The sequence below is a fragment of the Sus scrofa genome, chromosome X (genome assembly GCF_000003025.6).
Source record: "Sus scrofa isolate TJ Tabasco breed Duroc chromosome X, Sscrofa11.1, whole genome shotgun sequence".
NCBI lineage: Eukaryota > Metazoa > Chordata > Mammalia > Artiodactyla > Suidae > Sus > Sus scrofa.
This window is the reverse complement of record NC_010461.5, coordinates 83084159-83228337: the sequence shown is the minus strand read 5'-3', so window position 1 is coordinate 83228337 and position 144179 is coordinate 83084159. Positions and strand designations below refer to the sequence as shown.

The 144179-nt window shown below is 41.9% G+C and overlaps 6 protein-coding genes and 1 long non-coding RNA gene across 71 annotated transcripts; 2 read left to right on the top strand and 5 right to left on the bottom strand.

Moving 5' to 3' along the window:
• Positions 3618–4906, bottom strand: LOC100522115. 2 transcript variants are annotated; one of them, XR_002340869.1, is made up of 2 exons: positions 4412–4906; positions 3618–3921 (listed from the first exon to the last, which is right to left on the bottom strand). It is a non-coding gene; the product is annotated as an uncharacterized LOC100522115 (long non-coding RNA). The 2 variants fall into 2 exon arrangements; XR_299664.3 differs by having other exon boundaries at positions 4418–4870.
• On the top strand, positions 9737–14399 carry ARMCX2 (armadillo repeat containing, X-linked 2). 10 transcript variants are annotated; one of them, XM_021080773.1, is made up of 6 exons: positions 9738–9898; positions 10161–10232; positions 10559–10577; positions 11129–11192; positions 11507–11580; positions 11924–14399. In XM_021080773.1, exon 6 carries the CDS (start codon positions 12053–12055, stop codon positions 13985–13987), a length of 1935 nt encoding a protein of 644 aa, XP_020936432.1. In that variant the 5' UTR covers positions 9738–9898; positions 10161–10232; positions 10559–10577; positions 11129–11192; positions 11507–11580; positions 11924–12052; the 3' UTR covers positions 13988–14399. The 10 variants fall into 10 exon arrangements, with proteins under 10 accessions (XP_013846407.1, XP_013846405.1, XP_013846408.1 ...); XM_005657863.3 differs by having other exon boundaries at positions 10161–10268; XM_005657861.3 differs by having other exon boundaries at positions 10161–10268; positions 10518–10577.
• On the bottom strand, positions 35645–40399 carry ARMCX3 (armadillo repeat containing, X-linked 3). Of its 4 annotated transcripts, none has more exons than XM_003135251.4 (5): positions 40234–40391; positions 39626–39705; positions 39280–39340; positions 38944–39014; positions 35645–38675 (listed from the first exon to the last, which is right to left on the bottom strand). In XM_003135251.4, the coding sequence occupies exon 5, from the start codon at positions 38516–38518 to the stop codon at positions 37379–37381; it is 1140 nt and encodes a 379-aa protein (XP_003135299.1). In that variant the 5' UTR covers positions 38519–38675; positions 38944–39014; positions 39280–39340; positions 39626–39705; positions 40234–40391; the 3' UTR covers positions 35645–37378. The 4 variants fall into 4 exon arrangements, with proteins under 4 accessions (XP_003135299.1, XP_005657914.1, XP_003135300.1 ...); XM_005657857.3 differs by having other exon boundaries at positions 40080–40386; XM_003135252.4 differs by lacking the exon at positions 38944–39014 and having other exon boundaries at positions 40234–40399.
• LOC100520992 (protein ARMCX6) lies at positions 45627–48597 on the top strand. Of its 8 annotated transcripts, none has more exons than XR_001304945.2 (4): positions 45627–45768; positions 46085–46162; positions 46536–46613; positions 46743–46912. XR_001304945.2 is itself a non-coding variant. In XM_005657855.3 (4 exons), the coding sequence occupies exon 4, from the start codon at positions 47064–47066 to the stop codon at positions 47970–47972; it is 909 nt and encodes a 302-aa protein (XP_005657912.1). In that variant the 5' UTR covers positions 45635–45768; positions 46085–46162; positions 46536–46613; positions 46919–47063; the 3' UTR covers positions 47973–48597. The 8 variants fall into 8 exon arrangements, 7 of the variants coding, with proteins under 7 accessions (XP_005657912.1, XP_013846416.1, XP_003135298.1 ...); XM_005657855.3 differs by lacking the exon at positions 46743–46912 and adding an exon at positions 46919–48597 and having other exon boundaries at positions 45635–45768; XM_013990962.2 differs by lacking the exon at positions 46743–46912 and adding an exon at positions 46919–48597 and having other exon boundaries at positions 45635–45768; positions 46493–46613.
• LOC100621834 (protein ARMCX6-like) lies at positions 68007–69230 on the bottom strand. The gene has a single exon (XM_021079830.1). The coding sequence runs from the start codon at positions 69133–69135 to the stop codon at positions 68632–68634; it is 504 nt and encodes a 167-aa protein (XP_020935489.1). The 5' UTR covers positions 69136–69230; the 3' UTR covers positions 68007–68631.
• On the bottom strand, positions 91414–95563 carry ARMCX1 (armadillo repeat containing, X-linked 1). Of its 21 annotated transcripts, none has more exons than XM_021079823.1 (6): positions 95403–95563; positions 95028–95086; positions 94865–94922; positions 94420–94583; positions 93597–93663; positions 91414–93296 (listed from the first exon to the last, which is right to left on the bottom strand). In XM_021079823.1, exons 5-6 carry the CDS (start codon positions 93600–93602, stop codon positions 91818–91820), a joined length of 1485 nt encoding a protein of 494 aa, XP_020935482.1. In that variant the 5' UTR covers positions 93603–93663; positions 94420–94583; positions 94865–94922; positions 95028–95086; positions 95403–95563; the 3' UTR covers positions 91414–91817. The 21 variants fall into 21 exon arrangements, with proteins under 21 accessions (XP_020935482.1, XP_020935483.1, XP_020935481.1 ...); XM_021079824.1 differs by having other exon boundaries at positions 95028–95083; XM_021079822.1 differs by having other exon boundaries at positions 94865–95140.
• ARMCX4 (armadillo repeat containing, X-linked 4) lies at positions 97613–135746 on the bottom strand. 25 transcript variants are annotated; one of them, XR_002340602.1, is made up of 8 exons: positions 135539–135719; positions 134973–135056; positions 134097–134217; positions 133724–133804; positions 133348–133403; positions 119916–120011; positions 117920–118105; positions 105017–105581 (listed from the first exon to the last, which is right to left on the bottom strand). XR_002340602.1 is itself a non-coding variant. In XM_021079820.1 (6 exons), the coding sequence occupies exon 6, from the start codon at positions 132860–132862 to the stop codon at positions 124841–124843; it is 8022 nt and encodes a 2673-aa protein (XP_020935479.1). In that variant the 5' UTR covers positions 132863–133010; positions 133348–133438; positions 133724–133804; positions 134127–134217; positions 134973–135056; positions 135539–135732; the 3' UTR covers positions 124502–124840. The 25 variants fall into 25 exon arrangements, 9 of the variants coding, with proteins under 9 accessions (XP_020935479.1, XP_020935477.1, XP_020935478.1 ...); XR_002340597.1 differs by lacking the exon at positions 119916–120011 and adding an exon at positions 116950–117056 and having other exon boundaries at positions 135539–135718; XR_002340601.1 differs by lacking the exon at positions 105017–105581 and adding an exon at positions 115494–117612 and having other exon boundaries at positions 135539–135721.

Here is a 144179-nt window from a genome sequence, read left to right as displayed (position 1 = left end):
GAAAGGCACTTCTCCACTTAGTCAGTGTTGTCATGGTTACCTAATGGTTCACAGGACTCACAAGTACACCTCGCTTATGAAGTATTATTTGCATTTCAAAGGAATCCAGTTTCAAAATTCCCTTCTAAAAATATTTGTTTCAGTGGGGAAAATGGCATTAAGTCTAGAAAAGTTGAAACTTACAATATCACATTTATATTTGCTGCAGGAATTTCAATAATAAAGGTTTTATAAGAGCTATAAGTGTATAGCTATAAAACATAGACTTCAGATCACAAATTCAGGCTTTGATTACAAGGAGCTCAGGAGTAATGGCTTTTCTTTCCCTTATCACCAAAAGTTCTATCCTTAGCACAAAGCTTCTTACACATTATTATCCACCCACAGGTAGGATAAACAAAGTTTAAAAGCATCCCAACCAAGTTGATGTGTTCTTATAAAAACAAGCAAACAAGGGATAATGGCTCCCAATTTTGATGGCGTTATCAACCACTCTTTACATAGTAAGTTAGGTTTCCTAATTGATCAAAGACCTTATATCTGATTTGAATTATGAAAACATGGCTGTGAGAGAAAATGCTCACTCTGAATGAAAATAGGCCATTAGCTGGGACTTGGGAGTTCTTGTCATTGTGGACATTTTTTAACAGACTCTTACCTACTATCCTATAATGTGCCATAATATTTAATTATCTCATGACATTCAAAGGTATAACTTTTAATTATAAATGAGACTGGTTAGGGAGAGGAGAGGGGAGTAATTGAATTACAGGGCAATTTATCAATTTTTAATGATTTTAATGAGATACTCAGGTTTTGGGGGGGTTGTGGGTTTTTTTAGGGATGCACCTGCAGCATATGCAAGTTCCCAGGCTAGGGGTTGAATTGAAGCTGTTGCTGCCAGCCACAGCTATAGCCACAGCAATGCCAGATCCAAGCCACATCTGCAACCTACAGCACAGCTCGCAGGAACGCTGGATCCTTAACCCACTGAGTGAAGCCAGAGATTGAACCCTCATCCTCATGGATACTAGCTGGGTTCGTTACTGCTGAGCCATGATGGGAACTCTGAGATACATGTTTTTAAAATGAGAAATTACTTATTCAATGACCCATAGGTATCCATCGAGTTTTGTTTAATTTTCTTACCCTCTCTTGACCTCATCTGTCAAGTTGAGCAAGATAACTTATGGTTTAAAGAGATAGGAACTTCTCCCCAGTCCAGAAAAATTCCCCTATTCTGGGAAAGGGCTAGTGAAGATAAAGAAATGAGGGACTCCTGAATAAGAGGATTCCTGTGCCCTGCCCCAAGAGTGCTTTAATGATGTGGTGAATCTCAGATAGGACAGCCATGACAAAAGGCTTAACTCCAGCTTTGACAAACATTTCTGTTCCTCTGTGGTAGAGCAGAAGCACCAGAGCTTTCAAACCTGAAATGAGTTTGCAATCTGAAACAGTGTGTGTCTCAGAAGACTATGTGAATGGGCCTGCCTTTCTGATACTCAGGCTCCCACATTTTGACAACACTCAAAGAGTAAGAGAACCACAAAAAATAAATAAAGCTGATATGTCTTTCATATTACTAAGATGAGGGCTCAAAGTTTAAATTCCTCCAAAGTACCTTCTATCCCCAAGAGCCCAGGGCTACCACATGGAAGTTAAATTAATGGGCAGCCTATTTGTCAGGCTAGCAAGGTCCCTTTGCCTTGACACTTGACCTCTGAGTGCATCATCTTGGACTGCCTAGGTGAACAACACCTGGCTTCCTCTAGCAACTTATCCACTAGTCTCAAGAATTTGGGAGAGTTGTATGGCAGTCAATTTAACACCTGTCAAAGCCAGAACCACAATCCTATATCTAAACATCCCTCAACCTTTGTACTTGCCTCCAATCTCATAGGCAGAACACATTTTTATGTGCTACAAGGTGTCCCTTCAAAATCTGTATGTTGAAGGAGGGGCTTTGATTCTTATTCAGGTTGCAGAGAGAAAATTATCCTCTGAGGGAGAGTGTTTCTGAGACAACCACTAGGAGATTAGAGAAGTATGCACACTCTCCTCTTTTTGTTTTGTTTATGGGAAAGTGGGCATTTCCTGATAGACTGCACTCATGAAATAACTCCACAGCATTGTTAGCTGAAGTTAAGCCTTCCTAAAGGGAGGATCACATGGAGAGGAAGCACATTTCATTGCAAGAATGCAGATTGGCTAGTTATACTACAGGTAGTAGGCACTATTGATGCTCTGTCCAGATTTCACTTACTGGGCTAGTACATCCATCCCTCTAGCTGCTATGAACATTAGTTGCTAAAGATTCATAGTCTCACTCTTCTCAGAGGATACCTCGGAGCTAAAACCCCTTCTCTCTCACACCAACTCAGCCATATGCCAAGGCTTTCAGTCAGTGGATCCAAAGCCTGTCTCCTTTGTCTCAAGATGGATCTCTTCTCTAATGTCCTTCACATCCCAGAGCTGCCCTGGAACTCAGGCTGAGGCTACACTTCAGCTGAACTACATCTATGCCTAGTTTCTCCCCTGTCCTATCCTGCTCCCCTCACCTCCGTACATATTTCATCTGAGGACACGCCCCCAATAAACCACTTTCAGAAGAATCCCCATGGTTCTGCTTCTAGGGAATACTACTTTAGACACAGGACTATCGATTTTTTTCATCTCTTTGGCCATCTGGGGTCTCTGCTTTCCCTTTCTCAGTCCAATCAATTCTCTACTTTTTTGCCTCAGAGAAAGTGTGTGGCAGGACTTCCCAGATTTTATTTCCCCCAAATCCAAGGTGAAGAATGTTCAGGGAGTGAGGAATTTCTCTCACACTAAAAAGAAATCCCCTCTCCCATGGGAGGGAAAAAGGGAGAGTTCTCTGAGCCCTTTGAGCAGATGAGACTATTTGCCTGATCTCTGACAACCCAAAAGAAAGAGTAGGAACCCGAGGCTACTGGCCACATGATGTACCTGGAAGGCTGGATACTATCCAGGAGGCTCCCAGCCTCACCAAATTCCTATGCCCTCTTTGCCAAGCATGGCACAAAAACTACCTAACTGGTCCTTCTGGAGACTGGAATGATGTGTATCACAGCTATAACTGGTGTGGAAAGACATCCTCTCATAAGTCTATGTATGGAGTTCCCATTGCAGCACAGTGGAAATGAATCCTACTAGTATCCATGAGAATGTGGGTTCGATCCCTGGCCTTCATCAGTGGGTTGGGGATCCAGCATTGCTGTGAGCTGTGGTGTATGTGATCTGTGGTGTAGGCCAGCAGCTGCAGCTCTGATTCGACCCCCAGCCTGGAAACTTCCATATGCCACGGTGCAGCCCTCCCCCCAAAAAAAGTCTATGTAGACTTCCCCTACAGTTATTTTTTAGAAAATAAAGCATGTAATATTTCTTTCCCATCTGAAAGACCAGCAAAAGAAGATTATGATTATTATGTTAATGAAATAACATGTTAAAAGACTGATTTATGAAGCACTTTTGTTTACTAACAAAAGGCATACCCCTGCAATGTAACCTGAAAAAAATAATTCCGGATCATACCCAGCATAATTGCAATAATGTTAAATACACACATCCACATTCTTGCACAGATAGAAAGACAAGGCTTAGTTAATTATCTGTGGTTTATTTCTTATTTTCTTCCTTACAGTTTCCTGTATTTTCTAAACTTTTTGTAGGCAGGATTAATGTCTTTCGAATCAGCTGGTCTCTTCTTGTTCTGCTCTCCACCAAACGTCAGTCGGTATATGTAGTACCAGGAGCCAGCCCCGACCACCAGGCCCGTAGCCATCAAGCCCAAATTCTGAGCACGGCCCATGTCGCAGCAGAAGCGAGTATCTCAGGGGTCTCCTTTCTCTCAAAGGCTAGTGAGAACCGGTCAGATGCGGAGTCTGAAACTGCAAGCTGTATCTAAGGGGCGGGGGTGTAGGGGGTGGGAGAAGAAAGAAGGAAATGAGGCTTTGAGCTTCTTTTTCTTTTGCATCATCAACCCACCTCTGATCGATGGCCCGGCAGACAGGGACAAACCAAAGCCAGAACCAGACCGGAACAAACAGGACACAGTGGGGACTCAGGGTTCTGGTGAATGCCGCGAACGCATCAACACCCAAAAAAGGGTTCAAACCTGGACCCTCCCCTGTAGGTTCAGGTGAGCAGGCCTGTCTCTCACCTCACAGTCCCCCATCGCTCCGCTCCCTGATAACCGATTCCTCCCCTACCCCCACCTCCTCCCGCTCTAGGCACCAACGCCAACCATTTCGTCTTCCTTTTACAAAGCAGGACAAGAAAAAGAGGCTGGGTTCGGGTGTCTCACCCGTGGGGGAACAGAGAAGCGCCTCCAAACTCGAAAATCAAATCGTACCCCCCACCCTCACTCCAGTAGTCTCCAACCAACACCCACCCTCACCGTGACCGACAGGAATCGGTAAGGGTTTCCTCTTCGTCCTCCTTCTTCTTTGCCCACAGTCACGCCACTCCAAGGCAATCCGGAGCTGGTTACCTGAGCAAGAACCGCTATCTGGACCGAGGCTTCAACACACCAGCTCCTGGTCACGTGAGGCGACGTCACTGGTGAGTTCGGGTCCCAAATTTCCCCTCCTATTATTAGCAAAGCAGAGGATGACCCGCCCCCCTCCCATCCCCCAGCACCACCTCCACCCCACAAGACACTGTGGCTCTTTTTAGTCATTGCACACCCAACAGATGTGTCCTCTTTGTTTACAAAGAGACATGTATCATAAACAATCGTTGAAAGGGACCGCATTTTCTCCTGGGCTACTGGCCAATTTTACTACTTCCCTGGGGAATGGTCCCCTCTTTTTCTCTGCTCCCTCCACCTTTTTTCTTTGGAATCACTAATTTTCACCTCTTCAGTTCTGAAAATACCAGGAAATAGGGATGGAGCAAGGGGTGTCAGGAAGGGAAGCAGAGAGTGGGGGTGGATTTTTAAAAATTTTCTCATTAGCACAATTCTCTTTCTTTTTTTCATTTACCCAAATGTGTGTTATTTTTATTATCAGAAAATATGGTAGAACTATTTTTATTTAAGAAAAAAAGATTATTTTTTAAAGGCAGGTTTCATATGATCATTCTCTCTACATAATGAATTTTATACATGCCACTCAAAGCAGTCTTTATGTCTTTTACATCTTGTCACATGACAAGACCCTGATTTAGCTAATCATTTATCTGAGAGTTTAAAAATCTGTTAATATAGCATAACCAACTAGGCTTTATTTCTGGACTACAAGAAAGTTGTTGCAAAGGCAATGTCTGAAAGCCATTCCTTTATTTATTCATTTATTCAACATATCTACTGAGCACCTGCTGTATTGTGTGGCCCTTACACTGCAGTGAGAGAGAAAAACGATAAACAAGGTAAATAAACAATATGAATAGTATATTGTAGTGACACATAATAAAAAAATTAAAAGCAGGAAAAGGAGATATGAAAAGTCAAGATGGGTTAAACTTTCAGATAGAGTGGCCAGAGAAGGAATCACTAGAAAGGTGACATTTGAGTAAAGACCTGAAATCAGTGAGGGATCTAAGTGTGGTGATATATGGGGAAAGAATATTCCAGGCAAGAGGACAAGTAAATATAAAGGCTCTGTGAAGGTAACAAGCCCAGAATGTTCCAGAAACATCAAGGAGGCCAGGATCGCTGACCTGGAGAGAAAGCAGTAGAAGACAAAGCAGAAAGGTAATAAGGTTCTGCTTGTTTTTTCCATTTTTTAGGGGTTTTTAAATTTTTTTTAAAAAAGTATAGTTGATTTACAATGTTGCCCCAATTTCTGCTGTACAGCATATATATATATATATATATATATATGAGTGTATATATATGCATACATATGTGTGAAGTGACCCAGTCATATGCATACACACACACACACACACACACTCTTTTTCTCATATTATCTTACATCGTGTAATAAGGTGTGAAGAGAGTAGGGCCTTGTCAGTTGTAGTAAGGACATTTTGCACTTACTCTAAACAAGGGGAAGTGGATGGAGAGTTTGAACTTGAGGGATGCATTAAGAATAAATTATAGAGAGACTAGAATGACAGGGAGACAGGTTTATCTACATCATTAACTGCAACAGCAAACTGAAGGAGACAATAAATCTTACAAAGCATTTGATAAACTGAATCAGTCAGCCCTAAATTTAAAAAAAACACAACTATGAGTAAAATAGGAATAGGTGGAAATTTTGTTTATGCAGTAAAGCAAAATTTTATATATATGTATTATACATACATAATTTAAAGAATTGTATATATAATTTAATGAATTATTCTTTGTTAAATTAAATTAAGTATAAAAGAAAATATCCTTAGTCTGATGAAGACTATACCAGAGGTTCTGACCTAGGAGATTCCTCACTCCTATGGGCTACCAAGACCACAGAATATGTGACTTACATCTACTCACTGATATTAATTCTTTCTACTACTTTTTGTGTGGCACTGGTAAACATAAGTAAAACTAACCTTGAAAAAGGATACAATATTAGAAACAGCAAAAGTTACATTAAATGTCTGGAGTTCCCGTCCTGGCTTAGTGGTTAATGAATCCAACTAGGAACCATGAGGTTTCGGGTTCGATCCCTGGCCTTGCTCAGTGGGTTAAGGATCTGGCATTGCCATGAACTGTGGCGTAGGTCGCAGACGCGGCTCAGATCCCGCGTTGCTGTGGCTCTGGTGTAGGCCAGCGGCTACAGCTGCGATTCGACCCCTAGCCTGGGAACCTCCGTATGCCGTGGGAGCGGCCCAAGAAAATGGCAAAAAGACCAAAAAAAAAAAAAAAGTTACATTAAATGTTGAGACATAACAGGTATTCCCATTTTCTTCCAGAACAAGATCAGGAGGCTCTCAAGCAGCACCATTAGTCAACATAGTTGTGGAAGGTCTAGTCAGTACAGCACATGCAGAAAAAGAAAGGACAAAAATGTTATAAATATTGGAAAGGAAGAAATGTAAAATATCTTCATTTAAAGATGGTTAAGTATACATAGCTCAAAAAACCAAAGGTGTCACTTGAAAACTATTAGACTAATAAAATTGTCATATAATAATATGTGAATATATAATAAATACATAAATAAATATATAGTAGTAGAACATTTTCCTTAAGCAGAAGCTTACCTATCAGAAATTGTAGTTGCAGGAGTTCCCATCGTGGTGCAGTGGTTAACGAATCCGACTAGGAACCATGAGGTTGCGGGTTCTGTCTCTGGCCTTGCTCAGTGGGTTAGGGATCCGGCGTTGCCGTGAGCTGTGGCGTAGGTCGCAGACGCGGCTCAGATCCCACGTTGCTGTAGCTCTGGTGTAGGCCAGTGGCTACATCTGCGATTCGACCCCTAGCCTGGGAACCTCCATATGCCGTGGGAGCAGCCCTAGAAAAGGCAAAAAGCCAAAAAAAAAAAAAAAGAAAAAGAAATTGTAGTTGCAGAAAGGAATAGCATTTCAGCCACAGGAACGATAAAATAACTAGGAAAAAAATCTAACAAGTAATAGGAATTACTTAGGTGAAGAAACTTATAACATTTGATTATCAAACATAAAAATAGATCTGAGAAAAATGGAGACACATCACATTCCTAGAGGGGAAGTCTCAATTTTAAGATGCTAATGTGCCTCAAATTAATCTGCAGATTTACTGCAATTACAATACTAATCCCAAATGCTTATTATTTGTTGATTGTTGTTCAATTTGGAACTTGATTAATAAGCACAAATGCACTTACTAATATGTGCATAAAAAGAAAGTTGGAAATTGCTAGTAGCCACTTTCCCTGTATACTTTATATATTTCCTTATTGGTTAGACTATTTTTAACCATCATGTTTATATTTTACCTTTATTACCAGAAAAAAAACCCAAAATATTTCTAGTCTGGACTACTTTATATAACAGACTCTGTAAGCTACCATATTGATTCTTAATATCTAGAGCAGGGATCCCAGATCCCTTGAGAAACTGATGAGGTCAATGACTTCTACTGTACCCTGCCCCCAAATGCACTTAATCACACATACACTAACAAAACCTTCCATACAGTTTCACGTAGAACACAGAGGTGGCCAGCTGAGAATGCCTACTGTAGGTTAATCAATATGGTCAGTGGGGAGAGTCCCTTGATCCCAGGCATACTTTTGGCTGAGGGGGCGCCAAGGTGGGCGTGGGATTCGGGCTGTGACCCTGCAACAAGGTTGGGTTCTCCCTGGGTGCTCTGAGGTAAGGAGGTCAGAGGAGAGAGGCCAGCAAGCTGCACCTCTCAGGCTAGGTGGTAGCAGCAGACAATGTCAGGAGCAAGGTTAATAACCTTGAACAAGGGCAGAGCAGAGCAAGCAGGCCTGGGTGCTTCCCCCAGCAATCTTCCTGGAAACCAGCAGCTTCAGGGGTAGGTTGGTAACAGCAATCTCTTCTGTGTATCCCTGAGTTATCTCTGTGGGAATTTGAGGGAGGGAGGGAGAAGCCAAAGGCATTTACTCAGGTTAGTCACCTCAGTAAAGGTAACACTTACCACCTTGGTCCTCTGTCCATGTGTACTTTTGGGATGAGCAACAGAAGCAGGTGCTAGAACACAGGGAATGAGAGGCTTTGGAATATAGGAGAGGTGGGAGGGCAAAACCTTCCTCCCTCCCCTCTTGGCAGGACTGGAAGGGTTTGACCATCTCTGCATCCCTCACATCATTTCCTTGGTGGGACAGCTCTTTCTTTTGCCCAGAGCTGAATCACAAAACTGGAACTCAGTTCAGGGACAGGTGTTAAAAACTGTCATGGTTACAGCCATCGAATTAAAAGAGGTTCACACAGCAGTCAGCAGTGGTTTAAGAACAGTAAATAAATGTGTTTCTCTAACGGAACAAGACGGGACCATTTATTTATCCAACTTAAAAGCTGTCCCGGAAGGAGGAAAAGTAGCATATTTTCTGTCCAAAATAAATAAGATCAGACAACTGAACATGTCTCCACGGATCAATTTACAGATCATATGGAAACACGCTTATCTTGTTGAGAAAAAATTCCATTTTAAAATATTCAAATACCTTAGCATGTTTTGAAAACTATTTCCTATATGACCAATAGATTCATTTTCTACGTGGTAAAAATTAATCAAAATTAATGATGCCTTCCAGTATTAGTGGGAAATCTTTTTTTAAAAACACTCCTACTCTTTTATTTATTTTTTTATTTTATTTTTTTTTTTTGGTTACTGCTTCCCACACTGAACACTTGTTTTGTTGTATTTTCTTATTATAATAGTAAAGGGTGGTGAATTGCTTTAAAAACAAAACGGAAAAGTATTACACAAGACCCCACTACCACTCCTTGTCTCCTTTCTGTCATTCCATCTCTTACTTATACTGGAGCAGGGGCCCAAGTGCAAGGTAAATGGTGGGTACTAGCAGGTGGGGGGTGGTTGGAGGTGGAACTAGGGGAGAGTGTCCAGTTGCTCAGGAAAGGATGAGACAATTCCCTAACCAAAAAAAGGTAAAAATTGTCAATAGCCCTCCAAGAAGATGCATCCCTTCCCCCGTAATCAGAGAAAGGCAAATTCTGACACAGGGAGAAAGGGCTGCTTTTGGCCCCTAGGACTACAAAGACAAAAAAATGAGTGACAGGACCTGATGGGTGGGGTGACGTGGGAGTGGGGCTAAAGGAGGGGGCGCTTGCTCTTGGTGGGAGTGGAAATTGGGGGCCCAAGCTTACTGGCGATGCAGCCCTCACGTGACCGGGGGCTGACGTGGGCAAAGATACTTAAAGCCCTGACCGCCGTCCTCCGTCCTCCTCTGGGTACCAACTTCTCTTGCGCTGCGCACTGCCGTGCGTTTAACCCAGGCGAGGAGGAGGAGGAGAAAATTCCCCCAGATCCGGGCAGGTGGGTGTGAGGGTGGGCATGGCCTGGCATCCCTGAATGGGGGTAGCCCAGAGATGAGGGAGTCTGAGGCCGCGGGTGTCTGCGCCTCACCCGCCCCCGGCCGGCCCTCTGGACCCCCGCGCTCAGTCGCAGCTCATTTTGGTGGGCGGCGGGGAGATGGGAGGGGGGAACGTAAAGATGCTGATATACTTGTGGAGAATCCGTTTACTTCCTTTCCCAGCCAGTGTTTTATTTATTTGTTTGTTTTGTTTTTGACACTCAGGCCCCGCACCCCACATCCCGTCCTGTTTTGAGAGGAAAAGGGAAGAGAAATAAACGTGGCAGCGCGTATAAGGCCAGTGGGGAAGCTGGGAAAAGGGTGATTGGAAGGGTACGCAGTTAGGAAACGTTCAGGCCTGTTCACCCCCATTCTCACTTTGCAGATACCTCCCCCGACCACCGCCCCCTCCCGCTCCCCTCCCCCACGTCGGCCCCTCATTATTTGGGGGCGCTGGGAAATGGTTGTGCCAGCCTTTGTAGGGGAGATGGGAGGTCTAGCTCTGTCTGGGCTTCAGAGGAGGGGATACCCTGAGAGAATCTGGTATTAAACCGCGGTGCTAAGTCCCAGGCTGCTTTCCAGACACCTCCGGCCCACACAGCCCTTCACCCCCGTTTTTTCAGTCCTGAAAAAGGAGTTCAGGTACGCTGGTGGGACAAATGGCGGTTAACTGGGGATCGCGATGGGGGGTGGGAGGCGGAGCCCAGAGCGGAGAAACAGTGAAAAATCATGACCCTCAAACCCAAAGGGCAAACATTGGGTCCAAGTTCTGCAGGTTGATGCTATGCCTGGGGGCTGGGGACTGAAAAATGAGGCGCTAGATTGTTTGGCCATAATCCCCAGTCTCGCCTCGCATCCAGGCTTCGCAGCACCCCCGCCCCGCCCCGCCCCGCCCCTCCCCGCCCCTCCCTCTCCGGTGCAGGAGAAGGGGTGTGACCGTCTGTCGAGAAATGGCGGACGGACGGAGGCGGGGCAAAGGGAAGGAGGGTTTGAGAGTCTGGGGAGTCTGCGCAGGGGCAGGGGTTGGAGTGGGAGGGGAGGGGTGAGAAGAGTTGAGGGAATGGAGAGATGGAACCATTTGTCATTCTGTCATGTGAATTCTAAAAAGCAACTGGGGACTCCAGTCTTGGGTCGGTTCCATCCACCAGACTCTTAAGTCTCCAACGTCTGCTGTCTGTATTTCTGCCCTTCAGTCTGTCTTTAGGATGAAGCCCTAACTGAAGTGAAGGAAGGAGAGACAGCCCTGAACCTGTGGAGGTCAGTGTTGGGGGGTGGGAACTGTCTGGGAAGCCCCTGGGTGAGTGTGGCTGAAACCAGACCCAAAATTGGGACAGAAACGGGGGCCCCTATCTTCTCCCTCTTTAAAGACACTCTTGCTTTGGGCCTGTCCTTTTTAGTACAGCACAAGAGGTGTGGCATTTGCTTTCTTAAACAAGGGTTTGAGGAGAAAGAGATATAGAGGAAAAGAGTAGCCCCAGGGGGAGGGGGGAACTTGACCTTAGGGGTTCAAATCAGGAAAGGAATCCATCTATCAAAAGCCCCCAAACACCCTTTCTGGGATATCTCCGCAGGTCAGTCTGTCTTTTGGGCCCTGCACAACTACAGGCCTGGTGGAAAATAGCACACTTGCTCCCGTTCCCATCAGGTTGGTACATGTATGAGCATCATATGGGGACCTTTGGGAGGGGGGTGATGGAATCAGAGCAGAATCTTGAGTTCTTTCTGGCTTTCCACAAGCTTTCTTGAAATCTATATGGTCTTCTTCCATGTTTAGGTGCTGGGTATGTTGACATTGGGCAGGGCAGTGTAGGGATGAAGATGTAGAAAACATTGGACAACCAGAGTCCTGAATCACACAGGCCTTGACACCTTTATCTGGGTACTAGCCTGCCTACAAAGCATTATGTCCCCAAACTCTCCTCTAGCGAATTATGGTTAAGCAAGAAGTGAGCCAGACCCCTAAGCCTCCTTTTTCTCCTTTACCCCAGGTCCTGTTTGGCTTGCAGCCTCTGCAGAACTTGTGAGCCTGAGCTGAAGAGCCTCGCCTTGACGTGAACACACCACACTTGAGCACGCCAGCTCCACGCCCTGGATCATAGAATTACTCCAGCTGCGCCATGAGCAGAGTTCGGGATGCTGGCTGTGTGGCCGCCGGGATAGTGATCGGGGCCAGCGCCTGGTACTGTGTCTACAAATATGCCAGGGGAAGAAACCAGATGAAAAAGAGACTAGCCAAGCCCAAGACCAGGGCTTTGGCTGGGACTGGAGCCAGGGCTAGACCTGGACTAAGGGCTGGATTCACAATTGACCTTGGGCCAGGATTCAGTCCTCCAACCCCAGTATGCACTGGGGTAGAGGACAGGGCTCAGGATGAAGCCTCTGCTCTGGATAAGGCTGGAGCTGAAGCAGTGGCTCCAGCTGCATCTAGTGCTGAGGCTCAGACTGGGGCAGGAAGTCAGGCCCAGGAGGCAGAAGGGGCTGGGATTGGGCCTAAAGCTGAATCAGAAGCCACAGCGGCTTCTGCAATGGCACCACCCTCTTGCGAGGCAGAGGCTCCCATGGCTTCAGAGGCCCCCACAATGGCAGGGGCTCCTAAATTGGCAGAAGCTCCTAGCATAGCAGAGGCTCCCAGGGCTCCAGCAGTGCCTCCCAGGGTGCAAGCTCCTACCGAAGCAGCAGCACCTACTGAGGAGGTGGAGGCTCCCATACCAGCAATGCCTACTAGGGTAGCAGCACCATCTGGGGCTGCAGCACCTCCTAGGGCTGCAGCAACTTCTGGGGCAGCAGCACCTTCTAGGGTAGCAGCACCTTCTGGGGCAGCAGCGCCTTCTGGGGCTGCAGTGCCTTCTGGGGCAGTAGCGCCTTCTGGGGCTGTAGAGGCTCCTGGGACTTCAGGGTCCCCTAGAACAGTAGTAGCCTCCAAGAAAGCAACCCCTGGAGCTCATACTGGGGCTATACCTAAGGCTGGATCAGCTACTGGAGCTGTACCCAAGGGTGGAGCTAAGGGTGGAACCAGGTCCCGGACTGGAGGCAAGGGCAAGGGCAAGAAAAATAAAGTTGAAGTAGATGAATTGGGGCTGGGCTTCCGTCCTGGAGATGGGGCTGCGGCAGCTGCTGCAGCCTCTGCTAATGGGGGGCAGGCTTTCCTGGCAGAGGTTCCTGATTCTGAAGAAGGAGAGTCTGGGTGGACTGACACAGAGTCAGAGTCAGACTCTGAGCCTGAGACCCAGCAGAGAGGGAGAGGGAGAAGACCCATTCCCATGCAGAAGCGTCCCTTTCCTTATGAAATTGATGAGATTCTGGGTGTCCGAGATCTCAGGAAAGTCCTTGCTTTGCTTCAGAAATCAGATGATCCTTTCATCCAGCAGGTAGCTTTGCTCACTCTGAGCAACAATGCCAACTATTCATGCAACCAAGACACAATTCGTAAGTTGGGAGGTCTTCCGATTATTGCAAACATGATCCACAAAACTGATCCCCACATTAAGGAAAAGGCCTTAATGGCCATGAATAACCTGAGTGAGAATTATGAAAATCAGGGCCGGCTTCAGGTATACATGAATAAAGTGATGGATGACATCATGGCCTCTAACCTGAACTCAGCAGTACAGGTAGTCGGACTAAAATTTTTAACAAACATGACTATTACTAACGACTACCAGCACCTGCTTGTCAATTCCATTGCAAACTTTTTCCGTTTGTTATCTCAAGGAGGTGGAAAAATCAAGGTTGAGATTTTGAAAATACTTTCGAATTTTGCTGAAAATCCAGATATGTTAAAAAAACTTCTCAGTACCCAAGTGCCGTCATCATTTAGTTCCCTCTACAATTCTTATGTGGAATCAGAAATTCTTATTAATGCCCTGACTCTGTTTGAAATCATCTATGACAATCTCAGAGCAGAAGTATTCAACTACAGAGAATTCAATAAAGGCTCCCTTTTCTACTTATGCACTGCCTCTGGAGTGTGCGTTAAGAAAATTCGAGCCTTAGCAGATCACCATGACCTCTTGGTGAAGGTGAAAGTGATAAAACTAGTGGACAAATTCTGATTGGCTGTGTGCTCTCAAAGACTGGAAGAAATGTCTGGTTTAGCAGTTGGGAAGCAATGAAAATTGAAAGTTACTGCTTTTCCACTCACTCATATAGTAAAGGAATCATTTCAGTGCCAGTTTTGACTAATACTATATCATCCAGAGTGATGTTATCTGTGACAGTCCAGCTTTAAGCGGAACCATTTTATGAATACCAAATAAATAGTCCTCTTGTACTGAAAACACATTTGTGACTTTAATCGTGCTGCTTGAATGGAAATATTTTTACAGGTTCTTCTATGTGAATTGACAGTGAATCTGTCTGTCTTGAATAGCCTACACTCTTAGCATTTGTTTTGACTTGAATTTATCCACCAAAGACTTCATTTGTATATCATTAATAAAGTTGTATGTTTTGACTGACAAAAAATTGTTCTCTTTCTTGAATTTAAAATCTAGCTGGAGAGGCAAGGTACATAAATACAAAATACTAACAGTACCTGGATATTTGCTCATGTCAAATATATGCTTTCTGTTTAAATGAAACAGGAGTTGCTAGAAAGTTTCAAGGAGGACGAGCACACTTAAGCTGGGCCCTGAAGGACAGCATAAGAAAACACAGAAGGGCATTCCAGGAGGGGACATGGTTTGAAGAAAGACAAGGAGGAAGGAAACCTGTTCCAGTGACAGGAAGGTAACCAGTTTGCCTTACAGAATGGAAGCTGTAAGAAGAGAAGTGATGAGAAATAAAGGTGGAAATGTAAGGTAAGAAAAGTTTGGGGAGGATCCTGCACCCCAGGCTGAGATATTGAAATATTATCCTGTCATTTTCTAGGAGTTACTGGACATTTTTAGCAAAGGAAAAATAATCTGGTGGCAATATGCAAAATGGATTGGCACTGGGATGGGGCTAGGTGTGAAGGCATTTGTTAGGCAGTTACTACGATAAATGAAGTATGAGATGATGAAGAGTGAAATGGGGTAGTGACTATAGGGAATGTTAGGGAATGATGATAATATGAGATGCTTTTGGAAAAAGAAGCACCAAGACTTGCTGACTTGGCTGTAGGTCGACAGAGAGGATGGATTGTATGATGTTGGGCAAGTTCTGACAGAGAAGGCCTTCTTTCTTGGGCAGTTCTGGCAACCAAGTAATGCCAAAATGAGTTACCATTTCTTTTCTTCTCTTCCTTCCTCCCTTCCTTCTTTTCTCTCCTTCTTTCTTCTTTCTTTCTTTCTTTTCATTCTTTCTTTCTCTCTTTATCCTTTCTGCCTCAACCACAGCATGCAGAATTTCCCAGGTCAGGGAATGAACACGTGCTGTGGCAGCAGTTACAACATCAGATCCTTAACCCTCTAGGCCACCATTTCTTATGATGAGAAAAAGCAATGTGACAGAAAGAATGTCTCTTGGAGCAAAGAGTATGGGAACCCCACCCCTACCCCTGAGTTCACTTAAGAGCAGGAAGATCTTTCCCCTCCTCCTTGGCCTACTGAAGCAATGAAAGAAGAAAATGGAAGTAGTTCCAGAAATTTTCCAAACCCTGTCCACTTACCTACCACCTTTCATGAAATCTTCATTTTGGTGCAAGTGTATGGTAGGCTGCGGCAGAAATAGAGATAGGACTCCTGGGAGGGGGACACATAGAGAAGGAACAGGTTGGCATAATATATTGGTACGATTTATCTGGAAGGCTATTTAGTAATCTGCATAAGAAGCTTTAAAGATGTACCTGCCTTTCAGCCAACCCTTCTACTTGTAGGATCTCTTTCCCTGAGGAAATAACTCAAATAATTGTATACAGAAAAACATCAATTGAGCAGTGTTTCTAAGAGAGAAAATAATAGACGCAACTTAAATGTCTAACACTACAGAACTGGCTAAACAATAGGTGACAAGTCCACATAGTAAAATATTATGCAACTATTGAAAACTGCAGCGTAAATTTTTTTAAAGGGCTGCACCTGTGGCATATGGAAGTTCTCAGGCTAGGGGTTGAATTGGAGCTGCAGCTGCCGGCCTACACGACAGCCACAGCAACTCAGGATCCCATTTGTGTCCACAACCTACACCAGAGCTCACGGCAACTCTGGCCCCTTAACCCACTGAGGAAGGCCAAGGATTGAACCTGCATCCTCATGGATACTGTTCGGGTTTGTAACCCGCTAAGCCACAATGGGAGCTCTCCAAAAAATTGCAATGAACTTCTATATTATTGGCATGAAAAGATATTTGCCATATATAGGAAGAGTCTGTGGCATTAGTCAAAAAAGTCTCCCGCAGGAGTTCCCATCGTGGCTTAGTGGTTAACGAATTCGACTAGAAACCATGAGGTTGCTGGTTCGATCCCTGGCCTTGTTCAGTGGGTTAAGGATCCAGCATTGCCGTGAGCTGTGGTGTAGGTTGCAGACGCAGCTCGGATCCCGCATTGCTGTGGCTCTGGCGTAGGCCGGTGGCTACAGCTGCGATTCGACCCCTAGCCTGGGAACCTCCATATGCCACAGGAGTGGCCCAAGAAATGACAAAAAGAAAAAAAAAAGTCTCCTGCAATTGAAAGTCAATGAAAATTCTTTCAGATATTTATTATGTCACATCACTGTATCTTTACACAGACTTGGAATCAGTTTGTATACATCAGTGCTTCTAATGTGTAGTTCACAGATCACTACAGGTCCCTGAAACTGTAGGATCAGAATTATTTTCAAAATAATGTTAACATTCTACTTGGTATTTTTACTAGGTTGATATTTGCAGTAGTGGTGCAAAAGCAATGGTGGGTAAAACTGCTATTGTCTCAGCATAGATCAAGATAGTGTTCCCAAAATGATTGATTTCTGAATTATTTTCAAAATAATATTAACATTTTACTTGGTATTTTTACTAGGTTGACATTTGCAGTAGTGGTGCAAAAGCAATGGTGGATAAAACTGCTATTGTCTCAGCATAGATCAAGACAGTGTCCCCAAAGTGACTGGTTTCTTTATGGCTACACATTCAACAAAATTTGTAATCCAGTTTCATTTTAAAAGGTCCTTAGAGAGTTCCCACTGTGGCTCAGTGGGTCAAGGACCCAATGTTGTCTCTGTGAGGATGCAGGCTTGATCCCTGGCCTAGCTCAGTGGGTTCAGGATCCAGCATTGTTGCAAGCTGCAGCATAGGTTGTAGATGTGGCTCAGATCTGGTGTTGCTGTGGCTGTGGTGTAGGCCTTAGCTGCAGCTCCAATTTGACCCCTAGTCTGAGAACTACATGCTGCAATTGCAGCTATTAAAAAAATAAATAAAAATTTAAAAAGTAATAAATAGGCCACCTTTGAGTTCCCTGATGGCCTAGTGGTTAAAGGATCCAGTGTTGTCACTGCTGTGGCTCATGTCTCTGCTGTGGCCTGGGTTCTATTCCCTGGCCTAGAAACTTCTGCATGCCACAGGTGTGGGAAAAAATAAATTTAAAAAAATTTAAAAATAAAAATAAAAGATCCTTAATGGAGTCCTTATTTATAATAAAATTATAATTTTATTAAATCTTGATGCTTGGGTACATATCTTGTTAAAATTCCATGTAATATGAACAGTGCACAAAGCACTTCTGCTGCATAGCTTAATACAATGGCTGTCTTGAAAGAAAATACTTGCACAGTCATTTGAGTTGTGCACTGAATTAGCTGCTTTTTTCATGGAACATCATTTTTACTTGAAAGAATGTCAGAAAAACTATGGTTTTTCAGACTTGGGTATTAGGCAGTTGCTTGAAAATGAATGAGGTGAACTTTCAAGGGAAACAATTGACAGTATTTGTCAACAGCAATAAGATTTGAACATTCAAGCAAAATTTGAATTTTGCAAAGCTTATAGCCACAGCCATAGGCTTGACAGCTTGTAATACTTAAGGATTTTCTGAAGGGATCAGTGGTGATAATAATAAGGTGAAGCCTTTTTTCCCCTTTTAGAAGAGAAATGATGGAGGACTCTGGGGCTTAATATTGGTCTTAGTTTTACTGTGACAAATGTAACCCATATGACATCAAACCCATGGTCATTTAATAAAGAATATCATTGCTGTGATGATAAGGTGACCCTGGGTGAGGCTAGACCCAAGATTGTTCCAACCCATAATAAGAAGAATCTGAAAGATGTCAATCCTGGAACACTAATGCCTTCTTCTGGATGAAGTAGAGGTGGTATCTCAAGTCATATACTGAAGATGGAGGCATTAACGTTTCTTGGTTTGATCTGAGATATGAGGGTAATCCAATCTGCTTACTTTGCTCTAATTAGCAGTGGAAATTTCCATCCCCTTCAGATGAAACCTATACCTATATAGAGACATGTAGTCTGGCCTTATTAATGAGGTAAGAATCACACAATAGGCAAATACTTCATTTCTTAAAGTCTAAGTTTTTATTTATTAAATCATATCACGTGAGAATAACCAACATCATAGTCCAGGTGGTGTGGAGACTTAAAAAGGGAGTTCTTTGGAAATATTTAATTTAATAAAGTTATAACAATAGGCACCAGGAATTGAACAGAAGCTATACAATGTTCTATCATCCCTAAGTGTGATTGTTGAAATATTCCTTAGACATTCCATACTATAGTTTTTAACTTCTACATTGCATGTCCAGGGCATAGGTGAATTGGGGGCAATTCTCACAACCATGTTTTCATTGAATAATCCTGCCTTCCTTGTTTTAATTTACTGGTTTGGGTAAACAGTTGGATCAATATGTGATCATGGTCTTTTTTATTATCTTTAAATAATATGAACTGATAAATGAAAGGATTGAGAATATGGGACCGTCATTTTAGTGACAGAGTATAAGGATGAAGCGATACAAACTCCTGCTCTTGGGATCCCTGAGCTGCGTTTGTTTTCGTCTTCCATCATGCCAGATATTCAAATTTTCCATTACTTGTAAGATATATCACAACATTTTCCCTTAAATTCACTTTTTGTACTTAAGAAAAGTCTAGAGACTAAGACTAAGACAAGAAATGGGTTAGTAAACAATAAGAAAGTGTGAGTTTCAAGAAAATGTGAGATATTTGGGTTGAGGCGGGCAAAATGCAAATAAGGATTCCTTTCACAATCTGGAGTCAAAAATTAATATTCTACAATTAACTGAGAGTCATTTTCCCTCTGACAATAAGTTCTAGATGACCTAAGGTTGTTGCTCCCATAGAATGATTTCATAGAGAAGAGGATTTGGATGGGATCAGATGTTTGTTTCTAAGGTCATTGAGCAAATTTCAGTGAAAACTGGAGAATGGTAGACTAAACTAGGGAATATCTGATTCAATGTAAAAGATAGAATAGAGCAATTACAAAATCTTACTGCAAGAGTCTCTTTCCACTGAAAGCCAGCCATCATGTAGAGACAATTTGAAGAATAAGTTTAGAGACTGGCTTTTTCCATTACTTAATTGTAATATCTGTTGAATGCACCACTTCATCACATTTCTTTAGTGAAAGGGGGAACACTGGTAACCTAAGTAGGTGATTTGGGAAATCCCGAGCCTTTCTGGACCTTTAAAAAATAGTTACCATGTGCCTGTCTTATAAGGAAAATAAATAGCTATTTACCTCGTGCATTTTTTAAAATGATGATAAAATTTGCAACTCACCAAAATAAATAACAACTTTAAATGTATGGGCATTTAATAAAGTAACCTCGAAATATATAATGAAAAAAAGAAATGAACGAGTCAGTAACCATGTGGGAAAACTCAACATATTTTTCTAAAATATTTAAAGAACAAGGAAAACAAAAAATAGTGAAGTTATAGAATTATGAAGAACTCAATCAACAAGCCGATTTAATGAAAATATATAGAATACTGCACCCAATAAAAGGAGAATACACTTTTTTCTCAAACATACATGGGACGTTTACAATAATGATCACATTCTTGGCTACAAAGCAAGTATCAACAAATTTCTAAGAATCAGTATAAAGTTCACCTTATCTGACCAAAGAGCAATTTGAATAAAAATCAATAATAAAAAATCCGGAGTTCCCGTCGTGGCACAGTGGTTAACGAATCTGACTAGGAACCATGAGGTTGCAGGTTCCGTCCCTGCCCTTGCTCAGTGGGTTAACGATCCAGCATTGCCGTGAGCTGTGGTGTAGGTTGCAGATGCGGCTCGGATCCCGTGTTGCTGTGGCTCTGGCGTAGGCCAGTGGCTACATCTCTGATTCGACCCCTAGCCTGGGAACCTCCATATGCTGCGGGAGCAGCCCAAAGAAATAGGAAAAAGACAAAAAAAAAAAATCCATGTGTTTGGAAATTTTGAAATGTTTAAAAATAATCAATGGGTTAAAAAAAGGAAGCATAATAGAAATTTTTAATACAGAGAACTGAATAATAAAAAAGCTAAAGATTAAAATTTGTGGGATTCTGTAAAAACAGTATTTCTAGGGATATTTATGGCCTTAAATTTGTATGTTATATAATACAACCAGAACAGGCAAATCTGTAAAGATGAAAAGTAGAATCATGGTTGACAAAGGCTGGAGGGGCAATGGAGGAGAGATGGGGAGTGACAGCTAAAGGGTATAGGATTTCTTTTGGGGGTGATAAAAATGCTTTAAAATTGATTGTGGTGATGGGCTGCACAACCTGGTGCATATACTAAAAAAACATTGAATAATACATTTTAAGTACGTGAATTTAGTATGTGAATTATGTCTCAATAAAGTTTTTATTTTTTTAATCTTATGTTAGACTAGAAAAAATGCTAAACATTGATAAGCTAACCATCCAAATTAAGAAGTTAAAACAAAGACCAACAGAATAAACATAAAGACAGAAGAATGAAAAGGACAAGAGCAGAAATAGGTGAAATGGAAAGCAAAAATATATTAGACAGCATCAACAAAGCCAAAAGCTAGTCCTGTGAATGACATACTAAAAAAAAGGAAACCTTTGGTGAGATTAATCAAGGAAACAAAGTGTTAATAAACAATATAAGCAATGAGCAAGAAGACATAATAAGCAAGCAGAGATTGTTAAAAATAAGAGAATATTATGATTAACTTTATGACAATGAATTTTATAACGGTGGATGAAATGGTTGAATTTCTTGAAAGACAGAACTTAACAACACTGACTCAAAAAGAAACCCCAAAGATTTCTATAACTACCAAGGAAATTAAATCAGTAGTTTAAAAGTCCCTCTGCCTCCCCGCCTAAATAGGCTCAGATGGAATTGATAATTTCAATCTTGTAAAAACTCTTCCAGAGAACAGAAATAAGTAATACTATCTAATGCATTTTATGAGAGTAGTGCTAACCTGTATATCAAAACTGAAGTCAGTATGAAAAAGGAAAACTAGATGTATCACATATAAACATAGATATAAAAATTTTAAACAAAATACCAGCAAGTGAATAGACTTGTGGTTGCCAAGGGGGTGGGGGAGGGAGTGGGATGGATTGGGAGCTTGGGGTTAATAGATGCAGACTATTACTTTTGGAATGGATTAGCAATGAGATCCTGCTGTGTAGCACCGGGAACTACTAGTCACTTATGATAGAGCATGATAATGTGAGAAAAAAGAATGTATACATGTACGTGCAACTGGGTCACCATGCTGTACAGTAGAAAAAAAATGATGTATTGGGGAAATAAAAAAAAACAAAAATTGAAAAATAATACCAGCAAGTGGAATATAGCAATGTATAAAAATTGTTTTTTCATAATCAATGTTGGAATGCAAAATTGGCTTAACATGAAAAAAATGTATCAAAGTATGAGTGACATATTCTCACATATATGAAGTATTAAGACAAAAAGAGTTATGTCAATTTTGAAAAAATAAGGAGAAGGGAGAATAATTTTATTTTGTATACTACAAAATCACATATATTAGTGAGGATAACAATATGCTATGCTGCAGTAACAAATAAACCCCATAAATCTCAGTGAATAAACAAAGGGGTTTTTTCGTTCATTTGTTTGCTTTTGTTTTTGCTTTTTAGGGCCACACCCATGGCATATGGAGGTTTCCAGTCTAGGGGTCGAATTGGAGCTACAGCTGCTGGCCTACACCACAGCCACAGCAACACAGGATCCTTAACCCACTGAGCGAGACCAGGGATCAAACACACAACCTCATAGTTACTAGTGGGATTGTTTCTGCTGCAACACAATGGGAACTCCCCAAAGTTTATTTCTTGTTTCCATAAAATTTAAGTGTGGGTTGGGCAGCTTTCAGTCTCCCATGCAGTTACTCTTCCATCTTGTGGCTTCTTCCATCTCAAACATGGCCTTCTATACAAGATCTTAACTACTCTGGGCCAGAAGTTATTCACATTACTTTTGCTTGTCCATATGGCCCCAATATAAATGCTAAGGCAGACAGGAAAGTAGGAAAGGACAAATTTTGTAGTAAATTAAGTTTCCATATTTACTTAAGTCTGTCTCTAAGATTTTACATTTATCTATTTCTCTCTTACATATTTCTTTCATCACAATGAAATAGTAGGGGCAGCTAGTACTCACTAAATGATCTTTGTCCATTTTTAGACTTATTAGCCACTCCAACTGTTGTGAGGCTGTTGTGAGGTGGTACCTTATGGTAGTTTTGATTTGCATTTCTCTAATAATTAGTGATGTTGCCTGTTGGTGGAAGATGGAATTGATATTGATAGAATTGAGGAATTGATATTAGGAAACAAAGTAATAAATGAATAAAGAAAAGAGGAAGAGGTTTTGATTAGACCAAAGCAGATAGCATGATATGAAGGATGGTATATGATTAGTATAATCTTTATCATCTTAGGTCCAAAGAAAAAAAGGAAGGAAAGGGAAGAAGTCGATCAATCAATGTTGTAGTAGCATAAAAGGCTAAAAGTGTTGTAATAAAAAACCCAAAAATAGAATGACTTTAAAAACAAAAAAGTATATTATTTCTCACTCAAAAGAGTCTCAAGTTAATGTTCCAAGTCAGCGGGGAGGTTCTGCTGCATATCTATTCAACTGGTGAATGGGAAAAGAGAAAGCACAGATCAACCATGGAGATGCTTTATGAGGGAAAATCTGGAGGTGACTTACATCACCTCTGCCACAATTCATTGGCCAAGAATATGTCTTATGACTGCACTCAATCAAAAGGGACACTTACCATTGTTGTCTAGCTAGATACCTAGGAGGAAGAAGATAGCATGAATATTGGGGAGCACTAACAGCTTCTGCCACAATAGGCAAGAGCTTTGTGGAAGTAATTATAAAACATTATTAAAAGATATTAATCATCCAGGATGCTAGTCTCAGTGACTGCTTTTCCTGGCTCTGGGTATTAGTTTCCAAATGATTTCAGTCCCACTGATATCTCTCACAAGGCTAGCCTGATCTTTAGGACCCCTCCCTCCACCTTCAATCCCCCAGGGCTGTAATGTCTTCCATTTCCCCTGCAACCATATCCATCTACCAAAATGGCAGGGGTGGGGGGAATTGGGGTTAGAGAATGGACAGGAGGTCTGTAATAGGGGCAGAGAATAAACATGAGGTTTGTACTTACTTCCTCATATTTTCCAGTACAATTGCTGCCTTTAAAAATAAGCATCAGCATGCAATCATTTTTACCATCAGAAAAAAAGGCAAAGAAGTTATTTTCAGTGAAAAATTAATAAGGAATCAATTCAAGGAAAAAATTTATCATAAGAAATATTTCCAGCTTAAGAAAGAGGCCTCACTTCAGGCAAGTGCATTAATACAATTAAGTTTTACAATTGTACAATTGTTATTCTACATAAGAAGTGTTGTAAATGTGCTTAAGGTATTTGATGAGTTTTTAGACTGAATCCTTCTAAACAATGAGATTCAACTCTGGGCAAAGGGAAGAGCTGTGAGGCTGAGGCAGCTGAGAGTGTGAGGGTTGCAAAGATGGTCTGTCCCTGTCTTGTCAAGATGGGCGTAAGGTATTGTCTCCCAACCCTTTTTCATATTCCACAGCCTCTCATTCTTTGCACCTGACTCTTATTGTACACTTCAAAAATATACTTGAACAAGTGATGAAGGTGGTAATCTGAGTAAATGCCTTTGGCCCCTTCTATCTCTCTCCCAAATTTCCATAGAGATGACCCAGCCCCAACATATATGGCAGCACTGTTCCCACCAATGGGAACCAGAATGGGATCCCTCCCTCCTAAACCCCTGCAGCTTAGGATTTCTATGTAGCCTGGAGAAGTGATTGCCGAGGGAAGAGCCCCCCAGATCCGCTTGTTCTCCACCTAAGTAGAAGCCTCCTTGGACCATGTCTACGACCTCCCACCTAGACTTAGGAGTGTAGTCTAACACGTCTCTCATCCTCAAACTCCTGAGGCAGGATTGCTGACTGCCAGTCCACCTCCTTCCAGGTGGCCCCTCAGCCAGGCTTAGGCTTGTGTCCAAGGAACTCTCACCTGCTGACCATACTGATAAACTTGGGCCAGGTGTTCTTTGTCCAAGCCTATAAATACCTAAAGCATATATAACGTTGTGTATTAGGAGTAAAGGGAGGGTGTATGTAGATTTTTCAGGAGAAAGAAGCTGTAATTACCAACACATTCTTAATAGAAAGCATGACCCTCAAGTAATCACTGGCCCAGAAGATCTATGTTTATATTTATTCTAAATAACAAAATCTTTATTTTAATAATGAAATTAATATAATCAGTTAATGCAATGAATAGTCAAACAGTACAAACAATGCAGAAATGTATTCATTTATCCATTTAATGTCTTTATTGAGTACCTATACAAGGTGCTAAGAATACAATGGTGAGAAAAACAGATGAAGTCTTTGCATTTATGAAACTCACAGACTAGTAGGGGATATACATTAATCAAATAATCACACAAGTGCATGTAAAATTAAAATTTCATGTAAGTGCTAAGAAATAACAGGACACAGATATATAGGAGTATATAGCAGAAGATCAAGACATTCTGAGGGGGCAAAAAGGGGACATAAAAAAATTCCTCAAGGAAGTGAAATTTGGGCTAAAATAAGGAAAAGTGTAGTTAACTAGGCAAAGACTATATAAATGTCTGTACCCTTACTGTTACAGAATACCTTTCTAATTCACTGTGGTGTATCCTTCTAGCTGGTTTACTATCCGCATAGAAATAGGTATGTGTGTATATATGTATGTATTTAAGTGTAATTGGAATAAATCTCAATCCACAAACGCAAGTGTGTAAGGCATCCAACTTTTATTTTCCACAGCAATTCTCATAATTTCCATTTTTGTCTTCTCATTCCATGGAGTGACTGAAACATTACCAGTTCAAAATCTACTGTTTTTTCCATGGTGTGTCTAAGTTCAAGGATGCTTATACAGTGCCTTAGAGTTGTTGCAAGGAAGGAGTCCACGTGGTTCTAGAACTGTTCTACACAAATCCCCATTTTCATTCCCTCCCTGAGGCCCCTTCAGACATGATGGCTCTCTATTTGCTTCTGTGTCTTCCTTGAATAATCAAGACTTTCTCTGCTATTCCTCTCCATTGCCATGGTGAGATATAGAAAGCTTGGTAAGACCCTATTTTATCTAACTGGAAGAAATATAAATCAGCCGTCCCCCGCCCAGATGTCTTTTAAAAAATATAAGTCACCTACACAACCCAACAAACATATCTGAGGAATCTCCAAGTCAATGGCAGACTGAACTGACTTGGAACTGACCCCTTCTACTTAAAAATCACTTAAAACTCACAGAAATGATAAAATATGCAACCCCTCTAAAAGTAGTGGTATAGTCAAGCTCATAATCATGAAATGGAAATCCCCGAGAAACAAAGAAAGAACGAACAATAGTAAGCAGGAGATAAAGACAGATAGATGGATATTGGCTTTAAGGACTGAGTAATAGGGTTTTAATCCCACATGGCAACAGGAGGCAATGCCTCTAGGCAGTGGAAGACGGAAAGCTGGTACTGAGCTCCTGTCTAAATCCAGATCCCATAGAAGCACTACCACTACATAAAATGAGGACTAAACTTTTTCTTACAGCAAAGATATATAACAAGAAAGCTTGTCATTTACATGAGGTTATGAGTGGGTAAAAAGACCCCGGGAGCAATCAGAAGCCAGGTCTGCTCCACCCGTAAGTGTGGGGTTGAATTCAGAGTTCCTACATGTTAGAGAACCACAGGGACATAAACTAACATAAAAATTAATCTGCAACTGGTTCAACTTGTATGGCCCTAGCAGAGGTAATCTCAAAAGCAAAGAGATAATTAAGATACTCAAAAATAGATCTCAAGGAAAATCCTCCAGAATGCAGCACACACACAAAAAGGTACAAAATATGAATGGAAGAAGTCCTAATAAATAAAGACTAAAGAGAAAAAGTAAAAGGGAATATTTGAATAGATTATGGCACAGAATTTTCAACTGAAGCAAGACATTAATCCTCACATTAAACATATTGACTTTTGAGTAGATAGAATACAAATAAAACCATAACTAGACACATCTTAGTATAGAGCATCAAATATACCTAGCATGATACTCTCATGTGTTTGGGCTTTGGGAAATCACAAAGTCCTTTCATAAACCTTTCCTGAAGAAAAGAATAGGGGAAAAAGAAAAGTGAGAAATATTGTGGGAGAAAAAAAAAAGAATATAAGTTTATATCTAAAACATAGTATTCTATCATATATGCATTATATAAATATGTATATATTTGTCATCTCCAGTGCAATATTAAACCTCTATTTTAAGAATAAATAGGAAACCATCTTCAAGGAAAGTAGGAAATTGCACTCTTTCCAGGATTCCAATTAGAGAGTAAATGGAAATATTCAATAGTTTTTGGTGTCCATCATCCCAATCCTTAGTAAATTATTGTATATATATTTTTTTCATTCTGACAATTCAGAGGTTTCCTTCAGAGACATAAGTAGGATAAGCCCACTGAGAAATGGTATCAGCTGTTAGTTAAGCCACAGTCTCTACACAGCTTATTTGTTTGCACTCTGTTTTCTCTTGGGCACTAAATTCTGAGCACAGCTCTTTTAAGCTGCAACTAAAGTAATCAACATACAACACAATACAATACAATAATGGTAGCTGCAATACTGTGTTATGAAATACTTATCTGGAAGAAGTAGGGGAGACAAAGTGAGAAAACAAATGAATTATGGGTAGCAGTCTAAAGAATCTTTCTGAGAAATCTTTAATCTACCACTTAGGTAAGCATCACTAGGTATGTCTAAGAAACAACGTTTGAAGAAAACGCACATGTAGTGAAGAATAAATGCAGAATCATAAAATTTATTTCAATCAAATCCAAGTCCTACCTCCAAGGGATATCTCCCAGAAGACCTTCCTTGGAGTTTTCTATTCTCGAAATTTCTCCAGTCCCTTGTATTGTTTACATAGATGACTATTCATATTCACTGTATGTGCACTTCAAAACTTATCGCCCATTGAAATAGATCTGTTTAAGGAGTCAGATATAATCTTCAGCAAAATAAGTAATAACAGCACTGAAAGGAATACAATTAAAGCAGAAAAATAATTTCTGGGATTGGAAAACATGATTTCCAAGCTTAAAAACTCAGATTAAATAGGAAAGGAAATACAATCTAAAAAGGAGAGAATTTATAGTCACATCTTAACAAAATAAAATTATAAATAAATAATAAAAGATCATCATTAAATGTAACTGCCTGATAATATAGCACTGTTCTCCAAAATAACCCCTGGATCAAAGAGGAAATTAAAAATAAAACTGCAAGCTATAAGGAAAGCAAAGAAAAGAAGAATATATCACATCAAAGTTTATGGCGCATGACTAAAGGTATACTTAGAGAAAATAAATAGTCTTAATTACCATTATTATCCAAGAAGACCGTAAATAAAAGAAATAATCCCTCTTCTTCAAAAACTAGAAAAGTACAACAGAACAAATCCAAAGATAGAAGAAATTAGCAAAGTTAAAAATAATGACCAGAAAAAGGCATTGTAGAATTCATAAATAAAAGGCTAGTTCTTTGAAAAGACCAGTAAAATAAACATACTCTTCATGAGTACAACTATGTAATAACAGAAGAAAAACAAAAGTGTATATATATTTATGAAGGGAACCAGGATCAAATGGCTTTGCAGGAGTTCCCGTCGTGGCGCAGTGGTTAACGAATCCGACTAGGAACCATGAGGTTGCGGGTTCGGTCCCGGCGCTTGCTCAGTGGGTTAACGATCCAGCGTTGCCGTGAGCTGTGGCGTAGGTTGCAGACTCGGCTCGGATCTCGCGTTGCTGTGGCTCTGGCGTAGGCCGGTGGCTACAGCTCCGATTAGACCCCTAGCCTGGGAACCTCCATATGCTGCGGGAGCAGCCCAAAGAAATAGCAAAAAGGCAAAAAAAAAAAAAAAAAAAAAAAAAAAAATGGCTTTGCAATTCAGTTCTACCTAACTTTTAAAAAAATGATATCAATATTATTTAAATTTTACCAGAAAAGAGAAAAAAATTGAAAGTTCACTAATGAATTTTACAAAGCTAGCAAACCTGACTAAAGTTAGTACATAAAAGATGACTATAAACAAATACTAATAATAAATGTAAAAATCAAAATATTGACAAACCATAAAACTTATAAACAAATAGAACCCAGAAGTTTTGTACAGTATACACTGTATATTATGACCTAGTAGAGATTGATCCACAAAAGCAAAAATGGCCAAAATCAAGAATTCTTTTCTTTTTTTAATGGCTGCACCTGCAGTATATGGAGTTCCCAGGCCAGGGATTGAATCTGAGCCACAGCTGTGGCAATGCCAGGTCCTTTAACACACTGTACCCCTGGGAGATCAAACCCGCAACTTAGCAGTGACCTGAGCCACTGCAGTCAGATTCTTTTTTTATTGTTATTTCCCGAATACAATTTTTTTTTTCTACTGTACAGCATGGTGATCCAGTTACACATACATGTATACATTCCTTTTTTCTCCCACTATCATGAAGACTCTTAACCTACTTTGCCATAGCGGGTACTCCAAGAATTCTGTCATATAATTCATTTCATAAAAAATTAGAGGGGGAGTTCCCATCGTGGCGCAGTGGTTAACGAATCCGACTAGGAACCATGAGGTTGCGGGTCCGGTCCCTGCCCTTGCTCAGTGGGTTAACGATCCGGCGTTGCCGTGAGCTGTGGTGTAGGTTGCAGACGCGGCTCGGATCCCGCGTTGCTGTGGCTCTGGCGTAGGCCGGTGGCTACAGCTCCGATTCGACCCCTAGCCTGGGAACCTCCATATGCCGCTGGAGCGGCCCTATTTGCAAAAAGACAAAAAAAAAATTAGAGGGAAAAATAAATTTCTATCAATATATACTGAAAAGCCATTAGAAAAAAATTAGCAGTTACTCCTAATGGGTATCAACAAGAATAGAAGGTAATAACAAATATTGAAAATGCTTTTTACCAGAGTTCCTGTCATGGTGCAGTGGAAATGAATCTAACTAGGAACCATAAGGTTGTAAGTTCAATCCCTGGCCTTGCTCAGTAGGTTAAGGATCTTGTGTTGCCGTGAGCTGTGATGTGGGTCGCAGACGCAGCTCGGATCTGGCATTGCTGTGGCTGTGGTGTAGGCCAGCGGCTGTAGCTCTGATTGGACCCCTAGGCTGGGAACCTCCATATGCCTCGGGTGCAGCCCTAAAAAGAAAAAAAAAAAAAGTGCTTTTTATCAACAACCACAATCTCCACTTTTTTTTTTTTTTTTTTTTGTCTTTTCTAGGGCTGCTCCTGCGGCACATGGAGGTTCCCAGGCTAGGGGTCTAATCAGAGCCACAGCCACCGGCCTACACCACAGCCACAGCAACGTGGGATCCAAGCCACGTCTACAACCTACACCACAACTCACGGCAACACCAGATCCTTAACCCACTGAACGAGGCCAGGGATCAAATCTGCAACCTCCTAGTCGGTTCCTAGTCGGATTCGTTAACCACTGAGCCATGACGGGAACTCCTCCATTTTTTATTCAATAGTATTTTTGGTGATTAAAGTTACTGCAATAAAATAACATAATTAGTGTAAAATTGGGAAGAGTTAAAATTATTTTCTATTTACAATTTATATGATTGTATTTGTCTAAAACACAAAGGACTATTTAAAAATCACAGTCAATAAGCAAAATAGGAAAGGAGGTGAGGCAAAGATAAACACAAAAAATCAATAGCCTTCCTCTATTTTAACAAGTTTTTAGGAAGTATTGAACTGTAGAGACCATCTGCTAACATTATTTTCTTGTTTCTTTTGCTTAAAAAAACACACATTAGTGAAAGTAATCTCTATCAAACTCAGCCACAGAATGTTTTCAATTGCTACTTCAACCAAATGTATCACTGATTTTATTTCAGACTTCTCATTATATTATTTTCTCTATTTGTACCCATGTCTTTTATAAATTTTAATCTGCATCTTTCCCAGTTTTTTGATAACAATATTACTTTATCTTATGTGTCCACCAAAATGTCTTAATTCATAGTGCTCAAGCCCTATAGATCTTAAAGTTCATTCCATGTTTCAAAAAGATCAGTTTCTTATTCTTTGGTTCTAAGGCACAATATGTAATAACTCTTCTGCTTAGAAGACTGAATTAACTAGCAGATTTTCAAATTCTGATATATGCCAATTAGCTCATTCATTGTCATGTGTCCCAGGACAACATGAAGCAACACTGAGACTGCTTGGTGTGAAGTGTTGTCACGGTCGTGTAAGTCACTTGCTAGACTACATTTTACAAACTGTGGCATTTTCACAGCCCATAGTGTACTGTTTTTATCCCTTTGATGTTTTAAATTTCTTCATAATAGACCCATAAATAATGAATTACTAGCATCACAATCTAATACTATTCATTCCATCTTTAATAAAACAGGGTTTGTGATACAGGATTTCACCAACAGTCCTCAGTGCATCATACCTCAAAGATAGCAAAAAGAGCAATAATGTTTCCACTTATAGAAAAGAATAGCATTTAGTAAGTAACCTATGACTAATAATGTATAAAAACTTCTGCCAAAAAGTGGAGAAAAGGATGGCGTATTCAATGTCTGGGACTGGGAAAAAGAAGTAAAATTACATCTCAATTTCATACCACACACCAAATTATATACAAGAAGGATTAAACACACACACACACACACACACACACACACACACACAGCTATTTTTAAAAGTTTGAGGAAAATATTTAAAATTACTTCAAAATTTTGGTGTGGGGAAAGCTTGCCTTAGCATGACCCAAAACCTAGAAGCCATAAAGGGAAATGTTGAATGATATGACTACTTAAATACATAAACCATCTTCAGAAAAAGACACCAATGAACAATGTTAAATGTGGTAGGAAATGTATGGAAATATACACATGATGTATTTAAGTGAAATAAAAGTTGAAGAACAGAATATATGAACTGTGAGCTTATTTTCTCATAAAAATATGAATATGTGTATCATTTATGTTTAAATATGCATAGTATGTGTTAATAGTAAATAACTATAAAAATGGTGAGAAGACGGCAGTTTTATGTTTTAATTTATATTTCTTCTGTTTTAGTTGTTAAGAGGTATGAAGAATTTCTATAGTTTAAGAAAATACAATAAAGAAGATTAAAATAGAATTCATTATGAAAAATAACCTCTCTGAATGCTGTTAACTCCCAAATCTGTCTGAGTGGTACTCAAATGCCCAGCTAGATGCATAATCCTGTCCACCAATGTAGGGGCTATAATATGGCCTTCTTCCCCAGATTTTTCTTCTTTCTATGTTAAAAGAAATACATCTAGGACCTTTATCGATAGTTTAAAAATAGCTGAAAAACAGCAGTTCCCGTCGCAGCACAGTGGAAACGAATCTGACTAGGAACCATGAGGTTGTGGCTTCTATCCCTGGCCTCGCTCAGTGGGTTAAGGATCTGGTGTTGCCATGAGCTGTGGTGTAGGTCGAAGTCACAGCTTGATTCTGGCATTGCTGTGGCTGTGGTGTAGGCCAGCAGCTGTAGCTCTGATTAGACCCCTAGCCTGGGAACCTCCATATGCTGTGGGCACAGCCCTAAAAAGACAAAAAGACAAAAAAAAATATAGCTGAAAAACAATCCCAGGGTGTTACTAATAACTTAATATTTCCCCAGTAATAGCTATTTCCACCTAAACAAGTGTGATTATATATATGTGGCATATATTTAGAGACATTCACAAGTTATGACAATCATAACATAAATGTGTAAACTTTCTATCAGAAGAAAATCAACCAGATCAACCAGAATTTATTGAATTTTCATAAATGGTGCAATTTAATACTTCCAACTTTTGGCTATAGACTGCATAGGCCAGTGTTAACAAGAGGTGATGATTGATGATGATAAATAATAAGTGATTATAACGAATCATTCCCCAAGTCAATTTGCATGAGTTTAAGATTTATAAAATACTTTAAATATTGTTTGTTTTATTTCATCTTGCCTAGATTCCACCTTTTCTAATGTCAAAAAGAAAATCCATTTAACTCATTTTCTATGATGGAAGAAGGTAAAAATTAAGTTTTCTTTTATTGATCCATTCTATTGTGTCAATGTGTTCATTATAACATTGAAAGAAAGCCACAAAAATTAGCAAGATTATTTTTAAACCACATTTAAGTGAACAGAAGATTGAAATAGAAATGGGGGGGAGAACTAAAGAGGTGACAATTTCTTTTGCTGGGTTTTCAAAAAATCAATAACAAGTTATGATTACCCATCCAAAAAAATCCAAAAAAAGGAGATACTAACCAGCATCTAGGAGCAAATACATTGCAAATACTACAGTTTTCTTCTGCTGTAAAAGTAAAATTTCTCAAACTCTGTATGAGAGCTAACTGACAACATCCTAACAATCATAGAACAACCATCAACTGATGATCCACCTCTGGCAAAGAGCATCTAGGCAGACAAAATAGGTAATTGTGTTCTGGGAGAAACATGCTCTAGCTCTTGAATACAAGTGTTTGATTTCAACTACAAGTCAATCCTCTTAGCAGACACAGATGCATCAGGTTCTCCTACTTTGACAGTACTAAAATCTAGCTAAGTCAACTTGCCCTGATTCCCTGAGCGCTAAATAAACAACGTTCTGATAATAATTTGCTTTGTGAAGTACATTGATCTTAGGGACAGAATGTTCTGAGCAGTGAACACTAAGAACCTGGCCTATTCGGTAATTACATTTCTTATAAGAACATAGATTGTCGTTCTTTTTTTATTTTTAAAAAGAAATTCCACCCCATTTAATAACATGCTATGTCCATGTGCAAACTTAGAAATGCTCAATAAACAGAAGGCTCATTGGAGCCCAAACAAAAATGCTTGTATCACACTTACTCTTTCACTTTTTAAAATGTGAATGGTCAACAGGCGCAGAGTTGCCCTTAGCCCACTGTCAGTGGTGGATTGAATTCCATTGGCATGAACCTGTCAGAATAAAGTGACCCCTCCAATAAGGCTTCTCTCCTGCCCCTTCCCTGATCCCTTTTCTCAGGCCTATCCCCAAACCCAGCATTGCCCAAGCCCTTAACACAAGGCCCCAGAAAGACCCAACGGAGAGGGTCAAGCATGGAGATACACATCTCTGAAAGTAAACATGTGTTATCCTGCTTGATACCACACCTCAGAGCAGGGCACACCAGGAACCATTATGCGAGGCTTCTGCACCTCAGATGGCAGCATGATAGTTCTGGTTTAAAGGCAAGAAAAGAGCCATAGTTGGTAAACAGAGAAATCAGAAAAAAACCTTCAGCCTGGGATGTGATATAAAATGAACGTAAAAAGATAGCACTGAAAATAGTCATTATCATTCTCGGTAAAACCATTCCCAAGAGAATTTAGCAGAGAAATTAACCAAACAGAGGTACAAACACAAAATTTGCCTCAACCACATCAATTTGCTACACTTAGAATCTGTTTGAAACAAGGCAAGTGACATACAACTTTAAAAATAGAAAACCAGTTTCCTGAGCCTTGAAATAGCATGCTTTGGGTGATGATTTATAAGAGAACTAAACTCCATCTCTGTAAAGTCACCTCTGAACACATTTGACTGGGATAGGCCCACTTAAATTCCTAAAACCATTAGATGAGAGAAAAACCAAAATAGCAGGATATCCTCTGAGTTTCTGATTCCCTCAGTTTCCCAGAAGCTGCCATCCTCTCTAAAGAGAGGACATGCATGGCCTCCTCCCTGCCCCCAGGAGCTGCCATCATCACGGCCACAATCCTAGAACTATGCCCTTGTCAAGATGATGGAGAGGGGCAACCTCCGATGGGAAAGCATCGGGACATCCGCATGTGGCTGGGCTGGCCCTGTGGTCTGCCTGGACCAGGCGGTCACACATCTGTCTCACATAGCACTTCCCAACCCAAAGTCCAGGTGACTCGGTTCCAAATGATACCAGGTGTGGGACATCAAAACTACCTGCGGTGACCATAGGGCTGTGCCATGCTACGACTAGTGCCTTCTCAGTCTCTGTTCCACCAAGGTCCAAAAAATCCTAGCATCCTGCACGCCCAGGGTCACCAGATAACCAAAGCAACAATTATCATTCTATAGTAAATGCCCACTGGTGCGTGACCTGGTGTCATGGGGATCAAACAGTCACCCCCAAAAGACACAGACACACAAAGAGACTAGTGCCAATGGTCTTTCAGAAGGAGGAAGTAAAGATAGAGGTGTGAGGGAGGGAGAGGGAAGAAGAATGGGAAGGGAGAAAGGGATGAGAGTCAGGCCTGTGCCCCTGCCTCATCATGGCTTTTCACTACCTAAGTTAACCTCATTTTTCAGCCCATGAAGAAAAGTTTCTCAGCACCCCAAGTTCAACATGACTTGATCTTAACATTTTTTAGATGTTCAAGATAGAGATATGGGTCAGGAGACAAGTTTGGTTTAATTGTTTCTATTTTCTCAATTATCCCTAGTGAATAACTTTTAGGAGAAATAGAGAAAAATTTTAAATCAGGCTCTGAAGATTCAGGTCTGGAAAGGTATACACAGTTGCAATTCTATGATTCTCTCTCCACCTGTCTTAGTCCCTTACCTAGTTCTTTCTGCAGCCGTCCACTCTTATACTCTGTACCTTCTCTATGGGGATCACATCCACATCCATGCCCTCAATGATCACTCATCCTCTGGTAACCCCCAAATCTGTATCTGCAGCCTAGTCTTCTCTGAGTGCCAGATCAATAAATTCAAATGACAATATTCTGTCTCCATCTGGATGTGACATAGGTACCTCAAACTCAATTTATTTTAAATGGATTAGTCTTCCCCTCCCAAATCTTTTTTGCAAGAAAAATTTTAGTTCCCTTGACCTCATTCCACCCCTAAAACTGATGTTAAATGAATCCCCACATGTGCATAATTCAATAGGGTCACCATACCCAACAACTTTAAGGCAAGCAGTCCTTGGTCCTTTTGTCTACTATAGGCAACATTAGAGAAAGTATATGGAAGCCTGAGGCTAAAACAGAGATTTTACTCTTTCCTGGCCTCATGTATAAAGCAGGATAACATCCCCAAACTAACTAGGAATATGTTGTGAGAGCGGGTAAGATCATGTCTGATGAAACACTTTGAGTCCTTAGAAATAAGGAAACCCTATTTATTTGAGAAATTATTTTAACAGTTGCCTTGCAGGAATGACAGAACTCTACACCATAGTAACTTAATAAATGCTAACCTTTATTGTTGTTATTATTTATTAAATGATGCTGACACGTGGCAGAACGCCCCCAGCAAAACAAAGGTCAACCAAAAGAATGATCAGTCCTGAATTCTAGGGAATTAAGCGTACTCACTTTTCTTAATTAAATGCTACGTGCCAAAACATTCTAAGTATTCCGCATGTATTTCTTCATCTGTCCTCACAATGAGTGCCATCTTCAGTACTCACCTATTATTTCAAAGAGAAAACTTAAACCCATCTCCTGTTTAATTGTTTTTTCGGCTCAGTACATGCTCCAACCAATCACTGCTTCATTCCCAATGCTTTTCTTTTTTAAAAATTTTTGAAAAATAATTATTGGTTTTACATAAATAAGAATATGTAGATGAATAAAAAGTAAAAAGGTAAAAATCACTCTATCCTTTCACCCAAAGATAACCACTGTTACTCTGGATATCTGTAATTCCAGAGTTTTTAGTATCTACTTAAACATGTTTTATATTCTCAAAAAAAAATGGAATCATACTATAAATACTGCTATCTAACCTACCTTTCTCACTTAACAATTCATAATGAATATCTTTTCCTGGCAATATGAATTCTAATCAACATGTTTATCTTAGACCGTGTGAACATTCCTTAATTTATTAACCAATCCAGTGTGCTAGACATTTAGGTTGTTTCCAATTTTTACTCTTTCACACAGTTCTGAGAGTTACAGCCTTGTAATACAATCTTTGGCCAATGTTTCAATTATTTCCTTAGGACAAAGGGTTTACATATTTTAAGGCTTATGATATATATTGCCAAATGGCCCTTCACAAACCCTGTGCCACTGTAAGGTCCATTTTGAAAGGGTCCATTTTGCCACACCCTCATGGACATTGCACAATAGATGAAAGAGGGACTTTTATATGAATTACAATTATCCTTCCTAGTCAGAATTATTTAGTGGCTCTCAGTGTTCAGTGGGATAATATTGAAAGAGTTCACAAACTGGCTGCAGCTGGCTTCCCAAATCTGTTTACTTCCACACTAAGCAGACTAGTCTCCTCACTGTCATAGGAAGAGTTCCTACCTCCATACCTTTCTCACACCAGTCCCCCCCTCACTCCCATCACATGGAATGCCCTAACTACCCACCCCACTGAGAATTCATTTTCAATGACCACTTTTTCCAAAAATCTGTAACTGACTACTGTATCCCACAGAAGTCTTTGCTTCCTCTGTGCTCTGAGCTCACATATTTGACAATGAGTATCTATGTTCGAGTTATTCTGTTATCTTTTTGTTTGCATGTTTCTTATCTCTCCAACTAGATTATAAACTGAAAGACAAGGATGGTTTCTTTCCTTCTTTCTTTCTTTTTTTTTTCTCAGCATTAATGCACAACTTTATTGATGATACACAAATGAAGTCAATGCAAATGACAGGAAGGAGCTTATTTATGATGAATTAGTTCACTGTCACTTATGCAGAAGAAAGAGTAAAAATATTTCAATCTAGGCAGCAAGATAAAAAGCAACAAACGTGTTTTCAGAACAAGTAGTGATATTCACTCATCCAGCTTAGACCTGAAGACCAACTCAGATAAATATCAGTGTTGAGGATACAATATGATATTCATTACTCAAAATTGGCAGCTGAAAGAATTCCTTTACCATATAAACAAGGTGGAGAAAAGGAACAGTTTACAACGTGTGTTGCTTCTAAACTACAAAATCAAGAAGTTATTCCTGGCTCTTTGGGAACATATGCTCAGCCAGTTTGGCCATGAATTTTCCAACTTTTACTTTCACCAAAAAATCCTGATGACTTTCTATCCCCAGAATCTTATCAGCACACACTTGAAATTCTTTTAAAAAGAAAAAAAGTGAACCTTCGCTGAACTGATTCTGAGTAGGTTCATCTTCTTCCCATTTAAAATTGTCAATTATGTTCTCAAATATGACTAGAAGCTTAAGAATCACCTCTTTGTTCTCCTTCTTATTAAAGAGGGAGCCCAGCGAAGATGGTACTTGGGCCCTAAGCAGTTCTCTAGTCATGGCTGGATTTTCAGCCAAATTCAAAAGGAGTTTCAAAACCTGAAATTTGGTTTCTTCATTTCCCGCTGAAAATAAACGAAAAAAGTCTGAAATGGAATTAGCAAGCATGTGCTGATACTCATTAGTAACAGTCATGTTCGTAAGCAATCTTAGTCCCGCCAGCTGCACAGATGAGTTCAAGCGAGAAGTGATTGTGTCATCACACACTTGATTCATGTATATCTTAAGCCGGCGCTGATTTTCAGCATTCACACTCAAGTTATTTAGGACAATTAAAGCCTTTTCCTTAACTATGGGATCCCGAGTATTGAGAATCTTTGCCACAATTGGGAGACCACCCAGATCACGAATAATATCTCTGTTAAACGCATAAGCAGCGTTGTTACCCAGAGCAATTAAAGCTGCTTCAAGAATATAAGGCTTTTCAGACATCTCAACCAAGCAAAGAACTTTTTGTAGCTCCTGAGGGGACAAAACGGTATCATCTGAATTGGGGGAAGCCCTTTTCTGGACGGCCCTCCGTGCCCGGGTAGCCCTGGCCCTTGCTCTGGCCCTAGCTCTGGTCCCAGCCTCAGTCCCAATTCGGGCCCAAGGTGGATACCATACTATACCTTTGTTCTCACTGTTGTCATCATCATCGTCTGACCAGTCATTGTACCTGGCCCCAGGACAGTCCCCAACATCATCCACGTCCCCGGACCCGCCCTCAGCCATTTTCTCCTTGTTCTGTTTTCTTCCCCTGGTCAGTCTGTAAATGCAGTAACAGGCGCCAGCCCCAATCACCAGTCCCGCAGTCACCCAGCCTACTTTCCTGGCGTAGCCCATGCAATCGTCCCTGACAGTATCAGGGACCAAGGAACAGAGTAGTCACTCAGGCTGGGGGAGGATGGCTATAGGCCTGGCTGGGTGCAGGCCTGCAGAGGGTGATCGTCTTGTCTTCAGCCCCACTTCAAGGCCACAGTAGCTGACACTACAAGTGGACCTAGGGGTGGAGGAAGGAAATGGGGTTTGAGTTTCTCTTCTCTCTGTGTTATCCCATGCAGGGAGTTGCACAGAGGGACAAGTAAATGAGTTCTTGGTAGGAAATGTAGATTGTTAACAAACTGTGCCCTCTCACTTCACCCTCCTCCTACCCTCCCCAGTCCACACCCTCCCCAAGCCTAGATAAAGGCAACAGAGCCCACAGTCTCTGCTGGGGCCTCAGCCACCCCAAAATCGGTGTTCACAGGGAGTAGCACCCTTGCACTAACCTCCTCCAGACAAGCAGTTTGCCCCTTCTTCCCTCCCCTGGAGGTGTGCCACGCCCAACAACCCTTGTGATCTGCAGAGAGACCAGAGCCAGTGAGAACTAAAGGCTTAATGGATTGACTGTTCATTCGTTGCTTTCCTGATTCACCATCTAGGTTGTCATATTTTTTTTTTAGAAAACTTCTCTATGCCATCCAAAACATGCACATGCCTGCCCCTTCCCTAGCCTGAAATGGGAGGGATGTTAGGGAAATAAAGTAGGATTGGGTGAGCCTGTCCAACCACGGGCGATTTCCAACCCCTCCCCCATTCTAAGCAGCCCCCACGCCCACACCGACCTCTACTGATCCGAGGAAACTTCCTCCCTCGCTTCAACTGGTGCCACCTGCTACAGCAGACCTGCAGGATGACAGATCGAAAACATGGGGACTAAGTGCTGTTGAGAGAAGAGGATTATGAACAAACTATCTGATAGGTTTCCCTTCTGTCATTCTCCCCCACCCCCGCGACACACGGGCGCGCACACGCTCGCGCACACACACACACACACAACGCACGCCATTTCGACACAGTCCCCAGAGTGTAAGAAACACACTCAGACTCAGACCTAACCTAGATCATTGCCACCTCTGGTTTCTACCCACCCCCATCACCAGCCCTGTTAGGGTCCCCAGATGGTCTTACCCTCAAATCGACCTTCACCGATCGGGGTTAATTTCCTTCCTCTTCTGTAGCCTGCCGTAGTGCCGCAACCTACAGAAAGACTGGCAACCCGGGAGAGGCTCGGACCCACAAGACACAGAGCCATGGTCAGGAAAACACAGTCACAGAAAGACGGGAAACAGACGCTACCGAGTGCTTGGTGGACGGACCAGTCCCCAGAACAGAAAACTCTTTCCTAATTCGGAGGCCTGGTTGTCAAAGGTTTCCCACCCCCATTACCCTCTTGGGGGCTTCTGCTGACACATCACGTTGCACTCCCCCCTCGCTAAGTGCAGTTTTTCCCGGCCAGCACTGTCCTGAAGGACTGGGGGGCCAACACCCAGGCCACAGCTCCCTTTGCAGATTACGGCCTCGGTTCCCACCAGGTTCCCACCTCCGGATCTCTGGGCTCCTCCCCAAACATCCCCCTACTCACCATTTCGCAGCATCGAAATGGGCTGCGGGCGGGACAGATGTCTTGCAAAGCCGGCGGCGAGTGGGAGAGACAACAGAGGCGCCCCAAGACCCGCGACGGTCTGCGCCCTGCACCCTCGGCCACCCCCACCTTCTGGAATCTCCCTGGCACTGACCTGCAGGGATCCGGGACAATTTCCTTCTCCTCCTCCTTCCCTCTGCCACCGGCCCGCTCACCCTCAGGGCAGTGGGGAGCTGGTACTCAGACGGGGAACAACGACCAGAACAAGAAGGACTTCTGCACACGTCAGCTCTTGGTCACGTGAGAGCTACGTCATCCACCAACTCGGGTCCCCAATTTCCCCTCCCACCAGCAGTGCGGCAGAAGAGGGCCCGCCCCCCTCCATTCCCTCCCCCACACCAGGCCTTGTTACTCTTTCTTCGTTGCCAATCCCATCTCCTTATAGTTGTGTTTGCCTTCCCCCATTACCAGAAAGGGACAGCATCTCCCCCTGGGGTTACTGGCCACTTGTACTTTTTGAAAAACTGCCTCTTCCTTCCCTAGGCTCCTGGGACAGCAACCTCTCCTTCCACCTCCCCGCCTCCCAGCTATAAATGTCTACGGTTTCCTCTGAAATCCAGTCCCAGATCTGAAATGAAAAAGCCATCTGAAAAGGAGCCCTGGAGTGAGTGAGTGTGTGTGTGTGTTTTCCTTTCTTAATGCGTTTTTGTTCTTTCCCTTCTGCCCTTCTCCCACCCGCAGCCTGCATTCTTTTTATGAAAAAAAAAAATTGCTGTAAAGCTATTTTCATTTGCAGAAAAAAAAAGAGTGGGAGTTGGAGAGTGGTGTTGGGTGATGGCCTCCAAAATGTACCACACTTTCTCACTTGTGGGGAGTGTTACAGAAAGCCATCTTAATGTCTTTGGGGGCCTAGCACATAACATAATCCTGAATGAGCTAATCAGTATGTCTGAGAATACATACAGCAGACTAGGCCAGTCTTCAAAACGGGAGAGCTACAGACTTTTACTTGCATCAGTTAGCAAGGAAGAGGCATGGAGCTCTCAGAAGCAAGTGACACAGAAAATGTTGAGTGGAAATCGCACCAACATAGTGGATGTGTATCATACAGGCATGCACACCGACAGAGTGAGTGGCATACAAAGAACATTATAAAATACACTCAGGCATAAATAGAGAATATCATTTTAAAATGGAATAGATGTTAGTGGAACAGTGAGACTAAGACAAAATTGGCCAACCTCGGTATCTAGGAATTAGTGTGAAACCTTTTCAACGACCAGTTTAATGAATGATTCACCTGTCAGCAATGATCGAATTTTTTTATGAGTGGGCAAAATAATAAAATAATGTCAGAACATGAGGTCTACAGTGAAATATGCCCTAATAGTTCAGATATAAGGTTATTATCTGAGTATGAATTTTAAGATCCACAGACAACAGGGGCATAAATCAAGAAATTAGGAAGTTTGGGAACAGGCAAAACTCTAAGAAAGTTCAAGTTGATGTAACTTTTGGAAGACAGCACTTGACTATGACTGAATTTTATTTTTTCTTCGAGTTTTATTGAGAAATAATTGAGATACAGCACTGTATAAGTTTAAGGTGAACAGGGTATGACTGAAATTTAGTAAGCAGAAACCAGATCAACTATGATGCTGTGTTTAGAGAAAGATCATGTGCAGCGAGGGGGCTTATTCAAGCATAGGGATATATGAAAAGCAGAGTCAGAGGAAAGTGTTGATAGTTCCCACCCAAGCACTGTCTGGAGGAGAGCGAGTCTTGGCCAAGATGAATGGAAAAATTAGCTTTCTTTGGCAGAGCCATCCCCATGATGTGTAAGTGTACTTCAAGTTTCTTAGCTAAAAGCCACTTCTTAAAGTGCACCAATGCCCTTGCTCTGATTGCAGGCTCACCAAGCCACCTTCTGAGGTTGTGGTTTCCCAAGTAGTAGCTTGCCAACAGGGAGTGAATGGGCTGATAAAACTGACAGAAACCTCTAGTACCCTTGACGGTTGTATTTTTCAGGATAAATTCTTCAGTTGTCACTCCCTTGTGAGACTTAGTTTCCCTTGTGGCCTTCTTACAGGGAGAAAATGCAGAAATCCATGCACTGGGGCATTCAGATATAGATTTAGATATGTCTCTGTGAATGGGAGTCTTTCCTTGACAGAGGCATCCACTCTCAGCGTACAGACAAAATCAGGTATTGATCATGACGGGATGAGGACAAGGCTCTGAACTCTAGATGCAACCTTGTGGAATCCTATCAGGGAAGCCAAGTAGCTTTGGCTTACAAGACAGCCTAGTGCATCACCATTTCAGAACTGTACCTCTCTAGTGTTCAGTTAATGTAAAAATTACAACTGGAGTTCCCATTGTGGCGCAGTAGAAACGAATCCGACTAGGAATCATGAGGTTGTGGGTTCAATCCCTGGCCTTGCTCAGTGGGTTAAGGATCCAGCATTGCCGTGAGCTGTGGTGTGGGTTGAAGAAGCATCTTGGATCCTGCGTTGCTGTGGCTGTGGCGTAGGCCGGCAGCTGCAGCTCTGATTAGACCCCTAGCCTGGGAACCTCCATATGCTGCAGGTGTGAGCCTAAAAAACCAAAAAAAAAAGAAAGAAAGAAAAGAAAATTACGACTAAAGCATGCCGTGGCAGATAGGCCCCCCAGCACCTCAGTCCCAGATGAACAAAGCATCATATCCAAAGTAGTTGAAGGGCTCCTGCAAATCAACAATAATATCTGAAACAGTATACATTTCTCTCTGGGAAGAGAAAGGAATCGCCATTTACATTTTACATACCCTGTCATTTTCCCCAGCAAAAGGGTGGGCATTGTGACCCAAACAGACCAACTCCATACTCTCTTACTGAAATTTAAACCTCAAACGGAGATAGAAAACTGAAAATCAGTGGAATTATGGCATCCTGAAGAGCCCATCTATCAATTCCTCCCACTAGATGTCTCAAATCTGATGCTGATCTTCAACATTCCATCATTGTTTGCATTAACCAGATTTGGTTTCTGTTGCTTGTAATCAAAGAAAATTAACTAATACACAATCCAAAAATAAATAACATAATGCAAAAAGTAATATAGCTTTTTAAAATAACAATCTTCTGTATTTTTCTCACCCTCCATAACTCCATTAGGGTTACAACCTGCTGGTCCTTTCCATTTTCAGCTACTTTATAAATCATACATCACATGTGACCATATACTGGTTTAAGTCAAAAGTTTCCTTTGGGCGGTGGCTTCACTGTCTTTTGAAGGCTGGTCTGAAGAAGTGCTTAAAGATTTTCCATTTTTCGTGTTTGAAAGAGTATGTCAGGCAAACAGCATGCCCTTAAATTTTAAAAAATGGGGTGTATAATGGAGAGCAAAATAGACTTTAAATGCTAGTCCCCAGGTTCCTTGGTAGGAATTGTGGATCAAAATTTATAAAGTAAGAGAATTGAAAGGGTTATCATTCCCATGGGATTTGGAAGTTTCAAGAGGGAGTGGATCCAAACAGGAAAGGTCTGACAGCCTGGGAGGATGGTGGTCAGGGGTTATACACTGGAACAACTGAAAAATATACTTAAGGGGAGGGAGATATTGTTTACTAATGAAGAGAGGTAAGAGTGGAGCTTTTGTCCTTGAAGTCTGGCTAAAAGTTCTGAAAATGAGCCCTTATTGTAGAGCCAAATCTATGACACCAAAGCACCTTTGTTAAGTTTCTCATACTCCTTAGTTCTTTCTAATATATATATGTATTTTTTTTTCAAAATAAACAGAAGCCACTTATATAAATACTTGGCAGCCCAAAATTGAATGATGGACAGTTGAATCTGCGATTTCTGTTAATAAGCCTGCATAAATAGAATTCATTTGCCTCAGAGAGGTAAATAAAGGGTGATGAATAGAATGGTGTAAGGAGATGATGGTAAAACAAATGAGGTAGGGGGTTTAGAGAGATGGGGTATAACGTTGGTGTGTTTGGACTATAAAGTTTGAGGAAGATGGGAAAGTTGTGATGTGTTCTCGATTTCTGAATATTCACCAGCAAAGCACTCTCTCAAGCTTCCTGGCTCACCTCCTGAAAGGGCCTCCCTCACACAGGGGCCCCTCACCCAGGAAGCTTCCTGCTTGGGTGTCATATTTCAACGTTTCTAAGAAAGAGGCTGCCTGAAGGGTCTATATTTAGAGTATGACTCCCCGCTGGAGTCTGGGGACTAACTTCTGCATACTTCGTCCCTGAGTTCTGGGATTATTCTGAGGGGCTTGGATTGGGTGGTGCAGCAGAATTATAACAGAATAAAGGGAATGAAAAGGCCTCTTTCTCCTGGCGACTGCTTGGGATCCTATACTGTGGTGTGTTTTGTTTTTGTTTTTGTTTTTTGGGGTTTTTTGGTGAGAGAAAAATGGCATGGATCTCAAGAGTTTCAAAGTGATTCAATCACCAACAGACCCTCGCCACTATTTCCACTGGAAAATGCTGACCACTAGCTTTTGCTGGGAGTGGGGTGGGGGCATACACTGCTTGAATGGCAGATGGTGGAGGTATTTCGCAGTGTCCTGATCCATGGGAGACAGGAAATTCTAATTTCTGGATGATTTATGGGTTATACCCTGAAACTTCCAAATAGATTTTAAAGACATTTGATGAAAAGCAAGCTAATCTATGATGTTTCTAATTTGTAAGGTTCATCTGAGTTGGGGTCTGCATAAATCTGTCTTTTGACGCCAGAATGAAAGCCATCCCATCTAGCAGTCTTCTCTGATGATCTCTATCATGTGAGAGGTCAGCCAGGAAGAAGAAATGAATAGTAGTTCACCTATCTAAACTGGTCACAATTAAAACACTGACCACTTCCCTGTAGGTTTTTTTCATCTGTCAATTTATAAATCACATGGAAAACATACTGGCTTTGTAAGGACATGTTTTTAAAGTTTAATATGCTGTTTGAAAGCTGATGTTTCCTGCTCAGTCAGAAGAAAATATTTTCAATGTGGTCCAAATTAGCTTAAATCGATGAGGCCTCCCTATTAACTAAGAAATCTTGTGTTATATATGTATGTATGCTTACCTATAAATGTTTTATATGTATGTGTGTGTGTATATATATTTGTATTTTCTGATTGCAAAATAGTGTTGCTTGAGCCAATAAAAAAGGAGGAACAAAATAGAACATAAACACGTTAAAAATATTAACAAAAATCTCACCCCTACTTCAGCTTTTTTTCCTGCCCCTCTGCCTAATTTTGGTGCAGAGACTGATGTGGGAAGTGGTAGAAATTAAGGAATGGGGGACAGGAGTTTCAGAGCCAAGGAAAGGATAAGAGATTTCCCCCAAAAAAGAAGTATAAGTGAATGATAGGCCCAAGAAAAAATGCTGCCCCTTCTTGCAATTGGAGTAAAGCGAATTCGGACACCAGAGAGCCACGACCACTTCTGGTTTTTGGTATTGTTACAAAAGAAGAGTGACAGGGCCCAGTGCGATGGGGGGAGGTACGGGGCAGGCTGGCGCCTGCAGCACTGCTTGTGGGAGGGGAAATTGGGGGCCAGAGCTCACTGGTGACGCGGGCGTCACGTGACCAAGAGCTGCCTAGAGCAGAAGTATTGCTAGTCGCCTCCGTCTGGGTACCAGCCCCCTATTACTCTGCAGGCGTGAAGGAAGAAGGAAAGTAGCTTGGGACCGTGCAGGTCGGTATGAGCGTGGGCTCTGCTTGGAGGGAGATGGGAATGGAAGAGGGCCAAAAGCGTCACGGATCCAGGTTCGGGCCAATGGGGGCTGGGTCCCCTTCTCGCCTACTTTCTAAATACCGCCGCCCCCTTCCTCGTGCCCATCTTAGTAGAGGGAACTGGCAGACTTAGGGTGGCGGGTGAGGGGAGTGAATGGCTGATACAGAGGAGCCCCCCCCCCCAGGGAAAGAAAGGTTCCACAGTCAGGGCACTCGTGTCCAGAGCGCTGCTCCGTCCACCAAGCACTCGGTCCCCTCGGTCCCCCGTCTGTCTGCAGGTTTGTAGATCTGTTGGCCTGTAGGTCGCCCAGAAAAGTCTCGGCGAAGGAAGGAGCAAAGTGCCTTGGGACTTGCAGGTCGTGTGAAGTGGGGGATGAGCGCTGGCTCCTGGGTTGGGGTGGGGGTAGGGGGATGGCGGGGTGGGGGAGGAGCTGAGACCTGTGCGGGCCGGGTCGAGTCGCCCTCTCCCGGCCCCTTCTTTCTCCACACCCACTCCCATTTCTGTGCAGGGAAAGGGGTGTGGCGGCCTTTGCTGGGGAAATGGCGGATGGCGGGGGGGGGGGAGAAGCCCGCGTTAGCAAAGTCGGGAGGGTGTGAGAAATGTTTTAAAGTCAAAGGCTAGAAATTCAGAAAAAGCAGGTATTGGGACCTGGTTCTTAGTGCTGATGCATCCACTACACTTGCAGTACTTTAAAGCTGGCTATGTCTATCCATGTGTCCTTCTGCCAGACTGTCCATCAGTCACTGGAAGGAGCACTAACCACAGAAGACAGAGAAGAAGAAGGAATTTACCTGGCTTTGGTAGAGGTTGGTGGAAGAAACTGCCTATGAGTCTTTGGGGGTGGTGGTGTGGCAGAGGAGGAGACAACCTTAGGGTTTAGCCTCTCCTGTCACCCTCCTGGCTGTCACAGCCCCACCTTCCACACTTGTCTGTAGGCCCTGGAAGAGAAATGGTGGGTCCTGAGGGAAGACAGAGGATGACAGAAAAGAACAAAGAAATAGTTGCTGAATAATCCACCTCTCTCAACCAGAACTCAAACTCCACTCTTTCTGTCTGGTGAGGAACAAATTCAGGCAGATGCCAAAGCCCTAATATTATTTTTCACCCCTAGATTCATCACAAGAGAGCTACAGGAGCCTGGGATAGGCTGAAGACATCTCCCCTCCACCACTACTCATTCTGGCCTTAAGTACTCTCTTCATTCAGGTGGAACAAGGCCTTCTCCTGTCCTGCCCCCAGCCAGGGGGGACCTAAGCATGGGCCGGGCTCGGGAAGTGGGTTGGATGGCAGCAGGACTGATGATTGGGGCTGGTGCTTGCTACTGCGTTTACAAACTAACCATAGGAAGAGATGACAGTGAGAAATTGGACGAGGAAGAAGAGGAATGGGATGATGAGCAGGAGCTGGATGAGAAGGAGCCCGAGATTTGGTTTGATTTCACAACTATGGCTTGGCCCTGGAGTGAGGATGGAGATTGGACTGAACCTGGGGCCCCTGGTGGCACGGAGGACAGGCCCTCAGGTGGGGGCAAGGCCAACCGAACACACCCAATAAAGCAGCGCCCATTCCCCTATGAACATAAAAATACTTGGAGTACTCAAAGCTTTAAAAATTTCAGTTGTGTTCTTGGCCTCTCCGAGTGCCCTTTCATTCAGGGAGAAATGTTCTTGGGTCAGCCCAAGAATGCTGGTTTTCCATTTAGCTGGGATCTCAGTAGTCAACTGGCCAGCCTCTCCCTTGCTGGAAACATAATCCCTATTCCTGACTCTGCCATTGAGGAGGGGAAGGCTCTCTGGGCCGCAGATAACCTTTGGAACGCCAGTGTTGAAAATCAGGGCCAGATGAAGATGTACATCCATGAAGTGTGTCGGGAGACTGTGTCACTCTGCTGCAACTCATTCCTGCAGCAGGCCGGATTCCATGTGTTAGTAAGCATGGCAGTTATTAATAACATGCTGGCCAAGTCCATTTCAGACTCGAAGTTTCCTTTGCTATCTGGGGGAAGTGAATGTGCTGAGGGGCAGGTTTTGAAACCCTTGATGGGTTTGTCTGAAAAGCCAGTCTTGGTGGGGGAGTGGCTGGGTTCCCAAATGCTGCCCTCTTTCCTGTCCCTCTCGATCAGGAACACGCACAGACAGCTTCTCCCGGACACCCTGGCCTCCTAAGTGACCCTCTCCACCAGGATGGGACTGATCCACCCCAAACCAAAATCCGATCGGTGATCGCGCACTTGTGTTCTCATTCAGAGACTCTGCAGTGGGTGCTGTTAAAGATCCAGCCTTAGCCGATCACCACATGTCTGGGTGAAAGTCACACTTGCCGAATCCAGGACCACACTCTTGTTGGCCAGGCAGGGTTCCCACAGAGCTTGCAGGAAGCTCTTGGTCGTGCAGTCCACAGGCAGTGTGCGTTGTAAATTGCTCCCTTACAGCCTTCTTCCTGGGGGAAAGGGCTCATTTCAGCTGCCAGCCGTGGTTAAAGAACAGGGTACTCTAGCCTCACAAGGGATGGCTTGCCTGTGCTGGTCTCCCCGTCTAAGCCGGACCGGACCGAGTGATGGAGGCCAGACGTCTATGGGAGCTTGTGCTGAAAATGCATTGGTTGCTGCTGCTTAGGGTGAATTCTTGTTCATTTACTCTCTTCTTCCCGAGCCCATGGGTGGTAAACTCTGCTCACCCAGAACATTCCCCTCCCCTTGTACGTGCCCTACTGACTGAACCTCACCCACCAAGTCTGCGTTGGTATGTATCATCAATAAACGTGTGTGCTTTGATGGGCAAAACCGAGACACTGCTTGTCCTTGAGTTTCCAGGCTGTGTGAAGAGAAAGACCAAAACATAGGATCCATGCTGACTCACTGGGCCTTTTGCTCCCTGACAAATGGCCGTGTAACAGCGAGTGCCCACAGGAGGCAGGGGAAGAGATGGGTGCCAGGGTTCAGGATAAGCGTCCAGCAGGGGCTGGGGGTGGGGGGCGGGCCAGGGGGAGGGGGTGGAGTTGAGATGGAGTCTGAATTGGTCACAAGCAAAAGCAAACCAAAGAGGTCACCAAAGGGGAGGGGATGGGGGAGGGGTAAAGTAGGAGCTTGGGATCTGCAGACAGAAACCACTGTATGTAAAATAGATGGACCATGGGGTTCTGCTGTGCAGCACAGGGTAGGAAAAGAAAAGCAAAAAGGTGGGCTGTTGGGAGGACTCAAAGGGACAACAGCTGTGAAGCAGGCAGCACATGCCTGGTGCAGAGAAATACCTCCCTGCATGCGGGTGTCTTTCCTCACCTGCTGGTCTAGAGAGGAAGGTGCGTGTCCCTGGGCTTGTCTCCCCATCCTTGGGGGCCGCTGGGCGACCCACCCCTGCACATGTAACGCACACTTGTAGCAGAAACGGTTGTCACTTGCTGAGCCTGCTTTGTGTTGTTCTCTCTCCTAAGAAGGAGCAGCTGCCGCTCAACCTGCTTCCAGGCCCCCTCCCTTCCTTGGGATGCCAGGCCCAAATTCCTGGCTGAGTGACAAGGCTTGGCCCTTGCTTCCTCTGGGGTGCCCCTTTCTGCCCTATCCCTGGTACTTCTGTGGGATCCAGGAAGGGAACAGCGGAGGCCTCCAGGAATCCCTGAGGGACTGGGGGGCGGGAGGGCAGCTGACGGGGGCGTGTGGCATGGCCTCGGCCGGTCCATCCATCAGGAGACGCACTCATCCCGCCCATCCAAGTTCCTGGCACCCCTTGGAAGAAGGGAGGAAACCAGCGCTGCACACTGACCCACGCCTTGAATCTGGGCAGCTCATTCCACCCCACTCCCCCAACATGTCCACAACCTCCCAGCAAGCCTCAGCCCCCATGTCACAGAAGCCAGGTGCCCTGTGTGTTTTTGATGTGTCTGGAAGTGGTCCTCTTCCCCAAAGCCTTGGCCAACAGGCCGTGCTGCTTCTCAGCCCGGTGCCCTCGCCTGGTCTCCCTGGGAAAGTGCTCTGGGCTCCTGCACCTGAGCATCCATGGTTCACAAGTGCTCTCTCTATCTCTTCGGACTGATCTCCTCCACACAGAGCATCATTTTATTCCAGTTTGTCCTCCCTTCTCCCGGAGTCTGGGCTGCAGGTGGTTTGCCACTCCCCTGCTTGTGCTCTTCCACCCGAGGCTTCGTGTCTTGGGCTCCTGCTGGGGACTCAGCCTCTCCCCAGGCCCCTTGCCTTGGTTGGCCAGCATGCGACCTGTGCTTGACATGGGGGCACACCCCCAGCAGGGCTCACCCCGCTGGGGCTTCCTCGGCTGGCTCAGGGGCCCTGTCCGGCTTTCTAAGAGCTGCTGATGTGACCCTCCTTTTTCCCAAGCCAGCCTCAGGTGGGCTGACCAGCCAGCTTGTTTCCCAGCAAGAGCGAGCAGCCTGCACACAGCCCCCGCACCCACTTGTCCCAGCGGAGCCTGCTGGCAGTGCCGCCAGCAGGGACCCCCTTGGTGCTCAGCCTCTGTCGTCTCAGCCCAGAGGCAGAGATTTTCTCCTTCCTCCTGGTTTGGGGTCCCACCTTCACATGTGCCGCCCTCCTCTTCTGCACTCTGCCAAGGCCCCGCAGGAGTCCTGCCACAGCCGGTGGTCCACCACCTCTGAGGCAGGCACTGCTGACTCCTCTCTCAGCGAGGGCCTGGGAGACTGCCTGGCCCTCTCCTGAGCAAGGCTGTCGCAGGAAGCCTGCTGGCACTGAAGTGTCTCCTCCTTGGTGTGGCCTTGGTCCAGGTCAAGAGCCCCTTCTCCATTTGCTGGAACCACCCTCCTGAAAATACTCCCCGTGGATTCTGCCTAGAGCAGGGGATGGGAGTTGGGGCAGGAGCCAGCGGGCTAGTCAGGATCTGATTAAGCTCAGGCCTCTGGTCTGCCCTTCATGCCTTGGTTGGTTGCTGTGTTGGTCCCTGTGGATTCTATGTGGAGAAGGGATAGGAGTGGGGGCAGGGGGCCAGCGGGCTAGTCAGGGCCTGATTCAGACATTCAGGGCCCTTCATATCTGGAAAGAGTCTATTGGTGCCCCTTTCCTGGCTTAATTCAAAAATGAAACCTTAGGGAACTACTCAGCAGAAAAGTTACTGCGATCAACCGACATCTTTGCTGGGTTTCCTCATGGCAAACACTGGACAAGGTCATCAAAGCTTGAGGTTGTCACACTCTGTGGGGAGGTGCCTGCCTTGATGGGGCCACCCCAGCTAAAGCTGTCTCTTGGGTAAATCTGGAACTGCCTGTACAAATTGCCTTCTAGCTCCAGAAAGTCTCTGGTGTTCCTTGTTCTTCATTTCCTCGTCTGGTCTACATTTTGTGCCTGGAGGTACTAGCTTCTGCTCTGATACCCAGGGCCCTCCCGGCCTGCTACCTCTCCTGGGGTCCTCTCCTCCTACCTACCTCATCCCCTCTCCCTGGAGAAGTGCAGGCAAGATGGCAGACATCCAGCTCTCCTGCTGATACAGCCCATCTCACAATACTGCATCCCCATAGGGGCTCCCAGTACCACTCTCAGAGCAGTTTCAACCGCAGTCCCCTGGCATTGACCTGCCACCAGGGACAGGCACAGCCCTCATCAAGTCAGTCTCTATGCTGCATCACCACAGAACCTTTTGACTAAGAGTTTGACAGCTGTGTGGAGCACGGGCCCCACCTCTCTTCTAAGGGCCACCAAGTGCCCTAAGCTGTGATGGGCACTGCAGCACAGGACAGCACAGGCCTGTGAGGCATCTGCCAGTCCCTTGTCAGCTACTCATGCTGCATGTGTCACCTCCCACTCCATCACTTTTCTCTTCACTTGCTCATGGCCTCCTATTCACCCTGAAGGCTCAGTTTCCCTTATTGCCTCTCACTTTTGCATGTGGCTTAGGGCGGCTTTCCCCACTCCCCAATTACAAAAAGACCCTCCTATGTGGTTTCCTAATCCTTTCACACCTTTCCACTCACAGGGTTGTCTCAGGGATGTACTTGGAACCTGCTTTTCTTCAAGATGAGAGCTGTTGCCCAAACATACTTCTTTTTCCAAAGGGAGAAACTATTAGCCCAACACAACTCATCACTCCATTATCAGGATAGAGCTGGCACATGCTGGAACCTTCATGCATCTAGTCCGGTATCCCTTCCATAGCCTCCTGCTCTGGATATCCGCCTTGAGTCACACGCCTTTCTCCCAGGAACCTCTCACTGACTCAGGGACCTCCTGCTCAATGGTGGCCTGGGGCAGGTGGAGCGTGTGTCTTGTCAGGGAGGGTGTGTAGGATCAGGCCTCTGGCCTGGGTACTTTCTCAGGATGTGTTCTAGTCCACAGGAAACTTCACAGCCCCTGCCCTGTCTGCTTTAGCACCGAGGGAAAAAGGATTTGTTCTTCCCTCGCCAAAACTGCATTATTTGTGTGAGAGAGAAGCAAGTTTATTTTCTATGTATAGACTTGCTGTACAATTTATATGGTAGTCACTAGCCAGAGTTGAAATACGGCCCTTGTTACCTGTTGATCTCATTCATGTGTTGCAAAGATTTTTCTCAACCTTTCCCTTTATTTTTATTTTTGGTGATATGTTTAGTCAATCACAAATTTCTGTATTCTACGTCTCTCAATATTCTCCTATTAGACTTCTCTATTTTTATTTTAACTAAGGCAGTCTTTGACAGCCCAAAGTCTATAGAAAACATTTGGCTGTATTTCCTTCTAATACAAATAGTTTCCTTTTCAGAGTAAGCTCCTTTGTTAACCTATTAGTGGTGTGTGTGTGTGTGTGTGTGTGTGTGTGTACATTTGGGTTGAGGTAAACCTCATATCTTAATTTTCCCTAAATGTGTAATTAATTACACTAATGTCATTTACTACAGAATCTGTTATTAATATTTTGATTGAAATGTGCTATGCTCATGGATTAATTGACAACTTTACAATTCTCCCATCTAGGCACATCTATTTAGATTCTTTTCATCACTTAGTGAGATTTTCTTTGTAATCATCTTTCACATTTATTTTTGGGTCTGTTTTTGTTGCTTTGTGAATGGTCATGGTCTTTACCTCTCCTACAATGCTATGCTACTTCAAGGCTGCTGTCCTCATCCCATGTGCCAGCATGCTGAACATATCTGTGATTTCTGCTGCTTTGGAACAGCGGTGAAAGGAGGGATGGTCAATTGCCTTACCATCATTACTCCTAAAGAACTGGGAAGGCGAAAAGGACAATTCATTCAGCCCTATTGTTCCACAAAACCCCTTTCTTAGAACTCTTCATATAGATCCTCCTTTCCTTTCATTTTACTTTCATATTTTCTTTCTCCCTCTCCCCAGCAGTGGAATAATTCAAACTGGTTCTTCTGGTTTATTCAATCATATTTCTTTACCTCTGGCAAGGTCTCCATTAGGTCTAGCCATCGCTATCCTATTGTTCTTTGTTCTTAGATATCTGAAGATGAGATTATTTTGAAGGAAGGAAAGGTATTTCGATGTGTTAAGTTTTTACCACAAATAAACACTCCAAATAACCATATCATACGACCTCCCTCTGAATAAATATTTGCATCTCACAAAAACCAATTGTCAGTGCATAACCATATATCCTGTATTTTTCAATATCCAGGCCTTTAAATTAGGTAGTAGATGGATTTGTTGACTTTCTTAACTAAGGAGGGCATACAGAGATAAGGGGAGTGATGAAGGATGTTCCTACCAGCCGTCTCTCTCAGCCTTTTCTGCTCTGCCACTTGCTGTCTCCATGTCGAACCCCACGCTTTTTGAAACTTATACCTGGGAAAATGAGTAACTAATCCCAGTGCTCTGAGATTTTCCAATAACTCATCTGGTCATTACTAATACCCATTCACCCTAGAGTTTCAATATGGGGAATGATTTGAGCCAGGAGACATGTGGTTGGCTGTTCTCCTTTCCTGTCCCCTCTCTCCTTCCATAACTTTCCCCTCTTTGGATGGATACTTCCTTTAGGTCCCAAGTTCTCACTCTCTATAACTTGTGGAATAGATCTATAGTCAGAACCTTCCAGACCTGCTTTTTGATATGTAATGAGAGATTTTGGAACTTAGGAAAACTCTAAATTGATGGTATGAGTTTTAAAAATTAACTTTTAAAAAAAATTTTTTTCTTTTTTAGGGCCACACCCACAGCATATGGAGGTTCCCAGGCTAGGGGTCTAATTGGAGCTGTTGCCTCCGACCTATGACACAGCCACAGCAACACCAGATCTGAGCCATGTATGCGATGACCTACACCACAGCTCATGGCAACGCCGGATCCTTAACCTGCTGAACAAGGGCAGGGATTGAACCCGCAACCTCATGGTCCCTAGTCGGATTCATTTCCTTTGCGCCATGACGAGAATTCCAAAAAATTAACTTTTTCTTTAAAAAAAAAATTTTTTTGTCTTTTTAGGGCTGCACCTGAGGCATGTGGAAGTTCCCAGACTAGGAGTCAAATGAGAGCTGCAGCTGCCTACACCACACCACAGCAACATGGGATCTGAGCCATGTCTGCAACCTACACCACAGCTCACGGCAATGCCAGATCCCTGACCCACTAAGCAAGGCCAGGTATCACACCTGCATCCTCATGGATACTAGTCAGATTCATTTCCAGTGCACCACAACAGGAACTCCCAAAATTAGCTTGTTTCTTGATCCAGGTCCAGGCAGTACTTTGTTTTTCTTTGTATGAGGTTAAAATCCTAATTATTTAATCTTAATGATTAATAGGTTTAGGAGAACATTATTTATAGGAAGAATTAGATATAGTTGGGTTAAATATTTTTATATCATTATTTTGTTACATGCTAATGGGAAGGTACCATATCAGGGTTAAGAATGGGCAGGGAACACAGGGTGCCATGTGGGCAACCAGGACACTGCCCTGTGTTTGCCTCAGTCCTCAAGGTGAAACCACGCTCCTTCTTAGATGGTACTCAAACCCAGCCAGGACTCGGTTTGGGACTTGAACTCATGATCTCTGGCTTAGGAGGGGGTTCAAACCCACTGTCTTTTTTCAAAATAAAAGTATAGTTGATTGATTTACAATGTTTTATCAAGTTCTGTTGTACAGCAAAGTGACCCAATCACACACATTTCCCTGTGTTGTACAGTAGGGTCCCAATGCCTATCCATTCCAAATATAACGACTTGGATCCAAAAACCCTGCAAAATGCCCATCCATCCCACTCCCTCCCCTTTCCCCCTTGGGAACCCCAAGTCTACTCTCCTTGGCCATGATCTGTTTCTGGTTTTTTGGGGGTCTTTTTTAGTTAGGGTCATCTGTTCCATATTTTAGATTACATAAATATGTGATATCATATAATATGTGTCTTTCTCTCTCTTTCTGGATCACTTCTCTTACAAAGAGTCTCTAGCTCTATCCATGTTGCTGGAAATGGCATTAGTTTGTCCTTTTTATGGCTGAGTAATATTCCATTGTGTATATATACCACATCTTCTTAATCCATTCATCTATCAATGGACATTTAGATTGTTTCCATGTCTTGGCTATTGTGAACAGTGCTGCCATGAAAATAGGGGTGCATGTATCTTTTTCAAAGAAAGTTTTGTCCAGATATATGCCCAACAGTGGAATTGCTGGATCATATGGTAGCTCTATATTTAATTTTCTGAGATACCTCCACACTGTTTTCCATAGTGGTTGTACCAATTTACAGTCCCACCAACAGTGGAAGAGGGTACATTTTTCTCCACACCCCCTCCTGCACTTATTATTTGTGGACTTATTAATGATGGCCATTCTAACTGGTGTGAGGTGGTACCTTATTGTAGTTTTGATTTGCAATTTTTTAATAATTTACTGTCTTTTATTATTTATTTATTGTGTGTGTGTGTGTGTGTGTGTGTGTGTATGTGTGTGCGTGTGTGTGTGTCTTTTTGCTATTTCTTGGGCTGCTCCCGCGGCATATGGAGATTCCCAGGCTAGGGGTCAAATCGGAGCTATAGCCACCGGCCTACGCCAGAGCCACAGCAACGCGGGTTCCAAGCCGTGTCTGCAGCCTACTGCAATTTACACCACAGCTCATGGCAACGCCGGATCGTTAACCCACTAAGCAAGGGCAGGGACCGAACCCGCAACCTCATGGTTCCTAGTCGGATTCGTCAACCACTGCGCCACGACGGGAACTCCATAATTTACTGTCTTTTAATTGAAACCACTCACCTGGTGTCAGGCCTTACTGAAGCTCAAGTTCTTTTGTCTCAGAAAGAATTCAGTGTGAGGCAAAATGGCAGGCAAAGAGTGAGTTTTATTAGCATAGGATGCTTGTGAGAGAGACAAGAGGGCTGGCAGAGGAATGCAGCAGCCCTCAAGAACAAAGAAGTCTACATTTTTATAATCCAAGAAAAGGTGGAGAAGGGAGAAGATCACCTTTTTCCTAATTTGGGGGTAGATGCCAATGCATATATAATTAGCTCCTCCTTTGACCCTATATGGTTCATCCAGGATTGTCATGGTGCTATTTAAATCATATGTAGACTAGCAACCAGTGGCAGCGTATACTAAAATACGGTAATTTATCTTAGATTTCATATAATGTCCCCTTTTACCTAGCTTTTCCCTTTCATTTATATTTCTGTCTTGGCTACATGCAGAAATGCTACTCTTCAAGGACTTACTTTATGTAACAAGATTCAGACCCTCCTATCTATTTTCTTGTGTTTTAACTATTGAGGTTTGTAGCTTGAGTGTGTCTGGCACTTAGATGCACCTGATATTCCTTCAAGGTAGTGAAGATTGTTGCCAGGTTACTTAATTCTTTCCTTGAGTGGTCATGAGCCTACAACAGTCTCTCAAACTCCCTTAAAATGTCCTTTCTGTCTTTAATTTCCCAGTGGGATTTTTGACTATTTAATTATCCTACTCTATCCCTATCAAAGGGGCTAGAACAAAGACGTATGTGGAGTTAGGAAGCTCTACAAAGCATGTATCAGACATCTCATATAACGTGATAGCCACAAGGTTCAATAAAACAGGTCAACCAATTCTTTATATTGCACCTTAAATTCAAATTTATCTATATATATATTTTAAAAGGCAGCATCCTGGTGGTTCAAAATTCAAAAGAAAACAAAGGTTATGCATTGAAAATCTTCTCACCTCTCAGTCACCACTTCCCAATTCTCTTCCACCAGAGGCAATGGTATCAATTTCTTGTGCATAATTCTAGAGATATTTTCTATATATATAATACATAGAAAAAATATGTATATCTATTCACACACACATAATAATCTTGTCAATCCTTTGCTATCACTACATAAAAATTGCCTTTAAGTTTACACCTGAATAGTTTTAACTGTATAAACATGCTATAATTACTTAATCTCCTATGCATGGATATTTAGGGTTTTCCCCTATTTTCCTTGATATTACAAATAATAGTTCTAGGCTTATACATATTTTTTCTTTTCTCTTTTTCCTCTTTTCATCCACCCATTTGAAATCCCACTGTATTAAATTCTATAATTTAATACAAATTTAATAAAGTACAAATTTATCTTTGTACTACTCAATATACTTAGACCCCCTATTGCCAGATTTGTCTGCTTTAAGTATTATCTTTTGACCCCCAGGTACTGAGGATAAGAAAATCAACATAGTTACATTACCTCCCACTTTCTTTTTTTCTTCCTCTCCCAATTTTTGCTTATTATATCATTTCTACTCCATCTGGGTTTATCACCATTAAATTTGTTCTGTAACAATAATCACTACATTTGTTTTGGTCTCCGTCATAAATTTACATAAATTTGACACTAATTGCTAGACTTTTGCTATAGTTTATTTCTTCCCCGTGTTTCTGTCACTTTTGCCTTCATCTCTGTGATTGTGAAATTTCTTCAACATTTTCCCTGAGGCCCGACAGCTCATATTTCAGCTTATTGTTGTCTTGCCTTTGCTGTCTTGAGCTCTTGCTTAATTGCTTCATTAAAACTTTCTAATTTGAGGTGAAATATTTGATGACAATTTTCACCTGCTTTTTTCAGACGAGTCTTCTTTATTTGCCATGCATTTTTCAGGTCCCTTTTCTCCTTTTTTCCCCCTGCATTACTTCTGTTTACCTTTTGTTCCAGTTCCATTTTGATTCCCTATCTTTGATGGATTTCAAGTTGTATTGAATCAGTTATTTGCAAAAGGTTCATCTAGGACAAGGGCCAGGACTGTCTTTGCTAATACCAATACCTTTTTTATGGACCAAGTCATTTAGAGAGAGGTAGCTGTGCGGCTATTAAAAGTGCAGTCTCGCTGTGGCTGTGGCATAGGCCGGTGGCTACAGCTCCTATTAGACCCCTAGCTTGGGAACCTCCATATGCCGTGGGTGTGGCCCTAAAAATACAAAAGACAAAAATAATAATAATTTTAAAAAGTGTAGTCTCTCTCCTCTCTCCTGATACTGGGGCCAGACTCATCTTCCATGCTCCTTAGGAACAGATTACTTCCTGCAAATATTACCTGTCTCTTTCACTCCTTATTTGGCCCAATTTCCCTATGCTTCTTGTCATGGATCTTCTGCTCCATGATAGCTCCAGCTGTCAATTTGTGCATGCTTGTTACCTTTAAGAAATGTACAATTTTTTTGAGTGTAGGTCTCATGTCAAGTGTTCTTACCTAAAAGAAAGGAAGGAAGGAAGGAAGGAAGGAAGGAAGGAAGGAAGGAAGGAAGGAAGGGTCTCTTCCCCTCCTGGAATTTGGCGTTGTCTAGTGGCTGACCTGAGAATGTAGAATCACAGATACAGGGTTTCTGGAAAATTAACTGAACAGACTGTCAAGCATAAAATTAATTTACAATTCATGGAGATATTCTCTGTGAAGGAGTTAGAGCCCAGCATACTGTCAGGCATTGTTTGGATAGAACCTCTAGTCAGGCACAGAAAGGCAAATAACTCCATGTTCTCTGCCAGCCTTCCTGAGCTTTCTTACTACACGACACAGGGAGCAAAGTTGCACACAACACAATTTCTTCATGTCCTGGCAACTGAGCTTGTGCTAATTAAGAGAAAATTGGATGACACAAAAGATGCTTAAATCACATCCCATTGCACCTTTAGTTGAAGTGGCTTCTCATGATTAATTTTCTTAGCATTCATCACACTCCATTGTATTCTGCCTGTACTTCCCACTAGATGATAAGTTCTATGAACACAAGAATGGTGCCTGTTTTGTTTACTATTGAATCTCCATTTGCCTTGCACATAATTAGTGCTCAGCATCTAGTCAGTGTGATTGTCTAACATTCAAGCTGAAATTTTGGCTCTGGACTGGAGTTTGTGCTTATCTATATATTTTTGAGAAATATCTTCAATAAATGTGCATTATATTTGCAAAGAGAAATTTGATTTAAAAATGTGTTAAACAATATTTACAATATGATTATAATTAATTTTAAAGATGCAGATGCACGAAAAAGACATGACTGTTACATACTTTGTATCCTGAAGTCCTGTTCTCAAGTCTCTTCTCTTTCCTGGAATCTCATCCGTTGCCATGGCTTTGGTTATCACCTATATGTTAATGACTCACAAGTCCATATATCCTGAGTTCAAGATTAATTTATTTGATGCCTACAGGTTGCATATTCCACAGATATTTCATATTCGATATATTTCAAATTGGAGTCATCATTCTCCAGTCCCACACCAAAACTATTTGCTTTCCTGTCTTCCTTGGCTTGGTGAACACAACCACCATCCACCCAGTTGCACCTGCCAGAAGCCTAGTTATTACTGGTTCCTTCCTTCTCCCTCATCCCATATTGCTACCCTATCTCAAAATTCCATTGATTCCACTTCTTTAATATTCTTATAAATGTTAATATTTATCAGTACAATGCATACACACAATATCAAAGCAATTAGGACAGCGTTTATGATGAAAACAAGTAATTTCCCCTCCTGTTCTTCCATAGACTCATCATCAAGCTCTAGAGTCCAGACCAACTTTTTTGATTTTAGCTTCTGATAAAGCAGTTCTCAACCAGGAGTGATTCTGCTTCCAGGGTACACTCGTCAGTGTCTGGAGACATTTATGGTTTTGACAACTGAAGACAAGGGCACTACTGGCACCTAATGGGTAGAGGCCAGGGATCCTCCAGTGCACTGGGAAATCCTCAGCCCAACATGTCAATAGTGCCAAGACTGAGAACTGTTCTTACGGTTACCTTCAAAATGCCAAAAATATATTTGTATCCCTAATGACCTTCCGATATGAAAACAGGATATTTTAGTTCATTTATCTTTCAACCCCTCCTCCTCTTCTCTTATTCCAGATGTTTGTACTGTTATTATTATTTTAGCTTAATTATACAGTTAACAATTATTTATTGAACACCATTGTGTGCCAGGAACTATTCAGAGCATTTAAAATTCAATAGTGAGCAGGAGAGAGATAGCCTTTATTAAGCTTGCTTTCCTATGGAGAAAACAGGACATAAAATCAATTAAAATAAATAAAGTAGCTAAATTTAACTTTATATACTCAAACCTTTATTTTGTTTCATAAACTTCCACCAGAACTTGTTCACTTATCACTTTATGTAATGAGACTATCAGCTCTGCTTTCTTATCTTCTCTTCTATCATCTTCTTCTATATCCCACATTCTGTCAATTATATTTTATTAATCCTCATGCCTACCTAAAACTCATCTCCACAAGGGATATGTGAATCATTTTCTAAAAGTATACAAAATAGATTCAAGTATTAGGACACTATTTGGCTCAGCAATGAACAGCATTTTATGTAGTTATAATCATCTAAATACTATTCATAAAACATTAATGAAAGAAATTGAAGATGATACAAAGGAATGGAAAGATATCCCTTGCTCTTGGAATGGAAGAATTAATATTGTTAAAATGGCCATATTACCCAAAGCAATCTACAGATTCAATGCAATCTCTATCAAAATACCCAGGATATTTTTCACATAACTAAAAGAAATAATCCTAAAATTCATATGGAACAACGAAAGACCTAGAATTGCCAAAACAATCTTGAGGGAAAAAAAACAACAACAAAACAAAACAAGTGGTATCACTCTTCCAGATTTCAGACTATACTACAAAGTTACAGTATCAAACAGCCTGGTAGTGGCACAAAAACAGATGCATAGTGCAACAGAACAGAATAGAAAGCCCCAAAATAAACCTGCGTACCTACAGTCAGTTAATCTACAACAAAGGAAGCAAGAATATACAGTAGATTAAAGACAACCTCTTTAATAAGTGGTGCTGGGAAAATGGGATAACTACTTGTAAAACAATAAGATTAGACATTTCTTCATACCATGTACAAAAACAAACTCAAGTGGATTAAAGACCTAAATGTAAGACCTGAAACCATAAAACTCAGAAGAAAATGTAGGCAGAACACTCTTTGACATAAACCATAGCAATATGTTTTTAGATCTGTTTTCTAAGGAAAATGAAATAAAAGCAAAAGATTAAAAAAATAGGATTTCCTGCTGTGGTACAGTGGATTACTGATTTGGCTTATCTCTGTGGAGGCTCTGGTTCAATCCCTGGCCCAGCTCTGTGCAGTTGGTTAAGGATCCAGCATTGCTGCACTTATGACATAGGTCACAGCTCTGGCTCAGATTCAATCCTTGGACCAGGTAACTTCCATATGCTCTGAGTGACTGAAAAAAATATATGTACATATATAACTGAGACCTCATTAAACCTAAAAGCATTTGCACAGCACAGGAAACCATTGGCAAATTGAAGACAACCTACCAAATGGGAGAAAATGTTTGCAAGTAGTATGACCAACGAGAGGTTAATATCCAAAATATACAAATAGCAGCTCAATATAAAAAAAAACTAACAATGTAGTCAAAAAATGGACTAAAGACTTGAATAGACATTTTTTCCAAAGAAGACATACAGAAGGCAAATGAACACATGAAAAAATGCTCGACATTGCTAGTTATTAGAGAAACGCAAATTAAAACAACAATGAGATATGACCTCACACCTGTCAGAATGGCTATCATCAAAAAAATCTACAAATAAATGTTGGCCAGGACATTGAGAAAAAGGTAACTCTTGTACACTGCTGGTGGGAATTTAAATTGGTACAGCCACTATGAAAAACAATATGGAGATTCTTCAAAACATTACCATGTGATCCAGCAATTCCACTCCTGGATATATATCCGAAGAAAAGAAAAACACTAATTCAAAAAGATACATGCACCTCCATGTTTACAGCAGTACCATTTACAATAGTCAAGCTATGGAAGCCACCCAGCTGTCCATCAACAGATGAATGGATAAAGAAGACATGATACACACACACACACACACACACACACACACACATATACATAGCCATTAAAAAAAGATGAAGTTCTGCCATTTGCAGCAATGTGGGTGGACCTAGAGAATATTATGCTTAGTTAAATAAGTCAGACAAAGATAAATATTGTATGATATCATGTATATGTGAAATCTAGGAAACAATCCAATATAGCAGACTCTCAGATGTAGAGAACAAACTAGTGGTTACCAGAGGGGAGAGGGAAGGGAGGAGGGCAAGTTAGGGGTATGGGATTAGGAGATACAAATTTTATATTTTATGTATAAAATAGGTAAGCAATAAAGATATATTGTATAGCACAGGGAATTATAGCCATTACCTTGTAACAACTTTTAATTTGTAAAAATACAGAATCAGTATGCTTTACGTCTTAAACTAATATTGGTAATCAACTATACTTCAGGTGAAAAGCATATACTGTTTATGATTTTCAATGTATAGCTTTGAAAGCAGAAAGCTTTAATATGAGAACTGGTTGTTATAGAACATAAGAGGTAACTGGAAATTATTAGATAGATAGATAGATAGATAGACAGATAATATAGAGATATGGCTATATAAAGCAGAAAACCTAGAACGATTCTCTCCATTACAAGGACAAACTCTACTTGCTTTCAAGACCCTATGAAAGCATCTTTTTAACGATGAAACCACCTCATTCTCTCAGATGCTTTAACAAGTTCAATCAGAAGGGTTGCCCTTATATCCATTTGGTCACTTCAGACAGTTCTGGAAGCCATGTAGCCATGGTCTACTTATGTACTGTCTTCTGGTGTGGTAGAACTAGGTGTAATTTATAAATCAACTTTATCAGGGCACGGGTGCATTTTATCCTGGGAATATTTACTTAGTAACTTAGGAGCTAGTTCAAGCCTGCCCCATCCTAGGTAACATGGTCAGATCCCAGAGACACCTGGGATTAGATTTTGATTCAATCTAGTCCACTATAGTTACTTAGAAAAGTTCTGAAAGTCAAGGCTCTTGAGTTACTGAAACTATACTGTTGTTACATTCAAGACTAAAAAAGATTCTTTTTCCTTATAATCCTTCAAATGCTGAACTCACTCTTTATCTTAATTTGTTGCATATTTGAAGCAAGTACACATTTTATTTTGTTTTGTATATTTGTTGTCAATTTCCACCTAACAAAGCTCTCCAAAACTCAGTAGCTTAAAACAGCCATCTTTGCTCATTATTTTGCATATCAGGAATTTGCACTGTTTGGTTCTTTTGCTAGTCTTGCCTGAGGTCATTTACATGGCTGGAGTCAGCTGGCAGATCAGCTGGGGGCTGATTTTTCTGTAATTAAGATTGGCAGATACAGCAAATTAAAAAAAAAACCGGATTCCCCGTTAAATTTGAATTTCAGATAAATAATTAAAAATTGTTTTAGTGTAAGTATGCCCCATGCAATATTTGGGACATATTTATACTGAAAAAATATTTAATGTCCATCTGAAGTTCAATTTAAGTGGAAGTCCTTTATTTTATCTGGCAGCTCTTCCTAGGATCCTCAGTTGGAACAGTTCATGTCTGTTCTACATGGTCCCATCCCAATAGGTAAGTCTGGTTAGCTCATGGTAATTTCAGAGCAAGAGTGTAATTCCCACCAAAAATGCACTGTTCACCCCTCTTCAAGGGTCATGTTTTCTAATGTTCAAGCAAATCACATATCCAGTCAAGGACTCAATGTGTGAGGGGATTACACAATGCTATGGTTACAAAGAGGCATGGTTCATTGAGGGCTATTACTGTAATATTTTCTTAAAGCTTCTAATTGTTTTTCCTTCCAGGCCTCTATCACACCCTTTCGTTTTTCTAACCTCTCAATAGATTTTAACAAGTCCTCTTTTGTTCATGAGTTCACTCACTACCCCAAATTTTCTGTCACCTTGATGCTCTTTGGTCTGGTCACCCAGGGCCTGCTGTTTAGCAGCCATTTCAGAACTAAATTTTATTGCTTTCCCAAGTTGTGATCACTATTTTCTTCATAACTTTAACTTGATTACTACTTCCTTTCTTGGAGTCCCTGTTCAAAAAAGTCCACAGGAGGTAAAATTTGAGTACTTTTACTCTTTAAATATCTTATAGTCATCATATACCTACTGACGATAAGTCTGTTTGTTTAGAAATATGAGAGAAAAGCATATTTTCTAAGGATCTGAAGGCATTTATACATTGACATATTGCATCCAGTATAATGAACAAGATGTCTGATGCCAGTCTAATTTGTAAATTACTTTCTCCCTACCCTTGAAAATTTTTAGGGTTTCCTTTTAATCCTTATTATGCTAAAATTTCTTAGGGATATGTCTAGGTGGGGGTTTTAATTGGTTGTATTGGACACAAAATGTACCTTTTGGAGTTTCCACTGTGGCTTAGCAGATTAAGAACCTGACTAGTATCCATGAGGGTGCAGGTTCAATCCCTGGCCTCACTCAGTGGGTTAAGGATCCCGCATTGCCACAAGCTGTGGTGTAGGTTGCAGACGTGGGTCAGATCTGGAGTTGCTGTGGTTGTGGCATAGGCAGCAGCTGCAGCTCTGACATGACCCCTAGCCTGTGAACTTCCATGTGCCTCAGGAGTGGCCTTAAAAAGAAAAAAAATGCTCCTTTATTTTTAGTTAAAAAAGAAAAATACAGAGAAAAAAATAAAGATGATCTATGTATACATCAACCATGATTAAAAACAAATGTTAACATTATTGTTATATCTGTTTACAATCTCTTTATTAATAAATAAAATTAAACTACATAAATTGCTAGGGTCACATTTTCCTCAATCCCTTCGCAGAGGCCAGAGTAATTGTAAAACTGATGTGCATCATTAAGTATCCATTTTTAATTTTACCATGAGTATGTGAATCCAAAATAATATATAGTACTGTTTTATAACCTTGTTTCTATAAATGACATTATACTGTATCTTTCTACAAATTGCTTATCTCACTCAAAATTAGGTTTCTAAGAATTGTCTAGACTGTTTTGTAGAGATCTAGCTCATTCATTTTTAGTGCTTTAAAAATCGTATTATATAGTTATGTGACATATTATATTATTCATAAACCTACAGCAAACATCAACCTTACTGCTGAAGCATCAGCCATTAAAATCAGGAACATGGCAGATATGCACTGCATCATCAATACGCTTGTGTTGGAGGTCCATGACAGTGCAATGAGATAAGAAAAAGGAATGAGCTATAAAATAATGAATAAGAAGAGATAAAACTGTCATAATTTGTAAAGTGTGTTTGTCTAGTTAAAAAGTCAGAAAGAAAAAAAAGAGGCAAAATAATAAAAATTAATGAGAGTTCACCAAAGGAGCCTGACTGTAGTAACAAAGTTACATCAAGAGCTCTTGCACAAACCAGCAAAAATTGTTTCCAGTTAAACATAGTTTTGATGGGAAAAAATATGTATATGTAAATATAAAATAGGCACAAAAGAGGCTCTTACTGACTCTTTCCCATGCAAACTCGATATATCACAAGGTACACAACACAATGTGCTCCAACCTGCTTTATCTCACACTAATAAGGCAGTTTTAGTGAGGGAAAAAGCAAGATCCATTTCCTTTGGTGCTAAAACAGGCAGAGCGGGGTTTCCAAAGTTTCATGTGGGCCAGAACATGTCCTAAGAAGGTGCCTAGGAGCAGAGGCCTTCTCACAAGCACCAGACTCTTTCCAGATATGAAGGGCCCTGAATGTCTGAATCAGGCCCTGACTAGCCCGCTGGCCCCCTGCCCCCACTCCTATCCCCTTCTCCACATAGAATCCACAGGGACCAACACAGCAACCAACCAAGGCATGAAGGGCAGACCAGAGGCCTGAGCTTAATCAGATCCTGACTAGCCCGCTGGCTCCTGCCCCAACTCCCATCCCCTGCTCTAGGCAGAATCCACGGGGAGTATTTTCAGGAGGGTGGTTCCAGCAAATGGAGAAGGGGCTCTTGACCTGGACCAAGGCCACACCAAGGAGGAGACACTTCAGTGCCAGCAGGCTTCCTGCGACAGCCTTGCTCAGGAGAGGGCCAGGCAGTCTCCCAGGCCCTCGCTGAGAGAGGAGTCAGCAGTGCCTGCCTCAGAGGTGGTGGACCACCGGCTGTGGCAGGACTCCTGCGGGGCCTTGGCAGAGTGCAGAAGAGGAGGGCGGCACATGTGAAGGTGGGACCCCAAACCAGGAGGAAGGAGAAAATCTCTGCCTCTGGGCTGAGACGACAGAGGCTGAGCACCAAGGGGGTCCCTGCTGGCGGCACTGCCAGCAGGCTCCGCTGGGACAAGTGGGTGCGGGGGCTGTGTGCAGGCTGCTCGCTCTTGCTGGGAAACAAGCTGGCTGGTCAGCCCACCTGAGGCTGGCTTGGGAAAAAGGAGGGTCACATCAGCAGCTCTTAGAAAGCCGGACAGGGCCCCTGAGCCAGCCGAGGAAGCCCCAGCGGGGTGAGCCCTGCTGGGGGTGTGCCCCCATGTCAAGCACAGGTCGCATGCTGGCCAACCAAGGCAAGGGGCCTGGGGAGAGGCTGAGTCCCCAGCAGGAGCCCAAGACACGAAGCCTCGGGTGGAAGAGCACAAGCAGGGGAGTGGCAAACCACCTGCAGCCCAGACTCCGGGAGAAGGGAGGACAAACTGGAATAAAATGATGCTCTGTGTGGAGGAGATCAGTCCGAAGAGATAGAGAGAGCACTTGTGAACCATGGATGCTCAGGTGCAGGAGCCCAGAGCACTTTCCCAGGGAGACCAGGCGAGGGCACCGGGCTGAGAAGCAGCACGGCCTGTTGGCCAAGGCTTTGGGGAAGAGGACCACTTCCAGACACATCAAAAACACACAGGGCACCTGGCTTCTGTGACATGGGGGCTGAGGCTTGCTGGGAGGTTGTGGACATGTTGGGGGAGTGGGGTGGAATGAGCTGCCCAGATTCAAGGCGTGGGTCAGTGTGCAGCGCTGGTTTCCTCCCTTCTTCCAAGGGGTGCCAGGAACTTGGATGGGCGGGATGAGTGCGTCTCCTGATGGATGGACCGGCCGAGGCCATGCCACACGCCCCCGTCAGCTGCCCTCCCGCCCCCCAGTCCCTCAGGGATTCCTGGAGGCCTCCGCTGTTCCCTTCCTGGATCCCACAGAAGTACCAGGGATAGGGCAGAAAGGGGCACCCCAGAGGAAGCAAGGGCCAAGCCTTGTCACTCAGCCAGGAATTTGGGCCTGGCATCCCAAGGAAGGGAGGGGGCCTGGAAGCAGGTTGAGCGGCAGCTGCTCCTTCTTAGGAGAGAGAACAACACAAAGCAGGCTCAGCAAGTGACAACCGTTTCTGCTACAAGTGTGCGTTACATGTGCAGGGGTGGGTCGCCCAGCGGCCCCCAAGGATGGGGAGACAAGCCCAGGGACACGCACCTTCCTCTCTAGACCAGCAGGTGAGGAAAGACACCCGCATGCAGGGAGGTATTTCTCTGCACCAGGCATGTGCTGCCTGCTTCACAGCTGTTGTCCCTTTGAGTCCTCCCAACAGCCCACCTTTTTGCTTTTCTTTTCCTACCCTGTGCTGCACAGCAGAACCCCATGGTCCATCTATTTTACATACAGTGGTTTCTGTCTGCAGATCCCAAGCTCCTACTTTACCCCTCCCCCATCCCCTCCCCTTTGGTGACCTCTTTGGTTTGCTTTTGCTTGTGACCAATTCAGACTCCATCTCAACTCCACCCCCTCCCCCTGGCCCGCCCCCCACCCCCAGCCCCTGCTGGACGCTTATCCTGAACCCTGGCACCCATCTCTTCCCCTGCCTCCTGTGGGCACTCGCTGTTACACGGCCATTTGTCAGGGAGCAAAAGGCCCAGTGAGTCAGCATGGATCCTATGTTTTGGTCTTTCTCTTCACACAGCCTGGAAACTCAAGGACAAGCAGTGTCTCGGTTTTGCCCATCAAAGCACACACGTTTATTGATGATACATACCAACGCAGACTTGGTGGGTGAGGTTCAGTCAGTAGGGCACGTACAAGGGGAGGGGAATGTTCTGGGTGAGCAGAGTTTACCACCCATGGGCTCGGGAAGAAGAGAGTAAATGAACAAGAATTCACCCTAAGCAGCAGCAACCAATGCATTTTCAGCACAAGCTCCCATAGACGTCTGGCCTCCATCACTCGGTCCGGTCCGGCTTAGACGGGGAGACCAGCACAGGCAAGCCATCCCTTGTGAGGCTAGAGTACCCTGTTCTTTAACCACGGCTGGCAGCTGAAATGAGCCCTTTCCCCCAGGAAGAAGGCTGTAAGGGAGCAATTTACAACGCACACTGCCTGTGGACTGCACGACCAAGAGCTTCCTGCAAGCTCTGTGGGAACCCTGCCTGGCCAACAAGAGTGTGGTCCTGGATTCGGCAAGTGTGACTTTCACCCAGACATGTGGTGATCGGCTAAGGCTGGATCTTTAACAGCACCCACTGCAGAGTCTCTGAATGAGAACACAAGTGCGCGATCACCGATCGGATTTTGGTTTGGGGTGGATCAGTCCCATCCTGGTGGAGAGGGTCACTTAGGAGGCCAGGGTGTCCGGGAGAAGCTGTCTGTGCGTGTTCCTGATCGAGAGGGACAGGAAAGAGGGCAGCATTTGGGAACCCAGCCACTCCCCCACCAAGACTGGCTTTTCAGACAAACCCATCAAGGGTTTCAAAACCTGCCCCTCAGCACATTCACTTCCCCCAGATAGCAAAGGAAACTTCGAGTCTGAAATGGACTTGGCCAGCATGTTATTAATAACTGCCATGCTTACTAACACATGGAATCCGGCCTGCTGCAGGAATGAGTTGCAGCAGAGTGACACAGTCTCCCGACACACTTCATGGATGTACATCTTCATCTGGCCCTGATTTTCAACACTGGCGTTCCAAAGGTTATCTGCGGCCCAGAGAGCCTTCCCCTCCTCAATGGCAGAGTCAGGAATAGGGATTATGTTTCCAGCAAGGGAGAGGCTGGCCAGTTGACTACTGAGATCCCAGCTAAATGGAAAACCAGCATTCTTGGGCTGACCCAAGAACATTTCTCCCTGAATGAAAGGGCACTCGGAGAGGCCAAGAACACAACTGAAATTTTTTTTCAGTGTTTTATTTCCCCCTCTTTTTTCTTATAGTTGATAGAACTGAAATTTTTAATAACTTAAGCACCACCAAAATAGTCATCATTTTCTTCATTTGGACTCTTTTCTCTTTGCTCTCAAAGAGGTAGAGCTTACTACCTAAGGCTCATGTTAGCCTCATTCCCATGACTTGGCTTTTCTTACATCTTTCTTTAAGCATATTCTAGAGCCCTTACTTGTTCTTACATATCTGAAGTTTTCTACAGTCTGGTGGTTTCTTACTGTGGTTGCATCGTCCTCCGATTAGTGAGTGAACATTGTAGCAGATTCTAGCCCTAACCTACACAATTGCTTTCACTAAACCACAAATTTGAGCATCTCCCTTCTGCGTAACATGTCGGAGGAGATTCTCACTCTTTAAAACATCATCTAATCATGGTGTTCTAGATAGTGGGTTGTTGGACATTATTTTCCTGGACACAATCTGTACTAAGTGTTTTGTGATATGGTATTGGGGGCAATGCAAATACATAGAGCTTTTTTTTTTTTTTTAAGGCCACATCTGTGGCATATGGAATTTCCCAGGCTAGGGATTGAATCAGAGCTACAGCTGCAGGCCTACACCACAGCCACAGCAACACTGGATTTCTGACCCACTGAGCGAGGCCAGGGCTCAAATCCACACCCTCATGGATACTAGTCAGATTCATTTCCACTGTACCACAACAAGAACTTTAATATGAGCTTTAATATGAGTCTCTGTAGACATACATGTCAACACTCATGATATAAGGGTAATCTCTTTCTTGATGTATGGTCTTAATTTTCAAATGTTTCACCTCTGAAATTACCTCCCTTGATAGCATTTGACTTTTCCAGCACCCAAATAAGAGGAGAGGAGAACAAAGTCTGGGAGAGGAAAGCCAAGGTGCCTCTAGACCCTGCATTCTGACTCCAACATCCCTCTCCCCATCCTGTCTCCAGGATATCACGCTGTGTGGAGGAAGTTCCTTCCTCCTTTGCCTAGATTTATGTCTACAGGTAGACACACAAGAGAGAATGGAGATTAGTAGATGTACTAGCATGTAAATTCCCTCTCTCCAGAGTGAGAAATCTGGGTTTCAAATATCTCCTTTTAGGTCTTAGGCATATCCTCCATCCTGCCTTACAGACCCTTTCATCACCCCATCCGTCCTCCAATAAATGCCCAATAAATGCCCACCTTTTCCACTTCTCTGCACCCCAGTGACTCTCTTGGCATCGCTTCAAATGCCCATTTTTCTGTTCTACGGGTCGTTTCTGCTCCAGAGACACTGCTTCCTCAGAGCTAAAAATAATGGGGATTAAGTAACGTTTTTTCTGAAGACAGTGGTCATAGTCGGGTCTGGTTTCGTGCTTGCCTCTATCGCCACCGTGTGACCGGTTCAGGCCCCACATTTCCGTGCAGGACCGCTCCTTTGTGTCTGCTAAAGATCCTCTTCGTTTCTTTTGGTTTGTGTCGCCCCCTACAGACAGACAAGCAAACCAACAGTTAAGGTTCTGTGAACATTTAGTGCTGGGCATTAGTTAGGCCACACAGTTCCTACATTTTACTGATTCAAGTGCCAAAGGATGCCCACCTCTCACTCCTGGATCCTAGCATAAGCTCTCCCCCAACCCCATGCACCATTTAGTAAAATAAAACGAGCTGATGCTTAGCCTGAGAATGCAGGGAAAGCTGACTCTGCTCCTTCAGTTCTCTCCCACCTGATTCCACTGTGACCCCAGACTTCCCAGGCAATGCTCACTCTCACACCAACCTGCACATAGATATGTTTCTTCCTTCTTCATTTGGCTACAAACACATGTCCCTAAGATCAACGGGAAGCTGATGGCCAGACTAAAAAGAACGCCTCCCCACAATTCTTGATCACCTGAGATACACGTCACCAATGAGCCATGATGCCCAAGTTTCCCTCCTATCAGCAGTGATGCAAGAGTGTGCCCACCTCTCTCCTTCCCCACCCCCCAGCATACCAGACTTTGCCAATCCTAGAAACCAAAAGATAAGCATTTCCAGTTTTTTGAAATTTGCCTTTCTCTAATTTCCAAGGAAGGGATCTATCTTTTCCTGGAACAACTGTCTCCATTTATATATCTTTGCCTTCTTCTAGAATATAGGGAAACAGCCCATCTCCTCACTACCCCTCCATTTAGCTACTAATATCCATCATCTTTCTTAGACCCAGAGCAGATTTCATGAAATGAGGCATAGAGCGAGTTCAAATATTTATTGCCCCTGCTCATTTTCTTGGAAATACCAGCTTTTAAGAAAGATTTGTACATGCATAGGGGATTTTCTGAAGTGCTATTTGCCAAAATGTCACCACTGGTTATTTCTGAAGCATATATTTAATGCACAATACATTCAAGGTGCAACGCCAACTAAGATCAATGAGATGAACAGATCTGTCTCTGGAGAAAGACCACTTGGTTTCTCAGACAGACCCCCACAAAGCAGCATTTACCTTGCTGAGTTCACACACTCCAGGGTCCAAATCTTAATTTTGAATTCACACTAAAAATTTGCATGACTGATGATGTTATACACAACACAAATGCATATGTATGTCCACAAAAAGACAAGAATAAAAATGTTCATAGAGAACTGTCCATATTAGCCCCAAACTGGAAACTCCCCAAATATCTATTAACAGTAGAATGGATAAGTGAAATACAGTATATTCATAAATGGGGTTTATATTCATAAATGTCAATGAATATTATATATGCAGCAGCATGGATTAATCTCACAGACAATGCGCTATATATATTTATACATACATATATATGTATGTGTATGTGTGTATATATATATACAGAGAGAGATAGAGAAAAAAATATGCAAAAGAATATATAAGAGATCCTGTTGTGGTTCAGCAGGTTAAGGACCCAGTATTGTCTCCACGAGAATGCAGGTTTGATCCCTGGACTTGCTCAACAGGTTAAGGATCTGGCATTGCCTCAAGCTGTGGCATAGTTCATAGATGTGCCTCAGATCTGGTGTTTCTGTGCCTGTGGTGTAGGCCGGTAGCTGCAGCTCCGATTTGACCCCCTAACCTGGGAACTTCCATATGCTGCAGGCGTGGCCATAAAAAGAAAAAAAAAAGGAATATATACTGTGTGACACCACTTACATAAAGTTAAAACACACACACATACACACAAAACTAATCCATGGTGTTAGAAGTCTGAATAGTAGTTATCTCTGGGATCCATCATTGACTAGATGAGGGCATGAGGGAGCTTCCAATATCCTGTTCCTGCTTTGTTCCTTACTCATTTTGTGAAAATTTGTTGAGCTGAACACTTGGGATTTCTACATTTTTCTGTATATATGTTATACTTCTACAAAAAATTTACCAAAAGTCCTCAATAGTGAGTTAGGGAAATGGGAGGTGAATAAATGAAATCAATCCTCCTGCTGATCTAGGGAAGCTGGACAAAACGTAATTTTTCATTTCCCCGAAGGCACTAGAGGGCTAACAAGATGATGAAGAATACTTGGTTCAGAATAGGAATGGGAGAACTTGAGCTTAATGTTAGGGCCACTTTGCCCAAGGAAAAGTGAGGGGACTGCTGAGAGGCCATGTAGAATTTTATATAGCTCTGGGAGGGGAGTTCCCATTGTGGCACAGCGGAAACGAATCCAACTGGGAACCATGAGGTGGTGGGTTCAATCCCTGGCCTTGCTCAGTGGGTTAAGGATCCAGCGTTTCCGTGAGCTGTGGTGTAGGTCACAGACGTGGCTCAGATCTGGCATTGCTGTGGCTATGGGGTAGGCTGGCAGCCATAGCTCCGATTCGACCCCTAGCCTGGGAACCTCCATATGCCGCGGGTGTGGCCCTAAAAGGACAAAAGACAAAAAAAAAAATAGCTCTGGGAAGTAGGGATACAGATATTGGAATCTTGCCAAGAATTATAGCTGGTAAACCTCAAGGTATTTGGATTGTGATGCTGAAAGAGCTGCACCTCAGAGTCAGAGTGAAGGAGATCTAGACACTCTCACAAGGGCTTCAGTTTAACTTTGAGTAATCTCAATCACTAGAAGTTGAATTAAGGTAATTCCAGAGTTTTAATGCCCCTAGGTGCCTTGCAGGGACAAACACAAATTCTTTTAGGAGAGAAATAATATCAGCCTCAAATTATTTCTGAAGTTTTGTAAATTACCATATCTATCACAGAATAGAAAACTACCAAGTACACAAGAAGACAAAATTCACAAAAACCATCAGAAATGGCAGACAATAGAAAAAGACTCTATTGGACATTGGATTTATCATACATAGATTTAAAATAAATATGCTTAGTATGCTTAGTATGCAATATAGAGAATTTCTGCTGATAAATGGAAATTATAAAAAAGTATAAAACAGAAATTCTAGAACTGAAAAATAAAATAATCTCAATTAAGAACGGAATGGAGAGATTTAACAGATAAAGAGAACATTATTGAACAGGAAGGTAGGTTGGAAGAAACTTCCATTAAAAATGCCAGTCAGAAAAAGATGAAAAAAATTAAGAGTGGGTAATAGAGAATACAGAGAGAAGGTGTTACATATGTGTATTTTAAATTCAAGAACAGAGGAGAGACTGAATGAGGCAGAAGTAATATCTGAAGAAATAATGGTTGGCAGTTTTATGAAACATTCCAAAACATCAAGCTACCTATTCAAGAAGCCCTTCAAATTTCAAGCAGGATAAAATTTAGGATTAGAAAATGTAGATACACACACACACACAATGGAATATTAGCCATTAACAAAGAATGAAATATGCCATTTGCAGCACATGGATGGATCTGGAGATGGTCATACTAAGTTAATCAGACAATGAAAGACAAACACCATATGATATTACTTATGTATATATATAATGTTTAGCATTCAAGCAAAAGCATACCAAGAGATACGACAGAAGTTTTTTAAGGAGAAAAAGAAACCAAGAAGAAATAGACAATAGAAATGAACCTATAGAAGATTAAGCTATTAGAGCATCAAGCACAGGCTATTAGGAGTTCCTGTCATAGCTCAGTGGTTAACGAACCCAACTAGTATCCATGAGGTTGTAGGTTAGATCCCTGGCCTTGCTCAGTGGGTTAAGGATCTGGTGTTGCCATGAGCTGTGGTGTAGTTCGCAGACACGGCTCAAATCTGGTGTTGCTGTGGCTTTGGTTTAGGCCAGCAGCTATAGCTCCAGTTTGACCCCTAGCCTAGGAACCTTCATATGCCACGGGTGAGGCCTTAAAAAGAAAAAAAGAAGAAGAAGCATCAAGCATGGGCTTTTAAATAATTGTGATTAATATATTCAAGAAAACAGAGGGCAAGATAGACATTTTCACTCAAGAACTGAAAAGTGAGGGGAAAAGAATTAAGTGGAAATTCTCTAAAAACTAAAAAATTGCTATAGTGACTTTCAGTTTCAGCACCAACATATAAAGACCTTGAAAATCTTTGTTAGTCTTCTCACAATAAGAAAAATGTTGACCAAATAGAAAATCAACTTTTCTAAGATCTGTCAGAGAATTGAGGTCACAGGGCAAACCACGACTCCCAGAGTCTGGAGGTACAGGAAGAATTATAGCTATGATTAGCTTACTTGAAGCGGAAAGCTCAGGAGCCAGTTACTGGTCAGAATGCTTAGTTATTTTGAATTGCTAGAGGGTGAGTTTGGACTAACTTAAGAGTTAAAAAATCTATGGGCAAGGGCACTTTTGGGGGGATCATCACATTTTCATTGTTTTTACCTGAAGGAACCAACAGGTTCTCATGATAAAGATTGGTGAAAATTTCTCTCATGCTCCTGTCAGGGGGAAGGGAAACTAACCATTCTGAATTATGCCCAGGGGGAAAATAGTCATTTTGAAATACATCCAGAGTGTTCTCCACAACAAAGTCTATCCTGAAAGGGAAACTACTTTAAGGGCCTTATCTGACCTGAGGGAAAAACACTGGCTGGCTCCAGCTCCATCTAGACTTCCTGTCTCATGTAAAGGGAGAAAAAAAGCACCATTAATCAACTGGATCTAATTAACATTTGTCAAATATTTAATCCAACAACACCAAAAAATACACATACTTCTTAGGCTCATATAAAATATTAACCAAGATAGACTACATTTAAGTCATAAAACACATATTAACAGGTTTAAAAGAGTAGAAAGCATACAAAGTATTCTCTCAGATCACATGGAATTAAACTAGAAATCAATAACAGAAAGCTGCAAAATATTTGGAGATTAAACAACACACTCCTAAATAAAACATGGGTCAAAGACAAAGTCTCAAAAGAAATTTTTTAATACTTTGAAATAAATGAAAATGAAAATACATCTTATCAAAAATTATGGGATCTAGTGAAAAGTGCCTAGAGAAAATTTATGGGATATAATGCACATACAAATTTCCCCTGCTTTTTAAAAAGACATTGAAGATGCTACTTATTTTTTTGGCTATACCGTGGCATGTGGAATTTCCAGGGCCTGAGCTCCAACCCGAGCCAAAGCAGTGACAACACCAAATCATTAAACATTATACAGGGAATTTCATAAGGTATTTTTTTCCCATGGCATGTGGAAATTCCCAGGCTAGGGATCGAACCTGTGCCAAAGCAGGGACAATGCCAGATCCATAACCTGTTGAGCCGCCATGGAACTCTGATTTTTTTTTTTCTCCTGCCTTTTGAAAGTTTGCTTTATGCTCCTTCTTTTTTTACAAATCACCTACATTTAGTACCTGTTTTCACTAACTGAAAGAAATCCAAAGATAATTTTTGCTATTATGAAAAAAGGTTAAAAGAGAAAATAGCTTTCAGCATGTTTTGCAGCACGCTGAGCTATTACGGAGGCAGTGTGTACTGTGAGCAGCAAGAGTAGCACTACCAAGCTCCTTCCCTGTGAACTACACTCAGCATCAAGCCACCATAGCCTTGAACTGTGTCTGTAGGCCTCTGTGCTTTATCTCCACTTATTTTGTGCATCCATTAACAACATCTGTTCTAAGGTAACTGTTTCTTCACTTTAAGCCATTTTGGCTTGTGAAAGTTTTCACAGGAACACTCTACTTTTGGGCAGCAAGAGAAATCTTTATTAGAAAACAAAAAGGAGGGAAGATGTGGCCAAGAGAGTGGAGTAGGAGGCCTCTGAACTCACCACCTCCCACAGGTGCATCAAAATTACAACTATTTACAAAGCAACTATCAAGGAGAATGACCTGAACTCTAGTAGAAAACATTTTCCACTACTGAAGATATAAAGAAAGAACAACCATGAGATGGGTAGGAGGTGCAAGTGCACAGTATAGCCAAGACCCACACCCTTGCATAGGTGACCCACAAATGGGAGCATAAACACAATCACAGAGGTTCTCCATATGGTACAAGGGATATGAGCCCCATATTGGGCTCCCCAGCTGAGGGTCTTGGCACTAAGAAGACAAGCATCCAGAATGTCTGACTTGGAAGGCAAGTGGGGTTTGCAAACAGAAGACCCTGAGGGCCAATGAAACAATGATTCTGCTCTTAAACCTGATGGCAGCTATTTTGGGGAGCTATGAGGACACTGGTACTAATAAGCACCATCTTTGAGTCCTCTCTGTAGTCTTTTAATGCCATGGGCTTGCCCACCCACCAGCAGGCAGGCATCAGTCCTGGGACACCACAGGGACCCAGCCCCACCCACCAGTTAGCTGGCATCAGCCCCCAAACCCCTCAGGCCATGCATCCAGCTGTACCAGGACCTAGCCCCACCTATCAATAGGCTGGCAGCCACCACAAGAGGCTGGGCGTGGAAGCCAACCATGCCAAGGGCTGGCCCAATCTATCACATGCCCACAATAGTCAACCCTATAACAACAGAAGGGCTCATATATCCCACAAACAGGGTACCTCTAGAGCATAAAACTCTGGTGACCAGAAGGAAGGGCACTGCTGAGCCCTATAGGACATCTCCTACATAAGGCCACTTTTCCAAGATTGGAAAACATAACTACCTACTGAATACATAGAAATAGAGAGTTAGGCAAAATGTGGTGACAGAGGAATATGTTCCAAATGAAGGAATAAGACAAAACCCCAGAAGAAAAACTAAGTGAAGAGAGTAATCTATTTGATACAGCATTCGAAGTAATGATCATAAAGATACTCACTGAACTTGGGAAAATAGATTAATACAGTGAGAATTTCAACAAAGGGGTAGAAAATATAAGAATCAGAGCTAAAAAATATAGTAACTGAAATAAGGGAGTTCCCATTGTGGCACAGTGGAAATGAATCTGACTAGGAACCATGAGGTTGTGGGTTCAATCCCTGGCCTCGCTCAGTGGGTTAAGGATCTGGCATTTCCGTTAGCTGTGGTGTAGGTCACAGACACAGCTCAGATCCCACGTTGCTGTGGCTCTGGCGTAGGTCGGCGGCTACAGCTCCAATTCGACCCCTAGCCTGGGAACTTCCATATGCCACGGGTGCAGTCCTAGAAAAGGCAAAAAGACAAAAAAAAAAAAAAAAAAAAAAAAAAGTTGGAAAACTGTAAAACTACAAGCAAAAGAATCAAACTGTACTACTTTATCATATCATGTACAAAAATAAACTCAAAATGTATCAAAGACTAAAACATACAACCTGAAACCATACAACTCCTAGAAGAAAACATAGGCAGTATAATGAAATACTACTCAGCCATAAGAAATAGTAAAATCTTGCTATTGTGACAGCATGGGTGGACCTTGAGAGTATTATGTTAAGTGAAGTAAGTCAGATACAGAGAGGACAAATATTATATGATACTACTTGTATGTGGAATCTAAAAAATCATACAAATGAACTTATTTACAAATCAGAAAAAGATTCACAGACATATAAAAGAAACTTATGGTTACCAAAGGGGAAGGGGTAGGGATAAATTATGAGTATGGGATTGATATCATATATAAAATGGATAAACAACAAGGATTTACTGTATAGCACAGGGAACATATTCAAAATCTTGTAATAACATGATGGAAAAGAATAGAAAATATATATATATCCAAATCACTTTGCTATACTCCTGAAACTAATACAACATTGTAAATCAAATATACTTCAAGTTTTAAAAATGAAATTTTAGCCATCTAGAAATAAAAAGAAGCTTTCATAATTTGATTTAAAACTATCTACAAAAACAAACAAACATCATAGTTAATAATGAAATACTGGGAGATTTCACCTGAGATAAGTAACAAGAAAAGGATGGCTATTATCACTACTTTTATTCATCACCACGCTGGGGATGCTATAGTACAATAGGGGAAGAAAAAGAGATAAAAGATACAAGAATTGAAAAGGAAGAAAGATAATTCACATACAAAATCATTGCATATGTAGAAAGCCCAGAGGTTGCCTTTGTGGTTCAGTGGAAACGAATCTAACTAGTATACATAAGAATGCATGTTTGCTCCCCGGCCTTGCTCAGTGGGTTAAGGATCTAGCATCGCCATGAGCTGTGGTGTAGGTCTCAGATGCAGCTTGGATATGGTGTTGCTGTGGCTGAGGCATAGGCCAACAGTTACAGCTCCAATTTGACCCCTAGCCTGGGAATATGCTAGGGGTATGGCCCTAAGAAGACAAAAAAAAAAAAAAAAAAAAAAGTCCAAAAGAATCTATAAACCATTAAAAGTAATAAATGATTTCAACAAGATCACACAATACAATGTCAATATATTTTTCAATATGACCTCTACCTTTATACCAGCAGCAAGCAACTAGAAAACCATGCCTTCAAGAATAGCACTGAAAAACAACCAAGTCCTAGAAATAATTCTAACAAAATATGTGCAAGTGTGAAGATAAAGGTCCAGACATTATTGAAAGAAAGTAAAGAAGACATAAATAAAGGATGGGAGATTATCACAGTAATGGATTGGAGAACTCAATATTGTAAACTTATTAATTCCTCCCCAATTGCTCTATAGATTCATTGCAACCCCAATTAAAATCCAAATGGGTGGTGTGAGAATGTGTGTCTGTGTTTGTATAAATTGACAAGTTTATTTTTAAAATCTATATGCAAACACAGAGACAGGAATAAACAAGATAACCCTGAAAAAATCAATATGGATAACTTAGGCTACCAAATATTAAGACACATTATAAAGAGTCTATTTTTATAACCTAAAGGTAGGAAAGACCTTCCTCAGGATGAACAAAAATCCAGAGGCCATAAAAGTAAAATTTGAAAAATATGATCACTTATAAAGGGAAAAAAAAAAAAACGTGAATGACAAACATGAATTAGATATCCATCAACTTTGACAGTACTAACATCTAGCTAAGTCAACTTGCCCTGATTCCCTGAGCGCTAAATAAACAACGTTCTGATAATAATTTGCTTTGTGAAGTACATTGATCTTAGGGACAGAATGTTCTGAGCAGTGAACACTAAGAACCTGGCCTATTCGGTAATTACATTTCTTATAAGAACATAGATTGTCGTTCTTTTTTTATTTTTAAAAAGAAATTCCACCCCATTTAATAACATGCTATGTCCATGTGCAAACTTAGAAATGCTCAATAAACAGAAGGCTCATTGGAGCCCAAACAAAAATGCTTGTATCACACTTACTCTTTCACTTTTTAAAATGTGAATGGTCAACAGGCGCAGAGTTGCCCTTAGCCCACTGTCAGTGGTGGATTGAATTCCATTGGCATGAACCTGTCAGAATAAAGTGACCCCTCCAATAAGGCTTCTCTCCTGCCCCTTCCCTGATCCCTTTTCTCAGGCCTATCCCCAAACCCAGCATTGCCCAAGCCCTTAACACAAGGCCCCAGAAAGACCCAACGGAGAGGGTCAAGCATGGAGATACACATCTCTGAAAGTAAACATGTGTTATCCTGCTTGATACCACACCTCAGAGCAGGGCACACCAGGAACCATTATGCGAGGCTTCTGCACCTCAGATGGCAGCATGATAGTTCTGGTTTAAAGGCAAGAAAAGAGCCATAGTTGGTAAACAGAGAAATCAGAAAAAAACCTTCAGCCTGGGATGTGATATAAAATGAACGTAAAAAGATAGCACTGAAAATAGTCATTATCATTCTCGGTAAAACCATTCCCAAGAGAATTTAGCAGAGAAATTAACCAAACAGAGGTACAAACACAAAATTTGCCTCAACCACATCAATTTGCTACACTTAGAATCTGTTTGAAACAAGGCAAGTGACATACAACTTTAAAAATAGAAAACCAGTTTCCTGAGCCTTGAAATAGCATGCTTTGGGTGATGATTTATAAGAGAACTAAACTCCATCTCTGTAAAGTCACCTCTGAACACATTTGACTGGGATAGGCCCACTTAAATTCCTAAAACCATTAGATGAGAGAAAAACCAAAATAGCAGGATATCCTCTGAGTTTCTGATTCCCTCAGTTTCCCAGAAGCTGCCATCCTCTCTAAAGAGAGGACATGCATGGCCTCCTCCCTGCCCCCAGGAGCTGCCATCATCACGGCCACAATCCTAGAACTATGCCCTTGTCAAGATGATGGAGAGGGGCAACCTCCGATGGGAAAGCATCGGGACATCCGCATGTGGCTGGGCTGGCCCTGTGGTCTGCCTGGACCAGGCGGTCACACATCTGTCTCACATAGCACTTCCCAACCCAAAGTCCAGGTGACTCGGTTCCAAATGATACCAGGTGTGGGACATCAAAACTACCTGCGGTGACCATAGGGCTGTGCCATGCTACGACTAGTGCCTTCTCAGTCTCTGTTCCACCAAGGTCCAAAAAATCCTAGCATCCTGCACGCCCAGGGTCACCAGATAACCAAAGCAACAATTATCATTCTATAGTAAATGCCCACTGGTGCGTGACCTGGTGTCATGGGGATCAAACAGTCACCCCCAAAAGACACAGACACACAAAGAGACTAGTGCCAATGGTCTTTCAGAAGGAGGAAGTAAAGATAGAGGTGTGAGGGAGGGAGAGGGAAGAAGAATGGGAAGGGAGAAAGGGATGAGAGTCAGGCCTGTGCCCCTGCCTCATCATGGCTTTTCACTACCTAAGTTAACCTCATTTTTCAGCCCATGAAGAAAAGTCACTCAGGAGGAGATGGGATTAAGATGGCAAATAGAAGGTCTGGAGCTCAACTTCTCTCCAAATAACATCAAAATTCACAACTAAAGGCTGAGCAATCTCCACCCAAATGGACAGGAAACCTTAAAAAAGATACCCTACTCCAGAAGAAAAAGAGGAGGCCACATCAAGAGGTAGGAGGGGCGATTTCACGATATAAACAACCCCATGCCTCCCGGGTGGGAAGCCCCACAGACTGAAAACTAACTGGTTCACAGAGACCCACCTACAGGAGTGAGAGTTCTGAGCCCCACATCAAACCCTCACGTGCGTGAATCTGGCATTGGGAGAAAGACCCCCTGGAGCATCTGGAATTGAAGGCCAGTGGGGCTTGTGTGCAGGAGCTCCACAGGACTGGGGGAAATGGAGACCCCATTCTTAAAAGGTGCACATGGACTTTCACGTGCACTGGGTCCCAGGGCAAAGCAAAGTCTCCATGGGAATCTGGGTCAAACCTGACTATTATTCTTAGAGGACATCCTGGGAAAACAGGGGTGAATGTGGCTTGTTGTGAGGGAGGGACATTGGAGGCAAAGCTCTCAGGATTATTCAGCAGCTGCCTTTCACTGGAGGGGGCCATTTTGGGAAAATCTGGCCCCACCCTTCAGTCAGCACTGAGAAGCCCCAGGGCAAACAACAATCCAGGTGGGATCACAGCCCTGCCCCTCAGTAAACAGGCTACCTAAAGACCCTCAGGCACACAACTGCCTCTAATCCCATCCAGAGACTGAGCCCCACCTACCAGAGGGATTAGAATCAGCTCCACTTACCAGTGGGCAGGCACCAGCCCCTACCATCAGGAAGCCTACAGCAAGCCCCCAAACCGACCCCATCCACACGGGGGCAGACACCAAAAGTAAGAGAGGCTACAACTCTATTATCTGTAAAAAGGTCACCACACCAAAAACCTATACAAATGGAAAGACAGAGAACTATAACTCAGATGAGGGAGAAAGGAAAAACTCCAGAAAATCAGCTAAGCAAGGAGGAGATTCTTAGCCTCCAGGAAAAAGACTTTAGACTGTTGATGCTGAAGATGATGCAAGACATTGGAAATAAACTGGAGGCAAAGATGGATAACTTACAGGAAACACTGAGCAAAGAGATACAAGATTTAAAACTGAAACAAGAAGAGATGCAAAATACAATAACTGAAATAAAAAACTCACTAGAAGCAGCCAACAGCAGAGTGCAGGAGGCAGAAGAACGAATAAGCGAGGTGGAGGACAGATTAGTGGAAATTACGGATGCAGAACAGAAAAGAGAAAAAAGATTGAAAACAAATGAAGAGAGTCTCAGAGAACTCTGGGACAATGTCAAATGCACCAACATCGGTATTATAGGGGTGCCAGAAGGAGAAGAGAGAGAGAAGGGGACAGAAAACATATTCCAAGAGATAATAGCCAACAACTTCCCTAACATGGGAAAGGAACCCCTCACTCAAATCCAGGAAGCACAACAAGTACCATATAAAATAAACCCAAGGAGGAACACCCCAAGACACATATTAATCCAACTGACCAAAATGAAAGACAAAGAGAACATCTTGAAAGCAGCTAGGGAAAAGAAACAAGTAACATACAAGGGAACCCCAATAAGGTTATTGGCAGATTTCTCAGCAGAAACTCTGCAGGCCAGAAGGGAGTGGCATGATATACTTAACGTGATGAAAGGAAAAAACCTCCAACCAAGATGACTTTACCCAGCAAGGCTTCATTCAGATTTGAAGGAGAAATCAAAACCTTCACAAGTAAGCAAAAGTTGAGAGAATTCAGCAACACTAAACCAGCCTTACAACAAATACTAAAGGAACTTCTCTAGGCAGAAAAGAAAAGACAGCAACAGGGAACAAAACTTCCACAAATGACAAGGCTCACCAGTAAAAGTATATATACAGTAAAGATGTGAAATCATCCATGCACAATTATGCCACCAAAATCAGAAATCATGAGAAGAGGTGGGTACAAATGCAGGACACTGGAGATAAACTTGCAATTAAGAGAACAACAACTTAAAACAATCTCATATACATACAGACTCATATCAAAACTTCAGAATAACTGCAAACCAAAAATCTACAATTGATACACAAACAAATAAGAAAAATCAACTCAAATACAACATGACAGATAGTCATCAATCCAGAAGAGGAGAGAACAGGAGAAGAAGGAAAGAAAAAAGAGCAACAAAAACAAATCCAAAGCAACTAATAAAATGGCAATAAGAACATACATATCAATTAATTACCTGAAATATTAATGGTCTAAATGCCCCAATCAAAAGACATGGACTGGCTGAATGGATACAAACACAAGACCCATATATATGCTGTCTTCAAGAGACCCACTTCACTTCTAGGGACACATACAAATTGAAAGGGAGAGGACGGAAGAAAATATTTCATGCAAACGGGGATCAAAAGAAAGCTGGAGTAGCAATACTCATATCAGACAAAATAGACTTTAAAATGAAGAATATTTTAAGGGACAAAGAAGGTCATTACATAATGATAAAAGGACCAATCCAAGAAGAAGATACAACAATTTTAAATATCTATGCACCCAACCTAGGTTCACCACAATATATAAGGCAATTACTAACAACCTTAAAAAGCACAAATCAACAATAACACAATATAGTGGGGGAATTCAACACCCCACTTACAGTAATGGACAGACCATCCAGACAGAAAATCAATAAGGAAACACAAGCCCTGAATGAAGCATTAAACCAAATGGACTTAATAGATATTTATAGGACATTCCATCCAAAAGCAACAGAATACACATTCTTCTCAAGTGCACATGGGACATTCTCTAAAATTGATCACATCCTGGGCAACAATCCAACCACGGTAACTTTAAGAAAATTGAAATCATATCAAGCATCTTTTCCAACCACAACACTGTATGACTGGAAATAAACAGCAAGAAAAAAACTGCAAAAAACACAAACACGTGGAGACTAAACAACATGCTACTAAACAACCAATGGATCACTGAAGAAATCAAAGAGGAAATTTAAAAATACCTAGAAGCAAATGAAAACAAAGATAAAACACTCCAAGACCTATGGGATGCAACAAAAGCTCTTCAAAGAGGAAAGTTTATAGCAATACAAGCCCACCTCAGGAAACAAGAAAAAGCTCAAATAAACAAGCTAACTTTACATCTAAAGCAGTTTGAGAGAGAAGAAGAGACAAGAACTAAAGTTAGCAGAAATCATAAAGAGCAGAGCAGAAATCAATGAAATATAAATGAAGAAAACCATAGAAAAGATCAATCAGGGAGTTCCCATCGTGGCGCAGTGGTTAACGAATCCGACTAGGAACCATGAGGTTGCGGGTTCGATCCCTGCCCTTGCTCAGCAGGTTAAGGATCCGGCGTTGCCGTGAGCTGTGGTGTAGGTTGCAGACGCGGCTCGGATCTCACGTTGCTGTGGCTCTGGCGTAGGCTGGAGACTACAGCTCCGATTGGACCCCTAGCCTGGGAACCTCCATATGCCGCGGGAGCGGCCCAAGAAATAGCAAAAAGACAAAAAAAAAAAAAAAAAAAAAAGAAAAGATCAATCAAACAAAAAACTGGTTCTTTGAAGAGATCAACAAAATTGATAAACCCTTAGCCAGACTTATCAAGAAAAAAAGAGAGAGGACTCAAATCTATAAAATTAGAAATGAAAAAGGAGAAGTAACAACAGACATCACAGAAATACAAAAGATCATAAGAGACTACTATATGCAACTATAAGCCAATAAAATGGAAAACCTAGATGAAATGGACAAATTCTTAAAAGTACAATCTTCCAAGACTAAACCAAGATGAAATAGAAAAGAGGAACGGACCAATCACAAGAATTGAAATTGAAACAGTGATTACAAAACTTCCAACAAACAAAAGTTCAGGACCAGATGGCCTCACAAGCGAATTCTATCAAACATTTAGAGAAGAGCTAACACCTACCCTTCTGAAACTTTTCTAAAAAATTGCAGAGGAAGGATACTCCCAAACTCATTCTATGAGGCCACCATCACCCTGATACAAAAACCGGATAAAGATACCACAAAAAAAGAAAACTACAGGCCAACTTCACTGATGAACATCGATGCAAAAATCCTCAACAAAATACTAGCAAACTGCATCCAACAATACATTAAAAGGATTGTACATCATGATCAAATGGGATTTATCCCAGGGCTGCAAGTGTTCTTCAATATCCGCAAATCCATCAGTGTGATACACCACATTAACAAACTGAAGAATAAAAACCGCATGATCCTCTCAATAAACACGGAAAAAGCCTTTGACAAAATCCAACACCCATTTCTGATAAAACCCTTCAGAAAGTGGACATAGTGGAAACCTACCTCAACATAATAAAGGCCATATATGACAAACCCAGAGCAAACATCATTCTCAGTGGTGAAAAGCTGAAAGAATTCCTGCTGAGATCAGGAGCAAGATAAGGATGTCTGCTCTTGCCACTACTCTTCAACATAGTTTTGGAAGTTCTAGCCACAGCAATCAGAGAAGTAAAAGAAGTAAAAGGAATCCAAATTGGAAAGGAAGAAGTAAAACTATCACTATTTTCAGATGACATGATCCTATACCTAGAGAATCCTAAAGACTCTACCAGAAAGCTGTTAGAGCTCATCCATGAATTTGGCAAAGTCGCAGGAAACAAAATTAATACACAGAAATCAACAGCATTTCTATACACCAACAATGCAAGAGCAGAAAGAGAAATTAGGGAAGCAATCCCTTTTAACATTGCATCCAAAAGAATAAAATGCCTAGGAATAAACCTACCTAAAGAGTCAAAAGACCTATACTCTGAAATCTATTAAGACACTGATGAAAGAAATCAAAGATTACACAAATAGATGGAAAGATATGCCATGCTCGTGGATTGGAAGAGTTAATATTATCAAAAAGATTATACTACCTAAGGCAATCTACAGATTCAATGCAATCCCTATCAAATTACCACGGACATTTTTCACAGAACTCGAACAAAATAGTTTAAAGTTTGTTTGGAAGCTCAAAAGACCCAGAATAGCCAAAGACATCCTGAAAAAGAAAAATGGAGCTGGAGGAAGCAGGCTCCTGGACTTCATACTATACTACAAAGCAACAATCATCAAAACCACATGGTACTGGCACAAAGACAGAAATATAGATCAGTGGAACAGGGTAGAAAGCCCAGAATTCAACCCACACACCTACAGCCAACTAATCTATGACAAAGGAGGCAAGAAGATACAATGGAGAAAAGACAGCCCCTTCAATAAGTGCTGCTGGGAAAACTGGACAGCCACAGGGAAAAGAATGAAATTAGAACACTCCCTAACACCATACACAAAAATAAACTCAAAATGGATTCAAGACCTAGATATAAGACCAGACACTATCAAACTCTTAGAGGAAAACATAGGCCAAACACTCTCTGGCATAAACAACAGCAACATCTTCTCAGATCCACCTCTTAGAGTCATAACAGTAAAAACAAAAATAAACACATGGGACCTAATTAAACTTAAACGTTTCTACACAGCAAAGGAAACCCAAAACAAAACGAAAAGACAACCCACAAAATGGGAGAAAATATTTGCAAAGGAATCAACTGACAAGGGATTAATCTCCACAGTTTATAAACACTTCTGCAGCTCCATACCAAAAAATCAAATGACCCCATCAAAAAATGGGCAGAAGATCTAAACAGACAGTTCTCCAAAGAAGACATACAGATGGCCGAGAAACACATGAAAAGATGTTCAACATCACTCATGCTTAGAGAAATGCAAATCAAAACCACGATGAGGTAGCACCTTACACCAGCCAGAATGGCCATCCTCCAAAAGTCTACAAACAATAAGTGCTGGAGAGGGTGTGGAGAAAAAGGAACCGTAGGACACTGTTGGTGGGATTGTAAATTGGTGCAACCACTGTGGAAAACAGTATGGAGATGCCTCAGAAAACTACACATAGAACCATCATTTGATCCAGCAATCCCACTCCTGGGCATCTATCCAGAGAAAACCATGACTCAGAAAGACACATGTACTCCGATGTTCATTGCAGCACTATTTTCAACAGCCAAGACATGGAAACAACCTAAATGTCCATTGGCAGAGGAGTGGATCAAGAAAATGTGGTACATATACACAATGGAATATGACTCAGCCATTAAAAGGATGGACCTAGAAATTATCATGCTAAGTGAAGTCAGTCAGACAATGAGTCACCAACATCAAATGCTTTCACTGACATGTGAAATCTGAAAAAAGGACAGACTGAACTTCTTTGCAGAAGAGATGCTGACTCACAGACATTGAAAAACTTATGGTCTCTAGAGGAGACAGTTTGGGGGGTGGGGGCATGTGCTTGGGTTATGGGATGGAAATCCTGTGAAATTGGATTGTGATGATCATTATACAACTACAGATGTGATAAATTCATTTGCGTAGTTAAAAAAAATAAATAAATAAATAAAAGTCACTCAGCATCCCCAGTCCGAGGTATCAATACAGAAGGGATTTTTTTTATTATTGTTTCCTCCACTCCCAAACTGTTCATCCTTCCTGACCCACAGAAGAAGCCAGATACATATCAATTCCTCTGTTTTTCACCCAAGCTTCACCTATTGGCAACTCCTAAGACTTTACTCTTTCTTGTACACCTTGATGTGTGGGTATCTACAAAGTTATGGAATCAACATATAGATTCCATCTCCATCTCTGTTCATATCCATCCCCACCTCCATCTCTGTATTCATCAAGTTGAGTTATGTGTTGAGTATCTGTGGAGGCATTATACAGATGTTTGTCTCCATACTTAAGTAATTTTAAAGCCATCGATTGTTCATATTTGGAAGACCACTACTAATGGAATGATCTTGGGAATCTTACCCAACTTATTCAAGTCCCATTTCTTCTTCAGAGAATGAATAATAATATCTACTTGAGAGGACTGTTGAGGTTAAAGCACAGGGGCAGGGTGCAAGTGTCTGACAAATATTAGGTACCACCCACCTCTTTTCTTCCATAATATACACATCCTTGACATAAATACCTTGCTTATCAAATTTGAGTAATATTAGTCAAAAAAGGAGAAAACCCAATGGCTTCCAATATTGTCTGAAGTTATTATTATAAACTTATTTAAATATTTACATATATAAAAAAGGCCTAAATACCTTTACTTATAGCTCTTGTAGAGAGAAAAAAACCCTTTCCTCTATCTATCTTGGGTTCTAGGCTGGGATTCTCTGACAAAAGACAGATTAACAAGAGAAAAGCATACACATTTATTTAACACAAGTTTTACATGATGGGAGGTAAGAGCATTCATAAGGAAATGATATGCCAAAAAAGGGGGCAAAACCTAAATGCTTATATATTAGATAAAAGGAAGAGAGGCAATTGTGTGAAAGTGATCTAAGATACCTCTGATTATCAGATGCATCATTATTTTATATACTACTAAGAATGAAAAAGCATAGTTTTATTTAAACTATGACACAACGCTAAGATACCACCAACTGTAAGATTCATTATAAATTTAAAAATCCCAAAACTATGGAAGGAAAACATCTATCTTATGATCAATGAATACAGTGGCACTACTTTGTGCTATGAAAACACTTAACATAAACAAAAAATTTGGCTCCCAAGTCACCGAGTGATACTTGAAAATACAGAAGATAGAATTCCCATTGTTGCTGAGTGGGTTAAGAACCTGACATAGTGTCCGTGAGGATGTGAATTCAATCCCTGGCATAGATCAGTGGGTTAAGGATATGGCATTGCCACAAGCTGCAACATATATGGAAGATGCGACTTGGATCCAGTATTGCTTTGGGTGTGGCATAGGCTGACAGCTGAAGCTCTGATTCTACCCCTAGCCCTGGAACTTCCATATGCTGCAGGTGTGGCTGTACAAAGAAAAAAAAGAAAGAAAGAAAATCTAGAATATATTTATAATGAATTTCTTTAATGAAAACAGAACACTTAAAAAACATTTATAGAGAACATGTTAAACCCAGAAACATGCATTTCCACCAACACTACTTTGAGAAACATTGACTTAGGCTTCATGTCCAAACCACAGTAAAATCACTCAGACATTAGGAATGTTGTAAAAATTGATGAGATAGAATTGAGGAAGCATTTTCAGTTCTTAGAAGGAAACAAAGACCCTATTCCTCATAGGAATTATTTTAAGAGCTTATTAAAATTTACTAGGCCAACAGGTACACAAAAAGGTGCCCAATATCCACTAATCATCAGGGAAATGGAAATCAAAACCACAATGAGGATGCTGGTTTGATCCCTGGCCTCACTCAGTGGGTTAAGGGATCTGGCATTGCCTTGAGCTGCAGCTCAGATCCCGTGGATCCCGCCTTGATGTGGCTGTGGTGTAGGCTGGTAGCTGCAGCTCCAATTTGACCCTTAGCCTGGGAACCTCCATATGCTGCAGGTACGGCCCTAAAAAGCAAAAAATAAACAGAGAAACACAGCAAAAATGTCACCTCACACCTGTTTTAATGGATATCATCAAAAGGGCAAGAGATAACAAGTATTGGCAAGGGCACGGAGAAAGGGAACTCTTGCCCACTGTTGCTGGAAATGTATATTGGTAGAGCCACAATGGAAAAGAGTGTGGAGGTTCCTCAAAAATTGAAAAATAGAACTACCATATGATCCAGCAATTCCATTTCTGGATATAAAACCAAAGGAAACAAAAACAGGATCGAAAAGATACCTGCACAACCATGATCACTGCAGCATTATTAACAATAGCCAAGATATGAAAACAATCTAAGTGTTTACCAACGGACTAATGGATAAAGAAGATGTAGTATATATACCACAGCCATGAGAAAGAAGGAAATCTTGCTGTTTTCAACAACTTCAATGAAAATCCAGAGCAATTATGCTCAGTGAAATAAGTCAAAGACAAATACTGTATGTTATCACATATATGTAGAATCTAAAAAAGAAGAACTCAGAGGTAGTTATTGGTCAAAGGGTACAAATTTCTAGTTATAAGATAAACAACTTCTAGGGATCTAGTGTACAGCATGGTGATTATATCTCATAATACTGTATTACATATTTGAATGTTGCTAAGAGAGCAGATTTTTAAATATTCTCACCTAAAAAACAGTAATTTTGTGATAGGATGAAGGTGACAGCTAATGCTATGGTGGTAATAATCTCTCATATAAATATATATATTTCTCTAACAGATATTTATATATCCAACAGAAGCACTGAAAATTATTCTTTCTTTTATTATATTTCCTTCTTATTTCAAAATAATAACTGATGTATTCACTCCCATAGACACCAGACTTGGACAAGAAAGAGGATGTTTTCCTAGCAAATACCCTCAGGACCCTAAAATACCTGTCCCCCTCTCTATGTCCCAAGGACAGATTTCAGCACTTCTTCATTCAAAGCATCTCTCACTTCCTTCCTCCTCTCACCACTCCCATGGCCAGCAGTGAAATCTCACGCCTTTAGCATCTATACCTGAACTATGGTGCTAACGTCCTGACCAGTGTTCCAACCTCCAGTGGCCACTCCTGTCTCCACCCCAACTCTGACCCATTCTGCACACAACTCAGCTACGTTGCCTTCCTTTCATCCTGTCATTCCTCTAGTCACAAGAGGCTTTGGTGTCTCCCTGAGGTGGCTGGAGTAACATGCAAACATCTCAGCTTAGAAATCAGGGTTTCCCATGAATGGGACTCACCCCAAGTGCTGGACTGTATTTCCCATCATTCCCCTCCCACACTTTGCACTCCAGGCAGGCCAGCCTCCTCTCTGGAGCAAGATCCCCACCTCCATGCCCTTCTTCCCGTCCTTCCTCCCTCCTCCAGTGCCCAGCCAGCCTGTTTTTATCCTATCCTTCATGCCCAGCTTACTTAAGTGTCCCCTCCTCTATAAAACTTTCCCTGACCACCGTTGCTTGCAGAAGTTTCTGCTGCCTCTAAGCACTAATAGGAAACAGCTGACCATGCTTCAGTTTTGTTCATATCTTTTCGTTTCCATACATCTTGCCTTTCCAAACAGATCATAAACTCAAGAACATGATATATTTTTGCTGGTTAAAACACACAACTTTATTGATGAAACACCAGTCTAAGAATAACAAGTGTAAACCATTACAAAAAAGTGTAGCTTATCCTTAATTAGTTTGCTGTCAGTTTAAGAGTAAAAATGCCTCAATCTAGGTAGCAAGATGGAATCAATAAATGCTTTCTTTGTACAAGTCTAGTATTTACTTGATATCCTTAAGATGGTCCAGCCTAAAACCAAACATCACAACCAGCACTGCTGTTGATGATATGTGATATTGATTATTCCAAAAGAGCAGCTGAAAAGATCTCCTGGCCACATAATCACAGTGAAAAGCAAAGAATTTACAAAAAGCATTGTTCCCAAGGGCAAACTAAAAAAAAAAAAAATTACCTCAATGTTGTTTGGGACAGACCCCCAATTAGAGTTTGGTCAATACTTTCAGGACTTTTACTTTCACAACCAGATCACTGTGATTTGCTAATGCTTTGATTTTCTTAATGCACACTCCAGATTCTTTGAATAAGAAAAAAAGTGAACTTCTGCTGAATTCTTTCCTGGATGAGGCAAGCCCTTCATTTTTTATGTTGTCATTTATATTCTCAAATAGGGTAAGGATATTAAGAAGAATCTCTCTGTCCCATTCTTTATTAAAAAGGGAAATCAATTCTGATGGTACTTTACAACTGACCAGCTCTCTTGTCATGGCTGGATTTTCAGTAAAGTTTATGATTAGTTTCATAATCTGAATCTTGGTGAAGTAATTTCCCAGGAATAACAAAGCAAAAAAGTCTGGAAAAGAATAGGAAAGCAAATGTTGGTAATGATTAGTCACAGTCATGTTGGTTAACAGTCTTAGTCCAGCCATTTGCACAGCTGAGTCCAAACGACAGATCATAGTGTCGTCACACACTTGACTGATATATGTCTTAATCTTGCCCTGATTCTCTGCATTCACACTCAAGTTATTAAGGGCATTGTACGCCTTTTCCCTAATAATGGGATCTTTCGTTTTTATCAGCTTTGCGATTATTGGGAGACCACCCAATTCACGAATGGCATTTTGGTTAAATGAATATGCTGCATTGTTACCCAGAGTGACCAAGGCTACTTCTTGAGTGAAAGGATCATTTGATCTTTCTAGGATGTTAAGGACCTTTTGAAGGTCAGGAGCACCCAGAATATCATCAATTTTATAGGGAAAGTTGAACTTGCCCCTTCGAACAGGCCATGACGTAGCTGGAGTCCTTGTGCTCTTACCTCGGGTCCTTCCTTTAGACTTGCCACTGGCCCTGCCCCCAACCCTAGCTCCATTCCTCGCTGGGTGGCAGCCTCCACCCCTCACTCCTGGACAGGGTAAACCAGGTGCAAGGGTCCTGGTCCCAGAGATGGTACCCAACCTGGCCCCTTTGCCCACCTTTGCACTTGCCTGTTCCTTCAAGGTGCTGAAAAGGGCCTTGGCCTTGGCCTCTAGGCCACCTCCACTCTGGGCCTTCGAGTGGGCCTCTGCCTTTATATCGGATCCACTCTTGAGTTCCACGGCCACCTCAGCTTTGGCCTTTGAGTCACCCTGAAGTCTAGCTCCAGCCCCCGCCCCAGAATTAGCCTTAGATCCTTTCCCAGTTTCTGCCATATCACTAGGTTCCTCCTCCTCATCATCATCGTCGTCCTCCCAGATTTTCTCACTCTCATCTCTTCCCCAGGTCAGTTTATAGACGCAGTAGCAGGCACCAGCCCCAATCACCACACCAGCAGCTACGCAGCCAGCTTCCCGAGTGCGGCCCATGCTAGGGTGAGTGTCTGAAGGGCTTTCTCTGGCCCAAAGAAGTGCTCCCACGTAGGGGGTGGAGTCCTCAGCTACAGCTGGCAGTCTCTGCTGCAGCTGCAGATACTGCAGGACCTAGGAATGAAAGAAATATTTGAGGCTTCAGTCTCCTCCTTTTGTGCCTTTCTATGCAGACTGAACCTCCAGATGGACAAACAGACCAAACAAATGGGGGACATGGCAGGGTCTCAGGGCTAGATCACTGATTCCTGTCTTCAACAGGGAAGGCAATTTTGAAAACTCTCCCCACCTCCAGATTCTCCAACCTCATATTCAACCACCACACCTTGATATGTTAAAGTTAAGATATCTAATCAGTTCCCTACCTCCCCTCCCCCTCCAGATGTTCCTGAGGACAGTAGTACCCCCACATACACCCATACAGGTCCAGGCAATGTCTTCCTTCTACATCTTGCTTGGACGAGCACTGCGTCCTGCAAACCTGCATACAAAGGGGTGGGGAGGGTAGTGCTGAATGCTCAGGGGACAGAAAATGGACTACACCAAGGATGGGACACGTGTCCCTCTCCAGAACCACTAGCCTTAGCCCTGCCTAGCCCAATTCCTCCCACCTTTGGTTCTGGTCCTCTTTATAGAGCCCTGGCTCTGTAGTTTATTATGACCTGCCTCCCACCCCGTTTCTTCCATTTCCCCCAATCTTCCACCCCACCCCTACCCCCACAAATCACTTCCTTCAAAGGTGACACCACAACTCCTTCTCTGTAATGAAATGGATGGTAGTGGAGCAAGGGTGTCTGTCTAGTAGCCAGACAGGCAGAAAATGTCCAAAGGTCTTGTCCTCCTCCCTTGCTTCCGACACCGCCACCATCTCAGAGGTACCAGGACACTCCTACCCTCATCCATTATATCCACTGCTCTGGAGAAATTTCCTTCCTCCCTTATCTCTGTTTCTTCCACCAAATCTAAGGACTGACAACTCTGGGACCTAGTTAGTGCTTGGAGTAATTTGGAGGAAGGTTTTCTCCACATCTACCCCAGAAATCTTGTGACACCGTTGTCTTCTCAGCAACTTTTTTCCCCTGCAGAGCACTTTCTTTTGCAAGCTCCGCAATTGGTTCAGAGAGGAGGAAAGGAAGAGGCTGTGGGGGAGGTCCATGGGCCCACTGGAGTTTGCAGTCTCCACCATTCTCCACCCCAGGGATCCCTAAATAGTGCCACCACCCTCACTCTGACCTACTTGTTTCTGGACAATTTTCCTCTTCTTCCCGCTCCTAGGGTTGGGTTGGCTGTCAGGCGCAAGATCCCACAGACACAGACAGGCGACACAGCAGAGACGGATGGCTAGGCGGACAGAACAGCACTTCAGACAGTCCCAATACCAGCTTTTCGGAATTTAAGGTCCTGGTTGTCAAACGGATTTCAACTTTTGGTCTCCCACCCTACCCCCACTTCCCCGGACTCCGCTGACCGCAGCCCTTTTCCTGCAAGGGCATCCACCCACCCCTCCCCCCCCCCCGCCCCCAGCCCCAGCCCCAGCCCCAGCCCCAGCGGGTCGGCCATTTTCCCAGCAAAAACCACACCCCTTTCCAACAACTGGAAAGAGGAGAGGCGGTGCGAGTGAGTGAGGAAAACCCAAGGAGCGAAAGAAAACCTAAAGATCCCTTTGATTCCCCCTCCCCTACCCGCTCCTGGCGCCAAACGACAACCATTTTTCCTGTACGCGCTGTCATGTCCTATTTCCTACATAAAAGAGCAGGGAGGTGGCTGGAGAGTCAGTAATGCGCCCAAGTTAAGGCGAGGACCTCAGGCATCCCCGCCCTTCTGGGGGCCGCGGGGCAATCCCACCTTTACGCGGACCTGGGGCAGATTCTTTATTCCTTTGCTCCGAGTGGTACAGCGCCCTACTGAAAGACACGGGGAATGACAAGACAGACGCACAGCCCCACGATTCTGGCTTGCTAGATGGACCAACACACAGGACAAGAATCTTAACATCGGCCCTTCCCGATTCCAGGCCCTGGATGCCAAAGGTTTCAAGTTTCCCCTCCTCCTGGCTGGGGTCTCCCCTGGATTCTGGCCCCCAAATCTTCATTTTTGTTCTTGGAAGGGCCCGGGATAGTGCAAGGGTGTGGAGAAAGCGGGCCTTGTCCCTCTGCAGTCTCCGCCCTCCGCTCCCGCACCGCAGGGATCCCCCAGGCAAGCGCCCATCCACGAACAGACCTGCGGAGATCAGAGCAGTTCCCTCCTCCTTCTCTTCTCCTGGCCGCAGGCCCGCGCGCCCTCGAGGTAATAGGGAGATGGCAACCGGACCAAACGGAGACCGGGATTAGTAGGACGTCTGCATGCGTCGGCTCCAGCTCACGTGAGGGCCACGTCACTCGTGAGCTCAGGACCCCAAATCACCACTCCCACCAGCAGTGCGGCAGGAGACCCCCCCCGCCCCTTTTTCCTTCCTCTCCACAGCAGAACCTGCCACTCATTTTCCTCTAACCATCCCAGAGACCAGAAGTATTTCTCTTGTGGTTGGAATTTGTCTTTCCGTATCTGCACCTATGTCATTAGTCTTGTCTTCCTCTTTTGAGGAATAAAATTTCTCTCCTCTATTCCCTGCCCATCCACCCCTGCCCCCAACCCAGCACGAAGGTCCAGCATTTCCCCTGCACCCCTATACGAAATGGGATTCAAGATCTCAGAAAAGGAGATGGGTAGTGGGAGTGTCTTACTTTCTTAAACTTTTCTGTTCATTAATAAAAAATTAGGAGTTCCCGTTGTGGCTCAGCGAGTTACAAACCCAACTAGTATCTATGAGAATGTGGGTTCCATCCCTGGCATTGCTCAGTAGGTTAAGCATCCTGCGTTGCTGTGCCTGTGGCATAGGCCAACAGCTGCAGCTCCTATTGGAGCCATAGCCTGGGAATGTCCATATGCCACAGGTGCGGCCCTTTTAGAAAAAATAAATAAAAGAATGTATTGAGAAAATAAAATGATGCTATTTTCATTGAATGGAGAATAATTTAAGTGGGAGGGGAAGACCCAAGAGGCCTTGTTGATTTTATTACATTTATTTATAACACAAGGAAAATGTTTCCACTGGTTACAGACAAAAAGCAGCTTTCAAAGCATAGTGACCTATTTTAAAATTGAAAACTTATTTTTCACATGATCTATGAATTAGTCCACAAAAAGATGATCTAGTAGTCTAATCTTGGCCATTTTAGATAAATGAACTATCACTCTTCTACTTTTGAATCAACTTACAATTTGAGAAAACAAAAGCAACACAATCCCATCTTGTTTGATTAAACAATGTCATGTATTCAGTGTCTCAAAGTATTGGCCGACTGCCGTGTGAACCTCTTGTGATTTGATGGCTGTTCTGAACACCTGCCCTGGATTTTAACTTTCAGTCTATTAAGGCTGAAGCAGCTGAGGGTGTAAAGGATGCAGAAATGGTCAGATTCTCCCTGCCTTGTCTAGAGTGGAGGGAGCAATGTGCTGCCCTCCTATCTCTTTTCAATTCCAGAGCCCCTCATCCCCTGCACTCTGGCACGTAACTCTGTTGCTCATGCCAAAAATATACATGGCCAGGTGACCAAGGTGGTAAATGCCACTTTTACTCAGGTAACAAACCTGAGTAAAAAATGCCTTTGGCTTCTTCCCTCCATCCCTCCCTCAAATTCCCACAAATGTAACTTAGGGATACAGAAAAGAGATTGCTGCTTCTGCCTACCCCTGCAGTTGTGTGTTTCCATGAAGCCTCGAAAAGCACTAGGGCTGCCTGCCCTGCCCTATTCAGGATACCTGAGTTAACCTTGCTCCTTAACCTGTCTGCTGCTACCACCTGGCATGAGATGTGCAGCCTGCTGGCCTCTCACATCTGGTCACCTTACTTCAGGGCACCAGAGAACTCAGTCTAGAGGTAGGGTCACTGCCTGGAGCCCACACCCACCTTGGTGCCCTCTCAGCCAAAAGTATGCCTGGGCCCAAGGGACTCTTTCCACTGACCATACTAATTAACCTAGAGTAGGTTTTCTCAACTGGCCACTTCTGTGTTCTGCCTAAAATAGTATCTAAGTCATGTGCATGCATTTGTTCATTTTAATGGAAAGAAGGGTCATAGTTCTGTTCAAGTTCTCGTAGGCATCTATAATTTTTTTTAAAAATAAGGATTACTCAACTAGAGAAAAAAAGATGCATCCTCTCAATAGAAATCAATACCTGCCTCTCTCTAACACACATTATACACAGTCTTTATCTTTTTTTTTAATGGGCAGACAACTCAGAAATGTATAAAGTAGGAGTTCCCACTGTGGCTCAGCAGATTAAGAACACGACACTGTCTCTCTGAGGATGCGGGTTCAATCCCTGGCCTTGCTCAGTGGGTTAAGGATCCAGCATCGTTGCAAGCTGCAGTGTAGGTTGTAGATTCACCTCAGATCCCATGTTGTCCTGGCTGTGGTATGGATGGCAGCTGCAGCTCCCATTTGACGTTTAGCCCAGTAAAAAGAAAAAAGAGAGAGAGAAAAAAAGAAATGTATAAAGTAAAATATGAAAGTTCCCTGCAATGCCTACCACTTTTAAGTTTCCACCTTTCTTCCTGCAAATATAAAGTCTATGTATGCATATGTGTCAAGCTCCAAGTTAACAATATACAGAACAAAAAGGTTGATACTGAGTGACATAAAATGCAATGAATCTGCACTTTAATTGAGAACTGACATCTTTTAAAATTGTGTTTTATGATCTTCAATAAATTGTATGTTTCTTCAGGTAGGTCATAGTCATTACTTATTAAGTTTACTCCTAGGAATTTTATTGTTTTGTTGTTTTGTGGTATTATGTTCCTTTTAAGATTATATTTTCTACCAAGTTACTGTCTGCTTAAGGAACTAGTTATGATATATTTACCATTAGTGACCTTTCTTAATATTTTTAATACAAGCATAGCTCGTTTTATCACACTTTGCTTTATTTTGATTCACAAGCACTGAGGGTTTTTGTTTGTTTGTTTGTTTTTTACAAATTGAAGGTTTGTGATAACTCTGCTCTGATAACAAGCAGGTCTGTTGGTGCTATTTTTCCAAGAGCATTGCTCACTATTTGTCTCTGTATCACAGTTTGGTAATTCTCACAATATTTCAAACTTTTTCATTATTATTGTATTTGTTATGGTGATCTGTGATCTTCAATATTACTCTTTCAAGAACATTACAATTCACTGAAGGCTCAAATGATGGTTAGAATTTTTTAGCAATAAAGTATCTTAAATTAAGGTATGTACATTGCTTTTGTAGATATAATGCTATAGCATACTTAGAAGACTACAGTATAGTATAAATATAACTTTTATATGCAGAGGGAAGCCAAAAAATACATGACTCACTTTATATGCTTAATTGCAGTGATCTAGAACGGAACCCTCAGTATCTCTAAGATATGCCTATAGTTTTTTCAGCTAAGAGCTTTAGTTTTTCTAGATATGCATATATAATCATCTGAAAATGATGATTTTTATTTCATATTCTGCAATATTTATATCCTTTATCTTTTATTTTCTGATGCACAGCATCGACCAGAACCTCCTGAACTATGTTGAATAATAATGGTGATTGAGAGTCTTCTGATCTTGTTCTTGAAGTAAATGAGAATGCCTCTAGTATTTCACCATTTAGTGTGATGTTTGCTGTTCATTTCTGTTGTGTTTTTCTTCATCTGTGTTTGAGTGATGGGGGGGATTTTTAAAAGCTGCACTTTCATAACCCTTTATGTAAGAGTGAGAAAAATTTAACTGTCTACATCAAAATAAAAGAAGTAGCAGAGTCTGGGGATAAGGGAAGTCTTCCTTGATGGGACAGAGGAGTGAAATTTTGAACTGAGATTAATGGAAGCAGGAGTTAACTAGCGGAAAAGGGAAGCAGAAAATAAAAATGTCTCAAATTCATCACCCTTCCTATAACCATCATGAAAAACCACCTACCTCAACCGCAGGATAAGTCCTGTGAAAACCACTGCTAACTTTTCAATAGACTCTTTCAGAGTTTTTTGTTTGTTTGTTTGTTGTATATATACCAAAAAAATAATGTAGATACATTATATGTGAGTGTGTGTACATGTATACCTTTTAAAAATAATTTTGGATCATACTATGCAGACTATTCTGCAAACTATTTTTATACCATGTACATCATTCTATCACCTACAATAATATTCTGTAGTGTGGATTTACCAAATTTAACCAATCTCTTACTGATTGATATTTAGCCTCTTCCCAATCTTTGATTATTACAAAGATGCTACAATAGAGATCTTTGTACACATATATTTTGACAATTGTGTCATTATTTCCTTAGGATAAATTCCTAGAATTGAAATCAAGTGGGTCAAAGTGGAAGTTCATTTTAAACTTTATCCATGCTACCAACTTTCACCTCTTAAATTTTGATCTATATATTCTTTGTTGTGCTTCAAAATTTTTGATTTTTTTAAATTACAAGTGAGTTGAAGCAAAAGCATCTTCCAATAGGTTTAATCGTTTGTATTTCTCTCTCTCTTTTTCTTTTCTTTCTTCTTCTTCTTCTTTTTTTTTTTTTTTTTTTTTTTTGCTTTTTATGGCCACATCTGTGGCATATGGAAGTTCCCATGCCAGGGGTCAAATCAGAGCTGCACCTGCCAGCCACAGCAACATAGGATCCAAACCAGAACTCAGGGCAACGCTTGATTCTTAACACACTGAGCAAAGCTAAGGATCAAATCCGCATCCTCAGGGATACTAGTTGGATTCGTAACCCACAGAGCTACAACAGGAACTCCTATATTTCTACTTCTCTGGAGTACCTTTACATTTTTTCCACTGTTTTTCACCTTTTTCTTATTAATACATAAGAACTTTCCGTAAATTATGGAAATGAGTTATTTGATTGTCATAAGTATTTATAAATATTTTCCCAGTCTATAATTTTCTTTGGACTTCTGCCATATAGAATTTTTAATCTTTATGATACAAAATTTATCAATTCTTTCTTTACACTTTTTTCTGGTTTTGTGTCCTCCTTAGGAAGCCTTGTAATTTTTTCTAACTTTTATGTGTGGTTTTTTATATTTAAATTTTGGTCTATATAGAATTTTTTGGTGATGCTGCTTTTATTATCAGTAAGCCAGAAATTTTACCTACCATTGCTTTTGCATCATTTATATAACTTCAATATAGTGAACAAAGCAAATAACATCTTAGTGCTACAATGAATATGTGCTTTCCAATTTTATTGAGCATTTGAAATTATTTTTTTCCAAATAGTTAGCAAACTGTCCTAATACCAATTATCAAATAATCCCTCTCTAGCTCACTTTTAAGCACCGCCTTTATCATGAGTTAAATATCCATATATATTTGGACATATTTTTTGATTCTCTATGTTCATTTAATCATTCTTAATGTACCAAACTATTTCAATTATAGTATATTTATAATATATGTTAATATCTGGAGGGGTAAGGCCTCTCCAATTATTCTTCCTTTTCATAATTTACATGTGTTTATTTAGAGATAAAATGTATTATTTTTCTAAATTTCCTTTAAAATCCTGTTTTTATTTCAATTTGGATTACAGTTAGTTCTTAGTTTAAATGAGGGATAATTGACATCTTTATAAGGGTATGTTACCACTTCACACCAGTTAGAATGGCTATTATCAAAAAGATAAGAGATAACAAGTGCTGGTGAGGATATCAAGAAAAGGCAAGCCTTGTGTACTTTCAGTGGGAATACAATTTGGTGTAGTAAATATGGAAAACAATATGGAGATTCCTCAAAAAATTAGAACTGCTGGAAGTTCCCATGTGGTGCAGTGGGTTAAGGATCCTTCATTGCCACTGCTGTGGCACAGGTTGCAACTGCAGCACAGGTTCACTGCCTGGCTCAGGAACTTCCACATGCAGCTAAAAAAAAAAAAAAAAAAAAGAACTACTGTACGATCCAGCAATCTCGCTCTGTGTACATATCCAAAGAAAATGATATCATTATCTTGAAAGAGGTATCTATACCCCTTTGTTCAATGCAGCATTGGTCACAGTACTCAAGACATGGAAACAACCAAGGGTCCATTAGTGAATGAATGGATTAAAAACAAGCATCAAGGAGTTCCCATCGTGGTGCAGTGGAAACGAAACGAATCTAACTAGGAACCATGGGGTTGTGGGTTCGATTCCTGGCCTGGCTCAGTGGATTAAGGATCGATCCGGCATTGGCATGAGCTATGGTGTAGGTCGCAGACAAGGCTTGGATCTGGCACTGCTGTGGCTCTGGCATAGGCCGGCAGCTGTAGCTCCAATTAGACCCCTAGCCTGGGAACCCCCATATGCTGAGGGTGTGGCCCTAAAAAAAGACAAAAGACAAAAAAAAAAGCATCATGTATATATGGCACCCTGTAGGCTATCAAATACTTGTTGAATGAATGAATATACCTTGTAGATTTTTGGTTAAATTTACTGCAAAATATCCTTATGGATATTATTCAGCCATTAAAAAAGAAGGAAATACTGCCACTGCAACAACAACATGGATGAACCTTGAGGGCATTACGCTACGTTAAATAAGTTAAAGAAAGACACATACTGTATGATCTCACTTGTATGTGGAATCTAAAAAAGCCAAACTCGGAGTTCCCTTGTGGCTCAGCAGTTTAAGAACACAACTAGTATCCATGAGAATGCGGGTTTGATCCCTGCTCTGGCTCAGTGAGTTAAGGATCCAGCATTGTGTGAGCAGCACAGATCACAGATTCAGCTCAGATCTGGCATTGCTGTGGCTGTGGCCAGCAGCTGCAGCTCTGATTCCACCCCTGGGAACGTTCATATGCCACAGGTGCGGCCCTAAAAAGAAAAAAAGTGGAATTCCTGTCATGGCTCAGCAGTAAACGAACTCGGCTAGTATTCAGGAGGACTCAGGTTCTATCCCTGGCCTCGCTCAGTGGGTTAAGGATCCGGCATTGCCGTGAGCTATGGTGTAGGTCGCAGGCGCAGCTCGAATCTGGCTGTGGTGTAGGCCAGCAGCTATAGCTCTGATTTGACCACTAGCCTGGGAACTTCCATATGATGCAGGTGTGGCCCTAAAAAGACCAAAAAAAAAAAAAAAATAGGGAAAAAGCCAAACTCATAAAAACAAAGAGTATAATGGTGATTGCCAAGGGCTGGGGGGCAGGGGAAGTGGGGAAATGTTGGTCAAAGGGTACAAACTTCCAGTTGTAAGAGTAATAAGTTCTGGGAATCTAATGAAGAGTATGATGACCCTAGTTAACAGTATTGTATTGTTTACTTGAAAGTTGCTAAGAGACTAGGTCTTAAATGTTCTCACCACAACAGCTACCAAAAAATGGCAATTATGGTGGATGTGCGAATTAACCTTATTGTGATAATCATTTTGCTATATATGTGTATTAAATCATCACACTTTACACCTTAAACTTACACAATATCGCATGTCCATTATATCACAATAAAGCTGGGCATTGGAGAGAATATTTTTCTATCCAAGGACCCAGTTTTTCTCACTATTTGCCTTCAATTATTTTTCCAGCAGAATTTCTCAGTTAAAAAATACAGCTCCTAGAACATTGCTTGGCACACTGTAGTTTGCCAGTAAATACTAGTATACTTGTTGAATGCATGAAAATATCTTTCATACTTTAAAAGCTTATTCTTTTTTTATTTTTTTTTGTCTTTTTGCCTTTTCTAGGACCATTCCTGCGGCATATGGAGGTTCCCAGGCTAGGGGTCGAATTGGAGCTATAGCCGCTGGCCTACGCCATAGCCACAGCAACACGGGATCTGAGCCGCGTCTGCGACCTACACCACAGCTCACAGCAACGCCGGATCCTTAACCCACTGAGCAAGGCCAGGGATCCAACCCACAACCTCATGGTTCCTAGTTGGATTCGTTAACCACTGCGCCACAACAGGAACTCCTAAAAGCTTATTCTTAAGTGGCTTACCCTTTTCCGTGATTACTAGAAATTGAATCTTTATCTTACATTTTCTATTATTTTTACATACAAAAGTGATTGGTTTTGCATATAGATTTTATAACCATCCTCTTTACAGATTTCCTAAAGTTTGGAATAGTTTTTAGTTGATTCTCTCATATTTGTTTCACTTGCAGTAATAATACTCTTGCCTCCTTACAAATATTACTATCACTTTTGTTTCTCTTGGATGACTTATTAACTAGTATTTCCAGAATGATGTTAAATAATTGTATAAAAACTAGCATCTTTGCCTCCTTCTTGATTTTTATAGAAATGCTTCTAGTGTTTCATGCTTGTGCTTCCTCAAGCATGAAGGACTTCTTGTTAGAAACTTATATATTTTATCATATTAAAGAAGTATATACCTCTTCTTACTCCAATAAATTGTATCCAGAAGATATCTGGCTTCAAGTACAATTTGATTAAGAGTCTCTCTGCTATGCCCTTCCTTATGTATAAGCTTCCTCTTTGAGCTGGCCTCTCTGATGGAACAAAAATAGCTGCACTAGATCTAGACATTACATCAGCAAATCTTTATCATCACAGAGTCCCAGCAGGAAAAAGTATCCAACTCAGCTGGTTCAAAAGACTTGAATGTAGGGACTATTCAAAAAGGTATATTCAAGGTTAAGAGACCAAATAGGGGGTTTCAAGGTACCCAGAGACTACCAATAGCAGGAATCTGTTACCCTAGGCTTAAAAAGTCAAGAGCTTTTTTTTTTTTTTTTTTTTTTAAATAGAACCTAGTGAGAGCAAGAGCTATGGAGATGATACCATTTTGCAGGAGATAGTCTTGGCCCATCACTACCAATAAAATTACTGCAGTCACTGTTAATAAAACACAGCCCTCAGAGTTCCCATCGTGGCACAGCAGCAACGAATCCAACTAAGGACCATGAGGTCGCAGGTTCGATCCCTGGCCTTGCTCAGTGGGTTAACGATCCAGCGTTGCCATGAGCTGTGGTGTAGGTCGCAGACGCGGCTCGGATCCTGTGTTGCTGTGGCTCTGGCGTAGGCCGGCGGCTACAGCTCCTATTTGACCCCTAGCCTGGGAACCTCCACATGGGCGAGGCCCAGGAAAGACAAAAAAATAAAAAATAAAAGTAAAACACAGCCCAAATCAGGGAGAGAGAAAGAAACAAAACCTTGTCTTCACTCTCTGCCTTCCAAAGTTCTGTCAGTACACTTCATTGAATAATCAATCCCAAAGAGACTCCAACCAGAAACGGAGCTTGAGGGATATAGTCCTTATGGATAAGCCTCCTAGGGCATAGAACAGGACTGAGGAAGGCAGGAAATGGATCAGGAGGTGGGGCAAAATATTTTTGTTTTCTCAGGGTCAAAATTCTGAAAGAAGTATTTTATCAAGCCAGCTACTCTAACTTTATATGCAAAAAGGAGCCATTTTGGAATTTCAAGAGTTTCATCTTAACCAATTTTCTCTGGAGTCTAAAGAATATTGTGAATATGCAATATTTTAAAAAATCATTTTTTCCTTAGTCATAGATTTATAGTTATAATCAAACCATTTTTCCAAAATCTATTAGGAATAGATGAAAGGTTCCTCAGCCTTTAAAAACAGAAAGACAAAATGAAAATGGTGCCTCCCCCAAACCAAATGCTAGCATTCAAAGAAACAACAGACTGGTTCACAAATTGGGGTACCACTCTCCTCTCCAAGAGGGTACCCCACACAAATACAAAACAAATGGGCTTATTTGGGGGAGGAAGAGCCCAGGATGGCGACAAATGGAGTTTTCAGTTGTGCACACCAAAGCGACTCGCTCTACTGTATTGAGCCCCAAACATCTGTCAGTTAAAAGAGAAAGATTTATTTATCAAAAGGGGATATTACTGGAAACAAACAGACAGAGCCTTATTTCCTTCACCACAGAATTGATAGTGCCACAGGCCAGCGACGCCTGGTCAGTGGCAAGTCCTTGGGGCTGACCCTGAGAAAAAGGTGCTCTTCAGCTGCTAGACAGGATCCTAGAGCTACCACCAGCAAGGAGCCAATGTTCCATGGGCAAGGCACTTACTTGGAACTGCCATCCCATATAGATGGACAAATTGTTACTGAACCAAATTTCGGTCCATGAAGTAAAGCCAATCTACCGACACTGTGTTGTGGTGAAGGAAAATGCAGCATTTATTGCAGGGCACCAAGCAAGAAGTCCAGGCAGCTCATGCTCAAAAGACCTGAACTCCCCAGTGGCTTTTAGGGAAAGGTTTTTAAAGACAAGGTGAGGGAGGAGGTTTCGTGGACCTTCTTCTGATTGGCTGGTAGTGATGTAATCAGGAGTCAATATCATCAACCTTCTGGTTCCAAACTGTCTTGGGTCTGAGTGCTTGTGGTCAGCAGGCAAGTAACTTCTTCCACCTAGTGGGGGTTTCAGAATTTGCAAAACGGATCAGAGAATATGGATCAGGATATTATCTATAGCCCTTGAGAAGGAACTAAATATCCCTGACTTTGTTTAATGACTAAACTATTATTATTTTGTCTTGTTTGACTGTTTTCCTTTGTTTCTGCATTTTCTCACTTTTCTGATTAAATTTATTCTTTGGAACTTTGGGAAAGCCTAGGAAGCTAACGTTTTTCTGGAAACAAGATGCAGAAAGAAGACACGGGGGAGTGGGGTCTGTCCCAGGAAGGCCCTATGGAGCTCTGCTCAGCTATACTCTTACCATTCAGCCTCTGTTCTTGTCCTTTATTCCAATGTAGAAACTCTCATCTCCAACAGGGAGGTAGAGACAAAAAGTCCTATCAGCCTCTGTACTGTCATGGAATAATGCTACTTCTTGCTCTCTACTTGAAACCTAATTTATTATAATCATCTCCAGCATGTTTCATATATTAAAGAAATGATGGGAAAAGATATTAACCAATATACATATAGCTGTGAAGAAGGGCGCAGTCTTTAAAGCATTAGCTTGTTGTGGCCCCCTTTGCCTGGCAAAGCAATAAACCTATCTTTTAATCCTTCAAAAAAAAAAAAGATATACATAGCTGCTACAATTCCTTTCTGTAGGTGGTCATGAAGCCAAAATCAATAATCATAACATTAAAAGAGGAGTTCCCTTGTGGTGCAGTGGGTTAAGGAGCTGGCATTGTCACTGCAGTGGCTCAGGTCGCTGTTGTGGCAGGGGTTCAATCCCTGGCCCAGGAACTTCTACATGCCACAGGTGCAGCAAAAACAAAACAAAAAAAAAAAAAAACAAATCATAACTTCATTCATCCACCACCCCATTTCGTATTCCCTTGAACTGGTCAAAGCTCTTTCCCTGATGAAGTGACCTTAACCTTCAATCCTATTTTTATTAGATTTCTGTGCTTTCCTATTGACTAGGGCTATTGGGCAAGTGAACATTAAGAAGTGCCCCAGTGACCATCCCTGGGCTCCAAACATACCTCTCTTTGTTCTCATTGTATAGCAGCAACATTGTTTCCCCTTGATGATAGGATTCCATCACTCAAGCCAGTACAGTAACCCCTGTCTCTGCCTGTCAGTTCAATAGCATGAGAGGACCAAAATGGCCAAGGTGCAGTTTCAGTTCTCAATTGAATGAAACCATGGTTTATTCCTTGGTGGAAGCATTCGTTCCTTAGAAAAATAGAAACTCTAAGCCTGCTGAGCCCAAAGTTGTGCAGATAAAAATAAAATAAGCCTCTACCTAATTAATAGGTGTAATAGTGAGAGGGACCACTCCCTCCTCCACCTCCTCAATCCCAGACCTGTGTATTCTCACTATGAGGGGAGATGGCACCATGTATTGGTCACTGGTTTTAAGGCAGCTGTTGTATTCTTGTAGTACAGCACTGTCAACCTGGAAAGGTGATCCCATAACTAAGCCTTTAGTAGTCACTTACTTTTCTATCAGGCAAGCTGCTTCTGCATGATGGAATAAGTGATAGAAGCTAGAGCATCTTTTGATATGACTCCATTATTGTATCTCATCTATCATTAAATAAGTTCCTTGGTCAGAGACAATGTTGTATAGGATACCCTGATGATAATTAAGATATTCTAGAAGTCCATGGATGGTGGCACTGACAGAATTATTGTGAATAAAGAAAGAAAGTATGTGTCTGGAACTTATTTCCATGAAGAAAAATCTCTGTTCTCATCATGATAAATGGTATCCCATATTATAATCCTGTCACCATGGGTCTGACTGGAACCCCAGGAAACAATGCCTTATTGTATTGAATGGTTCATCCTCATCTTATTTTGTTGTCAGTTTAGACACTTAGCAGTGTTAGTACATGATCAGCCTTGATGAGTGGAAATCCATGTTGCTGAGCCTACACATAGCTTCCATAATATTGATGCTAATCTAACAAAGATATTACAGGAGAAAAAGAGGGACCATTTTCACTGTTCTATTCTTTTGTTATAGTGCTAGGTTGAATTTACTATCTTATTTTGGATTTTTGTATCTATATTTGTGTTATATTAACTTCTGGTTTACTTTTTTAGTTCTCTCCTTCTGTTTTAAGTCTTAAGAAGCCTTATGGAATTAATTGGATAGATTTTCACCTCTTCTTGTGCTCTGGAATATCTTAAATTATATAAAAATTTCTGGCTCCTGGATGATGGCTGTGGTAGGAAGAATAATGTCCCCTCAAAGATGTCTACATATTGGAACCTGTGACTATGTTAACCTTATATGGCGAAAAGGATTTGGGAAGTGTGATTAAGTTAAGGATGTTGAGATGGGGCATTGTTGGCTGGGTGGGCTCTATGTAATTAAAAAGGTCCTTCCTTATAAGGGAAAGAGAGAGGCATAAGAGTCAAAGATGTGATGATAGAATCAGAGATCAGAGTGATGTGAGGTGATGGGCTAAGGCAGCCTCCAGAAAGGTATGGAAACAATCTCCACTAGAGCATTCAGCGGGAACACAACCCATTTTAAAATTCTGAACTTCAAAATTGTAAGATATTGGAGTTCCCTTCATGGCTCAGCGGAAATGAATCTGACTAGCATCCATGAGGACACAGGTTTGATCCCTGGTCTTGCTCAATGGGTTAAGGATCCCACGTTGCCATGAGCCCTGGTGTAGGTCAAAGATGCGGCTCAGATCCTGAGTTGCTATGGTGTAGGCCAGCGGCTACAGTTCCAATTCGACCCCTAGCCTGGGAACCTCCATATGCCGAGGGTGTGGCCCTAAAAAAACTAAAATAAAATCAAGGCTGTCCTTTTAAAAAAGATTGTAAGATATTAAATTTGTCCTATTTTAAGTCATTGAGTTTGTCATAATTTGTTACAGCAGCAAGAGGAAACTAATACAATGTTGTTGTTTCTGTTGTTTTTCAAAGAACAGAAGGGATAGTCTTCTATATTTAACCAGATATTTACCATTTCTATTGCATCTCCTTTATTCCTGAATTCCCTATTTACCTCTGATATCATTCCCCATTAGCCTGAAGAGCTTCCTTTAGCATTTCTTGTAAAGCATGTCTGCTGACAAAAAAAAAAAAAAACTATTGATTTTCCTCCATCTGATAATATCTTTATTTCACCTCCATTTCTAAAGGATATTTTTTCTTGATATGGAATTGTGGGTTAGCAATTCTTTTCTTTCAACACTCTAAAGATATGGTTCCACTGTCTTTTGGCTTTCATTGTTCATGATAAGAAAATCATGATCTATCAAATTGTTGTTCCCCTACAGATAATGTGTTATTTTCCTCTAGCTACTTTCAAAATTTTTTTCCTCCCTTCTGGTCTTCAGAAGTTTGAAAAGCTGTAACTAGGCATGGTTTTTGTTAAATTTATCCTGCTTGGGATTCATTCTTGAATATATACAATTTATGACTTTTAACAAAACTGAGCAATTTTAAACAATTATTTCCTCAAATATTTTTTTCTATTCCAGGAAAGGTAAGCCAAGAAAATCAGGAGCTGCCACCCCTTCCCAGCACCATCCTATAGAGCAGGAGTGTCACTCATGTAAAAGCATGTCCCTGCCTTCAGCTCTGGTGTAGTGGTTCAGCCTTTTCCCGGGAGAAAAGGCAGGGCATAAGGATGAAGAACTCTGAAGCCCTGCCTGAGAGAACTGACTTAATTTGGAAAAGGTAGTAGAAAATTCCATGCCTATAGCATGGCACTGAAAAAAAAATGGAGGTCTTGGTTGAGAATAATTAAGAGGATACTGGTAGTGCTAACATAAGGAAAATGTCAAAACAGTCACAAGTTTACTGGAAAAAGCCAGGGAAAGAGACACCCAATAAGAGTCCTCCTGTGATCATATATAATGTGAGGGTCAGAAAGATAGTGTGCATATGCCAGGCTGCATCCACTTAGGAGAATCAGAGAAAGAAATGGGACAGGCTTGAAGGGTGTAAAATAAAGAATGTTGCCCATCATCCAATTCTATAAGGATTAAGTTCTTAGCCACTGCTGACTATCAGTACACCCTGAAAAGAATTAAGAATGAAAAACAGAATTAGGCACTCTGTCCTTTAGGAAAACAGGCCCTTTAGATAGTTAGATATATCTCAGGAAAAATCTTTTTTTTTTTTTTTTTTTTTTTTTTTGTCTTTTTGCCATTTCTTGGGCCGCTCCTGCGGCATATGGAGGTTCCCAGGCTAGGGGTTGAATCGGAGCTGTAGCCACCGGCCTAAGCCAGAGCCACAGCAACACGGGATCCAAGCCGCATCTGCAACCTACACCACAGCTCACGGCAACGCTGGATCGTTAACCCACTGAGCAAGGGCAGGGACCAAACCTGCAACCCCATAGTTCCTAGTCGGATTCATTAACCACTGCGCCACGACAGAAACTCCAGGAAAAATCTTAATAAACCCAGATTCTTGAATCTTCCCATACATAGAAAAGTATTAAAATCATTAATTGAGATACCTGTTCCTTATGAGTAGCAGTAATATTTTACCAAGATGTAGGCTTGACTGTATATATATATATATATATATATATATATATATATATATATATATATATACGAGCTTCTCCCTCTACCTCTTCAGAGAAATCCCCACAGAGCTACTGAGAGGCTGTTTCCCAGGAAACAGTCTCCAGTAAGACCTTGAGTAAAACAACTCAGAGCTTTTACATTGTGCATTTTTTCTTTCAGTTGACAAGGGATTCCCCAAGCCACACACAGACCCATAAACATGGGGCAAAGCCTTATAGACACAAGGAGCTTAAATACAACCTCTGACCAAGTAGTGACTGAACCATAAGTTACTCTAACTCAGGGAAGAATCCTAGAAAGCCAAGATTAAAAATAAAATCTTAGTCACCCTTGGCAGACGAAGAATGAGTGAATGCCCAAGGCTCCTTTCAGGAGCAATCAGAGAAGGAGCCTCCAAGCTAATAGACCCTGGTTAAATGGGGAAGGTGCAAAGTGTATAAACTTAGTGAGATGTGAGAGCAGCCTCAAGGCTATACACATATCCAATGGTAAAGGGTAAAAATCTAATTGGCTAAGAGTGCTTAAGCACAACTTTTGACCAATAAGTGACTTATGCTAACCCAGGGATAAAACCTGGTAGACAGGCTAAAAGATAAAAACAAAGGGAAAATATCTGAGCTAGGACATCAGAGGTGTACACTAAAGGGGAAATTAGTTCACAAAATTAATCTCAGCAACTGAATAAACAATAAATAAATGACAGAAAACAAAAACCGTTGAGAGGACTATCAGTATCCAGGGAGTTGTTATATTACCTAAACTGTCCAGCTCTCAACAAAAAATTAAAATACATACAACAGCTACATAGGTAAACATGAAAGACAATATAAATGTATTTTGTTGTAACTCTATTTTTTCTTCTATCTGATTTAAAAGACAACTTCATAAAGCAATATGAATAAATCTATGCTGATGTACATATAGTGTATAAAGATATGACTTGTATAATAATACCAATGCAAAGAAGTGAGGAAGGGATGGATATATTAGGAGCAAAGAATTTCAATTAAGTCAGTATTGATATGAGTTTGATTTTTATAAGTTGAATTACTAATTGTAATCCCCAGGGTAACCACTAAGAAAATACATTTTAAAATATAGTAAAAAAAATGACAAAGGACATGAAAACGGTATATTAGGAAAACACCTATTTAACATAAAAGAAGGAATAATGGAGGAATAGAGGAATAAAAAATACATATGACATAAAGAAAGCAAATAGCAAAGTGGCAGATATAAATTCTACCTTATCAATGATTTGCATTAAATATAAATGGATTAAACACTTCAATTTAAAGGTAAAAATTGGCTGAGTTTGTGATCCACAAACCCTCAAACACTGTTGGTGGGAATGTAAATTGGTGTAGTCACTATGGAAAATAGCGTGGAGGTTTCTCAAAAAACTAAAAATAGAAATACTATATGACCCAACAATACCATTTCTGGGCATATATCTGAAAAAAACCAAAAACACTAATTCAGAAAGATAATGCATCTTTCACAGCAGCTTTATTTACAGTTGCCAAGATATGGAAGTAACCAAAGTATCCATCCCATCAATAGAGGAATGGATAAAAATGTGGTGTGTATATACAATGGAATACTGCTCAGCCATAAAAAAGAACAAAATGTTGCCATTTGCAGCAGCATGGATAGACTTCGAGGTCACTGTGCTAAATAAAATAAGTCATACAGAGAAAGACAAATACTGTATGCTATATAACTTGTCTGTGGGATCTAAAAAGATACAATAGGAGATCCCCTGTTGTGCAGTGGGTTAAGGATCCAGTGTTGTCACTGCTATAGCTTAGGTCACTGCTGTACTGTGGGTTCAATTCCTGGCCCAGAAATTTCCACATGCCTGCCAAGGGTGCAGAAAAAAAAAAACAATAAATAAGTGAATATAGCAAAAAAGAAGCAGATTCACAGACATAGATAACAAGCTAGTGGTTACCAGTGTGGAGAGGGGATATTAGGTATAAAATAATGTAGTTATTAGGTATAAAATAAGCTACAAGGATATATTATACAACACAGAGAATATAGCCAATATTTTATAAAAACTATAAATGGAGTATAACCTTTAAAATTTGTGAACTATACTATATACCTGTAAAACATATAATATTGTATAGCAACCACACTACAATAAATAATTTTTTAAATATGATTCACAAAAATATCCTGTCTACAAGATATTCAGAATTAAATACACAAATAGGTTGCAAATAAAAAGATATACCATGCAAATAGTAAACAGAAGGGACCTGGAATGATTATACTAGTACCAGAAAAATTAGGCCTTAAGCCAAGCATTGTAATTAGAAACAAAGGGCCGTTTATAATGATGAAAGAGTAAATTCATCATGAATATATAATAGTTGTATACATATATGCACCTACTGAGGTGATACCAGAAGAAATAGTAAAAGATTTTAAAGTGATTGTCTCTAAAGACCAGAAATCTTGGGTGGGGAAGGATAAAGCAAAGTTCTGATGGATTTTTGTTGTTCCTGTTATAAGCCTTATGGTACTCTATAAAAATTACATTTTTAAAAACCGGTTTCGCCTTATGGTACTCTATAAAAATTACATTTTTAAAAACCGGTTTCTGAAATTGAATGTAGAATAGGACTCTGATTCTATACAGAAAACCTGAGGACTACTGTGGACTAAATATATGTGTCCCCCCAAAATTCATGGCTGTATTTGGAGATAGATCTTCTAAAGAAATAATTAACGTTAAATGAGTCCCTAAGGGTGGATCCTTGAACCTACAATGTCATTATAAGAGCAGATAGCAGAAAGTTCAGCCCCTGACTCTCCACATACACATACCAAGAAAAGGCCATGTGAGGTCATAGTGAGAAGGTGGTTGTCCAAAAGCCAGGAGGAAAGCTCTCATGAAAACTAAATTTACTATACCTAATATTGGACTTTCCAGGCTCTAGAACTGTGAGAAAATACATTTCTGTTTTTTAAGCCACCTAGCCTGTGGTATTTTGTTATAGCAGCCCAAACAGACTAATACAAGGACATTATGCTAAGTGAAGGAAACCAGTCATAAAAGAATGAATACTATATGATTCCACTTAAGTGAGGTGCCTCAAGTAGTCAAATTCATAGAGACAGAAAGAATGGTTGTTGCCAGGAGGGAGAAGATAATAGGGAGTTATTGTTTAATGGGTACAGAATTTCAGTTTGGGAAGAGTTCTAGAGATGGATGGTGGTGATGGTTACACAATACTAAGAATATACTTAATGTCACTGAACTGTACACTTAAAAATGGTGAAGATTGGAGTTCCCATCGTGGCTCAGCGGAATCGAATCGGACTAGCATCCATGAGGACGCAGGTTCGATCCCTGGCCTTGCTCAGTGGGTTAAGGATCTAGTGTTGCTGTGGCTGTGGTGTAGGCCAGCAGCTACAGGACCAATTCGACACCTAGCCTGGGAACCTCCATATGCCATGAGTGCAGCCCTAAAAAACGACCAAAAAATTGGTGAAGATGGTAAATGTTTTGTGTACTTGACCACAATATTTTTAAAAGGGAAAAACAGAATTATAGAAATATGTTTGTAATATAGATGGGAGGCTGTACTCTTGATTTCAGCTCTGAATTCCTGCTCTCCAGATCTCACACGTATTAAACTTCCTCAACATTCTGTTCTCAGATTTTCAATCTGTATCCCTTGCTGGGGCTACCTGACTCACTCCCTGGTTTCAGTTATCATCTATAATATGTTTAGTCAGACATTTCTTCTGTGCTCTGTATCTACACTCTGGGAAGGGCATTGCAGCGTCTAGAACAGTCCACCCCCTGTGCCTCCTAGATCCACTTTATATAAGTTCTTGGATCAGCTCTTCCAGGAATCTGGCGGGCTTCTTTGCTTAGGGAAACAAGACAAACTGTAGCCCCCAACATTGCAGCTGGTCTCAAAACTACAAACGGCCTCCTCCCTCTTCCACTATCAATTATAGATCCCCATCACTCTTAGGGTCTTGGTGGCTTGCCCTCACTCCTGATCATCATGTCTTTCTCAGGTTGGAGTTGCTGTACTTACTTATACCCACATACCAAGCCCCTCAAACTATAAATAATGCTTGGGTTTTTCCTTCTTAGTCAACTTTTCAAAAAACATCCCCCATGAGGCCACAGGTGTAAGGTGAGTGAAAAGTGCTAACAGTAGTGAAGGTCATGGAGGATCTGCCCTAGCTGATTGTACAGGTGTTTATATCCTCCAGTCCTGCTTGTGCTTGATCTTGTGTGTAAAACTTCCATCTTGTTTCTGCACCTGCCCACTTTTATACTGTGGTGGATCTGACAGAACTCAGCTCATGATGGCAGTTCTGGCTGCATGGTCACTTGCATGGTTACTTGATGTTTTATGGCCAGGCATTCCATATCTACCAAGATATAGTAGTGTATAAGGAGCTGTTTTTAAAAGGTATATAATTCTCCACTGTATGTGGCATGGCTTTGTTCCAGGACTCAAGTTCTGGACTAAGTTGTGACCTTCCCATTGGAGTTTACCAAAAATCTCACATGGCATCTTCCACCAATGCATATACCTTTAATATCTTAGAGTTTATGTACTGCATGGGCCAAGTGGCAGGACAGCTTGAAACCACAGCCTGGACCTACTATAGGATCTTCTTTTGCTCTAAGCCTCAGTCAAAGTTGACAGCTTTTTGTGTCACCAAATGCATGGGTGAAAATAGTAATTCCAGATGTGACATGTGCTGCTTCTAGAATCCAGTAAAGCCCACCAGACATTGAGTTTCCTTCTTCATGAGGAAGGTGGGAAAGGAAATAATTTGTCCTTTAAAGGTAATCTCCTGGCATGTCCCAAACCATTCAAACCCTAAAAACTGAACTTAATGTAGCCAGCCCCTTGATCTTTGTAGACCTTATCTCTCATCCTAAGGAGTACACGTACCATACAAGGCCTCCAGTGTGCTAGCCACTTCTTGGTCATTTGGTCCAATTAGCATGATGTCACCAATATAGTGGACTAGTATTTATGTTCAGATAGTCCAGATATCTTCAGACTATATTATGACAGAGGACAGAAGAGTCAGTAGAGTCTTGAGGAAAAACTGTAAATGTATACTATTGCCATTCTATGTGAATGTGAACTTTTTTTGATGTTCCATTTAGATAAGGATAGGGAAAAAACATTTTCCAAATCAATAACTGATTACTATGTACCTAAGGCCATGTCATTCTGCTCTAGCAAAGATATATCTGACATGGTAACTGTACTTGTGCCACTACTTGGTTGAGTTTGCAATGGTTTCCTGTCATCTACCAGTCTCTATCCATGTTTCACAGGGGTCCAACCTGATGTATTAAATGGAGATATGATGGGGACCACATCACAGCATCCTTTTTTTTTTTTTTTTTTTTTTTGCTTTTTAGGGCCGCAGGTATGGCATATGGAAGTTCCCAAGCTAAGGGTCAAATTGGAGCTACAGCCGCCCGCCACAGCCACAACCACAACGACGCAGGATCCAAGCCATGTCTGCGAACTACATCACAGCTCACAGCAACACTAGAGCCTTAACGCACTGAGTGAGGCCAGGGATCAAACCCGCATCCTTATGGATATTAGTTTCTGCTGAGCCACAATAGGAACTCCTGACATCACAGAATTCTTTAGGTCTTTAAATGTGGCACTAACTTCTACCATCCTCTCCAGATGCTATCTATATGTTTTCATTTACTATCTTTGCTAAGGAAGGGGAAGACAATTATAACTTTTCCACTTGACCTCATCTAAAATAGCTCTGACTTCATATGCCAAGGAACCAATGTGAGCCTTGTACCAACTATCATTATGTCTATTCCAATTATACATTCAGAAACCAGGAAAATAACCATTGGATGGATCTATGGACCCAGTGGAGTCTACCCAGTGTAAAGCCAACATAGACTAGGAGCCCATTTAATTCCAAGCTCCCATCTGCTCCTATTCTAACAAGGCAGGGATGACTACAATTTAAATCTCTGAGTATCAATATCAACTCACAACCAGGGTCCATCAATCCTCAAAATGTTTGCATATTCCCCTCTCCCCAGTACACAGTTACCTTAGTAAATGGAAGGACTGGAGGAATTGTTACTATGAACATATTGTAAGGTCCTGCTTCCCGGGTGCCCCACTACTTCAAACAGTGTGCCTTGCCTCAAAAACTGACTTAAGGCCAGAGCTGAGCAAGAGAGTGTGACTTTTTATTGAGGCATCTTCCCTCAGACTCCTGGGCAGCTCTGATTTTTTATTTATTATCATATGAATTGTCAGATGCCTATTTTCCCTGGGGCCAAGTGTTATATTGACCACCCAATTCTATTACCTCTTAACCATCTATCCACCAGGAGCACTGTGTTCTAACTCTCTCCAAAGCTCTCTGCAGATCAGATCTCCCTGTCTTACTCTTACCGTGTGGTGCATTATGATATTTGCATTCACCTGACTTCTGACAGTTGAATACAGTTATACTGACTCTATTACTTCAGTGGCATGATCATTTCTGTCAGCAATCCTTGTCCTGTAATGTTCCCTTCTACTCTGAGCACTGGTCTGCAGAGGCAGGCTACCACTGAATTTATTAGTGATGCTAGTACCTCCTTTAACCAGTGCATTCTTATAGCTTTAACAAATGGAGTGCCCTTTAGGTCCTCCTGAAGAACATAGTCCTCTGGAAGGTTTTCTGGCCTTATAATATAGTTATTCTATCATTCCCACTTTCCTGAGCTTTTAATCCCTTCTCCCACCATCTGCTGTGGCAACTCTGGTGCACATACCTCACTTAATGTGCGCCATTGTCTTTTTTTCCATTCTTTGAGGAGCCATTCTAGTAGTGAGTTCACATGATCTCCTGGGGTCTTTTCCAGGGTGTTAAATCCTGTATCTTGGGAGAAGACTCTCAAATCAATTAATTCTCCCTTATTCAGTGTCATATTCTAGTGCCCCTGAGGAAGGCACTCAGAATTCTGTCCCATGCTTACCCCCTCAGCACCTGTTAGAACATGCTGAAAAGGCCCTGCAGCTCATTTTTGGGGTATTCCTTTTCCTTTCTTATTAGGTTCAGCACAATGCCAATGAAGTTATGATGTGGCTTAATCATAGATATGGTCCCAGTGGCTAGGATGGTAAGTGGGGATAGATTGATCAAGAAACATGTTATCTCTCAGGGGAAAGAGCTCTGTGTGTCCAAGTGAGGTGAGGCACTAACCCTTAGTAGGAAGGAGTGGGGCATTTTTGAATGCTCAAGGGACTCAGGGAACTCTTAATAGATAAGACTTTTAGGGACATAAATCCAGAGGTCCCCATTTCATGTGTCAAGGTCACCTTCCTTTGGAACAAGGGCCCTGATCTTGGCAGAACAGACTTGCCTTGATTGGGATTTTTAACTTTCTTTGAAGCTTATTTCAGTAAGTCCTGGACCTGGTCCTCAATTTCTCCACCTGGAAAATATGAGGGCCTCTTTATATGCTGTGAATGAAACCCCCTGGCTTTCACACATAGCTTAAATTACTGATTAATTTAATTCAGCTTTTCATTATTTTTTCCTAGAGGTCAGTCAAGCTGAGAAACAGCCACCCAGTTTTCTGGCCTTTCTTATAGTTAATATTCCTCACCTATTTCTCCAAGTTCCACCTCATGGCATCAGTAAATGCATTCCCTTCCACCAGTACCATTCCAGTTCACCACCAGTGAAAGCTCTAACAACTTCTCTGCCACCTGTTCCAGGTATCTATCTACTCCACCTACCACGAATGATGGGGTCCTCACTGCCACTAAGCATCAGGTTATCCATCTCCAAAATTTCATCCCTGTATATGCTTTTCTGAACCTCTTCTTGTACCAACTGTTGTAGGTTGGCTTCCTGGAGAGCAGACTCAGAGACAGTGTTCAGCATGAAGGGCTTTTATCAGGGAATGCTCTTAGGATCAAAACCTGTAGAAAGGAAAAGAAGGAAGCAGGATTGGACAGAGGGAGATGTTAAGCTGTCCCATTTGGGGCAAGAAGGCCGTGTAGATCGGTCATTGAATGTGAAGTACCCCAGGAAGGGGCTATGACCTTGGGGGAGGTGGTTCTCTATCTGAGGCAATTCCTGAAGAGGGCTGACAGCTGAGGGATGTCTGCTGGCAGCACTCCTAGCAACTGAAATAATAAACTCTTTATTCCTGAAGGAGGGTTAGGGCAACAGATTGCAGAATTCACCTCAAGTGTGACATCCTATTTTCCACTGAAAATTTGGTAACCACCAAATGCTAGAATTGAGAAAAGCTTTACTTCCAAATCAGTTAATGAGATTTAAAATTTCGAACATTTAGGAGTTCCTGTCATGGCTCAGGGGTTAACAAATCCAACTAGGAACCATGAGGTTGCGGGTTCAATCCCTGGCCTTGCTCAGTGGGTTGAGGATCCAGCATTGCCGTGAACTGTGGTGTAGGTCACAGACGTGGCTTGGATCCCACATTGCTGTGGCTCTGGTGTAGGCCGGCAGCTATAGCTCCGATTAGACCCCTAGCCTAGGAACCTCCATATGTCATGGGAGCAGCCCTAGAAAAGGCAAAAAGACCAAAAAAAAATGTTTTAGAACATTTATATTTAAGGCTTAAATAATATTCATTTTAGCTTTTTAACTTAGACCTTCCAAATATTCAGACGTAAATATGTGAACCTCCATTTATACTATTGCTTGAATATAAATGCTATGAAAGGGCTAAATTCATGTTTGCTTTTGGTAAATTATGCAAAAAGTCCTGGTTTATTTATTTATTTATTTATTTATTTATTTATTTATTTTTGTCTTTTCTAGAGCCGCTCCCGCAGCATATGGAAGTTCCCAGGCTAGGGGTCTAATCGGAGCTGTAGCCACCAGCCTACACCAGAGCCACAGCAACGTGGGATCCAAGCCGCATCTGCGACCTACACCACAGGTCATGGCAACGAAGGATCCTTTACCCACTGAGCAAGGCCAGGGATCGAACCCGCAACCTCATGGTTTCTAGTCGGATTCATTAACCAATGAGCCACAACGGGAACTCCAAAAAAAGTCCTGGTTTATTGTATAAATATCAGAAAATACAGATAAGTAAAAAATATTTAAACAAAATCGTCCATTAATCTAACACCCATAAGGAACTATTCACATTCTCAGAGCATACACAGCAAGGTTTATAACACAGAGATGATTTAAATAAGCACTTTCTTCATGAAAAGCATAGTATGTGCTTTTGCAGCCCATTTTCTCCATCTAAGATTATATGCTGAATTTTTCCCATGTAAATAAGTGTAATTGTCCATCAAAATTGTCAACAGCTACATAATGTCTCAGTGTGTAGACATACCTTAATTTCTTAGCCAAGTGGCTATTTTGAGACATTCACGTTATTCAGTTTTTCACTCTTCAAAATGGTGCAAAGCAAATGAATGTATCTTTGAAAGAGAAACAGATTCACTGACATAGAGAACAGACTTTTGGTTGCCAAGGCAGAGGGGGCTAGAAGAGGGATGGACTGAGAGGTTAGAGTTAGCAGACGTAAACTATTACATATAGAATAGATAAACACAAGGTCCTACTGTATAACACAAGGAATTATATTCAATACCCTATGATAAACCATAATGGAAAAGAACATTTTAGAAAAAAGAATACAGGAAAAGAAATGGGAAAAAACTAACTACATGGAGACTAAACAACATGCTACTAAAAAACCAATGGGTCAATGAGGAAATCAAGAAGGAAATTAAAAAATACCTCAAGACGAATGATAATGAAGACACAACCACTCAAAATCTATGGGATGCCACAGAAGCAGTGCTCAGAGGGAAATTCATAGCAATACAGGTCTTCCTAAAAAAAGAAGAAAAAAAATCTCAAATACACAACTTAACCCACTACTTAAATGAATTAGAAAAGAACAAAACCTAAAGTCAGCAGAAGGAAGGAAATCATAAAGATCAGAGAGGAAATCAATAAAATAGAGATTCAAAAAACAATAGAAAAAAATCAATAAAACCAAGAGATGGTTTTTTGAAAAGGTAAATAAAATTGACAAACTCCTGGCCAGACTCACCAAGAAAAGGAGAGAAAAAACCCAAATAAACAAAATAAGAAATGAAAAAGGAGAAATCACAATGGATACTGAAGAAATACAAAAAACCATAAGAGAATACTATGAACAATTTGTATGCTAACAAATTTGACAACCTAGAAAAAATGGACCTTACAAAACTGAATCAAGAAGAAATTGATCAACTGAACAGACTGATCACTAGAAATGAAATTGAATATGTCATAAAAACACTCCCTACAAATAAAAGTCCAGGACCAGATGGCTTCAGAGGCAAATTGTACCAAACATACAAAGAGTAAATTATACCCATCCTCCTTAAACTTTTCCAAAAGGTTGAAGAAGGAAGATTCCCATTCTCTGATGCCACCATCACCCTAATACCAAAACCAGACAAAGATACCACCAAAAAAGAAAACTATAGACCAACATCTTTGATGAATATAGACACAAAAATTCCCAACAAAATTTTAGCCAGCAAAATACAACAACATATAGAGAAGATCATACACCATGACCAAGTGGGATTCATCCCAGGTGCACAAGGATGGTTCAACATATGCAAATCAATCAACGTCATACACCACATTAACAAAAGAAAAGTCAAAAACCACATGATCATCTCAATAGATGCAGAAAAAGCATTTGACAAAATTCAACATCCATTCATGCCAAAAACTCTTACCAAAGTGGGCATAGAGGGAACATACCTTAACATAATAAAAGCCATTTATGACAAACCCACAGCAAATATAATACTCAATGGAGAAAAGATGAAAGCCTTCCCACTAAAATCTGGAACAAGACAAGGATGCTCACTGTCACCATTGTTATTCAACATAGTATTGGAAGTCCTAGTTACAGCAATCAAGCAAACAAAAGAAATTAAAGGTATCCAAATTGGAAGAGATAACACTGTATGCAGATGACATGATACAATGTATAGAAAACCCTAAAGACTCAACCCAAAAACAACTTGAACTGATCAACAAATTCAGCAAAGCAGAGGGATATAAGATTAACATTCAGAAATCAGTCGCATTTCTGTGTACTAACAATGAAATATTAGAAAAGGAATACAAAAAAATACCTTTTAAAATTGCACCCCAAAAAATCAAATACCTGGGAATAAACCTGACCAAGGAGGTGGAAAGACCTATATACTGAGAACTATAAAACAGTATTCAAGGAAATTAAAGAGGATTCAAAGAAATATAAAGATATTCCATGCTCCTGGGTTGGAAAAATTAATATTGTAAAAATGGACATACTACCCAAAGCAATCTACAGATTCAATGCAATCCCTATCAAATTACCCATGACATTTTTCATAGAACTAGAACAAACAATCCAAACATTTATATGGAACCTCAAAAGACCCAGAATTGCCAAAACAATCCTGAGGAACAAAAACCAAGCAGGAGGCATAACTCTCCCAGACTTCAGGAAACATTACAAAGCCACAGTCATCAAGACCGTGTGGTACTGGAATGAAAACAGACATACAGATCAATGGAACAGAATAGAGAACCCAGAAATAAACCCAGACACCTATGGTCAATTTGTCTTCAGCAAAGGAAGCAAGAGTATAAAATGGGAAAAAGACAGTCTTTTCAGCACGTGGTGCTGGGAAAACTGGACAGCTGCATGTAAATCAATGAAACTGGAACACACCCTCACACCATGCACAAAAATAAACTCAAAATGGCTGGAAGACTTAAATATACGACAGGACACCATCAAACTCTTGGAAGAGAACACAGGCCAAACATTCTCTGATATCAACCTTACAAATGTTTTCTCAGGTCAGTCTCCCAAAGCAACAGAAATAAAAGCAAAAATAAATCAATGGGACCTAATCAAACTGACAAGTTTTGCACAGCAAAGGAAACCATAAAGAAAACAAAACAAAAAAAAAACAACTTACAGAATGGGAGAAAATAGTTTCAAATGGTGCAACTGACAAGGGCTTTATCTCTAAAATATACAAACAACTTATACAACTCAACAGCAAAAAAGCCAACAACCCAACGGAAAAATGGTCAAAAGACCTGAATAGACATTTCTCCAAAGAAGATATACAGATTACCAACAAGCATGTGAAAAAATGCTCAACATCCCTGATTATTAGAGAAATGCAAATCAAAACTACCATGAGGTACCACCTCACACCAATCAGAATGGCCATCATTAATAAGTCCACAAATAACAAATGCTGGAGAGGGTGTGGAAAAAAAGGGAACCCTCCCATACTGTTGGTGGGACTGTAAACTGATACAACCACTACGGAAAACGGTATGGAGGTACCTTAGAAAACTACACATAGAACTACCATATGACCAAGAAATCCCATTCTTGGGCATATATCTGGACAAAACTTTCCCTGAAAAAGACACATGCACCCATATGTTCATTGCAGCACTGTTCACAATAGCCAAGACATGGAAACAACCTAAATGTCCATCGATAGATGAATGGATCAAGATGAGGTGGGATACACACACACACACACACACACACACACACACACACACACACACACACACAATGGAATACTACTCAGCCATAAAAAAGAACCAAACAATGCCATTTGCAGCAACATGGATGGAACTAGAGACTCTCGTACTAAGTGAAGTAAGTCAGAAAGAGAAGGACAAATACCATATGATATCACTTATATCTGCAATCTAATATACGGCACAAATGAAACTTTCCACAGAAAATAAAATCATGGACATGGAGAATGGACTTGCGGTTGCCAAGGGGGAGGGAGTGGGATGGATTGGGAATTTGGCTTAATAGATGAAAACTATTGCCTTTGGAATGGATAAGCAATGAGATCCTGCTGTATAGCACTGGGAACTGTATCTAGTCACTTATGACGGAGCATGATATGTGAGAAAAAAGAATGTACACATGTAAGTGTAACTGGGTCACTTTGCTGTACAGTAGAAAATTGACAGAACACTGTAAACCAGCTATAATGGAAAAAATAAAAATCTTTATAAATATATATATACACACATATATAATTGAATCACTTTGCTTACAGCAAAATTAACACAACTTTGTAAATCAACTATATTTAAATAAATTTTTTTTAAAAATGAAAAGATGCACAGCTTTGTACAAGTTGATTATTTGATTATCTCCTAAAGATAAATTTCTAGAAGTGGAATTACTGGGTCAAAGACCACACACATCTTGAAAGCTTCTGAAACATGTATCCAAATGGCCCTTGTACCAAGTGCCCTCCCACCAGCACAGTTTGAGGGTGTTCCTCCCCCGCCCGCCCACATTCTCATCACACTCTGGGGTGGAAGAGAGATGGATCCTCACCAGTATGGATGCCAACAGCCTTTTCCATGGTCACATAAAGGCTCTGCCACAACCAACCTTATAAAAGAAATCTCACGGAAGCACTAAAAAATATTCTTTCTTCTATTATATTTCCTTCTTATTTCAAAATAATAACTGATGTATTCACTCCCATAGACACCAGACTTGGACAAGAAAGAGGATGTTTTCCTAGCAAATACCCTCAGGACCCTAAAATACCTGTCCCCCTCTCTATGTCCCAAGGACAGATTTCAGCACTTCTTCATTCAAAGCATCTCTCACTTCCTTCCTCCTCTCACCACTCCCATGGCCAGCAGTGAAATCTCACGCCTTTAGCATCTATACCTGAACTATGGTGCTAACGTCCTGACCAGTGTTCCAACCTCCAGTGGCCACTCCTGTCTCCACCCCAACTCTGACCCATTCTGCACACAACTCAGCTACATTGCCTTCCTTTCATCCTGTCATTCCTCTAGTCACAAGAGGCTTTGGTGTCTCCCTGAGGTGGCTGGAGTAACATGCAAACATCTCAGCTTAGAAATCAGGGTTTCCCATGAATGGGACTCACCCCAAGTGCTGGACTGTATTTCCCATCATTCCCCTCCCACACTTTGCACTCCAGGCAGGCCAGCCTCCTCTCTGGAGCAAGATCCCCACCTCCATGCCCTTCTTCCCGTCCTTCCTCCCTCCTCCAGTGCCCAGCCAGCCTGTTTTTATCCTATCCTTCATGCCCAGCTTACTTAAGTGTCCCCTCCTCTATAAAACTTTCCCTGACCACTGTTGCTTGCAGAAGTTTCTGCTGCCTCTAAGCATAATAGAAACAGCTGACCATTATCAGAGGTTCTTGAGTTTTGTTCATATCTTTTTGTTTCCATACATCTTGCCTTTCCAAACAGGCATAAATTCAAGGACAAAGACGTGTCTTTTTTTCTGCTTAAAACACACAACTTTATTGATGACATAAAAATAAAGTCTCAAATGTATAAACAATAAGTCCACACAAAGGACCAAAGATAACCTTACTTATGAAAAATCAGTTCAGTTTCTGCTCATGAAGCATACCAAAAATATCTCAATCCAGACAAGGTAAAAAATCAACACATGTATTTTCAGTACAAGTTTGAATTCATTAGGTGTTCATAAAATGGTCCAGCTATAGACCATCAGAAGCAACATCAGTTTAGAAGTTACAATGCAATTTACAATGTGCATTACTTCCAGGCTGCAAAACCACAATATTACTCAAATTTGTTTGGAAAACTACAACTAATTAGAGTTTACTTAATAATAGCTCAACTCTTTCTTTCACCTCAGGGTCATTGTATTCTGCTGCTAAGACTCGAAGTTTCTTGGCACATGCTTTAGGCCGCTGGAATACGAAATAAAGGGAATTTTTACTGAACTTGTCCTGGGTAAATACTTTTGCTCTTCTTTTAAAATGGTAATTTATATTTTCAAATAGTGAAAGAGCATTAAGAATATTCTCCTTTGTCTCTTTCTTGCTAAAAATATTAATCAGTGATGCTGGTGCATTGGCAATGAGCAAGTCTTTTGTCATAGATGGATTTTTAGAGAAATTTAAAAGCATTCCCAAAATATGGTCTTTAGTTTCTCCACTTCCCACTGTTAACAAACGAAGAAATTCTGAAATGTAATTTGTAACCATATGCTGATATTCACTAATAATAGTCAGGTGCTTTATCAATCTCAATCCAGCCAGCTGCACATTTGAATTCAGGGGATAGGTGATAGTGTCTTCACATACTTGGTTTAAGTATGTTTTAACCTTCCGATGATTTTCAGCAGCCACCGAGATATTATTCAGTGCATTTAAAGCCTTCTGCCTAACACTGGGGTAGGGGTTATTGAGCAAGCCTTCAATAATTGAGATTCTACCTGCATTACGAATGACTTCATGGGAAAATGGGTAATCAGGACTGTTATATAGAGCATTATTGGCTATTTCATGAATAGAAGGATCTTCAGTCATCTCAATCATGCAAATAAGTTTTTCAAGCTCTTGTGGATCCATGTTAGTTTCACGTTTACAGCGGCAGGCCCAGGGCTGAATTTTCTCCCCAGATCTGATCTGCTTTCTGAGCTCATCTTCAGGTGGGAAGCAAGACTCATTTTGGTATGGAAATTTCATTTCTGTCCAGATCATTGCTCCTGCCCATGACCCCATTCCTGCCCCAGGAACCATGGATGGATATGTGACTCTTGATTCTGCTGACTTTTTGGCTTTAGTCTTAGGTACATATTTTTCCTCACTTTTGTTTTCATTACTATCCCAGAAACAAGACTTTACATCAACTCCACCAGCAGCCTCAAGCTTATCCTTGGTGCTGGTCTTATTTTCAGCCCCCTGCTGAAAATTGACATTTTTCTCACGATTGGATCTGAATTCATTACTGTTCTCACTCTCAGCCCAAAACAATGACCTTAAACTGATCTCCTCAATATCAGGGCTAGATGCTCTACTTACCTCATCCTCATCTACATCCTCAGCCAAAGTCCAGGACCCCATGTCAGCCTCTTCCCCAGCCCCAAGCCTAGACCCTGTAGTGGCTGCATCTCCATCCCAGAGCCAAGACTCCTGCCTGACCTCAGTCCCAGACTCAGCCCCCAAACAGGAATCCATACAGGTGGCTTCATTAGATCTGATCCAGCACCCAATATTGGCCTTGTTCTCAGCCCTGAATCTGGAACTAATGACAGCCTCTTCCCCAACCCCTGAGTTGGATTCAATACTGGCTTCATTTTTACCTCCAGGACTAGACACAATACCAGACTCTTCCCCTCTCCAGAACCAGGATCCTGTACTAGCCTCACTCCCAGCCCCAAGCCAGGATCCTTCATTGGCCTCCATCCTAGCACTTACCTGAGACCTTCCACTGGTCTGGTCTCTAGCCCTAGCCCAGGACCCTCCACTTGCTTGCTCGTCAGGCCCCAAGCTAGACCCTCTACTGGCTTCCTTCCCAGGCCTAGACCCAGCCCATGATTTTCTACCAGCCTGATCCCCACTGCCAGTCCAGGAGCCTCCTCCACTGGCCTGATCTTCAAATCCAGGTTTGGAACAGCTACCAGCCTGATCACCAGCCACAACCCAGGACTGCCCACTGGCCTGACTCCCACCACCAGCCCAGGACCCACCACTGGGCTGATCTGCAGACCCTGGACTAGACCCTCCAGTGGCCTGGTCCACAGCACCAGACCAAAATGCTCCTGCACTGGCCTGATCTTCAAATCCGGGTTTGGAACAGCTACCAGCCTGATCACCAGCCACAACCCAGGACTGCCCACTGGCCTGACTCCCACCACCAGCCCAGGACCCACCACTGGGCTGATCTGCAGACCCTGGACTAGACCCTCCAGTGGCCTGGTCCTCAGCACCAGACCAAAATGCTCCTGCACTGGCCTGATCTTCAAATCCGGGTTTGGAACAGCTACCAGCCTGATCACCAGCCACAACCCAGGACTGCCCACTGGCCTGACTCCCACCACCAGCCCAGGACCCACCACTGGGCTGATCTGCAGACCCTGGACTAGACCCTCCAGTGGCCTGGTCCACAGCACCAGACCAAAATGCTCCTGCACTGGCCTGATCTTCAAATCCGGGTTTGGAACAGCTACCAGCCTGATCACCAGCCACAACCCAGGACTGCCCACTGGCCTGACTCCCACCACCAGCCCAGGACCCACCACTGGGCTGATCTGCAGACCCTGGACTAGACCCTCCAGTGGCCTGGTCCTCAACACCAGACCAGAACGCCCCTCCACTGGCCTGATCTTCAAATCCGGGTTTGGAACAGCTACCAGCCTGATCACCAGCCACAACCCAGGACTGCCCATTGGCCTGACTCCCACCACCAGCCCAGGACCCACCACTGGGCTGATCTGACTGATCTGCAGATGCTGGACTATACCCTCCAGTGGCCTGGTCCTCTGTGCCAGACCAGAATGCTCCTGCACTGGCCTGATCTTCAAATCCAGGTTTGGAACAGCTACTAGCTTGATCACCAGCCACAACCCAGGACTGCCCACTGGTCTGACTCCCAGAACCAGCCCAAGACCCGCCACTGGACTGATCTGACTGATCTGCAGACGTTGGACTAGACCCTCCAGTGGCCTGGTCCTCAGCACCAGACCAAAATGCTCCTGCACTGGCCTGATCTTCAAATCCAGGTTTGGAACAGCTAACAGCCTGACCCACAGCCCCAGCCCAAGATGCTCCACTGACCTGATTCCCAGTAACAGCCCAGGACCCACCACTGGATGGGTTCATGAGTCCTAGCCCAAGTCCTCCAATGACCTGACCACCAGCCCCAGCCCAGGACCCTCCTACACTAGCATGATTCCCACTGTAAGCATAGTACCATCCAGTAGACTGAGCCTCAGGCACTGGCCTTGGTCCTCCACTGGCCTGGTCCCCAATGCCAGCCCAGGAATCTCCAACAGACTGGTCCCTGGGCACCAATGTAGAACCTCCACTAACCTGGCCTCCACTATCAGCCCAAGACACATTTCCAGATTTGGCCTGATCCTCAGATCTAAGCTTTGCCTCACCACCAGCCTGATGTCCAGGTTCGGCCCAGGACACTTCATTGGCCTGGTCCACAGCCCCAACCAAGAAACCTCTACTGGCTTGGTCCCCAGAGTCAGCCCAGGACCCTCCACTGGACTGGTCTTCTGGCTGTGACCTGGACCCTCCACCAGCCTGGCCACCGGCACTAGCCAAAGATCCTTCTTCACTGACTTGATCCTCAAATCTAGGCTTAGCCCCACCACCAGACTGATCAACAGTCCCAGTCCATGAACCTCCACTGGCCTGATCCACGGCTCCAACCAAGAATCCTTCACTGGCCTGGTTCCCAGTGCCAGCCCAGGACCCAACACTGGACTGGTCTGCAAACCCTGGCCTAGACCCTTCACTGGCCTGTTCTCCAGCCATAACCCAGGACCCACTGCTGGACTGATCCACAGGCCCCAGCCTGGACCCTCCACTGGCTTGGTCTGTGGTGCCAGCCCAGATCCTTCCACTGGACTGACCTTCAGGACCGAGCCCAGCCCCAGCCCAGGACACACTTTCATGGGCCTGATCCTGAAGTCTAGGCTTAGATATAGCACCAGACAGATCACTAGTCCCAACCCAGGATGCACCACCAGACAGATCACTAGTCAGAATCCAGGACCCACCAGTAGCCTGGTCCACAGCCACAGCCCAGTACCCAATATTAACCACATTCCCAGTTGTAGCCTGAGCCCAGGGCCCTGCATTAGCCTGAATCCCAGTCCCATCCTGGGACCTTCCACTGGCCTGTTCCTGAGCCCCAGCCCAGGACACTCCATTGGCCTGGTTCTCAACCACAGTCCAGGACACTCCAATGGCCTCTCCCCCAGCCCAGGATACCCCACTGGTCTGGCCCCCAGCCCAAGAACTCTCACTGGCCTGAGCTCCAGCCCAGGGAACCCCAACGGCCTGGTTCCCAGTGCCAGCCCAAGAACCCCCACTTGCCTGGTTCTCAGCCACAGTCCAGGACCCTCCAACAGCCTTGTCCCCAGTCTCTACCCAGTAACCTCCACTGGCCTGGCCTCCAGCCCAGGACTGTTGACTGGCATGACTCCCAGCCCAGAGGCCCCCACTGGCCTGGTCCCCAACTCCAGCCCAAGACTGAATACCAACCTCATTCTCACTCCGAGCCCCACTCCAGGACTCAACACTGGTTTCATTCTCATCATCAGCCCAGGACATGCTATTCTCCCAGTATCCATCCCTAGCCTGAAACCTAAATTTGATCCATCGCTCAGAAGCAATCCAGTCCTCAACACCAATACCACTCCAGTAGTAGTCGTGGACCTTAGGTTGAGACTTCCTGCAGGCCTGAGTGTCTGCCCCATCCTCACTCTCAGAAGTGGGTGTGGCCTTAGCCTTGGGCTTTACAGAGACATCTCCTGTGGCTTCTGCCTCAGACTTATGTATAGTCTTGTCCTTTGCCCCAGACTTACTTTGGGAATGGGTCACAGACTGACGCTGGCCAGAGCCCATCAGAGCTGCTCCAGCCTCTGCCTTAGACTCAGCCACACGATTGCCCCTGACCTTACTCCTGGCACCAAGTAAGGCCTCACCATGGGAACTGGCCACAGCTTGGGATGGGGCAGAGCCTATTGAATCTGCTCCAATCCCTGCCTTAGACACAGCATTGGGATTGCCCCTGACCTTACTCCTGGCACCAAGCAAGACCTCACCCTGGGAACAGGCCACAGCCTGGGGCTGAGCAGAGCTTGTTTTATCTGTTGGAGGCTGGGCAGGGTCTATTGTATCTGACCCAGTTCCTGCCTTAGACACAGCATTGGAATTGCCCCGGACCTTATTCTTAGTACCACTCAAGGCCTCACCTTGGGAATTGGCTACAGCTTGGGGATGGGCAGAGCCCTTTGTATCAGGCCTAGACCCTGCCTTAGACACAGCACTGGGATTTCCCCGGACCTTGTTCTTAATACCACACAAGGCCTCACCCTGGGAAGTGGCTGCAGACTGGGGATGGGCAGAGCTCTTTGTATCTGACCCAAGCCCTACCTTAGACACAGCACTGAGATTGCCCCGAACCTTATTTCTGGCACCAGATAAGGCTTCAGCTTGGGACCGAGCAGAGCCCATTATATCTGTTCCAGACTCTGCCTTGGACACATCGTTGGGATTACCCCTGACCTTACTCTTGGCACCAAGCAAGACCTCACCCTGAGAATTGGCCACTGCTTGGGGCTGGGCAGAGTTTGTTGTATCTGTTTGAGGCTGGGCAGAACATGTTGTATCTGGCCCAGACCCTACTTTAGACATAGCACTGGGATTGCCCCGGACCTTATTCTTCGTAGCAGGCAAGGATTCACCCCAGGAACAGGCCACAGCCTGAGGCTGAGCAGAGCCTGTTGTATCTGTTCGTGGCTGGGCAGAGCCCTTTGTATCTGACCCAGTCCATACTTTAGACACAGCACTGAGATTGCCCCGGACCTTATTCTTAGTTCCAGATGAGGCTTCACCCTGGAAATTGACCACAGCCTGGGTCTGAGCAGAGACTATAGTATCCACTTGAGGCTGGGCAGAGTCAAATTTTGTGTCTGGCCCAGTCCCTGCCTTAGACACAGCATTGGGATTGCCCCGAACTTTATTCTTGACACTAGGCAAGGCCTCACCCTGGAAATTGGCCATTGCCTGGGGCTGGGCAGAACTCTTTGTATCTGTCCCAGTCCATACTTTAGACACAGCATTGGGATTGCCCCGGACCTTATTCTTGGTTCCAGGTGAAACTTCACCCTGGAAACTGGCCACACCCTGGGGCTGAGGAGAGCCGATTGTATCTGCTTGAAGCTGGGCAGAGTCAAATTTTGTGTCTGGCCCAGTCCCTGCCTTAGACACAGCATTGGGATTGCCCCGAACCTTATTCTTGACACCAGCTAAGGCCTCACCCTGGGTATTGGTCATAGCCTGAGGCTGGGCAGAGCTCTTTGTATGTAGCCCAGCCCCTGACTTAGATATAGTATTGAGGTAGTCCTGAACCTTATTCTTGGCACCAGGCATGGCTTCACCCTGGGAACCGGCCATATCCTGAGGCTGACCACCAGCCCTGGGTTCTGCCTTGGCCTCTACCATAGACATGGCATCAGGATCACCCCTGCCATCAACCCTGGAATCAGGGAGAACATCAACTTGGGTCTTGGCCCCACCTTGAGGCTGCACACAGGTTTTCACATCTGTCCCAACCCCTGCTTTGCACTTGCCTTTGGCTTTGCCCCTAGATTTACCTCTAGTACTAGGTAGAGCCTCAGCATAGCTCTTGGTAGAAATCTGAGACTGTGCCTTTGTGTCTGTCCCAGCCTCTTCTTTAGACTTGGTGTTGGCATTGCCCTGAGCCTTAATCTTGTCATCAAGCAAAGCATCAGCCTGGACCGTGGCTGTAGGCTGATGCTGTGTATAGGACTCAATGTCTATCCCAAACCCCACCTTAGATATGGAATTGGGATTTACTCTACCCATAACCCTGGCATCAAGCATAGCCTCAGCCTGAGCACTGGCTACAGCTTGAAGCTGAGCAGAAGCCCACATGTCAGCTCCAGTCATTGCCCTATATATGACATTGATATTTCCCCTATCATCAACCCTAGCACCAGACATTGTCTCAGCCTGTCTCTGGATCACAGTCTGAGATTGTATAGAAATATTCATATCTGCCCCCACCCCTGCTTTATACATGACATTGGCATTACTCCCAACATCAGCCATTGCCCCACGCATGGCTTCAGTCTGGGCCTTGGTTACAATCTGAGGCTGAACAGAAGCCCTCATGTCGGTGGCAGACCCTGCCTGATGCATGGTATTGTAATTCCCCTTGGCTTCAACCCCAGTACCAAGCACATTATCAACCTGGTTCTCAGCCACAACCTGAGAGAGTGCACAGGACTTCATATCTGTTCCAGTTTCTGCTTTGGCCATGGTATTAGGATTTCCCTTAGCATCAACTGTGGTACCAGACCTGGCCTCAGACTGAGTCTTGGCCACACTCACAGTCTCTTCCCAGGCTCTTGCCTTGGTCTCAGCCACAATTCCAATCTTGTTTATGGCACCCATCATGGCCACTTCCCCGGTTACTGCCAAGGCCTCATTCTGTGTCACCATTACTCTGTTCACCTCTTTCTCTTTTTCAGCCAATATACGAGTTTCTGCTTTGGTCTGGGTCATTGCTTCTTTCTTGGTCTCTGCCCTAGCAACAAGTGCCCAAGCTTTAGCTTTTGTCTGGGTCACTGCCTCTTTCTTGACTAGTCTCCCAGCCTCAGAGTCAGTTTGAGTTACTGCCTCTTTCATAGCCACATCATAGGCTTCAGCTTCAGTCAGAGTCACTGCCTCTGTCATGACCACTGTTTCAGCCATTGTTGTGGCCTCAGATTGGGTCTCTGTCTCTGCCTCAGCCATTGCCTTGGCTTGAGAGTTGGCTTGGGTTCTGGCTTTAGCAGTGTCCTTAGTCTCGACTTCAGCCCCAGCCCTACCTCCAGCTCCAGTTTCTGCTCCAGTATTGGGCTTGGGTCTAGTCTCAATCTTTGTCCCAGCCATGGCTTCACACATGGCCACGGTCTGGTTCTGTATCCCAACCATATTCTCCATCTTGACTCTGGGCCCATTTCTGGCAAGTCTCCTCACACCCTGGGCTCTTCCCTTGGTTAATCTGTAAATGTAGTAGCAGGTACCAGCCCAAATCATCAGTCCTGCAGTCACCCAGCCCACTTCCTGAACACGACCCATGTAATCACCCCTGCTGATGGCACGAACAAGGTACAGAGGGGCTCAATCAGGCTGGGAAAAGAGGGTAGTAGTAGGTCTGGGTGTAGGCCTGTGAGGGCGCTGGTCTTCAGCCACTCAGAGGCCACTACAGCTGCCACTGGAGGTGGACCTAGAAGTGGAGGAAGGAAATGGACTAAAATTTCTAATTCTGTGCATCATACAGACAGATACACAGAAGGACAGGAAAGTGTAGAAATGATGTACTTGATGGGGGAAGACGATGATCAGCAAATTCTCTCTCCACCCCTTTTATTTCATCTCCTCCCCTTCTTCCCTAGTGCCCAACAATTTCCCCCAAGGTACTTCCGTACACATGTCCTTATACAAAATGAACAGTGGAAAGGATGGTGGTAGGGCTGACTATGAATGGAAAGCACTCGGACCTTGATTTTTTTACTGGACCTACTCTAGTCATCAATCCCACAGGTCCCCACCCTCATACCAACCTGCAATGGTCAAGGTAGTTCCCTCCTCTTTCCTTCTCTTGATTGGAGATTATACCCTAAAGTAGATTAGGAACTCATGAGATCTGTGAACCTGGAGACAGACAGGCAAGTGGAAGGACAGACAGGAGTGGAGATTTTGTTCTTGATGTGACATATATATTATTAGCAAACTACCTCACTGTCTCCTTCAGTTCACCCCATTCCCTGTACCAAAATAAAGGTGAAGGGGTGGGTTAAGTGACAGGGATGGAGGGAAAGGTGGCTGCAAAGGGGAGAGGCTGAGGATCCTCTAGACTGGATATTGACCTGATTGGATGGACACTGATCTCCAGCAACCCACCCTAGACATCTACCCCAGTGGTCCCAATCCTCTTACCAGTCTATATCATTTGGGAATAATTTCCTCCTTGTTTCTTTGTGTCCAGTGATCTCAAACCTTTCAGACCTGCAGGCAGACCTATGGACAAGTAAACAAACAGGAAATAGAGACTGAGTCCTTCACAGATCAGACAAGCACCCAGTCCCTGCCTTGGGAGAGCCCATGTCGCATTTGCTAGTATCTTGTGGTCCCTCCTTTCAAGTCTTCTCTCAGTCACACTCCAGCCCACCCTTTCCCCCAATATTCCTGTTTCCTGCACTGAAATCAGTAGACGGGGGTGGCAACACTGTAGAAATCTGGCATAGTGTAGGGGAGGCAGAAGTACCCTCCACTGAGACCCTCTCAAGTCTCAGCCACCTTATGCACTCACCCTCTCTTGTTATCCCCAGGCGCTGCCCACCTTCGCACCAACCTCCAGGGTTCCGGGCCCGTCTCCCACTTTCTTGTGCTTTCAGGGGGTAAACAGCCCTACTGTGGGCCTACGGGAAGATCTAGGAACAAACAGAAACAGGGGAAAGTGAATGTTGAGTGCTTGTGACATCCCAGCACCTAAGAAAGAAATGGGTCCCGGGACCTGCCTCATCGGATTTAAAGACTTGTTCTCTGGTAAGCAAAACCTAAGGCTTCTCCAGTACTGAAACAGGAGGCTGGGGAGGGGGGAGAGTGTGCAGGAAAAAGAAGAGACAGGCAAATTATTCTAAAACCACCTGTAGGATTCTAGGGCTTCTCACAAAAGTCCATTATTTCCTTCACCAGGGTGTGCAGACAGGTGGGGGGAATCTGGAAAACTGAAAAATGCGAAAACAGATGGAAGCCCCCAGATCCCATACTCTAGGATCACAGCCTACTGCCATCTATTTCTCCTTAAACCCATCTCTAGGAGTCTCCAGCAAAGGAGACAAGGGGGGTGGGTGAGGCTTTGACTTCTGCAGAATCATGCCTCCCTCGCAAAGGCTATTTCCAAAAAAAAAAAAAAAGGTAATTCTTTGATACGACAATTTGTATTTTCCCAATATTGTCTAAAGTGCAAATAAAAGCACCTATAAAAAGCATCCGTAAAAGCTGCCGTATTTACTGGTCTTCAACATGCAATTTCAGTTAAAAAGCCCAAGCTTGGTAAGTAAAGGCAGATTAGGGAAAGCCCCCGATAGCACCCCTTATACCCCACCGGATAGCGGTGCCTGTCATTAAGAATATTCATGTAGAACTTCAACGGTTCGCAGCGAGTGCTCTTTCCCACACTAACCTCCGCTGATCCTGTGCAGTTTTCTCCTCGACTTCTTCCCTCGCCTCACCACCAACAGTGCCACACCGAACGACTGTCGTCAGACTGGAGAGAGTAAAGGCGCTGAGTGCTTGAATCAGCAGCCAGGACACAAATCTCAATACTCGCTTTCCTGGATTTAGGAACCCGGTTATCAAACATCCCTGCCCATATTGTGAGACCGCCACCCGCACCAACCCCGCCGTCCAGTCGCCAAGGCCCACCATTTTCTCTGCAAACGCCACTGTGGCCTGTCCCTTCTACTGAAAGGAGCAGGAAGCGGAGCGGACGTGTGTGGTCGGTGATTACAGTCAGAAAGGATGGAGCATCTTAATCTCTGCATTTCCCTCTTGAGACACTCCCCCCACCATCCGCCCTGTCAAAGCCCACGGTTCCCCAGCACAGACGTAGGCAGGAGGAGGAGGGCTCTGGAGAATCCAAGCGCAGGGTACGGGAACTTGAGCCCGCTTTGTCCCCCACCCCCGAACCCGCCCCTCTGGGTCGGCGGTCCGCTGCCGCCCTGGCCGCGGCGCGCGCGAGGCCCTTACCTGCTCCGCTTCCCCGGGCCCGAAGCCAGCCCGCCGTGCGCAGGGCAGCGGGGAGCTGGTATCCAGGCAGGAGTGACGACTGCTCCGAAGGCTGCGTCGCTCTGCAGCTCCCGGTCACGTGACGGCCTAGCGTCACCGCCGAGCTCGCCCTCCGACAGCCCCCTCTCCGCCCCCGGGCTGGCGGGGAGTTCAACAGGACCCTCCCCTCCACCTCCGCAGGCACGATCTCCCCCGCCACCCAGCAGCGCGCGAGGCCCCGTCACTCAGCTCGCTCCTCTCCAATCTGAGAGCCCACAAGTGGCATCACCTCCCTGCGGTTGGAGTTTGCCCTTCTCTTGTTACCAGGGAGGGTCTGCATCCCCCATCCACGCCCAGGCCTTGTCTCTGGCCTTTGCTGTTTCTTTGAGGACTCTCTCTTTCTCTCAAGTGCAGTAAGATCACCGTCCCCGTGGGGTACGTTGTTGCACCAAAAAGGGCTAGGGAAGGGGTATTAGGAAGGGGTGCATAGAGTGAGAGGAGAGGCTTAACTTTTTTTCTCTCTCTCTTCCTTTTTTTCCCCCATTTAACGTCACATTCATTGTTTCTGTAATGGGGAAATGGCGTCAAGCCATTTTCGTTCGACATTTACAAATTAGGTTGTAAAAATAACAAAAAACCCATTCATTGTTGACGTTATTTTATGCCACATTAAGAATGTTTTCGAGTTGGTATAAACTATTTCGCAGCTTTCAAAACCGACTAGTAAGTATTAACATTTTAAATACAAAATTTCACTAAACAGAAACAGCAGGTTTTCAATAAATTAATTTGGGGGAAGACATTCAGTTATCCAATTTGGCGATTTTACACAAGCAATTTACAACCTTTTGAAGTTCTGGCAGAATTTATGGACGATCTTGTGTGTCAGGTGTCTGAGAACTTGAGAGATGACTCCTGATGAAGCCAGTGTCTGAAAACTAGTGACTTCCCAGATTAACCTGTTTTCCATTCAAGGAGTTTTATTGGGATTTTACAGAAGCGCATGATCAAATCATTCTCACCATACTCAGGAAAGGACCAACTGCTTCCCACTGACGGAAATGAGGCTTAGCGGGTGGAGATTTCATTCGATCATGACACTGGTGAGATAGCTTCTCCATCTGCCCTTCATGCAGTGTATGTCCCCTGAGCACCCAGGACATACAGTGTTCAGCACTTTCCAGTAGAGATAGTGGTGCGGGTGTGTGGGTGACTGAGGGTCTGTGGGCCGTACCACTGAGATCCATGTTATTTTTCTCTCACTACAAGCACAATCCATAGGATCTCAAGCAGCCGCCAGGAGAAAGAGGCCTTTTCATTCCCTGACTTCTGTTATAATTCTGCTGCACCACCCAATCCAAGCCCCTCAGAATAATCCCAGAACTCAGGGACAAAGTATGCAGAAGTTAGTCCCCAGACATCCAGCTGTCTCCGCTGGGGAGTCATACTCTAAATATAAACCCTTCAGGCAGCCTCTTTCTTAGAAACGTTGAAATATGACACCCCAGCAGGAAGCTCCCTGGGCGAGGGGTCCCTGTGTGGGGGAGGCCCCTGGAAGAGGGGAATCAAAAAACCCAGACCCCTACTAATGGCTTTCCAGAATCAATGGAGGTGACCAATTTATGTTCTCCACCAAAGATAAATATTTTAAAATTTATTACAAAGGCATTTAAAACTTGAGTAAAATTTAAAACAAAACTAAAAAACTGAAAAAACCTCAGGAGCATAGGAGGTCAAACAGCTAATTTGTAGTAATCTAAAAACTCTTACAAATCATTAATAAAATGATAACCTGACAAAATGTGCCAAAGACATGAATGGATTTGTTTACAAAAAAATACCCACCATGAGTAAACATATGAGGGAAAAAAAGCTCACCTTCAAAGAAATGCAAATTGAGACAACTATGTGTTACCACGTTTCAGCTAGGAGTGTCAAAATTTAGAAATTTGGTAATGTTGACTGGTTTATGGGAACGTGGGCACTCCCACACTGTGTGGGAGGTGGATAGTGTGATGCAAACTTTTTACAGAGAGCTATTTGGCAAAATCTATTATATGATAAATATAATATCCCACAAATTCTTTGACCAAGCAGTTCTATTCCTAGGAGTTTTGCCAGCCTGATACCTACGCAATTTTTCACAAAGATATATATACTAGTATATCTATTGCAGTGCTTGCAAAGGTTAAAAAAAACTGAAGCAACATAAAAAGGTCCATCAAAAGGGAAAACATTAAATAAATTAAGTTAAATTTGTACTATATGGCTGATAAAAAGATTTAGGTCTATGTATCCTGATGGAAAGATACTTTAGGGTATTTTACTATTTGCTGTTTATTTTCTATAATGGCACACAAATTCCACAGGAATATGTTCTAGTATAAGATTCAAACGCAGAAAAGGCACTACTAATACCTCCTTAACACCACTGTCTTCATCAGAATTACCTCCCCTTTTATAAATTTTCTGTGTTAAATGCTTCTCTATACATTACATGTACACATCTTATTAAAATATATTAATGTGATCACATTTAATATCTTGTTTTGCAATTTGTTTTTCTTTCACTTAAAATTATATCTCAGATAGCTTTACATGCCAGTACATATAAAGTTGCTTTTTATTTTTCACTGCTGCATACTATTCCACAACTTGCTTACACTACTGTTTATTTAATTCCATCCCACCTACACCCCATGTTTTGATGACTATGAAATTATACCAACTCTGGAGCTAATAAAAAAGACTACAATAAATAACGTGGTATATACAGCTTTGCTCACATGTGGAAGAATTGCTTTAGGACATTCTACTATAAAAAGAATTGTTCGGCTAAGGGTATGAGCTTTGATATGTCAAAAGAAAGATGTGAGATTTTTATATATTTAGTGGGTATACCACCAAACTGCCCTCCAGAAAGGCTAGACAATTTACACTCCCATCAAACACAGGACAGGACCACTTTCCCCATGTTTTCATGCACACTGTAAATTAGTAATCACTGCTAATGTGAGAGGCAAAAAAGTAAGAGATTGTCCTTTACACTCAAATTTTACCAAGTATAAGTTTGAGCATCATTTCATATGTTTATTGTTCATTGGCTTTCTTCTTGGGGAATTAGTTGCTAATATCCTTTGAGTATTTTCGTATTCATCCAATTTTTTCTCACTGATTTGTAGTTCCTTATGCATATCCACATATTGGTTATTTTCTCTTATATAGGTTGCACATGTATTCTCCCAATCTGTTGCTGACATCTTAATTTATGGTATTTTTGGATACTCAGAATTTTGACATTTTTATGAAGTTAAATGTATTAACTTTCTCCTGTATGGCTTCTAGGTTGTGTAAAATACATATTATATTCATGTATATATTTGCTTGTATATGAATATATATTTATATATATGTATATATATTCAAACATATGCCAGATCCCAGTATTGTTCATGTAACAGTTCATTACTCCCCAACAAATTTAAAAAACTGACATTGTATTTTAAATTATCATTTATATTCAGATATATGTCATGGATTGACTTTTCTGTTCCACTGATACATGTATATATTACTGTCTCATTAGCACACTTTTAACTGGTATAATTTTGTAGCAAATTTGTTGTCTGAGAGGACAAATCCTTCATTGCTCTGCTTTTTCAAACCTTTTTGGATGTGCTTGTGCATTTCAAGTAAAGTTCCAAATTTTATTTTTTAAAAATCCTGTTGGACTTTTATTAGGATTGCACTGACTTTATAGATTAACTTGAATAATTAGAATCATAGTAATAAATAATTACTTTCATTCAGGATCATGTAGTATTTTAAAATTTTATTCATATCTTCTATTGTGCTCTTCAGCAAAGTTGTATAATTTTCTTCATGTAGATTTTACATATTTCTTATTAGCTCAGATATTTCATAGTTTTTCTTAACATTGTGGATGGTGGCTTTTTGCATATGGTATTCTTTCCTCATTTTTTAGGAAAATTTCTCCATTTTTATAAAAATCATATATGCTCATTATAACAAAGAAATGCAACACAGTAAAGTACAATGAAGAAAGATAAAATATCATTCAGATTCCAACACTGTGAAATGATCATCAAACTTTCAAACAACAATCAAACTTCCTGAGATAATATGAGAAAAAGAATGTGTGTATATATATATATCGATATAGATATATATAGATATGTATAACAGGGCCACTTTGTTGTAGAGCAGAAATTGACGCAACACTGTAAATCAACTATAATTTTTAAAAAGTAATAAATAAATAAATAAGTAAAACTTCTTTCCTGGAACATTATATTCTTTAGATCTGGGCACTTCATTTTTTCTTAAGAATATATACATTCTTATTGAGATAATCTGATTATCTCAAGCCCTTCCTCTGTCCATAATTCAACTTTTAGCCACGATTTTCTATTTCAGTTTCTTATAATTTATTCCTTCTATGATAACATTCTCTGGGCTTAATTAGTTCCTTAGTTTGCAGTCTTTTTTTTTTTTTTTTCAGGCTACAGTCAAATCAGAGTACAGCTGCTGGCCTACACCACAGCCACAGCAACGCAGGATCTGAGCCATATCTGAGACCTGCACCGCAGCTCATGGCAACACTGGATCCTTCACCCAGTGAGCTAGGTCAGGGATTGAACTGCGTCCTCATGGATCATAGTCAGATTCATTAACCACTGAGCCACTTTGGGAACTCCTGCAGTCTTCATTTTTATTTAAGTCTGCTATTTATGATTTCATCTTCGAGCTCTCGTTTTATTCAGTCTATATTAAGTTGTTCTATAGGCTAAAGACTTGTCGAAAAATTTCTTCTGTGCTTTGGGTAAGTTTTCTTTTTGTTTAGGTTCTTTGTCTTTGGCATGCTATATCTTATATTGATGGCACTGCACCACTATTCTCAGATCTGGAATCTCCTGTCTCGTTTACTTGCCTGTGACTTTTTAAAGTTTATGCAATCAGGATGTGCCCCATTCCTTGTTTGGTTGCTACTGGTTACTGCCCCTCTGCCCTCGCTGATTTTTTACTCTTTTTTTTTTTCATTTTGTTAAGTGTTAGAAGAGATTCTGTGAGGTAATATCTTTTCCTTTATTCTAACAAGGAAACTTTTTCTAATCTGTTTTCTAATTTTTCCCTGCTGGTGCAAGATAAGGCTACAATTCTTAAACATTTATATCAGGTCAACCCAATGAATCAGTGAATTTAGAATGGTTAATTCTAAAACTGTCAGTTGATTCTCTCTGATTTTCTAGAGAGCCAATTACATTGTCTGTAAATGATAGTTTAGTATTTTTCCTTTGTGATGTTTTACACTGCTCATTTCTTCTTTTTAGCTTATGGACAGAACAAGAACTTCAAAACAATGTTAAATAGTAAAGGTAATAACAGACATCCTTATAGTTAGACTATAATGGGAACGCTTTGTATTTCATCAAGTACAATGTCTCTGTGCATCTCTGCCACAAACCCGTTGCCAAGATAAAGGAAACTTACTCTGGTCCTAGAATGCTAAGAGTTGTTATCAGAATGGATGTTTCATTTCAACAAATGATTTCATGGTACCTATTAAGATGATCATATTTTTAATATAATTTTAATATGGTATATTACAATAAAATTGTTCAAATATAGAACCACACTTGAATTCTTGGGATAAACTTCACGTGGTGATAACGATTTTTTTACACTCTTCTATATTCATATTACAGGTAATGACAATTTTTTAATTTTTTTAATTGTTATTTCAATTTTTAAATCCACTACTGGATTTCAATTTACCAATATTTGATTTCCGAATTTTGCCCATGTTCATTGATGAGATCAGTTTATAGTTTTCGTTTTTTGTGTGCCATCCTTTCCCAATTTTTGGTGTTGGGATTATACTTGTCTTTTAAAATGAATTGTGAAGTTTTCTAGATTCTAGAAGTAGTTTATACAAGAGAATTTTCTGTTCCTTGGAGGTTGGAGGAACTTTGCTAGAAAACAGTCTGAGAATTGTAATTTCCTTTCCCCCCCTTTTGCTTGTTTTTTAGCAATGGATCTTTATCTTTTGACACTCTCCTTTGGTTATTGATCTATTCATGTTTTCTACCTCTTTTTAAGCTAATTTTGATAACATATAATCCGTTTCACCTGAAATTTCAAACTTAGTGGTAAAAAGTTTAGGATTTGCATTTTTCTATATTTTTTCCAAGTGCCTTCTATATTTGTAATTATGATTCCTAAGGGTTTGGGGGTTTTTTGTGTGTTTTTTTGTTTCGTTTTGTTTTTACTTTTCTGGTCGCACCTGCAGCATTTGGAAGTTCCCAGCCAAGGATGTAATCCAAGCTACAGCTGCAGCCTTCGCCACAGCTGTGGCAAGGCTGGATTCTTAACCCACTGTGCCACAGCAAGAACTCCTTATTTTCTTTTTATTTTTCCGATCAGATTTGCAATCTTTTTTCTCAAAGAATAAGTTCAGGTTCTATCAATCAGTTGCATTGTGATTTTTGGTCTCATCTTGTTTTCAGTTATTCAAAATTTTTATCTTTATTTTTTCCTTCTATTTTCTTTAGTTTCAGTTTATTATTCCTTTTCTACATTATTGAGTTCACTTATTGTAAATCTGCCTTGTCCTTGTAAGTATTTGAGTCTATAAATTATCCTCTTGAAATTATGCTAACTACATCCCACAGGTGTTTCATTTCGTGTTCTCATTTTCACTCTTATCTACATAATTTGAAGTTTTTTGGTTTTTTTTTTCGTTAACCAATAGTCATTAGAAAAGTCAGTTTTCATTTTGGATTGGGTAGGAGTTCTTTGTGTTAATGTCTAATTTTATTTCACCATATCATGTCACCACCTCTTCAAAGCCTTCCTTAATTATACAATTTAAAATATCCCTGCAGCATCTGCAACATCATCCAGTTTAATTTTCATTAAAGGATTTATCGCATGTTTGTTTATGAATTATTGAACTCCTTTCTCTAGGATATATGTTCTGCCTTATTTTAGGGACATTGTCTCTTGTTCACCAACACATTTTTAGTACCTAAAACAGGCTTGGAATTCAGTAGACAATAAATATTTGCTGAATAAATAAATTGTGGTTAATAAATGTGAACCCTGTGATTACTATTTCTATTTGTTTTAGAAATTGGTGGGATTTAACTGTTGAATGAGCATGTTCTAATAATACATAGACAAATTTTGTAAATCAAGTGCATCTGAAAAGAATGTTGTTTTCTGTTGTGTGCAAAGTGTTTCATGTTCAAGAGATTAAAGTTTGTTGATTGTGTAATCCAAATCCTCTATATACTTGCTAATCTGTAGATTAGTGGAAGAGGTATGGTAAGCCTTCCATTCTGATTGTGGATGTAGCAATTTTCCTTATATTTATATCTTACTTTGCATTGCATGTTTTCAAGCAAAATCATTAACCATACAAAAGATTTTAAGTGCTATGTTTTCTAAGTAATATAACCATTCTTAGTAATAGCCCTCTCTGTCCCTTTTAGTCCTTTCTATCTGAAAATTTATTCTGCCTTATATTGACAGTACTACATTTGCTTTCTTTTTGTTGGTTTTGGCCTGGCTTAACTTTGTATTTAACACAATACAGAGGTGAGTTTTTATTTTTGTGTTTAACACAATCTGAGAATCTCTATCTCTATTTAAGTAAGTTTAACTAATTCACGTTGTGATTATGATATATTTGGATTTATTCCTGTCACTTGTTTTTACATTTTCTACTTACAATGTGTTTTTGTAATTTTTTCCACCATGCTTTATGTTGGATCAATTTATTTTACCTATAGTAATATAGAGACTATTACATTTTATTTTTATTCCACCACCTTTGTCATCCCTGACAACTCTTCCTTTTGTTAGATACTCACCAGGAAGTCTTGATTTCCACTATTTGTTCTGTCTAAAATGTCATCATTTTTAAAAATGTCATCATTTTTAGCGACTAAATTTGTAATTTCAGACACAAGGAATCATATAAGTTATCAAAATTGGCTCAAGAAGAAGTAGAAAACCTGAACAGACAAATAACCAATGAAGGTGATAGCCTGTTCCACATCACCTTCTTAGAAGGACAATTGTCTCCTTCTGTGTTTCTAGCTAAAAGTAAAAGTTTTACTTTTTAAATTTTTCCACTAAATATAAAAGCCAGTCACAAGATTTATAGCATTAAAAATAGAAGAAATTCTTCATTATCTTGGAATAGGCAAAAAAGTCTTGCACTAGATACAAAAAGCATTAGTAATAAAAAAGTTAGAGTTTATCAAAATATAAATTCTCTCTTCATCCACAGGCATTATTAAGAAAATGAATAGGCAAGACGCAGACCTGGAAAAAACACATGTGCAGTTCATATATCTGACAAGGGATTTTTATCTGGCACATGTAAAGACATACAAATCAACAATCGAAAGAAGAACCCAATGTAAAACTGGGCACGAACTTGACGCTTCACAAAAGAAGATATATAATCCTCAACATCTTTAGTAATCTGGGAAGTGCAAATTGGAACCACAATGAGATATCACCACACACCCACTAGAATAGCTTAAAACCAAAAACTAACAACACCAAATGGTAAGAATGGAGAAACCACAAC

What these genes read in the sequence shown, in the direction of transcription:
- LOC100621834 (XM_021079830.1), bottom strand. Translation starts at nt 69,135, where the DNA reads ATGTTCTTGGGTCAGCCCAAGAATGCTGGTTTTCCATTTAGCTGGGAT.
- ARMCX1 (XM_005658221.3), bottom strand. Translation starts at nt 95,274, where the DNA reads ATGAAGATTTGGGGGCCAGAATCCAGGGGAGACCCCAGCCAGGAGGAG. An exon ending in TGCCCCAGGTCCGCGTAAAG is followed by an intron (nt 94,524 to 95,027) that starts GTGGGATTGCCC and finishes CTGTCCGCCTAG; the next exon opens with CCATCCGTCTCTGCTGTGTC. An exon ending in GGAAAATTGTCCAGAAACAA is followed by an intron (nt 93,297 to 94,419) that starts GTAGGTCAGAGT and finishes TTTCATTCCTAG; the next exon opens with GTCCTGCAGTATCTGCAGCT.
- ARMCX4 (XM_021079820.1), bottom strand. Translation starts at nt 132,862, where the DNA reads ATGGGTCGTGTTCAGGAAGTGGGCTGGGTGACTGCAGGACTGATGATT.
- ARMCX3 (XM_003135252.4), bottom strand. Translation starts at nt 38,518, where the DNA reads ATGGGCTACGCCAGGAAAGTAGGCTGGGTGACTGCGGGACTGGTGATT.
- LOC100520992 (XM_003135250.4), top strand. Translation starts at nt 47,064, where the DNA reads ATGGGCCGGGCTCGGGAAGTGGGTTGGATGGCAGCAGGACTGATGATT.
- ARMCX2 (XM_013990954.2), top strand. Translation starts at nt 12,053, where the DNA reads ATGAGCAGAGTTCGGGATGCTGGCTGTGTGGCCGCCGGGATAGTGATC.